The sequence below is a fragment of the Aquarana catesbeiana genome, linkage group LG02, assembly GCF_042186555.1.
Source record: "Aquarana catesbeiana isolate 2022-GZ linkage group LG02, ASM4218655v1, whole genome shotgun sequence".
In the NCBI taxonomy this organism is placed as follows: domain Eukaryota; kingdom Metazoa; phylum Chordata; class Amphibia; order Anura; family Ranidae; genus Aquarana; species Aquarana catesbeiana.
This window is the reverse complement of record NC_133325.1, coordinates 180,184,828-180,329,006: the sequence shown is the minus strand read 5'-3', so window position 1 is coordinate 180,329,006 and position 144,179 is coordinate 180,184,828. Positions and strand designations below refer to the sequence as shown.

Here is a 144,179-nt window from a genome sequence, read left to right as displayed (position 1 = left end):
TGGCCTATTTAGACCTTGTTTAATAGAAAACACCAGTTGCCTTTCACTATAAACATGTGTTAGTTCAGTCCTGGAAATCTGCATCTGCTTTACTATTAATTTCCATAAAAATTGGGTTCCTGCAGCTAGATGCGCCAAATGCATCTAGATGCGCGACCGCTGTGTATGTGAGATGCACAACTGCTGTGTGCGTGGAGGTATGTACCTGTGGAGCTTATCTGTTTCCCGGAAGCGGTGGCCAGCACACAGGAATGACATCACGCCCCTCCAGGAAGTTGCTTGTACTGCTGCTAATTTCTTCCCACCACCCAGGGCTGGTGCAAGGATTTTTGACACCCTAGGCGAAACTTCATTTTGCCGCCCCCTTGGCTTCACCCCTGACTCTACCCCCTGTGCCCTGCCCATGTATACCCCGCCTTTTTAATGAAGCACCCATCAAATGCAGCCTACCAAGCCCAGGGCTGGTGCTAGACTATTTTCCACCGTAGGCAAGACAAGCTACTCGCAACAACCTGCCCCCCCCCCCCAAAAAAAAAAAAAAATGTATACCCCGCCTTTTTAATGAAGCACCCATCAAATGCAGCCTACCAAGCCCAGGGCTGGTGCTAGACTATTTTCCACCGTAGGCAAGACAAGCTACTCGCAACAACCTGCCCCCCCCCCCCCCCAAAAAAAAAAAAAATTCAAAATTTTTAAAACACAGGTCACTGCACTATGGGTGAACAGAGTCTTAGGTAGAAATGCACCTAGCTGTAGGTGTTGATCTAAAAGGATCCTAACCACATGGCAAAGCTGCCTACATCTGCCATAATACACATGGCCACATTTATTACATGGCAATGCTACATGACAGAGTACCAACTGGTGCTATCCTTGACATATGGCAATGCCAGAAAACACTATGATACTAACCACTGCTATCCTTATGACATGACAATGCTTTAAGACTTTAAGGTACCTACCACTTCCATCATGCAGATGGTCATTCTTATCAAGCTACCAGATATTAGGGTACCTGCCACTGCCATCCTTATCACATGGCAATGCCACCAGACATTAGGATACATATCATAGTCATCTGTACCACATGGCAATGCTAAATGACAGAGTACCAACTTCTCCCATCCTTGACACACTGCCAGATGCTGCCAGATATTTGGTTACCTACCTCTGCCATCCTTATAAAATGGCAATGCCACCATACAAAAGGATATCTACCACCTATAACACATGGCAATGCTTCAAGACATTAGGCTACATATCACTGCCAACCTTATGACATGGCAATGCTACAAGTCTTTAGGGTTCCTACCAGTGACACCATACACATGGTCATCCTCATCACATGCCAGTGCTACAAGACATTAGGGCACCTACCACTGCCATCCATAGCATTGCTATAAGACAATATGGTACCTAGCATTGCCACCCTTACCACACAATAATGCTACTAGGCACCTATTTTACATGACAATGCTACCAGATACTGGGGTACCTACCAGTGACACCATAGACATGGTCATTCTCATCACATGCCAGTACTATAGGATATTAGGGTACCTACCACTGCCACCTCATCACTATAAAACATCAGAGTCCCCCCAGTCCATGGTATATACATAGCAGTATATAATATCACTGGGCTGCCCAACCCCCCCCCCCCCAGGCTGATGTCTTGAACTTCTAATACTCAGGGATGTCTTTCCTAAAGTTTCCTTTTCTTATGTTCCTGACTTCCTGTACATGTAATGGCAGTCTCTGGCCATCCCTTGTGAGATCTGATCTAAGCCTTGTACTACTATCAGTGCCCAGGCACACGGGACTGCCAGGACAGCACTCACCTCCAGCTCACAGGGGATCATGTCAGTGGGCGGAGTCCCGATGCTGGCTCTGGGCGCTCAGTGCTCCGTGCTCTCCAGTGAGTGGCTGAGCGGTGTGTAGGGTCTCTGTACAGGACACATGGGCTGGGAGGAGGGGGAGCGCACACACAGTACAGGGAGAGGGGAGCGCTGTGCTGTGTGTCTGTCTGTCACGCGGATGTCTTACACAGGCCTGTCCTGACTGCTTTCTCCTTTGGCTGGCTGCTGTTGGAGGGAGAAGATAGTGAAAAAACTCCCTCTAACAGCTGTTGCAGCTCCCGCTCTGTGCCCCGTTCACCAGTTACCCAAATGAAATGAGTAACGGCGGCGCCACTCCCATCATACAGTAGGATAGAGAGCGAGAAACTGACAAACTCCCAGTGCCTCCTCCACAGTACAGCACGGCGCCCAGAAAGGATTGACAGCGGCATTACAACTGACACAGGCGGATAGAGAACAAGGCAGTGACAAGTCCCCGGCGCCCTCTCCTCCCGGTGGAGGGTAGGGAAGCCAGCGGCAGTGGCTGCGCCCTAGGTGGCAGTGCGCCCTAGGCGGCTGCCTACTTTGCCTAGTGGTAGCGCCGGCCCTGCCACCACCATGCCATGCTCACTATTCTCTGAGGAAGAGATGATCCTTATTTGCAAATTAAGATAATTTGTGATTTATTTTTACATGGGGGGTGTTTGTGTGGGTCATGTGTGTATGTCTAAATAATTTGGCACCAAAACACACACCTACTTCCTGTGTACAGATCTATCTATCTATCTATCTATCTATCTATCTATCTATCTATCTATCTATCTATCTATCTATCTATCTATCTATCTATCTATCTATCTATCGATGTAGGTTCTTGTGTCCGCCAGCAGAGAGAAGATGGGTAGATGCCACATTCCCAATTCTGGAGGCACAATAATGGTCTAGCACAGGGGTCTTCAAACTACGACCCTCCAGTTGTTCAGGAACTACAATTCCCATCATGCCTAGTCATGTCTGTGAATGTCAGAGTTTTACAATGCCTCATGGGATGTGTAGTTCCGCAAAAGCTGGAGAGCCGTAGTTTGTAGATTCCTGATCACTCTAGCATGTCTTGAAAAAAGGTGGTTTCTCATGTGCCTTGTATAATGCCCAAGAAATATTGTTAGGAAAATACAAGTGGGTCATGGCACATCTACAATACAAATTTGGCACTTAAGATGGTCATGCACTATGCAATCTGATTGGCCAATCTCTATATAACTCGATATTTAGGCAAAATAGGTAATAGGAAGAAGCACTTTAACAATTAATTCAAAATATAGGAAATAAAACAGGCTCTTGCACTAAATCTAATTTATTTAAGATCTAACTGATTGCAGTGTATGGTCACCTTTAAAGATCAAGATCTGAAAATATTAAATTATTAGGTTTAGAAACACTTCTCTGTTCTTTGTAATGTATTGAAAGATTTGGGTAAAAAAGAAAAAAAAAACACATTTCAAAGATATATTAGAAGTTATAGGAATGAGATTAGCATCAAAAGGGTTAATTAACATCTACTAATTGCCTAACAAGACACATCCAATGAGATGAAATTAACCAATTTTATTGGGCGTGCTCTATTATCAATGAGAAAACCGCAGATACCCTAGCGCCAGTTGCAGTTTACATATGCAGGTATTTATTATCGTTATTTACGCTTAAATGTGCACCAGTTCGCACGTTCAATTAATGCACTTTAACTGCAGCCTGGGCAAGGCTGCAAATGGACACTGACAAAGCTGCAAATGGACACTGAAAAGCTGCAGATGGGCACTGACAAGGCTGCAAGGCTGCAAATGGACACTGATAAGGCTGCAAATGACACCAAGGCTGCAAGGCTGCAAATGACTGCAAGGCTGCAAATGACACCAAGGCTGCAAATGACACTGGACAAGCATGCAGATGGACGCTGTGCAAGGCTGCAGACGGACACTGATAAGGCTGCATTGATGGGCATTTAAATGTAAGTTTTTTTCCTTAAAACATTTTTTTCCATAAAATTCCCTCCTAAACTTGGGGTGCGTGTTATACGCCGGCGCGTGATATACGCCGATAAATATGGTATATATATATATATATATATATATATATATATATATACAGTATCCCACAACAGTGAGTACGCCCCTCACATTTTTAAAAATATTTTATATCTTTTAATGTGACAACACTGAAGAAATGACACTTTGCTACAATGTAAATTAGTGAGTGTACAGCTTGTTTAACTGTGTAAATCTGCTGTCCCCTCAAAATAACTCAACACACAGCCATTAAAGTCTAAACCACTGGCAACAAAAGTGAGTACACCCCTAAGTGAAAATGTCCAAATTGGGCCCAATTAGCCATTTTCCCTTCCCGGTGTCATGTGACTCGTTAGTTTTACAAGGTCTTAGGTGTGAATGGGGAGCAGGTGTGTTAAATTTGGTGTTATCGCTCTCACTCTCTCATACTGGTCTAATACTGGTCCCTGGAAGTTCAACATTGCACCTCATTGCAAAGAACTCTCTGAGGATCTGAAAAAAATAATTGTTGCTCTACATAAAGATGGCCTAGGATATAAGAAGATTGGCAAGACCCTGAAACTGAGTTGCAGCAGGGTGGCCAAGACCATACAGCGGTTTAACAGAACAGATTCCACTCAGAACAGCCGTCGCCATGGTCGATCAAAGAAGTTGAGTGCACGTGCTCAGCATCACATCCAGAGGCTGTCTTTGGTAAATAGACGTATTAATGCTGCCAGCATTGCTGCAGAGGTTGAAGGGGTGGGGGGTCAGCCTGTCAGTGCTCAGACAATACACCGCACACTGCATCAAATTGGTCTACATGGCTGTCGTTCCAGAAGGAAGCCTCTTCTAAAGATGATGCACAAGAAAGCCCGCAAACAGGTTGCTGAAGACAAGCAGACTAAGGACATGGATTACTGGAACCATGTCCTGTGGTCTGATGAGACCAAGATAAACTTATTTGTTTCAGATGGTGTCAAGTGTGTGTGGCAGCAACCAGGTGAGGAGTATAAAGACAAGTGTGTCTTGCCTACAGTCAAACATGGTGGTGGGAGTGTCATGGTCTTGGGCTGCATGAGTGCTGCCGGCACTGGGGAGCTACAGTTCATTGAGGGAACCATGAATGCCAACATGTACTGTGACATACTGAAGCAGAGCATGATCCCCTCCCTTCGGAGACTGGGCCACAGGGCAGTATTCCAACATGATAACAACCCCAAACCCTCCAAGGCGACCACTGCCTTGCTAAAGAAACGTGAAGGTGATGGACTGGCCAAGCACGTCTCCAGAACTAAATTCTATTGAGCATCTGTGAGGCATTCTCAAATGGAAAGTGGAGGAGCCCAAGGTCTCTACCATCCACCAGCTACGTGATATTGTCATGGAGGAGTGGAAGAGGATTCCAGTGGCAACCTGTGAAGCTCTGGTGAACTCCATGCCCAAGAGGGTTAAGGCCGTGCTGGAATATAATGGTGGCCACACAAAAAATTGACACTTTGGGCCAATCTGGACATTTATATTTAGGGGTGTACTCACTTGTTGCCAGTGGTTTGGACATTAATGGCTGTGTGTTGAGTTATTTTGAGGGGACAGCAAATTGAACTGCTATACAAGCTGTACACTTACTTTACATTTCAGCAAAGTGTAATTTGTTCAGTGTTGTCACAAGAAAAGATATAATATGATATATATAATATAATGTGAGGGGTATACTCACTTTTGTGATATACTGTATATATATATATATATATATATATATATATATATATATATATGAAGAAATAACCTGGATGGCGGACTGGAGGGTACCTTTAAAAAAAGATCATGCTTCTGTTTAAAGCTTCTTTACATCTTCACCACCTCAGCTTTTAGTGTTTGCAAATGTCTTAATAGGCCTTAAAAATGTCTAGATCGATTGATAGATTTTTTATGTCATATGATATTTCCGCAGCGGTTTTTCGAACATAAATTCTATAGAAAAAATACACTTAAATTAATTTTAATGCACGCAAACACAATATAATAGCTATATTTTTTTCATATAAAAGATGGTGTTACGCAGAGTAAATAGATACCTAACATGTCACACTTTAAAATTGCGTACACTCATGGAATGGAACAAAACTACAGTATTTAAAAATCTCCATAGCTGACGCTTTAAAAGCATTTTCAGGCTACCAGTTTAGAATTACAAAAGAGGTCTGGTGCTGGAACGCGTGCTTATTTATTTTTTTACATTGTTTCTTTAATTTTTTTTATCACTTTTATTGCCGTCACAAAGAATGTAATCATCCATTGTGACAGCAATAGGCAGTGACAAGCAGTGTTAATTTTGGCAGCAAATTTCAATTTCGTTTTAGTCTTATGCCCCGTACACACGGTCGGATTTTCCGATGGAAAATGTCCGATCGGAGCGTGTTGTCGGAAATTCCGACCGTGTGTGGGCTCCATCGGACATTTTCCATCGGATTTTCCGACACACAAAGTTGGAGAGCAGGAGATAAAATTTTCCGACAACAAAATCCGTTGTCGGAAATTCCTATCGTGTGTACACAAATCCGACGGACAAAGTGCCACGCATGCTCAGAATAAATAAAGAGATGAAAGCTATTGGCCACTGCCCCGTTTATAGTCCCGACGTACATGTTTTACGTCACCGCGTATAGAACGATCGGATTTTCCGACAACTTTGTGTGACCGTGTGTATGCAAGACAAGTTTGAGCCAACATCCGTCGGAAAAAATCCTAGGATTTTGTTGTCGGAATGTCCGAACAAAGTCCGACCGTGTGTACGGGGCATAAGTCTTAGGACTAAAATGGCATTTTAGTTTTAGTGCCATTTTAATCTTCTGCAATGGTTTTAGTTTTAGTCGTATTTAGTCGACTAAATCTCCAGTACATTTTAGTCGACTAAAATCTCCAGTACATTTTAGTCGACTAAAATAATTTTAGTTGACTTAAATCGAATGGGTTTAGTTACATTGTAATGCATTATTAAGGCATTTCTCAACAATTTCCAAACTCCTTATATACTCATGGAGTAAAAAATCTAATAGGTTATTATTTATGGTATTAAGGTTTGAACATGCACTACAGACACAGATTTAGTCATTATATAAGGTCTTTAAGGTAAACCAAGTTTCGTTACAAGAATATTGCTTTTTTGACAGAAGTGTAACGTTAAAATAAAATGTTGGGGGGGGGTTGTTTATGTAATCTTCAGGCCTAAATTGATTGATAACGGCCATTGATAGTCTAACCTTCCACGGACAGCCTCCTATCTACAAATGCCGGGCTCCATCCAGAGGAAACAGGAAGTTCTGAGGGTAAAAGTCCCTGCCTCTGATTTTGTTTAGTTTTAGTTTGTTAATGAAAACGGAATTGATTTTCGTCATAGTTTTCATCAGTGGACGAAAATGTGGTGTGATTATCGTTTCATTTTCGTCACTGCAAAAATGTCGCTGACGAAATCTATGACAAAAAACATTTTAGTTGACGAAATTAACACTGGTGACAGGTGCTCTTTATGAAGATATTTGGGGTCTATTATACCCCAGATGTCTCCTCTGCTCTTAAAAACATCTGATCATGCCAAGATTGGTATGTTCAGATGCTTTTAGATCAATGCCGCTGTTTACATCTAGGGAAGCCAAAAGGACAAAATACTTGACACTTCACTTGACCTTTCAGTCCTTGATCAGCTCTATGGTAAGCCAGTAGAATCTCTGGCTTCATACTGGGCTTTCCAGGTGGGACAGTAGAGAGGTACTGGTGGGAAGCGGGGAGGGAGGGGGGGGCGTCGAAACCCTTCCTGTAACCTGTAAAAACAAACAATTTTTGCCATTATGAATTCCAAATAAATTCTGTAACATTAATCAAATAAAGGCAAATAAAAAAATGATCCTTTGCAGTGGAATTGTACCTGTACTGCAGGGCCTAATTCCTTGTTTTGTCTAGGGGAGAGGAGAAACAGTTTTATTACCTGATCCTCCACTCCCACCGACAGGCGGCGCTCCCCCCACAATCCAGGGGTGGACTGCTACTTGGCATCCTCACATCCAGTGCAGGCCTATGCACCCTGCTCTGGTTTTGATGATGTCAGGACCCTGGACCGGTAGAGCATGGAGCTGCAGGGACCAGTCTAGCTGTGGGGAGGAGTAGAGGATCAAGTAGGAAAATCTCCTTTAATTTTTTCCCTAGGATGATGTTGACCACGCTACCCCCTAAAACGTCACAGTCCCAGCATGCCCAGGGACTGTGACGGCATAAGGGGGCGGGGTCTCCGCCTATATAAGTCACATCGGAGCGCTCAGAGAGCATTCCAGCTGGAAAGATCGTCGTGTCAACATGGGAAGAAGAGAAGAAGAGAAGAAGTCCAGAAGCCCAGAAGTCGGGGCCTCCGCTGGCAAAAGAGCGGCATGAAGATAGCGGAGGAGCCAGCAGAAGAACTGGAACACTGGGAGAAGAGGCCAGAGAGAGCGGAGAAGAACCAACCAGACGCCGGGAGATGAGGAACCGGAGGGACCCTCGAAGTTGAAAGAAGACCCCCGAAGCCGGAAGAAAACCCCCCGGAGCTGTCTAATAAATTACTTTAAAAACCTGTGTAGTGTGTTTTATTATTGACACTTTTACCCTAGGTAAATGGGTAGGGGTACTGTGTACCCCATACTCATTCACATAGGGTGGGGGGCCGGGACCTGGGGGCCCTCTTATTAAAGGGGGCCCCTGGAATCCGATAAGCCCCCCGCCCGCAGACCCCGACAACCAACGGCCAAGGTGCTTTGTGGTGGGGGGGCCCCGCAGGGCCACCCCCTCCCCCAAAGCACCCACCCCCCCATGTTGAGGGCATGCGGCCTGGTACGGTTCAGGAGGGGGGGGCACTCGCTCGTCTCCAACCCCTTTCCTGACCTGCCGGGCTGCGTGCTCGGATCGGCGTTGGGTATGGATTTTGGGGGGACCCCACACCGTTTTTTCGGCGTAGGGGGTTCCCCTTAAAATCCATACCAGACCTAAGGGCCTGGGATGTTTTTCCTATTGCAGCGAACGTGAGATGCAGTAGCCCGCCCTTCCGTCGTATCTGGTCCGTCAGACCAGCATACAGACGAACGGGCTTTCCGTCAGGAACTGAGTATGGCGGAGTTACAACGTAAAGATTTGAAGCAGGCTTCAAATCTAAAGTATGTCGGATTTCCGACCGAAACGGTCCGTCAGAAGTCCGATGCAGACCACACACAGTCGGATTGTCCACCGGAATCTGTCCGGCGGCGTCCGTCGGACTTTTGTAGCCGAAAAGTCCGACCGTGTGTACGCGGCATTATAAACGGCTATTTCAGTTAAAAATCTGTTAGAAATTACACAGTCCAGCGAATAAGGCTTTTAAAAAAAGAATACGCTTGAGTGGAATTTTCCAAAACTGGAGCAGACCAAACCTGGAGCAGATTTGCATGGTAACCAATCAGCTTCTATTATTTATTTTGAAAGCCTAAGTGAACAAGGCGAAATATAATCTGATTGGTTGCCTTGCATAGCTGCTCCAGTTTTGCTAAATCCCCCCCCCCCCACTATGTCTAGAAGTGATATTTAGTAGGTGAATTGTAATGCAGGGGCTGCAAAGATTAAGTTTAAGCAACCCTGTCAGTGCTCTACTCTTCTACTGCTCCTTTCACTACAAAACCTGAATGCTTATTTAAACCCAGCAGCATAGACAAGTCATAAGCCCTTATAGAAAGAAAAGAAAAAAAACTGTGCTTGTGTGTCAAAAAAAGGAAAAAGAGAGAAAAAAATGTATCCGTGAAAAGTTGCAACCCCACTATGAGATATTTATCATAGTAACTAAACCTATATAAAATATTGAATTGCGCTACTTAACCCCTTGCCGACCGGCTCACAAGCCGATATACGTCGGCAGAAGGGCACGTACAGGCTTATTAATGTACCTGTATGTTGCCCTTTAAGATGCGGTATTGTGGGCGCGCTCCGTGAGTGTGATCGTGGGTCCTGCAGACTTGATGTCCACGGGGATACCCGCGATCGTCTCACGGAGAGGAAGAACAGGGAAATGCTGATTTAAACAAGCATTTCCCCATTCTTCCTAGTGACAGGACACTGATCACAGCCTCCTGGGATTGGGAGCGGTGATCAGTGTCATGTCACACATAGCCCATCCCCCCTACAGTTAGAACACATCCCTAGGACACACTTAACCCCTGCAGCGCCTCTACTGGTTAACCCCTTCACTGCCAGTCACATTTACACAGTAATCAGTGCATTTTTAATTGCACAGATCGCTGTATAAATGTGAATGGTCCCAATATAGCGCCAAAAGTGTCCGATCTGTCCGCCATAATGTCGCAATCACGATAAAAATCGCAGATCGCCGCCATTACTAGTAAGAAAAAAATTATTAATAAAAATGTCATAAAACTATCCCCTATTTTGTAGATGCTATAATTTTTGCGCAAACCAATCAATAAACGCTTATTGCGCTTTTTTTTACCAAAAATATGTAGAAGAATACGTATCGGCCTAAACTGAGGAAAAAAAATTTTTTTTTTATATATTTTTGGGGGATATTTATTACAGCAAAAAGTAAAAAATATTGTGTTTTTTTCAAAATTTTCGCTCTTTTTTTGTTTATAGCGCAAAAAATAAAAACCACAGTGGTGATCAAATACCACCAAAAGAAAGCTCTATTTGTGGGGAAAAAAGGACATCAATTTTGTTTGGGAGCCACGTTGCACGACCGCGCAATTGTCAGTTAAAGCAACGCAGTGCCGAATCGCAAAAAACGCTCTGGTCTTTGGCCAGCCAAATGGTCCGGGGCTGCAGTGGTTAAAGTGTTTCTAAACTCAGGACCCTGCAATCACTATATCTGGTCTCCGACAGTACACAGGACATGGAAATGCAATAGTTTTAGTAAATAGAAACTGCTAAATACCTTTTCTCATCAGCAGTATATAGCAGACTTCTATAACTGTCTGTTCAAGCACTGGTTAAAGCTTGTAAGGGGAGTTTTCATTTACCTCTGACTATCCCATGAGGCTGCATGACCACTGACTTTCTGTCTGGACAGTGCTAATTGGCCCTGTGCCGATCACATGCACCCTCCCCCCCAAAAAAGAAAAAAAAACTCTCTAGCAATACACACCAAACTGAGCATGCGCAGAGTGCCTCCAAGACTCTGTTCTATCAGCAGATGGATTGGGGACTGTGGAAGAAGGGGAGGCTCAGAGAAGACAAACACATAGTTGCCAACAATCCCGATTTTGGGACCCTCGTCCCGATTGGAGGCTGTCCCAAATCGGGATTTTCCATAAGGAAAATCGGGAATGTTGTTTTTTTTTATTTTTAGAGCAGCTGGCTCCAGCAAAATGGCGGCCGGCGCCGCCGCTCAATCTTCCCCCTAGTGTTCAGTCAGTGGAGAGAGGAAGGGGGCTCGATCCGTGCAGCCAATGAATCGGCTTCTTTAGCTGCATGTCCCATGAGGCTGCATGACCACTGACTTTCTGTCTGGACAGTGCTAATTGGCCCTGTGCCAATCACATGCACCCTCCCCCCCAAAAAAGAAAAAAAAACTCTCTAGCAATACACACCAAACTGAGCATGTGCAGAGTGCCTCCAAGACTCTGTTCTATCAGCAGATGGATTGTGGACTGTGGAAGAAGGGGAGGCTCAGAGAAGACAAACACGTAGTTGCCAACAATCCCGATTTTGGGACCCTCGTCCCGATTGGAGGCTGTCCCAAATCGGGATTTTCCATAAGGAAAATCGGGAATGTTGTTTTTTTTATTTTTAGAGCAGCTGGCTCCAGCAAAATGGCGGCCAGCGCCGCCGCTCAATCTTCCCCCTAGTGTTCAGTCAGTGGAGAGAGGAAGGGGGCTCGATCCGTGCAGCCAATGAATCGGCTTCTTTAGCTGCATGTCCCCTCCCCTCTCCACTGAAGACACGGCGCCGCTGTGTCTTGCCGAAAAGTTCCCCAGCTTGGCTATTTCTGCCGGCTCGTACTGCGCAAGCGCTGCTCCTGTGCAGTACAGGGGGTCCTTACTTGCCGAGGGGAACTTTCTCGGCAGAACACCGGCCGCTCTTGGACGAGGGGAGGGTCTGCACTGAGAGGGGGGCTGCACTGAGGGGGGGCTGCATTGAGGGGGGGCTTCACTAATTGAGGGGGGTCTGCACTAATAGAGGGGGGTCTGCACTAATAGAGGGGGGGCTGCACTGAGGGGGGGCTGCACTAATAGAGGGGGGGCTGCACTGAGGCGGGGCTGCACTGAGGGGGGGTCTGCACAAATAGAGGGGGGCTGCACTGAGGGGGCTGCACTAATTGAGGGGGGTCTGCACTAATAGAGGGGGGGCTGCACTGAGGGGGGACTGCACTAATAGAGGGGGGGCTGCACTGAGGGGGGGCTGCACTAATAGAGGGGGTCTGCACTAAAAGAGTGGGGCTGCACTGAGGGGGGTCTGCACTGATGTAGGGGGTCTGCACTGATGGAGGGGATCTGCACTGATGGAGGGGGTCTACACTGAGGGGGTCTGCACTGATGGAGGGGGTCTGCACTGATGGAGGGGATCTGCACTGATGGAGGGGGTCTACACTGAGGGGGTCTGCACTGATGGAGGGGGTCTGCGCTGAGGGGGTCTGCGCTGAGGGGGTCTGCACTGAGGGGGTCTGCACTGATGGAGGGGGGTCTGCACTGAGGGGGTCTATACTGACTCTGCTGGGGGCACCTGATGCGAGGACAGACTCTGCCAGGGGCACCTGATGCAAGGACAGACTCTACCGGGGGCACCTGATGCAAGGACAGACTCTGCTGGTGGCAGGCGACGTGGCTAGTGACACGCTCAGGGATCCCACTGATTCGGCATTATGGTGAGTTGAATGATTTAATTTTATATTACAATGTAATAATAGAAATAATGCGCTTCAATCATCCTGACACCATAACAACCATGGTGCCGGGATGATTGAAGTGTTAACACCAGGCGTTTGGAGTATCTTTATCTGCTGATTGTTAAACTTTCTAGAATATACATATTTTTATTGTGTAGGATCTGGGGCTGCTGTCCCGTCATTCCCCTCTCCCCCTTTCCCTCTCCCCCTTTCCCTCTCCATCCCTCATTCATCTCAGACTCTAACCACACCCTCTTGAGCCATGCCCATTTAAGCCACGCCCATTAATTCACATAAACCACGCCCATTTCTCGCAGCCGCATTTGTATTTTGATAAGCCACGCCTACAAACGAATGTCCCGCCCCCTAATTATTTACAGCTCCGCCTACAGCCAAAAAAGTGTCCCACATATTTTTTTTTGCAATGTTGGCAACTATGCAAACAGTCTTCTGCAGTATCTGCATTGATTACTGTAAAGTCCAAGTGCTAAACGCAAAAAATCCGCTATAGTATAGAGAAAAAGAGGTGATAAACGATATAGGGAAATTATCTCTAGCTGTTTTTGTCCTTCAGGTTTCTCAGTGAGCAGACTTCTGTCCATTTCTTGAACAGAACAAATTGTATCCCCCAGAAAATCAGCCCCATATCCATTTTCAATAAATCTGCCTTTTAAAACCTCAGCTTGAGCCCTATAGTCTTCTGATCTAGTGCAATTGTGTTTAATACCCATGATCTGCCTATGGTGCACTGATTTCAGCCAAGATTTATGAGGACCTCTGATGTTACTGAGGAATACCAGGGGGAGTGATGCGGTCCTGACGTAATCTTTAACCCATGAGCCTTTATGACTTCTCCTTAGTTAGAGGGTCTTTTACTGTTGGTAAGCCTGCATTTGTACCTTTGAGGTGGTGGCTTTGGAACACAGACTTCAATGAGCTGTGGTGGTGGAATATTGATTAAGTCACTTTAGCTTGCATTTTAGATGTAAGCACACTACAGTGAACTTTTACCTTTATCACATGGACTTTACTGTAATCAGTACATATTTATTATACGGTATATATTTTTTTTATTGATCAGTTCTTACAGCACATGTACTTGGAGAGTTTTTTAAATATTAATTTCTATACTGTATATGTATTAATTGTTTTCAAGTAGCAAGAAAAGTATCACATAAGCCGCTGAGCGCTGCAAGTCCACTATAAAGGAGTAAATGGCAGTCTCAGCCAGGGCTCCAACCAGACTACGCTCCAAACGCGTTTTGCTCTGAATCCCGAAGCATAATCATGATTAAGTTCTGGGAGGCAGAGCGAAATGTGCTGGGATGTGGCTGTCAGAGCTGGGCTCTAGAGAGAAATTAGTGTCATATAATTTGAATACTGGGGAAGTTAGTTTAATTCCCAGGTAATCAACTGAGTTACTGTCCCACGAGTAGGGGAACTCTCGTTTTAAGGGTTTAATAGCTGATTTAGTAATGTTAATGGGTAGTATAGAAGATTTTGTTATGTTTACTTTGTAATATGATATCATTCCAAATTTCTCAATTTCATCTTGGACCGCTCTCAGGGAAGGAGTCACATTGCTTTGGGTAAGGAGAACATCATCCGCAAATAGTCCAATTTTGTGTGCATAGTCTGCAGTAGTAATTATTTGAATTAGGGGATTTTCTCGGGTGGCTTCGGCAAATGGTTCCATTATAAGGGTGAAGATTATGGGGGATAAAGGGCACCCCTGTCTAGTCCCATTTGTTATCTTAAATGAATCTGATAGTGTATTGGATGTATACACTTGAGCCTAGGGACAGGAGTATAGGGCTAAAATCGCAGTAAATATGGGGCCTTGCATGCTGAACTTATTAAGGGTGGCTTTGAGGTACCTCTAGTGGACCCGGTCAAAGGCCTTCTCCGCATCTAATGTTAAGAAGACTGCTGGTTTGTTCTTATGTTCTATCATAGTGAGGAGATCGATCATTCTCCTAGTACCATCTGAGGCATGGTGGCCTTTTACGAAGCCTACTTGATCCATATTGATTAGTGTGATTGTAATTTCTGCCAATCTGTTTGCTATGATTTTTGAGAAAATCTTTAGGTCTGTGTTTAAGAGAGAAATTGGATGGAAATTTTGTGGAGTTGTTGGCTCCTTCCCTGGTTTTGGCAAAGTGACAATGATGGCTTTGAGCATTTCCTCAGGAAATGATCCGGAGGTTGCAGCTTCATTGAATAATTTTTGTAAGTGTGGAGTGAGAATTGGTAGTAATATTTTGTAAAATTCAGATGACAGTCCATCCGCACCCAGTGACTTATTATTGGGAAGGGACTTCACTTTAGAGATTTCTGTCATGGAGGAATTTAGCTGTTGTAGTGTGTCTTCAGCTATGGTAGGAAAGTGTAGAGAGTCCAAATATTTTTGTATTGCGTCAACTGTGGGTTGTGTAGTATTGGAGTCTGTATGGAGGTTATACAGGGACTGATAATAATCTCGAAAAGAGTTTGCTATATCTTTTGGGTGGATTATCTTAGAATCAGTACCTGTTTTCAAAAGATACACTATGGAGTTTTTAAGAGTTATGTTTTTAGCTGGTTTGCTAAGAGTTTACCAGCTTTGTTTCCTTGGGAATAAATAGGTGGCCTTGAGTCTACGTGTCTGTCTCTCATGGTCTGAGAGCATGAGAAGTCTCAATTCGTGTCTGCATGTCGTTAGTTCAGTAAGGGTGGTAGGGTCATGAGAACTTTTGTGGTGGAGTTCAAGCTTTTGGATCTTAGTAAGAATAGTTTCAATAGACTGCAACCTATGTTTCCATTCTCTCGCTGCAAGTTGTATTAGTAGCCCCCTAGAATAGGCTTTATGGGCACACCATACATTTGACATATTTGAATCAGGGGTTAGGTTGACTTGGAAGTATTCATCTAGTTGAGCATTCATTCTTTCTCTACACGCCTGTTTTTTGAACAGAGATACATTGTTACGCCAGAGACGAGTCAGAAGGGCTCTGTGATATTCTGTCAATAGCATTTTGATGGGGGCGTGATCAGACCATGTTATTGGCATAATATCTGTTTTAATGACTTTGTGTAATGTGTTCAGGTCCGTTAGAAAGAAATCTATCCTTTAATATGTGCCGTGGGGGGCAGAAAAGTAAGTATAATCTTTTTCATTGGCGTGCATACACCTCCACGGGTCATATAGAAGTTTTTTCTTAGAAAGACTTCTATAGTTTGTCTAGCATGGGAGCTAGGTTTTGATATATCCATTTTTTGGTCTATTATAGTATTGAAGTCGCCCATCAGCAAGAGTGAGCCCTTCCGGATCGTCTATATTTTCTTATAAAGTGCATTGAAGAACTTAAGTTGACCAACATTGGGTGTATATAGGTTGACTAATGTATAGATGACATTGTTAATAGTACAGATTAAGATTATATATCGTCCTTTCTGATCCTTGTGGACTTCTTGCAATGTAAAGGCCATGGACGAGTTAATGGCTATAAGGACCCCGTTTTTCTTGCCTGGAGCATTGGCAGTAAAAACATGTGGAAACAGTTGATGGGAGCACTGTGGGGCTTGAAGTGAGTCTCCTGAATGCAGACAATATCTGCTTGTAGCTTCAGTGCTTCTTTCCATTGCCTTGCATTTAAAGGGACTATTTAGCCCGTGGGCATTAAGGGATACTAGGGTGATAGGCATGGAGTGGGATTAGTGGTGCAATGCATTTCATACTACCAGAGTCTTGGATAGTGGAGGATCAATCAATCATCCTGTTCCTTTTGGTAGCAAAGACTTCAAGTGGGTAAATTAGATACCAGGTGATCTTCTTGTTGGTCGGTCGTCGCTGGGATGCCGTAATACTCATCTGTGAACGCAATGGGTTACTGCAAGAAACAAACATGAGTAATTCTTTCTGTGTAAGTGTAGAACATTGAAGGGCAAGGGATAACCAGAACAGCAAAAAAGTAACTTGTGCTATTGCTGCAGTAAAGCAGGCTAAACAGGAACAATCAAAAAAGAAAAAAAAAAAAGGTAAAATATATAATAATAAATAAAAAAGAACGGTGTGGGCAATCCAATGGATTGCCGAGTAGCAGCCGCTACTCTACGATAGGTGGGGGTGTCTTTAGCTCTTTAGGGACAGCTTCTTTTGTATGCTGCTGTAGGGGACTAGTGGTGGAGAACAAAAGAAATCCCTAACAAATTCATGTATGCTTGAATACTTTCTCCATGGCGGAGGCTGTGTTGGTCTTCTGCAGGTATTCAGCGGTCTGAGATGTCGTCAGGGTGTCTAGGTTGGGAGCTACTGCTTCTTCGCTGGGTTTGGTTGTCGGGAGGTGGAAGAAGGTTCCATGCTTGAGGGAGGCTAAGGCCATCTTCTAGTGTGGTGATTACATGTTGTCGATTGCGTCTAGTGATCACCAGTTTGGCTGGAGGACCCCATCTGTATAAGATTTTGTGGTTCTGTAACATTTTTGTAGCGGAGACCAGTTTTCTGTGGGCCATCAAAGTGTGTTGGGAGAGGTCTGTGAATAGCTTAATCCCTGCATAAGGGCCTGGTAGTGGATTTGCTTGCCTGGAGAATTGGAGCAGTTTTTCCTTCACATGGAAAAAATGGATCCTCGCAATGTCATCTCTAGGGATGTGTTCTGAGAGGTATGGCGGTTTCAGCAGCCTGTGGGCCCAGTCAATAATAATTTTTTGGGCCGGGATTATAGGTTATAAGCGGTCCTCAAGGTCTGCGATTTTCGTTTGAGTTGGATCATGGAATCTTCTGCATCTTTGTGTGCATCTACCAGGTCATTGTGGGCCTCTGCATATTCTCCCATTTTGTCTTCCATGTGGTCGACCCTGTCTCCTAGTTCTGCCACTTCAGCTCTTATGTTGGAGACTGCTGACAGCATGTCTCTGTGTAAGGTGCTAAGGAGAGCCACTAGCATACTCTTAAGGGTGGTGTCCACAATAGGCTGGCCTGTAGTTGGGAACTGTGTTATGGGGTCATTTGGATCTCTTGTCTCCTCCATGAGGCTGCCCCCCCCCCTTCTACATCTGTGCCTTGTAGTGTAGGATCCAGTCTGGGTCTGGACGGCTCTGGAAAGGGGAGACGGCTACTTGCCTGCCCTGATCTATGGGAGGATGATCCTGCCTCTGTATCCAGTCCGTAATACTTGTGAGGAGCCCTGTCTCATGCGGCCACTGCTGAGGTGGCGCCGCCATTTTGGCTGCGGTAGTTCCCGACTTTAGTGAATATCTCCGCGAGCTTGCGGGGTCCATCGCAGGACTTTTGTTTATTCATTCTACTCCTGGGTGCTTTGGGGTATGCTCCGCTAGTGTGAGGGTTTTGTGTGATTTTAGTTGCCCCTCATCACTGTGTGCCGCTGCTAGAAGCCGCAATGTCCCAGAGCTCTTTCACACTGTGGCCATCTTCCGCTCTGCCGGCCATGCCCCCTGCCATTAAGGCTATTGATGGGAGACCTCTACAGCCTGCCCATGTGACTCATGAGACTGCTCCCTTGACCATGGCCATAGGGGCTCTTCACCATGAGATAATCCAATTTCAAGTGATTTCCTATTCTCATTATCCAGTGGATATTGGTTATCCTTGGTTACAGAGGTACAACGCCTCTTTTGATTGGCTTCGTGCTGAGGTTCTTTCCTGGTCGCCACAATGCAGTAGGACATGTTTTCAGAAAGTGGCTATGGTCTTGTGCACCTCTTCCCTCTCCTCCTTGCCAGAGGAGGAGAGGAAAGAGGTGCGAATTTAGTGATGTCTTTGACAAGGATCAAGCCAGTAGTTTGCCTACATACCAGTCGTATGATTGCGTAATTGACCTTCAACCTGGTGCTATGCCTCCCCGTGGCCGGGTTTACCCTTTGTCTGTCTCAGAGGATAAAGTAATGGAGGACTATGTTGCTGACGCACTTTTTTGAGGGTTCGTCCGCAAATCCTTGTCTCTTGCTGGTGCTGGCTTTTTCTTTATGAAAAAGAAGAATGGTGAACTGAGACCTTAAGAATCTCACATTCTTGTCTAAGGCTAAACGCTTATCTCCTAGAAGAGTGCGGTGGGCTCTTTTTCTGTCAAGCTTCAATTACACAGTCTCATTCTTACCCGGTACTAGGAATGTAAGGGCTGACGCACTGTCGCGACAGTTTTCCTCCGCTTCCAAGATTGACTTGGTGCTTGTTCCTGTAATACCTCCTGATTGCATTCTGGCTACTGTATGCACTAGTCTCACCTCACCTTTGGATGATAGAATTTGTGCCACTCAAATCTAGTCTCCTCCTGAGAAACCTGGTGACTGCTGCTATGTCCCTGAAAATCTCTGCACTGCTTTGCTCCAGACTTACCATTCTCCCAAAGCGGCTGGCCACCCAGGGAAGAATCAACTCATTTGGGCTATTTCTCAACAATTCTGGTGGCCTAGTCTCCGCTCTCCTTTGTAGCCCCTTGTTCTGTGTGTGCACAGAGTAAGACACCATGACACCTTCCAGTGGGCCTCGTACAACCCATACCCATGACTAAAGACATCTAGTGGCAGAAAAGAAGCATTGCATGGAAAAGCTTCAAATTGAAGGTGCACGTATAACTGGTGCTAACATGCAAATAAACAATCTCTCACAGAAACAACAAAGTATGTTTCCGGGCCAAATGATACCAGAATGGGGTCAAGAAGGCAAGAAGGAAGACTAGGAGGGTAGGAGAAAAGGGAGTGTGGGGGGGGTCAGCAAATACACTAGAGTGTTAGAATGGCAGAAAGGAAGGGTCAAGGTGCTAAAAGAGATGTGTCAAAGGATGTAGGTAAAAATGTATCAATCTATGGTTGCCAAATTTTAGTGTATGGCAGGCCATAGATGGTGCGATTTTCTGTGGTTGCAAGAAAATCGCTTGATTCCTCCATCAACACAGTCAGTGTTGATGGGGGAATCCCTCCTGCCAAGCTACTGTGTTCTCCCGGTGGGGAAGGGGAGGGTGCAGGGAACCATTCCTTCCAGGAGAACACAGTGATTATTGTTAGCAGCTATAGCCACTGGCAACAATCACATGTAAAATTCCGACATGCTGGTTGTATCCAAGTTGATCAATGATCGACATGGGTACAATTAGCCTGTCCACAAATAGCTCTGATCTTGGTCAGTCCCCACTGAACTGGCGAAGATTCAAACCATCTATGGCCGGCTTAAGGGTGGACCTTGTCTTGTAGAGTGGCTTCAATTTTTACATGTATCATCACCTGGGTGACCCTATGTTTGCTATCAAAGATACAAAGTATAGATGTTTTCCAGGCAATAGTTTACTTTGTTGCTAATGCAACTTGCAGTAGGAACTTAAATTGACTTCTGACTGGTGGTCAGTCCCTTGGTATTAATGGGGTTGTAAACCCTTGTGTTTTTTCACCTTAATGCATCCTACTCATTAAGGTGAAAAAACACCTGGCAGTGACCGGCCCCCCAGCCCCCTGTTTTACTTAACTGAGCCCCGTATTTCTGTTGGCAGAGACATGCTCTCCCTCTCACCACGGGGTCCCGGCTCTTGATTGGATAGATTGATAGCAGCGCAGCCATTGCCTCCCACTGCTGTCAATCAAATCCAATTACGCGAGCGCCGGGGGGGGGGGGCGAGTCCGGCATTTGTGTCTATGGACGCAAATGCTGGACTCGGGAGCGCTCCCGCAAGGTAACCTCCCCTGGGAGAGCGCTTCTCCTAGGGGGTTTTGTCTGATGTGGGGAGGAGCCACGAGAGCCGCCGGGGGACCCCAGAAGACGAGGTTCGGGGCCACTCTGTGCAAAACGAGCTGCACAGTGGAGGTAAGTATGATATGTTTGTTATTTAAAAAAAAAAAACCCGTACAATCACTTTAATATTTAAAAGGCAATCTGAGGGTCTGGTTGCAGGGCGACATCAAACAGGCGGAAAAAGGATTTGGAAGATCTCAACCCAGAAGGACCGCACTAAGGGGCATGTCCACCAAATGTGTTGAATTCTCCCTAGCCTCGAAACCAAGATAGGTAACCCGGAACATACTTCGCTATTCTTGTTGGAACAAGATATTACCTGGATAGCACTTTGTAAGCCCAACGCCAACTTACAGGTGACCAACCATATTTCTGACCAATCATCTTCATCATTCTTCAGGGAGAGATTCAACTCCAGGGGGCAGTATTTGAACTAGATAGCATAGTGCCATAAAGCTGTGAGATCTGTGAGATCGCCCCCTTCACATAATTTCTCAAAAATAGTTTACCAAAGTCTGTTGTAGTTTGGGTTTTGGTCTGGTAGGAGTGTCTAATGTGTAGATAGCAAAATATTCCAGAGTTCAGAAGCTGATTGTGTTCCTGTAATTGTGCGAAGGGCTTAAAGCCCTTGGTGGTGGTAAGATGATGTAATCTTTGGTAAATTAAAATGGGGCCAAAGACAGAATGTGGCTGCTAAAACAAACACTGGGTAAAATGTTGGGTTGCAGAGAAATGAGAGCATTGGATTATGTGAAGAAAGCAAGCCCACCTAATGTTTTACCCTATCCCAGTCAATGAATATTGAGAGATGGGATTCAAGCACATCTCCTGATCGCGTGGAGATAGCCAAAGGATATTATCGATCGGCGGGGGGGTCCAAGTCCAAAGCTTCCAAACTGACCCAAAGTGGGTCCTTCCTAACTGCATAATATTTTAATAATGGAGCCAATTGGGCTGCTTAATAATACTTTGTGAAATGCAGAATAACTAGCCCTCCCTTTAGAGTGGGTTGTAACAATGCTACTCTAGGGAAACGTGAGTGAATCATGCCCCATTTAAAATGGGGGACTCTGCGTTGCAATATCTGACCCTAAATAAGTATATAATTTTTGGTAATAAAGTCTTTTTGACTGCGGATCTTGCTCAACTAGAAAATTTGCAGAGTGGACCACTTGGACATTAGAGCCCTTGCACACTGGGGCGGGGGGCGGCGTCGGCGATAAAACGCCGCTATTATTAGCGGCGTTTTACCGTCGGTATGCGCCCGCTAGCGGGACTGTTTTACCCCCCGCTAGCGGCCGAGAAAGGGTTAAATACCACCGCAAAGCGCCTCTGCAGAGGCGCTTTGCCGGCGGTATAGCCGCGCCGTCCCATTGATTTCAATGGGCAGGAGCGGTAAAGGAGCGGTATACACACCACTCCTTCACCGCTCCAAAGATGCTGCTAGCAGGACTTTTTTTACCGTCCTGCCAGCGCATCGCTCCAGTGTGCAAGCCCTCGGGGCTTGCACACTGGAATGAAAGTAGTGGCACTTTCGGGGCGGTTTGCAGGCGCTATTATTAGCGCAATAGCGCCTGCAAACCGCCCCAGTGTGCAAGGGCTCTTAGGTTCGTTAAAGGTTTGTAAAGCTTCAGATATTTTAAAATATAATATTTAACATGTGATACTTACCTGCAATGCTTTTTTCACAGAGCAGGCCCTATCCTCTTCTTTTGGGGTCCCCTGCTGGTGCTCCTGGTATGTCCTCTTCAGCAAGTGCCCACCAAAGAAAGCCACTTTCAATTTTTTTCCTTTCTATTTCTATTGTAATAAGATAACTCAATTTTGATTATTGTTCACTTATCTGTGTGTGTGTGTGTGCTATCACCAGAAGTACATTGTAAGACTTGAAGCGGATCTTTCCACACTTTTGCTAAAAATCACATCAGCTATGCATGCTGATATAATATTATCTTACATACATTAGTTAAACAAACATTTTTTGCTTTTAATTACAAAAATAATATTTTCCACTTTCTGGTTGACTGAGGCACTGGTGATTTAACCAAGGACTCACAGATGCATCCTGAAAAGGTTACATGCACTGTCACATGTTCCAGAAGCCAGAATCATATTTTAAAGGATAAGTACAGCCAAAGCCCGTTTGGCTGTACTTCTCCTGTGGATTACTGGAGTGCAGTCCGTTCTGCACTCCCTTGACCCGTTTTCAGAAGTGTGCTGAAACCCGCTGTTGGCTGACGTCACACATCCGGTCCAGGCTGGGGAAAAATCGAAACTATATGATCGGGATCCACCCACATGCCTGGACTGGCATCTGGCTCAGCCTCTCAGTGAGCTGCTGAGAGCCTGAGCCACCCGCTTCCACCCCCTAACGGAGCTCTGAGAACTGAGCAATCACCGATGTTTGATCGCTCAGTTCTCAGCCTTAGAGCCGCAGGGGGACAGATCGGACCGAAGCTGCACCCACCTAGATAAGTATAGTTCTTAAAAAAAGGTAGAATTGCAGGAAGAAAAGGGAAATAGATCCATCTGCCCTTAGTGAAAGTGGCTACTGTGATATGAATAGGAAGGATAATATGTAATGAATACAAAGCCTGCAATTATCTACTGTTTGAAGATTGCCATTACTAAACTGTTGTAAATGTTCTTCTGTTTACTAGCTTGCCCCCAATCTTTTAGATTGTAAGCTCTCATGAGCAGGGCCCTCCAAACCCTCTTTTATTGAACTGTATTGTAACTGTATTGTCTCTCTTTATTCTGTAAAATGTTGTGCAAACCATTGGTCCTATATAAATCTTGTATACTTATTTTTATTATAAAGCCTATATACACTTATGTCTTAACTAGGGTTATCACTTAGGTCAGAAAAATAATGTGATTGGTATGCTTTATATGTCAGTACTATAATCTCTTATTCTTCTTCTAGCACCTTTACGATCCAGTCTTTGAACCTGTGTTTAGTAAAGGGTTTAAGTTAGGTTTGTCTAAATATCCTGGCTAATTCCCATCTTTCTTGCAGAAGTAAGTAATTTATTACCAGTGGCTGAAAATCAACTAAACAATATCTCACCTCCACCCCTCCTACAGATGGAAAATATCAAAACAGGCAGTATAACCTCAGGCACAAAAAATTTCTGTTGTCAGCATCATTGTCGCCTACAACATGGGAAATCCGTGGGTAGAAAAACAGAAGCAGAAGATGGGCATTTGATAACCAGAACTGTTTTTTATTTTTGTACCTCAAGTAGGATTCACCTGCTAAGGTTTTTACGGAAATGTCAAGCCACTACATATTTTTATCGTAAAGTAAACAAAAAATTCACACCGATTCCTAAGGACTCATACACTAAACACTACTTTTACTTTATATGCTACTTTTTTTACACGCTTTTGAATCTTATAGACCCGCTTAGTACTACACGGATTTAAAAAATACTAAAGTCCAGAGAGAGAGTTTAATAGACCTATATTGTAATATGCCACCCATTAGAGGAAGCTTGAACTGGCAAAAATATGCAGACTGCCATTGTGAACCACCTTCGGAAATTTTTAAGTTATTAATAAAGTATTAAAGCCTCAATCCACCTAATCTCAACCTCACAACTACAAGCTGTTGATAAATTCAGGTACCTGGGAGTAATGGTTCAATTATCCTTTAAATTCTATATCCCTATCAATCGCCAATCTATAATCTTAGCTCATAAGAATAAAAACAACTAAACAACAGATGAATTTGACATTTGACCTAATGAATAATCCATTGTTTCTTCCCCCAAGATCCAATATGTCCTGGGTAAAAAAATTAAAGGGACCTGTTTAGGAAAATGTATACTACTTGTATTTCCCTTTCTTTGGCAAGAAAAAAAAAACATGATCCCTCCTCTCCACCCTGCCTCTGGTCCTCTGCACAGATTGCATGCTCCCCCCCCCCTTTATTTACATATTTGTTTTACAAAACTGTTTGGTCCTGTCCCCTTTGCCTAAGTGAATAAACTGCACTGTCCTCCCTTTGCCTCCTGGGATATGCATGTCATATATCCCAAGAGGCAAAGCCTTTCATTCAGCAAAGATGGAGGGAGCAGACATAGTGGGGCATCATCGGGAGGCACGCTGGTTGGACCCAGAACAGCTGGAAACCTCTCAATGTCACATCAAAGCATGGCAGTGCGGAACCAAACGCTGCCAGAAGAGAACTCAACACTGGATCCACTGGGAGAGTGAGTATCTGAAATGTGCAGAACTTGCTACATGGGAGTAATGGTTCAACTGTCCTTTAAATATTATACCCTTATCACTCTCCAACCTATAATCCCATCAAGAAAAAAAAACTAAGCAACAGATGAATTTGCCATTTGACCTGATGGGAAATGCATTAAAAAATGTTTCCTTCCCCAACATCCAACATGTCCTGGTCTGCATCCATGTAAAATTCAGTTGGACTTATTTAGAAATATCGATACTATGTGTATCTCCTTTTCTTTGGCAAGAAAAAAGCCAAAGGATTGCATTGAAAGCTCTGAGAATCCCAAAACAGTTGGAATTCTACTACTGCTAACTGGCAGCTCAATTTGGGAACATTAATGACTAGCTTGTTCCAACATCCGATAACATTTGTACCACCATTGTTCCCTCCTATGAATTCTTACACTATTGTAGCCAGGAGCTGGATATTATGCCTGCAATTAAGAGACATTTTTGCTGTGTTATTAATGTGGGGTTGGCTCCCTCTAGTGTTTGCTGGACTCTGTCATTTCCTTTTCTTGTGACAAAACTCAGAGCAAAGCATTGTGGGATGTGTTTTGTTTTTTTTTTAAAGATATTTTTATTAAACTTTTATGTCAACATACACATACAAAAGGCAAAGACTTTGGTGATTCACAGCAGTATAATATAACATAAGTTCACTAAAGTGCATAATAAACAGTTTTCATTTATCAGGTCTCTTATGTTCATTAATATGAATTACCAAGAATGTACAGTATATATTTCTTCAATTGCATGACCATCAGGTGGGCGTGTGCCGGTTTTTTATACTTCATCTGTTGGGACCACTACCTATCTGGCTATTTGTCTTGTGGAAGGGTTAACGGGCTGGCCAGCCATTTATTCCAGATATTGTAAAAGGTTTTGTTTTTTTTCCTAACCTCGAATGTAAGTTTATATAAAGGTATTGCGTCATTGATCAGTTTTAGCCACAGGGATTTCAGGGATGTCTGTGATCCTTTCCATGGTTTTCCTCGCATAAAAGTGAAGGATACGAAGAAGTCTTTTTGCATGGGTTGAAATGTGGAGATCCCCATGTAAAAAATCTGCCGCCTGGCCACATCCTCTAAAGCATTCTGCTGTGGATGTTAGTCCCAGTTTATGTAACCTAGCAGAGGTTAGGTGGGAGAGATAAAAAATTTTTACATTAATGATGCGGTCCCTGGATGATATCACTGACGTTTTGTATGTTTCACAAAATTCTGACCAGTCATCTTCATTAAGTGTAGAGTCCATAAGGGTTAATTTTGTTTGAGCCATTCGGAATCTGGGGTTGCTATCAGTCATGAGGGTAGTGTAGTATGTGGAGATAAGTTTAGTAGGGTCAGGGTGTCACAGTACTTTCTCTAACTGAGGTACAGCTATGGGATTTTCCAACAAGCCGAATTGGGCACGTATAGCATGCCAGAGTTGGTAGTAGCAGAACATATATGAGCGTGGTAAATAAAAATCAGCCTGCATTTGTTGGAAGGATTTAAATCCATGTGAGTCATGTAGATGGCACAGGTATTTAACTCCTTTGGAGTATCACAGTTGAGGGTCAGGCAAAGAGTACTATTCCTTATAGTTAGGGTTAAACCACAGAGGGTTATTAGGGGACTTCGACCATGGTTCTTTTGTGATTTTGGAGACAATCATTTTAAACAGAAATAGTGAAGTAGTTAGCATAGTTATACCTGGGGGGAGCTGGAGCCTGGCCTCTGTATAAGATATCATGGAGTGTCTCCAATGAGGAGACAATGGCTCCTTCAGTGCACGTGCAGGCGTTAGCTGCAGCAGGGTGGAGCCAGTCATGGATATGAACCAGTTGGGAGGCTAAGTAACATAAATAGAAGTTAGGGAATGCTAACCACGCCAGATGCGCTGGTAACCATAGTGTCTCCAATGCCACTCTGGGGGATTTACCATTCCACAGAAATGCCGTGCATAGGGTGTCTATCCGTTTAAAGATAGATCTAGGCATCCTGCATGGTGCGTTAGCTAGTATATATAACAGTTTGGGTAAATAGATCATTTTCAGGACGTTAGCCCTTCCCATTAAGTCTAAGGGAAGGTCCATTCATTGCTTAGTCTGTGCTAGTAGTTGGGTTAGTAAGGGACACAAGTTATTTTCAATATAGGTGAATAAGGGTAATTGCACTATGACCCCAAGTTATCTGAAAGAGGACACCACTTGTAGTCTGGAATCCGGGTGTATCTGCACTGTTGCATCTGGGTCCAAGGGAAAAAGGTTAGATTTGTCCCAATTCACCCTGAATCCAGAGTAATCACCAAAATTATCTATCTCTAGTAACAGTGTCTTTAGTGAGTCCTGAGTGTCAGCTAGGTATACTAAAGTGTTATCCGCATATAGCGAGATCCGCTCTTCTATAGTTGCGATAGGGAGACCTTTAATCTGTTGAGAGTAGCGAATGCGTACTGCCAGCGGTTCCATGGCCAGGGCAAATAGGAGGGGTGACAATGGGCACCCCTGCCTAGTGCCTCTAGTAATGGAGAAAGTGTCTGTAGTATAAGAGTTAACTCATATGCAAGCCAGCGGTGAAGTGTAAAGGAGTCTTATCCAAGCAATAACACGGGGGGCCAAAGCCATACCATTTCAGTACCTGAAAAAGATAGGGCCATTCCACGCTGTCAAAGGCCTTACATGTGTCCAGGGATACAATAGCTCAGGTAGGTTTACAGTCGTGCGGATATTGAAGATTTTGGAATAGTCTACGAATGTTCATTCTTGTAGATCCGCCAGGTATAAAGCCTCCTTGATCGCATCTGACCAGTTTCACAACTACGGTGTTTAAACGGTTGGCCAGTATTTTGGAGAGAATCTTAACATCCACGTTGATAAGAGAAATTGGGCAATATGAGTCACATTTAAGTGTATCTTTGCGTGGTTTCAGTAGTAAAATAATCAGGTTCCCTCATTGTGGGGGGAAGAATTCCAGCTGTTAGGGCTTCATTATATGTTTTAAGAAGAGAGGGACAAAGTAAGCGCTGAAATTGGGAGTACCATTCAGCAGGGAAGCCGTCAAGCCCTGATGTCTTATGTGCCGACAGTTGTGAAATGGCCAGTGCGATTTCCTCAACAGAGATAGGTGCCTCTAAATCTGTACTGTCTTCCTCTGAGAGGGAAGGGAGTGATATTTGGTCCAAGTAATCACTTAGTTGGGAATTTGTGTATTCTCCTCTCGATGAATACAAGTTTTTATAAAAGTCCAAAAATGTCTCCATCATTCTGGCAGCCGGTCCGACAGAAGCTGGCCTTTCGGCTGGCTTCTGTCGAAGTGTCGTGACCGAAAAAGGTCTGCCGAACAGCTCCCAGTCAGCGCTCTCAGCCAATGGCTGAGAGCGCTGACCAGAGTGTTCTGGCGGGGGTCCATCCCTGGGTCAAAACACAATAGCACAGCATGGGAGATGGCTGTAGTAACATTGGTTTGTTAGTACAGCGCCTGCGACCTGAGCTGTCAGTTTTTTACATTCAACCCAGAGGGTTGAACATAAAAAAAAAGACTAGTGAGTAAGTAAAGTGTCCCTACAGCTTTGAAGGCCATCACTGAAAAGAAAACTGACAGGACTTTGACTCTCTAATTAGTGTTGCACCACAGGTTGCAGGAAAGAAAATCGCTCAATTCCCCCATCAACACAGTCAGAGAGAGTTTAGGCACCAAAAAGAAGGGGTAAGGTTTTTTTTTTTGAACTTTTGCTGGAGGGAGGTGTTCTGGATCTTCCATTTACAGACTCGGAGACCATGAGGTTTAAACTTTAAATGGGACGTTAGTCACTTTTATGAATAGATCCAGGAGCACTCCCCGTATCACTACCCCTTGCTCTTCCATTCCATATTTCAACTCTTTTCCCTCTTTTTTACCTACGTGATTGTATGGCTGGCTCTGTATGGTGTTTACTAATTTTCCCTGGCCGGCACTAATAGTCTCTAAGACGCTGATATATCTGGTGTTGCTATCTAGGTATTTGCGAATCCTCTATATCTATGATTCTTCATGTTTTCATTTGGATGTCATCTTTATAGGCATCTATATAATGGGAGGTTGATCATATGAGCTTTGAGTTATAGAGATTTTTGCGCATACATTCCACCGTTCTTTTTATTTTCAAGCACATGTGATCATATGCATCTTTTTTTATACTAGAAAGGTTTTGAAATATACACTCTTTTGTGTGTTCTTTTTTGACTGCTCATATTAACATATGTATATTTGATGGATGGCAGGTCCTGTGAACATACTTAACGTGCTCAAATCACCAGTCAGTTTCCATATATATGTTGACCTATTTGTGTCCCACACGTACAGAATTTTATTATTCTTTATGTTTCTTTTATTTAGGTTTATACTTACATATAGTGTTTGTACATTACTCTTTATTACTTTGTGTAGCATTTAATTTGTGTTCATGTTTGGGTGTTCCTTTGTGTTCCTTACCTTCATGGCAGCTTTTTTACCAATAAGTTTTCTTCTCATTTCTTTTGTTTTTTGTTCTCTTTTTCGGTACTTGTTCATTAATAATTTCTTTCACATATGTATATTAATGTTGGATGTGACATATGGGTAAACTCGATATATGATAGATTATACCCCTTGTGGGTTTGTTTATGCATTATTCATTAATTTTAATAATATTTAATTATTTTTTTATTCCACTCATTAATGCATTCATGTACTTATCCATATGTATATGTATTGATGTTGTATTTTTCTTTATATATGTGTATTCACTTTTGATATATGTGCTTGTATGCATTTTTTATACACAGTTCACTGTTTGGAGGATAAAGAGTTTTTTTCTAATATGCAATTACTGATCATGTTGTGTAGCTGTTGCTTGTTCTGACCGCCTAATGAACACCTGTTGATGTCGGGGCGGTCTTATATAAGCTTCATCTTTTAGTATAGTCATTGTAATGATTAAACACAGGTTGGATGTGTGAAACTGGTCTACGTGACTAAATATCTGGTGTCCTTGGTGTATCCTGGTGATTTTCAATAAAGGCATGCTGTTTTGGAACCTTTGGATGTGCAGCCATTTCTTCTTTTTCCAATACAGTCAGTGTTGATGGGGGAATCCCTCCCATGGAGCTACTGCATTGCGTCACTGGCAATAACTACATTAAAATTCCAACAGGCCGATCAACTTGGGTACAATCAGCCTGCCCAATCATGATTCAAATCTCGGCCCCGTCCCTGCTGAACCGGCTGAGATTAGAACAGTCTATGGCCGGTATTACCAATGCCTGGCTGAACCTCAATAATCTTATACCAACACATCTATTATTCTATTAGAAGTTTCGCTAAGTTAGACCGCCCCCCCCCCCCCCTCCCTTTTTTCTTTTTTTTAATCTCCCTAATCTTTTCCTTTCATTCACTTCCTTTCTACATCCTTTCCTTCTCACTTCCCCTCCAACCAAACCTCTCTATTCATTAGCATCTTCTACTCACCTACCCCACCTTTTCCTCTCAGGTTCCCCCTCCTTTAAAAAAAACAGCACTTTTAAGCTCAGGACAGTAATGTCTGTTTTAAACCGGTTAGTTGTCCAAGAATGTGTGACATAGTTGAAGAAAAGTCTGCCTTGGTAGGGTAGGCCACTTGCTGCTTGTCTAAGATAGAGCTAGAATTGGATGCAGAGAGCAGTGTATTAATAAGGTCCTGCACAATAAAAATCTCTCCTGCGCTCAGGTGTCCATGAACTAGACATGTGGTGCAGCCACCTAGAGAAGTAATGCCTAGCGTCTTGCAGCCCTCGTTTGAACAATGGGTATTCAAGCTAGAAAAATAAGGTCCTGCTCCATTGCAAGAAAAGCACCATCTCTCTAGTAGTTTTTTTTTTTTAATCCTGTTTATTGCTTCACTCCGAGTAGTTTGAGGGGTTCGCAGGCCTTCAGCAGAGCAAATGTTCCCCTGGGCTTTTTGCCACGGTTTCCTTGTGCCTGGTTTCTGCCATTGCTATAAGTGAGGGTATTCCTCCGTAAGGTACTCATGGAGTGAGGTGTGGAAAGGGTAAGCATGTCTGTGGAGTACACAAAGGTTCCGTAACAAGGTTTCTTGTGGAAAAAGGGAGGTAAGAAATGCAAACTACTTCTTCTTCTAGGTGGAAGTAGTGGTAAACTGTATGACCTGTGGTGTGATAGGACACCTAGTTATGTAGTGCTTTTATTTGTATCCCTGGTGGAGAGATTTTCCATCACTGTCCTGACAGGTTGTTAATGGAAATCGCTTCTACAGAGGGGTAGATAGCAATAAAAACATGACAGAAGCTCTAACTCTTCACCACTCAAAACATTTTTTTTTGTCTGGGGTTGGATTTAAAGCTGAAATCTGGGCTGAATAAAAATATTGTCTTAATCACTTGCCGACCAGCCGCCGTCATTATACTGCAGCAGGTCGGCACGATCCCGCGAACAGTCGTAGCTGTACATTGGTCCCTTTACGTGGGATAGCAGGCGCACGCCCGCTGAACAGCGGGGGTGCCGAAGCTCGTGACTGGCGGTCGCGAATGACTGTCGGCCACGAGCGATCGCAGGCACGAGAGGCAGAACAGGGACATGTGTGTGTGTGTAAACACACACATCCCAGTTCTGTGAGGAGAGTGTGAGTTCCTACGAGCTGGGAACCACAATCTCTCATCTCCTATAGTCAGTCTCATGCACCACAGTTAGAACACACACCCAGGAAACACAGTATTAACCCCTTCCCTCTCACTGACATTTACACAGTAATCAGTGCATTTTTATAGCACTGATCGCTGTATAAATGCCAATAGTCCCAAAAATGTGTCAAAAATGTCCGATATGTCCGCCATAATGTCGCAGTCCCGATAAAAATAGCAGATCGGCACCATTAATAGTAAAATAATAAAAATGCCATGAATCTATTTCCTATTTTGTAGACGCTATAACTTTTGCGCAAACCAATCAATATACGCTTATTGCGATTTTTATTACCAAAAATATGTAGAAGAATACATATCGGCCTAAACCAAGGAAGAAATTACTTTTTAAAGAAGAAAAATGGGGCTATTTATTACTGCAGAAAGTACAAAATATTGTGTTTTTTTCAAAATATACGCTCTTTTTTTGTTTATATCGCAAAAAATAAACACCTCAGAGATGATCAAATAGCATCAAAAGAAAGCTCTATTTGTGGGGAAAAAAGGACGTCAATTTTGTTTGGGTACAGCTTTGCACGACTGTGCAATTGTCAGTTAAATTGACGCAGTGCCGTATCGTAAAAAATGGCCTGGTCATTGAGAAGCCAATTCTTTCGGGGCTGAAGTGGTTAAAGAAGAAGTTCACCTTTAGTAAAATGTTATGTCCATATTTAGGGTGTAACATGAGACTAAATCACCTACTACGACCCAATCCCCCATTGTGACAGCGTACAGGGGATCCTCTCCCCGAACCCACTGTCACAATTTGTAAACAGTTCTATGAATTAAAATGATTGTAAAGGCTCGTTTAAAAAAAAAAAAAAAATAACAAACATGTTATACTTACCTCCTATGTGTGGTTGGTTTTGCACAGAGCAGCCTGGATCCTCCTCTGCTCAGGTCCCTCTTTGCAGCTCCTAGTCCCTTCCTCCTTTAAGAGCCCCTCAGCCAGCAGCTTGCTACAGGGGTCACCCAAGCCAAGTCAGAGCTCCGTGTATCCATTCAGACATGTAGCCCGGCCCCACCCCCTCTCTCCCCTGATTAGCTGACTGACTTTGACTGACAGCCGAGGGAAGCAATAGCGCCACTGCTCTGTCTCAGCCAATCAGGAGTAGTGTACAGGATGGCTGAGGGGATCGTGGACATCGCTGGAGAGAGAAGGAGCTCAGGTAGGTAATTGGGGGGTGCTGAGGATGCTGCTACACACAGAAGTTTTTTTATCTTAATGCATAGAATGCATTAAGATAAAAAACCTTCTGCCTTTACAAATCCTTTTGCCTTTACAACTCCTTCTGCAGCAGTGGTTCTCAACCTCAGTCCTCAAGTACCCCTAATGGGCCAGGTTTTGGGAATTTCTCTTAGATAAAATAGCTGTCCAAAATACCAAGCCATTGACTCTGATTTAAAGCACCTGTGCAAGATAAAGGAAAACCTGCAAACATGGCCTGTTGGGGGTACTTGAGGACTGAGGTTGAGAACCACTGCTCTACAGCATATGCCCCCTACTTTGTATCCCTGTTCTTATCTCCATTCTCTGGCTTCGAGCTTTCTTGTACCTCCAAGGGGAATTGGGACTGCTTCCTAGGGGTTGTTGAGATCAAACTTCCAGAATTCCTGCGCCAGCTGCATGAGTTCTCCTAACACGCGTTTCACCTCTTCATGATAATGGACCTGGGAGAAGACAAAGGATATTGTAATCAAACTATCTTTGAGAAAACATTACCACACATGGAAAATTTAGAAGCACATCTTCACAAGCCAAGAAAATTAAACTCTGCATATTCTGAAAATAAAAAAGATTATTTTCAGTGAAAATCATCTGTATGTCCCTGTTCATGGAAATAGTTTGTTGAAATTCTATATAAAAAAATCTCCACCTCCTCTATAGATTATAGGGACACAAAACAATATCCTTATATTTCAATAATAATCCATACACATCCACTACTTAATGGCCGTGTGATCTATTTTACATGAAATAATTTCTTACTGTATTTTATTATAGTCCAAAGTCAGCGCAGCCCTCTACCAGGAAATTCTAACACTTCATTCTTCTCTCTGCTGAGGACTTGGCTCCTGCCCACACTGCCAAATGTTCCAATACCTGGTTTAATGATCATGGTATCACTGTGCTTGATTGGCCAGAAAACTCGTCTGACCTAAACTCCATAGAGAATCTGTGGGGTACTGTCAAGAGGAAGATGAGAGACACCAGACCCAACAATGCAGACGAGTTGAAGGTCTATCGAAGCAACCTGGGCAAACCTGGGCTTCCATAACACTTCAGCAGTGCCACAGGCTGATCCCCTCCATGCAAAATGAGCCCTGACCAAGTATTGAGTGCATACAATACTGTAAGTGGACATACTTTTCAGTAAGCCAACATTTCTGTATTAAATATCCAATTTTTTTTGGTCTTATGTAATATTCTAATTTTCTGAGATACTGAATTTGGGGTTTTCTTGGGCATGTCTAGAATCCCACCTGCCCGATCCCGCCAGGAAGCCGACACTGCACAAAGCTAATCACAGGCAGTGAAACATTGCCTGATCTGTGCAGCTGCGAACTGGAAAATATCTCACTGCCTGTGATTAGCCGTATGCAGTGTCAGCTTCCTGGTGGGATCGGGCAGGTGGAATCTCAAACACGCCCGAGCCCAGTCCTAGCTGTAAGCCATAATCATCAAAAGTAAAAGAAAGAAATGCTTGAAATATTTCACTGTGTGTGTGTGTGTGTCTCACCTCTGTATAAAATATATAAATTTCACTGTTTGAATTGAATTGCTGAACTAAATAAACTTTTTGATGATATTCTAATTTTATGAGATGCACGTGTGTGTGTGTGTATATACACATACATATACACACACACACACACATACATGCATACACAGGCCACTTTATTTAGGTACACCTGTTCAATTACAGCAACTCAATGCATTTAAGCATCTAGGCGTGGTGAAGACTTGCTGAAGTTCAAACTGAGCATCAGAATGGGGAAGAGAGCGGATTTAAGTGACTTTGAACGTGGCATGTTTGTTGGTTCCAGACGGGCTGGTCTGAGTATTTCAAAAACTGCTGATCTACTGGGATTTTCACACTCATCCATCTAGGGTTGTCCCGATACCACTTTTTTAAGACCGAGTACAAGTGCTGATACTTTTTTTCAAGTACTCGCCGATACCAATTACCGATACTTTTTTTTAATGTCATGTGACAGTGGCACGTGTGTCAGTAGTTTTTTGTTTTTGTTTCTACAATTATTTTTTTAAATTATTTTTTACAATTTATTTTGTTATTTTTTTTTTTACAATGCTTTCTTTTTTTAAGAGGGGAGGGGGGAGGGAAAAGTGTCAGTGTGTTTTTCATTTTATTTTTTATTATTTTTTACAATTAATTTCTTTTTATTATTTATTGCAATTCTTTTTTTCATTATTATTATTAGCCCTGTTGGGGGGCTTTGGTAAGATATCAGGGGTCTTAACAGACCCCTGACATCTCCCCCCTTGAGACAGGGAAAGGGACTGAGGACACATGTTTCCTAGTCCCCTTCTCAGCAGCCTCAGCTGCACTGTAAATGAATGGAGAGGAGACAGAGGCTCCTCTCCATTCATAAACTGAAGCATCGTAAACACAGGTTACGATGTTTCAATTATGTGAATGGACAAAGTCAGTTATCACTGACTGTTCATTTGGAAAAGGAAGGAGCCAGATTTGCTGGCTCCTACCTCCACTCTCCATCCTGAAAGATTGAGGGGGCAGAGGAGGAGAACGGAGGGGGACAGCAGCACGGAGGGGGACACAGAGGAGAACAGAGGGGGACAGCAGAACGGAGGGGGACACGAAGGGGGACAGCAGAATGGAGGGGGACAGAACGGAGGGGGACACAGAGGAGAAAGGGGGGGGCACAGAGGAGAACGGAAGGGGACAGCAGAACGGAGGGGGACACAGAGGAGAACGGAGGGGGACAGCAGCACGGAAGAGGACATTGAGGGGGACAGCAGCAGAACAAAGGGGGACTGGAGGAGGATACAGGGACAGTCAGTGGTGATCGGTGCGGCTTTGGGGGCAGTTGCAAGCACTGATCACCACTGTGCAGATTTCACTAAAGCAGCTGAAAGGGGGGGGGGGGCAAAGAAACGGCTGTCAGGCTTTATTGAAATCTATACAGGGTGATTGGTGCTTGTAACTCCCCCTCCGCACCGATCACCCTGACTGTCCAGGTATCGGGTGAAGCATCGGAGCATTTGCCAGAGTACAAGTACTCTGGCAAATGCTCGGTATCGGTACCGATACCAATACTAGTATCGGTATCGGGACAACCCTACGAACCATCTCTTGGGTTTACAGAGAATGATCCGAAAAAGAAAAATATCCAGTGAGCGGCAGTTCTGTGGATGAAAATGCCTTGTTGACGTCAGAAGAGAATAGGCAGACTGGTTCTCGATGATAGAAAGACAACCGTAACTCAAATAACCACTCGTTACAACCAAGGTATGCAGAATACCATCTCTGAACACACAACACATGGATCCTTGAAGCGGATGGGCTACAGCAGCAGAAGACCACACCGGGTGCCACTCCTGTCAGCTAAGAACAGGAAACTGAGGCTACAATTCGCACAGGCTCATCAAAATTGGACAACAGAACATTGGAAAAATGTTGCCTGGTCTAATGAGTCTCGATTTCAGATGATGGGGTCTGAAACTGGCGTAAAGAACATGAAAGCATGGATCCATCCTGCCTTGTAGCAACGGTTCAGGCTGGTGGTGGTGCAATGGTGTGGGGGATATTTTCTTGGCACACTTTGGGCCCCGTAATACTAATTGAGCATTGTTTAAATGCCACGGCCTACCTGAGTATTGTTGCTGACCATGTCCATCTCTTTATGACTACAGTGTACCCATCTTCTGATGGCTCCTTCCAGCAGGATAATGCACCATGTCACAAAGCTCAAATCATCTCACCACTGGTTTCTTGAACATGACAATGAGGTCACTGTGTATGGAAAGATCCATTTTGAAATGTTCCACACAGATATGCCCGTTCAACCTCTTCAGGTCTAGTACAGGACTCCAACCCCCCGACTTTTTGGGGACCAAGAAGACTGGGGAATAAAAGCCTAAGCGTTTCTCTGAGTCTGGAATTGGTACCACTGCCTGCTGGAGAATAAGCATTTTGACATATTGAAGAAGGGAAAGGGAAGACCACCGCGCTATATACATAGAAAGTTAATACATTCAAAAAACATAATGAAAAAAATGAATAAATGAATAAAAACCAAAGTGACAAATTAGTGGATGAAAATAGTACAAAAGCAGCCGCTAAAAGTGAGATACACACACTACAAAACAATCAATAAGGAGCAGCGCTGTGAAAATTAATCGTATGTATGATAAAGCCCAAATAAAATAAAGTGAATATTAAACCCAAGGTTTAAATTAATTAATGAAAAAAGTTCATAATAAAAGTTCATAATAAACCAATAGGATTATAAAGTCCTATCCGGAATCAAATTCAGATAAGTAGATGATGTGAGAAAACGTAGATACAAGCCCCAATCAACAAGTGGGAATGCAAATAAATTGGATATGTCCTTCACCGCACCACTGTGATAGTAATAGGAATGCGCGCTTACCAAACGGCAAGCTTGGGGGAGCTTGCGACCTTAACCCGGTCGGGGCCTTTCTGGAATGGTGACACCAACACACCACTTCCGCTTTGAGATAAGCACGCTGTCCACCAAATATCAGGTAATCACTCTACTGTAGAGATAATACCTCCTAGCTAGGGGTCGTTCTCAAAGGAGGTACACCAAGGAAAGAAAGAGAGCAACATAGCGTAATCCTGCTTAAGCATTTATTAAAAGGAAATTAAAATCGCACTTACACTTAAGTAGATAAATAAAAGCATATAGAGCCGGCCGGCTAGAAGCGAACACCCGTCCTACAGACGGTAGATGCAGCACGTCAGCACGCCCGACGCACGTTTCATCACACTCTGACATCGTCTGGGGCACGGGCGACGCACTGACGTGTCGCACATAAATAGTAAACCACCGTAGCCAGGCCTCGTACTGAAGACGGGACCGGAAATCACCTTGCGCTCCACTAGATAAGGGCGGATGGTAAAGAAACGCCATCTTAGATGAGGGATTATATACTACATCATATACCCATTTCTGGTGCAAAACCACCAGACATGTATAGACCAAACTGATAGTCTCACGCATAAATTAACATTATAACAAATAAATAAAAAAAAAAATTTTTAAATATACACATAGAATGGCAGGAGAATCAGGACCATATACATTTTAAATAAATAAATATAATTAGATATATTAGAATATAATTAGAATTAAAAAGTAATTGAATAACATCCTTCTACAATGTACCAAACTTAGTTAGAATTAAAGGTAATTAAATAATGTCCTTCTACAATGTACCAAACTTAGATGGCTCATCCCAACAGGAAGTCAATCACCTGAAGGGGTCCGACGGGAGCGTACTTAAGGGCACTCTTATCTGCTCTAGATTTTACAACAAAACCAGCACAGACAAACCAAACCGCACAACACACCCCGGTAAATATTAAACTAGATGGATAGTCCTAGGGGAGAGGAAGGTGATTTCGTCCCCCATATGTAAATGTACAAAACCCATAATACAGCATAAATCATATTCACATACCATATGAAAATTATTAATAATAAAAGTAAATCACATAACAAAATATCCTTGGACAATAAACTAATCCCAAAAATTGGATAGAAAAAATCATAATAATAGTCTACAGGTACAATAATGGGGCACATACCCCATTTCATAGAGCCTAGGTGTAACTAATGGAGCATATACCCAACCCAAAAAAACTTGATAGATAATATTGGCCACTTATTGAATGTATAAATAATGATTCTTAAAGGTATCCCAGGACTCTAAGTGAATAAAGGACTAATGGATTTACTAGACCAAAATTTAAAGGGTTTGATTATATTTTTCTATGAATTATCGATAAAAGCATTGGTGTCAGTATCCACATTGAGCCCGTGTGGGACATAACACTTAATTTTATGTATCCAGAGCATCTCAAGTTTAGAGATGCTCCTGACCAAAGAGCTACCCCTCCAATGGGGCCGATACCTATCAATCCCCAAAAAAAGTGTTTTGGAGGGGTCCTTGCTATGGGTGGTCAAATAATGCTTTGAAACAGAATGCTTAGGAAAGCCATTTAGGATGTTGGTGATATGTTCATTTAAACGAACGGAAAGGGGTTGTCTAGTCCTGCCCACATACTGTAACCTGCACGGGCACTGCACCAGGTAGACGACCCCCTCCGTTGCGCAAGTGATAAAAGGTTTTATATCATGCTCCTCATGAGTACTATAGGAGGTAAATTTCTGGGTTCGCCTAGATGTCGCAGAATTAAGCCTACAAACGCGACATCTACCACATTTATAGTACCCCTTCAAATTGTCAAAAAGGCCCTGAGTACCCCTGACAGGGGGATCAAGAACATTAGGGGCTAGTCTATTTCTAAGGGACGATGCTCCCCTAAAGATCACTTGTGGTTTTTCTGGGACAACAGCTCTCAAGACCGGATCATTACCCAATAAGTGCCAATGTTTATTAAGTAGGCTTTTAATGTTACTGTGCTGTATTGAATAGGTTGTAATGAAGGGGAGAGCAACGGAATTATCTCTGGGAAGTACCCTCTGGCTAAGTAGCTGTTTCCTGTCGATATCCTTAACAACATCCAAGGTTTGGGTTAGAAATTCCATAGTGTACCCTTTTTCCACAAAACGGTTCATCAAGACTCCGGCCTGTTGCAAGAACTGAGAATCGTCAGTACAGTTACGTTTGAGTCGCATAAATTGACTCTTGGGTACAGACCGGAGCCATGATCTGTGGTGACAGCTGTTCAAAGGAATATACGAGTTGCGGTCCGTTTTTTAAAAAAAGGTAGAGGTTACAAACCGGTCCCCCTGTATACCAATATTAAGGTCCAAAAAATGAATATTAGACTGGCTGGCTTCAAAATTAAGCACAATGCCCCTATTGTTTGAATTAAGTTCCTCCATAAAGAGGTCTATGTCACTGCGATCACCATCCCACAGGAGGAGGATGTCGTCGATGTACCTAGCCCACAGTTTTAGCTGGGGCCTCTGGCAAACATGGACGACATCCTCCTCCCACAGGGCCATAAACAGGTTCGCAAGACTGGGGGCATACTTAGCCCCCATCGCAACTCCACGGTCCTGTCGATAAAAACATTTGTCGAACCAAAAATAATTGTGGGACGCGGCATATCTTAAAAGTGCCATAATAAAGTTGATTTGTTCATCGTATAATTCGGAGTCCCTTCTTAAATAATATTCAACCGCATAAAAACCCAACTCGTGGAGGATAATCGTGTATAAGGACGTTACGTCCGCAGTCACCATCCACATGGTGGAGGTAGGGGTGAAGTTGGCTAATATATTGATAGTATGTTTGGAATCCCTGATAAGGGAAGGCATTTTCCCCACCAGGGGTTGTAGAAAAAAATCTATATACCTGCCCACCCGGGACGTGAGGGAATCAATCCCACTCACAATGGGACATCCCGGGGGGCAGGTGGGATGCTTATGCACTTTCGGCAAATAATATATAACGGGAGTGCGGGGGGCTTTAGGTATCAGGTAGGCCTTTTCCTTCTTATTGAGAATTCCTTGAGTGTACCCACAATCAACCAACTTTTTCAGTTCTCTAAGGTATGTGGTTTTGGGATCTGATTCAAGGGGAGTGTAGGTCTCCCTGTCCCCAAGGATCCTATACATTTCCTGGAGGTAGTCTCCTCTATTAAGAACCACAATCCCTCCCCCTTTGTCTGCGGGTCTAATAACTAACTCCTTGTTGTTACAAAGAGAATCGAGACCAGTGTGGAGCTCCCGGTCAAATTTTACCCTCTTAATGGGCATTTTGTCTAAATCCCTCAAAAGAACCTCCTTAAAAACCTTAATAGAGGGTGCCATAGCCCCTGGCGGATTGAATAGGGAGGCATTGGCCAATCCCGAATGCTGGTAGTCATTGGGAAACACATTTCTCTCCTGAACAGGGTTGGAAAGCATATATCTCTTGATGTTAATTTTGCGAATGAATTTATGGATATCCATATAGGTTTCAAACTTGTTTAGTTTCCTGGGTGGTGCGAACTTTAAGCCTTTATCCAATACCAGTTTTTCTTCCTGACTGAGAACCACGGTGCTTAGATTAAAAATCCCTGTTCCAGCTAAAGCTTTTTTCTTTTTTGCTCGAATGCGTCTGCCCCCTCGGGTGCCTCTCCTTGCTCTGCCAGTCGTTTGGTACCCTGGCCTGGCCTGTGAAAACCCCATTCATGGGGGTTAGGGCCCAAAGGGCCTGGATAATAGGAGGATCCCATCCTGTCATTCTCGTAAAATGACGATGGGCCGGGGGTTCCTCCATCAGCCGGGTACGGGGAACCAACTGGGTTAATATCCCCTTCCGAAGGACCATCAAGGTCGCGTAGAGGAAAGAAACGGTTCTGGGTAATACCCCCATAACCGAAATATTCGTCGGTGTTGGAGCCACCCGATGAATTATTCATTGGAACTCCTGCCACGTGGGAATATCTATCCCCGTGGTTGGTAGGATAATTCATACGAGGAGGGGGACCCCCTGTAGGTCTCCCAGCGGGGTAATTCCCCATACGGGGTGGAGGACCCCGTCTGGAGTTAAACCCCGCGCCTTGTTGTGAAGCATCCAAGGGGTAGGGACCCCATCCCCGGTTAGAATTAGGCTCCCACTGTGTATTGGGCGGATTCCAATAGAAATTGGAATTTTGTTGGGGGGCATTTTGATACCGACCACCTCTGTTCCTTGTAGTAGGTTTGGGAAAACGCTTCGGGGGTCCTGACTGATAATAGGGGGGTGGTGGTGGTGGTCCCCCCTTGTTATAATTGTATTGTCTCTGAGGAGATTGGCGAAGACCACGTGCATTGGTGTCCTTAGTTCTTTGCACAGTATTGGAGACAGGTAACTTAACCCCATTGAAATTGGCGGAAGTAAAAACTTCCATAGCAGTGTTGTCCGAAGCGGCATTGTCAGCATTGACTGTCAACAGTTTCTTTTGCCACTCGAACACAACCTCACCCTGATAGTCCGCCAAATCCCTATTATATTTTTTCTTTTTCTTATAGGTTTGTTCTCTATCCTCCTTTTCTAATACATTCAACAATGTTTGTGACTTGTCTTTGTATTCAGTGGTATCTTGAAGGGGAATACATTTTTCCCGAAGGGTTTTAATCTCTTCATCCAACCTAGATAGTTTTTGTATCTTCCTTTCAATGAGGAATCTAAGGAGCGCAACCCCAGCCTCATTGAAATATTTGTACCATTCCTCCAAATGGATGTCCCCTTTCTGGGGGCTAACCTCCCACCTAAGGCTACGAGGTACCATATTGGACTTGACATAGGTCTCCAAGTAGGCAACATCCCATTTGGTATGAATTTCAGAAATGGTAAGATTTTTTAACCTGGTGTTTGCTTCTAGCCGGCCGGCTCTATATGCTTTTATTTATCTACTTAAGTGTAAGTGCGATTTTAATTTCCTTTTAATAAATGCTTAAGCAGGATTACGCTATGTTGCTCTCTTTCTTTCCTTGGTGTACCTCCTTTGAGAACGACCCCTAGCTAGGAGGTATTATCTCTACAGTAGAGTGATTACCTGATATTTGGTGGACAGCGTGCTTATCTCAAAGCGGAAGTGATGTGTTGGTGTCTCCATTCCAGAAAGGCCCCGACCGGGTTAAGGTCGCAAGCTTCCCCAAGCTTGCCGTTTGGTAAGCGCGCATTCCTATTACTATCACAGTGGTGCGGTGAAGGACATATCCAATTTATTTGCATTCCCAATTGTTGATTGGGGCTTGTATCTACGTTTCCTCACATCATCTACTTATCTGAATTTGATTCCGGATAGGACTTTATAATCCTATTGGTTTATTATGAACTTTTATTATGAACTTTTTTCATTAATTAATTTAAACCTTGGGTTTAATATTCACTTTATTTTATTTGGGCTTTATCATACATACGATTAATTTTCACAGCGCTGCTCCTTATTGATTGTTTTGTAGTGTGTGTATCTCACTTTTAGCGGCTGCTTTTGTACTATTTTCATCCACTAATTTGTCACTTTGGTTTTTATTCATTTATTCATTTTTTTCATTATGTTTTTTGAATGTATTTACTTTCTATGTATATAGCGCGGTGGTCTTCCCTTTCCATTTACTATACTTGATACATCCACACCGCTGCTTTATTTTGTTCACGTTATTTTGTTATCACTTAACAATAGATCCATTTCAAATGGATATATTTGATTACAGGGTCTCCAAGAAGGTTAACACTAGTGGGGTGTTTGAACCCTATAAGAATGAAGAAGGTGATCTGAATGGCCTCTTCACCAGGTTAAAAAATCTTACCATTTCTGAAATTCATACCAAATGAGATGTCTAGGTTGGATGAAGAGATTAAAACCCTTCGGGAAAAATTTATCCCCCTTCAAGATACCACTGAATACAAAGACAAGTCACAAACATTGTTGAATGTATTAGAAAAGGAGGATAGAGAACAAACCTATAAGAAAAAGAAAAAATATAATAGGGATTTGGCGGACTATCAGGGTGGGGTTGTGTTCGAGTGGCAAAAGAAACTGTTGACAGTCAATGCTGACAATGCCGCTTCGGACAACACTGCTATGGAAGTTTTTACTTCCGCCAATTCCAATGGGGTTAAGTTACCTGTCTCCAATACTGTGCAAAGGACTAAGGACACCAATGCACGTGGTCTTCGCCAATCTCCTCAGAGACAATACAATTATAACAAGGGGGGACCACCACCACCACCCCACTATTATCAGTCAGGACCCCCGAAGCGTTTTCCCAAACCTACTACAGGGAACAGAGGTGGTCGGTATCAAAATGCCCCCCAACAAAATTCCAATTTCTATTGGAATCCGCCCAATACACAGTGGGAGCCTAATTCTAACCGGGGATGGGGTCCCTACCCCTTGGATGCTTCACAACAAGGTGCGGGGTTTAACTCCAGACGGGGTCCTCCACCCCGTATGGGGAATTACCCCGCTGGGAGACCTACAGGGGGTCCCCCTCCTCGTATGAATTATCCTACCAACCACGGGGATAGATATTCCCACGTGGCAGGAGTTCCAATGAATAATTCATCGGGTGGCTCCAACACCGACGAATATTTCGGTTATGGGGGTATTACCCAGAACCGTTTCTTTCCTCTACGCGACCTTGATGGTCCTTCGGAAGGGGATATTAACCCAGTTGGTTCCCCGTACCCGGCTGATGGAGGAACCCCCGGCCCATCGTCATTTTACGAGAATGACAGGATGGGATCCTCCTATTATCCAGGCCCTTTGGGCCCTAACCCCCATGAATGGGGTTTTCACAGGCCAGGCCAGGGTACCAAACGACTGGCAGAGCAAGGAGAGGCACCCGAGGGGGCAGACGCATTCGAGCAAAAAAGAAAAAAGCTTTAGCTGGAACAGGGATTTTTAATCTAAGCACCGTGGTTCTCAGTCAGGAAGAAAAACTGGTATTGGATAAAGGCTTAAAGTTCGCACCACCCAGGAAACTAAACAAGTTTGAAACCTATATGGATATCCATAAATTCATTCGCAAAATTAACATCAAGAGATATATGCTTTCCAACCCTGTTCAGGAGAGAAATGTGTTTCCCAATGACTACCAGCATTCGGGATTGGCCAATGCCTCCCTATTCAATCCGCCAGGGGCTATGGCACCCTCTATTAAGGTTTTTAAGGAGGTTCTTTTGAGGGATTTAGACAAAATGCCCATTAAGAGGGTAAAATTTGACCGGGAGCTCCACACCGGTCTCGATTCTCTTTGTAACAACAAGGAGTTAGTTATTAGACCCGCAGACAAAGGGGGAGGGATTGTGGTTCTTAATAGAGGAGACTACCTCCAGGAAATGTATAGGATCCTTGGGGACAGGGAGACCTACACTCCCCTTGAATCAGATCCCAAAACCCCATACCTTAGAGAACTGAAAAAGTTGGTTGATTGTGGGTACACTCAAGGAATTCTCAATAAGAAGGAAAAGGCCTACCTGATACCTAAAGCCCCCCGCACTCCCGTTATATATTATTTGCCGAAAGTGCATAAGCATCCCACCTGCCCCCCGGGACGTCCCATTGTGAGTGGGATTGATTCCCTCACATCCCGGGTGGGCAGGTATATAGATTTTTTTCTACAACCCCTGGTGGGGAAAATGCCTTCCCTTATCAGGGATTCCAAACATACTATCAATATATTAGCCAACTTCACCCCTACCTCCACCATGTGGATGGTGATGGCGGACGTAACGTCCTTATACACGATTATCCCCCACGAGTTGGGTTTTTATGCGGTTGAATATTATTTAAGAAGGGACTCCGAATTATACGATGAACAAATCAACTTTATTATGGCACTTTTAAGATATGCCGCGTCCCACAATTATTTTTGGTTCGACAAATGTTTTTATCGACAGGACCGCGGAGTTGCGATGGGGGCTAAGTATGCCCCCAGTCTTGCGAACCTGTTTATGGCCCTGTGGGAGGAGGATGTCGTCCATGTTTGCCAGAGGCCCCAGCTAAAACTGTGGGCTAGGTACATCGACGACATCCTCCTCCTGTGGGATGGTGATCGCAGTGACCTAGACCTCTTTATGGAGGAACTTAATTCAAACAATAGGGGCATTGTGCTTAATTTTGAAGCCAGCCAGTCTAATATTCATTTTTTGGACCTTAATATTGGTATACAGGGGGACCGGTTTGTAACCTCTACCTTTTTTTAAAAAACGGACCGCAACTCGTATATTCCTTTGAACAGCTGTCACCACAGATCATGGCTCCGGTCTGTACCCAAGAGTCAATTTATGCGACTTAAACGTAACTGTACTGACGATTCTCAGTTCTTGCAACAGGCCGGAGTCTTGATGAACCGTTTTGTGGAAAAAGGGTACACTATGGAATTTCTAACCCAAACCTTGGATGTTGTTAAGGATATCGACAGGAAACAGCTACTTAGCCAGAGGGTACTTCCCAGAGAGAATTCCGTTGCTCTCCCCTTCATCACAACCTATTCAATACAGCACAGTAACATTAAAAGCCTACTTAATAAACATTGGCACTTATTGGGTAATGATCCGGTCTTGAGAGCTGTTGTCCCAGAAAAACCACAAGTGATCTTTAGGGGAGCATCGTCCCTTAGAAATAGACTAGCCCCTAATGTTCTTGATCCCCCTGTCAGGGGTACTCAGGGCCTTTTTGACAATTTGAAGGGGTACTATAAATGTGGTAGATGTCGCGTTTGTAGGCTTAATTCTGCGACATCTAGGCGAACCCAGAAATTTACCTCCTATAGTACTCATGAGGAGCATGATATAAAACCTTTTATCACTTGCGCAACGGAGGGGGTCGTCTACCTGGTGCAGTGCCCGTGCAGGTTACAGTATGTGGGCAGGACTAGACGACCCCTTTCCGTTCGTTTAAATTAACATATCACCAACATCCTAAATGGCTTTCCTAAGCATTCTGTTTCAAAGCATTATTTGACCACCCATAGCAAGGACCCCTCCAAAACACTTTTTTTGGGGATTGATAGGTATCGGCCCCATTGGACAGGTAGCTCTTTGGTCAGGAGCATCTCTAAACTTGAGATGCTCTGGATACATAAAATTAAGTGTTATGTCCCACACGGGCTCAATGTGGATACTGACACCAATGCTTTTATCGATAATTCATAGAAAAATATAATCAAACCCTTTAAATTTTGGTCTAGTAAATCCATTAGTCCTTTATTCACTTAGAGTCCTGGGATACCTTTAAGAATCATTATTTATACATTCAATAAGTGGCCAATATTATCTATCAAGTTTTTTTGGGTTGGGTATATGCTCCATTAGTTACACCTAGACTCTATGAAATGGGGTATGTGCCCCATTATTGTACCTGTAGACTATTATTATGATTTTTTCTATCCAATTTTTGGGATTAGTTTATTGTCCAAGGATATTTTGTTATGTGATTTACTTTTATTATTAATAATTTTCATATGGTATGTGAATATGATTTATGCTGTATTATGGGTTTTGTACATTTACATATGGGGGACGAAATCACCTTCCTCTCCCCTAGGACTATCCATCTAGTTTAATATTTACCGGGGTGTGTTGTGCGGTTTGGTTTGTCTGTGCTGGTTTTGTTGTAAAATCTAGAGCAGATAAGAGTGCCCTTAAGTACGCTCCCGTCGGACCCCTTCAGGTGATTGACTTCCTGTTGGGATGAGCCATCTAAGTTTGGTACATTGTAGAAGGACGTTATTTAATTACCTTTAATTCTAACTAAGTTTGGTACATTGTAGAAGGATGTTATTCAATTACTTTTTAATTCTAATTATATTCTAATATATCTAATTATATTTATTTATTTGAAATGTATATGGTCCTGATTCTCCTGCCATTCTATGTGTATATTTTTAAATTTTTTTTTTTATTTATTTGTTATAATGTTAATTTATGCGTGAGACTATCAGTTTGGTCTATACATGTCTGGTGGTTTTGCACCAGAAATGGGTATATGATGTAGTATATAATCCCTCATCTAAGATGGCGTTTCTTTACCATCCGCCCTTATCTAGTGGAGCGCAAGGTGATTTCCGGTCCCGTCTTCAGTACGAGGCCTGGCTACGGTGGTTTACTATTTATGTGCGACACATCAGTGCGTCGCCCGTGCCCCAGACGACGTCAGAGTGTGACGAAACGTGCGTCGGGCGTGCTGACGTGCTGCATCTACCGTCTGTAAGACGGGTGTTTGCTTCTAGCCGGCCGGCTCTATATGCTTTTATTTATCTACTTAAGTGTAAGTGCGATTTTAATTTCCTTTTAATAAATGCTTAAGCAGGATTACGCTATGTTGCTCTCTTTCTTTCCTTGGTGTACCTCCTTTGAGAACGACCCCTAGCTAGGAGGTATTATCTCTACAGTAGAGTGATTACCTGATATTTGGTGGACAGCGTGCTTATCTCAAAGCGGAAGTGGTGTGTTGGTGTCACCATTCCAGAAAGGCCCCGACCGGGTTAAGGTCGCAAGCTCCCCCAAGCTTGCCGTTTGGTAAGCGCGCATTCCTATTACTATCACAGTGGTGCGGTGAAGGACATATCCAATTTATTTGCATTCCCACTTGTTGATTGGGGCTTGTATCTACGTTTCCTCACATCATCTACTTATCTGAATTTGATTCCGGATAGGACTATATAATCCTATTGGTTTATTATGAACTTTTATTATGAACTTTTTTCATTAATTAATTTAAACCTTGGGTTTAATATTCACTTTATTTTATTTGGGCTTTATCATACATACGATTAATTTTCACAGCGCTGCTCCTTATTGATTATATTGAAGAAGGGCCTCCTTTTTTTCTTTGAAAGTTGGAATCTTTGTGGGTTGTGAAGGAAATAATGGGGGGGTTGCATTTTGAATTTCCAGAAATGACCTTGACGGACCGTGGACACTGCCCACTGGTCTACACAATCTTCCACCCAAACCTGGGCAAACGCCTTTAGACGGGCTCCCACCGGACCAGTTTGGGTGGGGAGGGCGTCAAAAGGACTTCTGGCTCTCAACCGTGGATGTAGAGGCTTTTGGTTTTGCTGACCTCAAAAAAGTGGCTTGCGAGCCTTTCCAGCCTCTTCTGTATTCCCTTCCTGGGCGGTATGATCTAGAATCCTTCCCTCTTAGCTGGCCCGCTGGGCGTGTAGCGAATCTCTTCCTCCTGCCTCCGTCCTGGGGAATTAAACCACTTTTCCCGCCTGTGACTCTGGTAATCGCCGCATCCATCTTCTCACCAAACAGGGCTTTTCCATCATATGGAATACGACACCAGGATTGTTTAGATGTTGGGTCGGCCGACCATGGCTTTAGCCATAACGCTCTTCTGGCCGTGATGGAATACAACATGGCCCTGGAAGAACATTTTAAGATATCAATAGCTGCTTCCGCTATGAAATCTGAGGCCAATTTTAATTCATCCAGTGCCTTAATGATTTCTTCTGAGCCCAACCCTTGTCTGAGGGCTGTTTCCACATTGTCCCACCATACTCTGGTAGCCCTCGAGATCGAGGTCAGAGCTACCACCGGTTTGCATGCTCCTCCAGCCGCCTGATAAGCCTTTTTCAGGTCTGAGTCAATTCTTCAGTCAAGGACATCCCTAAAGGAGACTGCGTCTTCTAGTGGTAGATTTCTGGCTAACCTCATAATTGAGGCGTTTACAGTTGGTACAGTATCAAAAAGCTGCGCGTCTGCTACTGCCAGCGGATATAACTTGAGAAAACGATTATAAGCAATAGGTCTTCTGTCCACTTTCTGCCATTCGTCTGTCACTACCTCTTTGATTTCTTCCATCAAGGGTAAAGTTGATAATTTCTTTTTCAGGTGTGGAAAATATTTCTTTGTTTTAGATGGCGGCTCTGGATCTTCTTCCCACTGGATTGCATCCTTGACCACGGTGATGAAAGGCTCAACTAGAGCAAAGTCAAATGCCGAAGTATTGTCATCTACCATTTCTGTCTCGTCTTCAGAATTCACTTCTGCGTCCGCATGAGGAGTGGGTGCATTTATTGCCGTTCTGGCCGAGGATGGGTTAACTTGGTCTTGGGAGAGGGCCAACTCCCTGATTGAATCCTTGATCAGGCTTTTAATTGATTACAGTGACTGCTGCTTGTCTCTCTCCTTGTCACCCGTGGCCTCTAGTAGGCACTCCCTGCATACCAATTTTTCCGTCAGGGCTTGTTTTCCACATACCCAACATGTTTTTTCTCTTGGATACACGGGTCTGTGGGATTCATGTCTGCTAGGGGTATGTCGGGGTGACCTCTGGCCACTGCAGGAGGCATGAGCTGAGGATGAATGTGAGTGACCCGAGCTCCTATGACCTTTTGATCTCCTATCTGGAGAGCTTCTGTGGGATGACCTGCAGGGTGATCCCCGATGCGGGCTATAGTAAAAAATATGTTCTAACTTGCCTGGAGTGCTCTTTTTTTTTCAAAAAAAAAACTTACCTGATTTTTGCAGCCCTTACCTAGTGGTATGATGAAGATCTTTTTGTTGCGGCATTAAATCATTAGGGGCAGCTGGGGACAAAAAAGAAAAAACTGAATAAAATAGAAAAATAAGATTTTTTTTTTACCTAACTATATATATATATATATATATACAGTGGGGACGGAAATTATTCAGACCCCTTAAATGTTTCACTCTTTGTTATATTGCAGCCATTTGCTAAAATCATTTAAGTTCATTTTTTTCCTCATTAATATACACACAGCACCCCATATTGACAGAAAAACACAGAATTGTTGACATTTTTGCAGATTTATTAAAAAAGAAAAACTGAAATATCACATGGTCCTAAGTATTCAGACCCTTTGCTGTGACACTCATATATTTAACTCAGGTGCTGTCCATTTCTTCTGATCATCCTTGAGATGGTTCTACACCTTCATTTGAGTCCAGCTGTGTTTGATTATACTGATTGGACTTGATTAGGAAAGCCACACACCTGTCTTTATAAGACCTTACAGCTCACAGTGCATGTCAGAGCAAATGAGAATCATGAGGTCAAAGGAACTGCCTGAAGAGCTCAGAGACAGAATTGTGGCAAGGCACAGATCTGGCCAAGGATGCAAAAAAATTTCTGCTGCACTTAAGGGTCCTAAGAGCACAGTGGCCTCTATAATCCTTAAATGGAAGATGTTTGGGACGACCAGAACCCTTGCTAGAGCTGGCCGTCCGGCCGAACTGAGCTATCGGGGGAGAAGAGCCTTGGTAAGAGAGGTAAAGAAGAACCCAAAGATCACTGTGGCTGAGCTCCAGAGATGCAGTCAGGAGATGGGAGAAAGTTGTAGAAAGTCAACCGTCACTGCAGCCCTCCACCAGTCTGGGCTTTATGGCAGAGTGGGCCGACGGAAGCCTTTCCTCAGTGCAAGACACATGAAAGCCCGCATGGAGTTTGCTAAAATACACCTGAAGGACTCCAAGATGGTGAGAAATAAAATTCTCTGGTCTGATGAGACCAAGATAGAACTTTTTGGCCTTAATTCTAAGCGGTATGTGTGGAGAAAACCAGGCACTGCTCATCACTTGTACAATACAGTACCAACAGTGAAGCATGGTGGTGGCAGCATCATGCTGTGGGGGTGTTTTTCAGCTGCAGGGACAGGACGACTGGTTGCAATCGAGGGAAAGATGAATGTGGCCAAGTACAGGGATATCCTGGACGAAAACCTTCTCCAGAGTGCTCAGGACCTCAGACTTACCTTCCAACCAGACAATGACCCTAAGCACACAGCTAAAATAACAAAGGAGTGGCTTCACAACAAGTCCGTGACTGTTTTTTAATGGCCCAGCCAGAGCCCTGACTTAAACCCAATTGAGCATCTCTGGAGAGACCTAAAAATGGCTGTCCACCAATGTTTACCATCTAACCTGACATACTGGAGGGGATCTGCAAGGAGGGATGGCAGAGGATCCCCAAATCCAGGTGTGAAAAACTTGTTGCATCTTTCCCAAAAAGACTCATGGCTGTATTAGATCAAAAAGGTGCTTCTACTAAATACTGAGCAAAGGGTCTGAATACTTAGGACCATGTGATATTTCAGTTTTTCGTTTTTAATAAATCTGCAAAAATGTCAACAACTCTGTGTTTTTCTGTCAATATGGGGTGCTGTGTGTACATTAATGAGGAAAAAAAATGAACTTAAATGATTTTAGCAAATGGCAGCAATATAACAAAGAGTTAAAAATTTAAGGGGATCTGAATACTTTCCATCCCCACTGTATATATATATATATATATATATATATATACACACATATACATGCAAGTATATATAAATACATGCACACATCCCCACAAGCAATGCCCCAAAATACCTTGGCCAGGCTCCATTGTATTAATACAATAGGGAAGACACCTAAAGAGATGTCTTCTCCTTGATAGCTGGCTGCCTAATGAATTAAAGGCTCTCCATTTATTCTGAGAGCACTTTGGGGGTACCAAGATGCCCGCCGACTGCCTCAAAATGCTACTGCGCACGCGCTGCACCGTCCCATGATGTCACGCCGTGACTCCGCCCCCCCTCCGGGTAAAACAGAGCCAAAGCGCCGCACACTGTCACAGGAGAAGGGGGGGGGACACCCATGGAGAAACGCTGAGAAGCATGTAACAGCCTGATAACACATATAGCACATATAGCATATGAAACATGCCATAAGGGAAGAAAAATAGAGGAGAAAAATAGGCTCCTGTTAAACTTCCAATATCGGCCAAAAAAGATCCACAGAAAAACGGCCTCCCATACTTATCTGGCGCATTTAGCAGCCCAAGCAATTGGACTCCATACTGCAGGAGAGCATGAACCTGCAACGGTTACACCATAAAGCGGTGAGGTAGGGCTGATAGTGATCCTGCTGGAATGAGGACTGAGGGGAGCAACTCTTTTTTTTTATAGAGTTAAAGTGGTCCTATGGGTTGGTAGGGGGCGGAGCAACCAACCATTGGTATGCTGCCATGGAGGCACCAGGAAAAGTACATGTCAGCAGTGGAAGTTTACTTCCTCTTTAAAGATGGAATAGCAACAATAATGGACTTTTTTTTCTTTTTTTAAAGGCAAAACTTCATATGTAAAATCAATGATTTTTTATGTAGCACTGGGTCCTTTGTTTAAATCTCGACCAGGGCATTGCGTAATTGTGGGTGCGATATAATTGCCTGTAATTAATAATATTGATGATCAAATCTGCACTGATGAAAGGTGCCTTTATCTCTTTACTTGCCAAAAGATTATGGTGATTCCATTTATATCTGTGTGTAACCTCTGATACTAAACATAACATTGCTGGGCAATTTCTGAAAGAGGGAAATGCCGCATTTCAGATTTCTGTGCACTCTTGGCATATTGGTGGGGAATACTGCAGACATATTTTTTATATGGTAAAAAGTCCTAATCTACATATAAGCTGCTCCCTCATAGTGAGAAAACGGGTAAAGGTGTTAGCACATTGTATTTTCAATATTTTTCATTAATTTTTTTTTTTTATGCAGAATGGAGTTATAAAAAAGCCTCCTTGAAGTCACAGAATTAGATTATCTTAAATAAATACTTAAAAAAAAAAAAGTGAGACATTATTTGGCTTTTAACACCTTCCCGCCGTGGCATCCTCTTAAAATATTCTTAACGCCCAGGGGGGAGATCAATGATCATGTGACCACTGTGATCATATAATTGAAAGCCAGTCCCACCAGCTAATGTTTTCTCAGGACAGAGAGACATTTTTGGCAGCATCGCTCCCAGCACATAAACATTGCCCACCCACTGACAAATATGTGTGGCAGGTTGGCTTTTTGCCGCTGCGCATATTTGTTACTGGGGTATAAAGGGGTTAAAGAGGTTACAACAGCACATAATTATACTCTCTGCAGCACAGTGAAGAGGGGCACATACCTTAAATTGAATATTGGGCTGGAAACCATCCAGCTGGTTAAGCCTTCTCCCTGTCAAACCTACAAGACAAAATAAAATAGAGCTCTAAACCCAATACACAAAGGGTGATACTGCCAACATATATATGCTTTACAAACAACAGTAAACTATTTACATTGGTCTCTTACATTCTCATCTTCCTCCTACACCCATACAGATGTATACAGTATATGCACACCAAGAGCAACCTAGGCAAAAACCAATAATTCCTACAAAAACACTTAATAAGTCTATGAACTTTATGTAGAGTCCATTAGAAAACAGCATAGAAAAAGGCTACATATTTTATTATGACAGCTGCTTAAAGTGGAGGTCCACTCGGTTTTGTGTTTATTAAATGTCAGCAGCTACAAAAAGTGTAGTGGCTGACTTTTAATAAACACACAAGCCCGCCCAAGCCCGCCCAAGCCCTCGATTCTCTACGTTGCCGGCATCACGAGTGTGGGCACCCGGCTGTGACAGCTTGTGCCTTCACAGCCGGGTGCGCACGCACAAGTCACGCCGCGCCTCCTCAATGGTCGGGCGATCTTCTGGGACCTGTGATGTGTCCCAGAAGATTGTAGGGGACGGATGGGGAGAGGAGAACTTCCACTCGAGTCACCAAGGCGGCCAGAGCGGAAGTGGGAGCTAGGTACCAGTCAAAACTAGTTACCCCCCCCCCCAAAAAAAAATTCCATGGCAAATGAGGCATGTAAGGGGGTGAGGAGTCCTTAAAGCGGAAGTTCCACTTTTGGGTTGAACTATGCTTTAATGAAGAAGCCCTGTGAAAAAAAAAAAGTTCTAGAGTTTCTAAATCTCCAAATGCCTGGTTCACATTTTACACCATATTACATGTTACACCCATATTAATGGCATAATATCAAGCATGGTCACACAGAGGATCCCCCTAACCCTAGCAGCCCACCAGCTTACCTAATTTATGGGGTGCATCTTCGAAAAGCAGTCTGTTATTTGAATCCATGCTAAACAAGAAAACTAACCTTTTTGTTCCACAAGCATCCAACAATTTAATGAAAATAGTGGACGGTGCCTTCTCCTTGTCTAGAGCAAGGAGCCCCCACAAACTTGGCTCCATCTCTGATAAACATCTGAGCTAACTGAGGCCCGGCAAGCTTCAGGAATGTATCCTACAAGACAAAGGAATGTGTCACAACCACCTGCGCCTCCCAAACTTACTGTGTCCTAGTGCTACTCAACCACCACCTACCTTGGTTTGTGCTGCACATGCTCTTGCTTGCAGGGTATTTATTCCCTGTGCCAGGAGGGTCATAAACGAGCATTCCTTTGGGGGGCTGGTTGCCCAGGTTTTCAAATAGACTACCAGCTGCAAGAAAAAGTTATATGTTGATAATTAAGACAGTAATGAAACAACGAATGCTGAAGAAATGCAGACAAGGTCTAGCATACTTCCTGAATCTGCTTATCCAGTCCTCCGATATCTCTATTTTGCTCAGTAGGCCTTTCGCCACCTCCATTGCTTTAACATGAGAGTCATATTCTGTAGGAAGGGTCTCCAAAATAAGATAGGGTTCCTTATTAACACCCTGGAGAAACAGAGACCAGATTATAATTAAAAGGGAAATCTACCGGCCCCCTGGACCATTATGGACTTTCCTTGATGAGTTTTCTGCCTGGCTACCGTACTTTCTCTCTTCGGATATTCCCACAATCCTTTTCGGTGATTTCAACATCCCTGCTAACACAAACACTCCTGCTACTTCTAAACTTCTTAGTCTAACCTCTTCATTTGACCTGAAGCAATGGGTACAGGCTTCTACTCACTCTGACGGCAACACCCTTGACCTTGTATTCTCCTACCTATGCACTCCATGCAACTTCTCAAACAATCCTTTTCCTCTCTCCGACCACCACCTTATTAGTTTCTCTCTCCCCCTGTCTTCCACCAATTTTCCCTCCAATCGCCAAACCATCACCCGTAGAAACTTTCGCAACTTCAACTTCTCTCTCCTCTATTCTGCTACTGACCACCTCTATGACAAAATTTCTCCCCTGTCCTGCCCCAACCAAGCCACGTCCAACTACAATAAATCTCTGTCCTCCACCCTGGACAAGCTCGCTCCCCTCACTACACGCAGAATCAGGCCTCTACCCCTACAACCCTGGCAAACAGATGACACTAAAATTCTCAAAAAACGTAGTCGCGCTCTTGAGCGTCTGTGGCACAAGACTAAGTCTCTCAAAGACTTCAACCAATACAAATTTGACCTCCAAAAATACTATTCTTTCCTCCACACTGCCAAGCAAACCTATTTTACAACTCTTATTAACACCTTCTCATGCAATCCCCGTAAACTCTTCTCTACCTTCAACTCTCTACTTTGTCCTCCACCGCCTCCACCCACTGACTTACTCACTGCTCAGGAAATCGCTAATCACTTCAAAAACAAGATTTATACAATCCGTGATGAAATCTCCATTCTACAGGTATCTCCCCCATCTGAGACCCCATGTCAACAGGTACAACTGACACTCCCCCTATTCAAATCTGCTACTACAGACGAAGTTGCTAAACTCCTTTCCATCGCCCACCTAACCACCTGTCCCCTGGACCCTATTCCCTCTCAAATGCTACGGTCACCCTCTGACCCCATCCTACACTCTCTAACCCACATCTTCAATCTCTCCCTCACCTCTGGCATCTTCCCCGATGCTCTAAAACATGCACTGGTCACCCCAATACTCAAAAAGCCGTCCTTGGACCCTACCAATCTTAACAACCTACACCCTATCTCCTTGCTCCCCTTTTCCTCTAAACTCCTTGAACACCTGGTTTACAACCAACTGAGTGACCACCTCATTAAAAACAACCTTCTTGATCCCCTTCAATCTGGATTTCTCCCTCAACACTCCACAGAAACTGCTCTTTTAAAACTTACAAATGACCTACTAACTGCAAAAACCAACGGACACTATTCTGTACTCCTACTTCTGGATCTTTCAGCTGCCTTTGACACGGTTGACCACCCCCTCCTCCTCAAAAAACTTTACTCCCTCGGTCTCCGTGACTGTGCTCTTCAGTGGCTCTCATCCTACCTATCCCAACGCACCTTCAGTGTCACTTACAATTCTACTTCCTCCACTCCTCTTCCCTTCTCTGTCGGGGTCCCCCAAGGTTCTGTTCTTGGACCTCTTTTATTTTCAATCTACACCTCTTCCCTGGGTCAGTTGATAGTCTCTCACGGCTTTCAATATCATTTCTATGCTGATGACACACAAATCTATCTCTCCACCCCTCAACTCACTCCATCAGTCTCCTCACGCATCACTAACTTACTAACCGACATATCTGTATGGATGTCACACCACTTCCTCAAACTCAACTTGTCCAAAACCGAGCTTATAATATTTCCTCCCCCACGTGCCTCTTCCCCTGACCTCTCTGTCAAGAGCAATGGCAAAACCATCCACCCATCCCCACATATCAGGGTGTTAGGTGTTATCCTGGATTCTGAACTCTCCTTTCAGCCCCACATCCAATCACTTTCCAAAGCTTGCCGCCTCAACCTCCGCAACATCTCTAAACTACATCCCTTTCTAACCAGTGAAACCACAAAGCTCCTGATTCACTCCCTGGTTATCTCTCACCTTGACTACTGCAACTCACTCCTCATTGGCTTACCTTTAAATAGACTATCCCCCCTTCAGTCCATCATGAATACGGTTGCCAGACTTATCCACCTTACAAACCGCTCAGTGTCTGCTACCCCTCTCTGCCAATCCCTCCATTGGCTACCACTCGCCCAACAAATTAAATTCAAAATACTAACAATAAGTTACAAAGCCATCCACAACTCTGCCCCCAGCTACATCACTAACCTAGTCTCAAAATACCAACCTGATCGCCATCTCCGTTCCTCCCAAGACCTCCTGCTCTCTAGCTCCCTCATCACCTCCTCCCATATCCGCCTCCAGGACTTCTCCCGAGCCTCGCCCATTCTCTGGAATTCCCTACCCCAATCTGTCAGACTGTCTCCAAATGTATCCACTTTTTGGCGATCCCTGAAAACTTTCCTCTTCAGAGAAGCCTATCCTGCCTCCATCTAACAACTGCACTATTTTCTCCATTAGCTCATCCCTCACAGCTATTACCATTTGTATAACTTGACCCTCCCTCCTAGATTGTAAGTTCTAACGAGCAGGGCCCTCTGATTCCTCCTGTATTGAATTGTATTGTACTTGTACTGTCTGCCCTAATGGTGTAAAGTGCTGCGTAAACTGTTGGCACTATATAAATCCTGTATAATAATAATAATCTACAACCATTTTCCAATCTGGGGCAGTGGACTAGAAGGGATTACTAAAGTATCCTTTACATACCATAGACACGGATGTGGCAATTTTACTGATCGCCGAACCTATGTCAGCATTGTGTCCTCAATATATTACTAGTGACAAAGGATAGCTAAAGCCAAAAGCAAAATACATAGTTGCCAGGCGGATACAGACTATAATTAGGGGGCGGGGCATGCGTTAGTAGGCGTGACATAGGGAAAAGGAAAAATGCGGCGCGCGAAGTATGCCGCGCAAAAGAATGGGCGTGGTTTACGCAGAATAGTGGGCGTGGCTTACATGGGCGTGGCTAAAATGGGGTGTGGTTAGAGTCTGAGGTGAATGAGGGATGCAGAGGGAAAGGAGGAAAGGGGGGTAGAGGGAGAGGGATGGAGGGACAGCAGACCCAGATCCTACACCACAATAGCAATGTGTATTCCAGAGTTTAACCATCAGCAGATACTCCAAATACCTGGTGTTGGCGCTTCAATCATCCCGGCACCATGTTTGTTATGGTGTCAGGATGATTGAAGCGCATTATTTCTATTATTACATTGTAATATAAAATGAAATCATTCAACTCACCATAATGCAGAAACAGTGGGACCACTGAGCGTGTCCCCTGCTACGTCGCCTGCCACCAGATGCCATCAGGTTCCCCCAGCAGAGTCTGTCCTTACATCAGGTGCCCCCAGCAGAGTCCATCCTTACATCAGGTGCCCCCAGCACAGTCCGTCCTGACTTCAGGTGCCCCAGCAGAGTGCCTCCTTCCATCAGGCATTCCCAGCGGAGTGCCTCTTTACATCATGTGTCCCCAGTGGAGTGCCTCTTACATCAGGTGTCCCCAGTACAGTACCTCTTACATTAGGTGTCCCCAGCGGAGTGCCTCTTACATCAGGTGTCCCCAGTACAGTACCTCTTACATCAGGTGTCCCCAGCGGAGTGCCTCTTACATCAGGTGTCCCCAGCCAAGTGCCTCTTACATCAGGTGTCCCCAGCGGAGTACCTCTTACATCAGGTGTCCCCAGCAGAGTGCCTCTTACATCAGGTGTCCCCAGCGGAGTGCCTCAAATCAGTGCCCCCAGCGGAGTGTTGGCTGCAGATGGAGTGTTGGCTACAGTCTAGCTACGTCTCCTCAAGAGTGGTGACAAGGTGAGAGAGGTGTGTGGGTGGAGGCATGGTGACTTGGGGTGTTACAGGCTGACTTGGGGAAGGGTGGAGACAGGGTGGTGATTTGGGGGTGCAGGCATGATGGTGACCTGGGGGGTGCAGGCATGGTGGTGACTAGGCCGGAGGGGGTGCAGGCATGGTGGTGACTAGGCCGGAGGGGGTGCAGGCATGGTGATGACTTGGGGGAGGGGGTGCAGGCATGGTGATGACTTGGGGGAGGGGGTGCAGGCATGGGGGGAGGGGGATGCAGGCATGGTGTTGTCATGGGGGGGAGGCGGGTGCAGGTATGGTGTTGACATGGGGGAGGGGGTGCAGGTATGGTGGTGACATGAGGGGGAACAGGTATGGTGATGACATGGGGGAGGGAGGTAGGTATAGTGGTGACATGGGGGGAGGGGGCTGCAGGTATGGTGGTGATATGGGGGGAGGGGGTGCAGGTATAGTGGCGACATGGGGGGGACAAGTATGGTGATGACATGGGGGAGAGGGGGCAGGTATGGTGGTGATATGGGGGGAGGGGGCTGCAGGTATGGTGGTGATATGGGGGGTGGGGGTTGCAGGTTATGGTGGTGACACGGGGGGGAGGGGAAGCAGGTATGGTGGTGACACGGGGGGAGGGGGGAAACAGGTATGGTGGTGACACGGGGGGAGAGGGGGGTGCAGGTATGGTGGTGACACAGTGGGAGAGGGGGGTGCAGGTATGGTGGTGACACAGGGGGAGGGGGAAGCAGGTATGGTGGTGATATGGGGGGAGGGGGGTGCAGGTATGGTGGTGACACGGGGGGAGAGCGGGGTGCAGGTATGGTGGTGACACGGGGGGAGAGGGGGGTGCAGGTATGGTGGTGACACAGGGGGAGGGGGGAATCAGGTGTGGTGGTAACATGGGGGGAGGGGGGTGCAGGTATGGTGGTGACATGGGGGGAGGGGGTTGCAGGTATGGTGGTGACACAGGGGGAGGGGGGAATCAGGTATGGTGGTGACACAGGGGAGAGGGGGTGCAGGTATGGTGGTGACACGGAGGGAGGGGGTTGCGGGTATGGTGGTGACACAGGGGGAGGGGGGAATCAGGTATGGTGGTGACACAAGGGGAGAGGGGGGTGCAGGTATGGTGGTGACACGGAGGGAGGGAGTTGCAGGTATGGTGGTGACACGGGGGAGGGGGTTGCAGGTATGGTGGTGACACAGGGGGAGGGGGGAATCAGGTATGGTGGTGACACAGGGGAGAGGGGGGTGCAGGTATGGTGGTGACACAAGGGGAGGGGGGAAACAGGTATGGTGGTGACATGGGGGGACAGGGTGCAAGGGGGAGCCAGGACCATCAGTGCACTGTCCCCAGCCAGCGGAGCCCAAGTCCTTCCATTAGTGTGACTGTATCCCTGCTCATTGCAAGGGGGGAGCCAGGACCATCATTGCACTGTCCCCAGCCAGCAAGCCCCGCTCCTTCCATCAGTGCCGCTCTCGAACACTGTCACACATGGGGCAGAGCGGAGGGTTTGCGGCGGCGGCGACTGAACATTCCCTTGTGTTCAGTGGAGAGGGGGGAGGGGTCGCCAAACCCTGTAGCCAATAGGCTTCAGTGTACAATAGAATTTTCTATTTGTACACTGAAGAGAGAAGCCAAGTGACTGCCCCTCTCCCCTGCACTGAACACAAGGGGAAACAACACTGACTCGTGGAGGCGACGGCGGCCATTTCTGTGAAGCCGTTGTCGTTTTTTGACAAAAACATTCACGATTTTCTCGGGACAAACCCAAAAAATCGGGAAAACGCTCGGGACAAGATTAACTCGGGACGAGGGTCCCAAAATCGGGATTGTCCCGGGAAAATCGGGACTGTTGGCAACTATGAAAATATAACCTCCACTCAAAAGGAGGAATGTCCTGCCTGTCCGTCAATCTGTTCTAGGCCGGGCAGGAAGGTGTTAAATACACAGATGAAACACATACACAGGAACTTTTTAGCTGACAACTGAGGTCTGCAGAATAGGGAGTGCCGCAGGCTGAAAGCAGGTTGAATGCCGGTACTTATACTGCTTGTATTTTTATAAAATATACATTTTAAAAAAGTATTAAAAGTCTACAATAACCTGGACGGAGCAGCTGCTGGGACCACTGCCTCCTAAAACCATGGGAGGGACTGACGTCCTGTTCTTTTGGGATGCATATTCACAATGTGTACTCTCTCCTGTTGGAACTGCTGAGCTCATCATAGGAGATGAGGAGAGTACACACTGGGCATGTGTGGCCTGAATACAAAAAACAGCACTACCATACCCATATAAGAGAGCATAGTGTGTGTGTTTTTTTTTTTTTTTAAAGCTGAACTTACACTTTTACTACAGCCAAGACTTTTTACTTTGATTTTGGACACCACAGTTAAGGGTTAGAGATGAGTTTTTCCTGTCATCCAGGGCTCCATTACAGAGGTTTAAATAAAAAGAAAAATTTTGTGCGCTTGAATTAGATACTTAAATCTATATTCCTGTGTGATTGTCATAAATAGATGAATAAATGAATAAACACCATCAGAGTTAATTGTAAATTAGAAGTAAATAAGAAAGTCGCTATGCTACACAGCAAATAGCGATATATAAATCAAATACTAATATTAACCATTCCATACAAATAAATATAAAACCTTATGTGCAAAAAACAAGGTTATTCCACCCAAGTGCAATGTCATAAGTGTAAAAGTTCAAAATTGCGTAATGAGTCGCAAAAAAACGCATATCTAAAGTTCATAAGTTGCATTCCTTAGTGTGCATAAAGGAATAAGGGGACGTGAAGGGACCTCCAACCACCAGTGGATCCAAAGATTGATAACAGATGTATCCTTACCAGACGCGTTGGACCTCCTTTATAGCAAGGTCTTAAAAGCATACAGATTTAGCCCTCTGCAGGGACAGGAGATGACAGCTCACCACACGACCGGAGATGATTCTGACACTTCCGCGTTGATGTAAACACTCCCTCGTTTTAAACTCGTGGATAAAAAGGGGAGAAAAATCTCCAATAGTGTAGTAGGTAAAAAACTGAATTTTATTGTCTCAGACAACTAGGCATCTTACAAAGACATCCAAAATATAAAAGCCGGCAAAATATAAAAACAACAGAGACGCCCGTGCTAGATTACATGGGGCTCTATGGCGATCTGGCATACACTGCGTAACCACTGCTGTGTAGCATAGCGACTTTCTTATTTACTTCTAATTTACAATTAACTCTGATGGTGTTTATTCATTTATTCATCTATTTATGACAATCACACAGGAATATAGATTTAAGTATCTAATTGAAGCGCACAATTTTTCTTTTTATTTAAAATTTTTCACCTCATTGATATTTGTGGTTTTTGTTGCAGCTGCAGTCACACTAATTTTTGCTTGGTAGCGCAGGTTTTCCTTCTTTTTTTCCTTTTTATTACAGAGGTTTACCCTACTGTCCCAGCGCCAATGATAAGCTGATCAATGGTGGTGTGCCCTGGGATAGTGGAAGGAAATCTGGGGTTAACAACCACTTTAAACTATACCCTACTCTATCCAAAAAAATAAAAAAATAAATTTAAAAAAAGGCTTACGGTATACTAAAGAAATAAATTCAAAGTAAGATACGTGTATCCTCGTGACCGGATGCTGAGGTGAGGGAGGGCGCTGTGGCCGAACCTAGCCTTCGCCCCTCGCTCCCGTTCCTACTCCTGACATGAGGACATAGCGTGGCCCGAAGGAGACGCCGAAGAGGGGGAGCGCCCGGAGTGCCTGGAAGCCGCCGAGGCCGTGGCACATTGCCTCACACGGAGCAGAGCTGGGCTACTCGCACGGACCTCTCCCGAGAGTGGTATCAGCGGCGCCTATCCCAGTGAGAGAGGGAGGCGCCGACACCCAGGATCAAGCAGCGGTGCTGGAGAGACCCTGGAAGGACCGAGCAGCAAAGGATCCTGGCCGTAGCACTGGAGGGGTGAGTAGGCTGTCTCTTGCATACTCACCCGCAGCACACCATAGCGCAAAGGTCCACTAGGAAAAGGCATCTATAGCTGCTAATCCGCTGGGGGAAAAGAGGCACACAGACCCGGGACAGAGCGGAGCCTAGTACTGTGTTGAGAACAGCAGCACCCTGTCGGCATGACGAGGAAGAAGGGGATGGAGGACGGGCCAGCTCAGGAAGGGTTAGGGGCCCCAGGAACTCGCGGCGCCAAGGAGAAGGGGAACCAAGTGGCTGCCAAGTTGGAGCGTTTTGCGCATACCCCAAATCAAACCCCTAACAAGGCCAGCAGTACAGGGGGAGGTCAGCATCAAGCTGGCCACCCTGGGAGGAGAAGCCAGACCCAAGAAAACGGGACTTTGGCAGCTATACCACCAGTGGGCCCGACAATAGGTGGGGTCCCGGAAAGGCAACAGGTCTCGGTGCGGAGGGGGCAACAGGGGGAGGTCAGTGTGGTCTGGCAAATGAGAAGGAGCCATCCCTGAATGACATTCTTCTGACGGTCAATAATTGCAAACAATCAATCAACGACCTCTCTGAGCAACTTAAGGGCATTAGAGATGAATTGCTTGCCGTCAAAGGGGAGGTGCGCGCGGTTTGTACCCGGACAACAGCTCTTGAGGAGAGGTTTAGTCAAATGGAGGATGATGTGTATCCATTAAAACAAGAAGTAGCACTCATGAAAATCCAATTGAAGGACTGTTTGCAGAAAATGGACAGTATGAAAAACAGGTTGCGCAGAGAAAATTTGAGGGTACTCGGGCTCCCAGAAGGCTGTGAGGGTAACAACCCCATCCAATTTATGGAAGACTGGCTGAGGGAGAAATTTGGCAAGGACTCATTCTCAAACACCTTTGCTATTGAGCGCGCACATAGGATAGCCCCCAGGACCCCAGCTCTAGGGGGTCACCCCAGGCCCCTTATTTTTAAACTTTTATGTTTCCGGGACAAGGTCACCATCCTGCAGAAAGCAAGAGAGTTAAGAAACATTCAGCACAATGGAGCCAGGATTTCAATTCATCCAGATTTCTCCCCCGAGCTTCAGAGACAAAGAGCTAAATTTGGAGAGTGTAAACGGAAGCTTCAACAATTGAGAATTAATTATGCGCTATTGTATCCGGCGCAGTTGCGTATCTCAGCTCTGGGGGAGGTCAGGTTTTTTTCCACGAAGTGTCAACTTGGCTAGAAAAGAATGAAGAATTAAGTGGGGAGAAGGAAGTTAGGCATTTTGGGACTCTTGTTTGCTTGGTCTCCTTTTTGGTGTTTTTTTCCTCTTTCTTTTTTTTTTTTTTGACTTGATGATGATATAATTTGGGAGTGGGGGCGGGGGGGAGGGGGGTAGCAAATATAAATACACCTATAGAGGTATTTGCACAAATAATATGCTCATTAATAAGCACAATTTTTTACCTTTTTTTTTTTTTTGTCTTGCTTACTTAGGGGATAGCTCCCCTCTTACTGATTTTGCCGCACGGCTTTTTGCTTAAGCCTCAAATGGTTTTGAAGGTCACAATAGAAGCTCGAGGGTTAGGCCCAAAATTGGGCACGGGGGCACTGTGTAGAAGATGGGGGTTGGGGGGGATCGGTGGGAGGGGGGAGGGGGGGTGGGGGGGGGGGGTGCGGGGTGGTTTGGGATGTGGGAGTGCACAATCAGGGAAGAATGGTGGAGAGTGTGGATACGGAAGGATGTGAGTTGGTTCAGCCTGTTAGATCAAAGGGATTCAAAAAAGATAGGGTGATATATAGCATTCACAAAAGGAGGTGGTTTGGATTAATAGGAGATCAGAGTATTGCAAAGGCACCAGGCCCAAAGGTTCATGAGTATTGAAAGAAGGTACAATAAAACCTCAGATCTGAAGAAACGGGTTAATATATGCTCATGGAATGTTAGGGGGATAAAGGATAGCCTTAAAAAACAAGCAGTTTTTTAAATAGCCAAGAAGGGGAAAGTTAAAATACTCTCCCTGCAGGAGACCCATCTGGTAAAAGATACAATTAAAACTTTAGATAATAAGCAATTTCGGATACAGTTTCATTCTACTCACTCATCCTATTCAAGAGGGGTGAGTGTATTGATAAGCACAGGCCTGGCCTTCTCCTGCAGTCAGAGTAAGGTGGACGAACATGGACGGTATATTTTTCTCTCCTGTTTAATAGAAAATAAAAGATACATTCTGGCCAACGTTTATATCCCTCCCCCATTTAGTATGGTAATATTGGACGATTTAGCCAGTTTTATAGTGGATTCCCCAGGGACCCCGGTTATAGTAGTGGGGGACTTCAACATGACGATGAATAAGAGTATAGACAGGTTCCCACCGAAAAGTAGAATTGGAGGGGCCCCTAAGAGCCCCCTCCTGCAATACTGTGATGAAATAGGGTTGGTGGATATCTGGAGGAGGAGGCACCCTGGGGAGAGGCAATATTCATGCCACTCCAGGACTCATGCCACCTTATCCAGAATCGACCTTGTCTTGGGAAATGAGGAAGCATTAAACGCAGTGGAGGAAATAGTTTACGAGCCAAGAGGTGTCTCGGATCATACGCCAGTTATCACTACTGTAAAGGTAGGGGAGTATTGCAACAGGGGTAGCTGGAAGGTTAACCCCTTCTGGCTCAAACTCATAGGAGAGGAGGAAAAAATGATGGAGGGGCTGTCAGAGTTCATCAAAATAAATCTAGGATCGGCCTCATTGGGGGTAGTATGGGACTCTCTAAAGGCATACCTCCGGGGAGCCTTAATTCAGAAAATTGTATATATTAAAAAACAGTCACAAGCAGAAGAACTAGGAGCCAAAGAGAGTCCAAGAAGGGCAGAGGCGCAGTTCGTGGAGGCACCATCCCAAGCTAGCTACGAGCTTTGGGTGGGGAGGCAGGAGGAGTACAGTAGGGTACTCCGGGAGAAGATGGAAAAGATTAGATCATTTCAAGCGGAGCTTCTTTGGAGACGGAGAGCGAGTTGGGAGAGCTCTGTCTCTGATAATCAAGGCAAACGGCCCCTCGAGTACTGTACCAGCAATTGAGGGGAGGGAGGGAGTAATTAAAAAAACCACCCCCGACATATTAGGTGAATTTAGGACATACTTTGAGAAGCTATACAGTTCTTCTAAAACAAATGTGGAGGGGGAAATGCAGGGTTTCTTTGAGGAGTTGAGGATAACTCCATTATCAAGTGAGGACCGGGAAATGTTGGATGCCCCATTGACTCTCAAAGAATTGCAAAGGGCAGTGGGAGACATGGCGGGCCAAAAGTCACCGGGCCCCGACGGTCTGCCCATAGAAATATTTAAAAAATACGGAGAGGTACTATTACCCTTACTCTTGGAGGTATTTAATGGAGCCAGGGAGGATAAGATTTTGCCTTCCTCTATGTCAGAAGCTATAGTAATAACCTTGTTGAAAGAAGGAAAGAACCCAATAGATATGACCTCATATAGGCCCATCTCGCTTTTGTGTTCGGACGTGAAGATCTTGGCAAAAGTATTGGCCGCAAGGCTGAATAAGATAATCTCCAAACTAATACATATAGACCAGACCAGGTTTATCCCGGATAGATCAACAAGCACGAACATAAGACGGGTGTACCTTAATATGCAAATACCCATAGAAAATAGTGGCAAGAGAGCGGTTCTCTCATTGGACGCAACCAAGGCTTTCGACTCCCTGGAATGGCATTACTTGTAGAAGGTGCTGGCGGAATACCAGTTTGGCTCTGGGTTTGTCCAGTGGCTAAGCTTATTGTATAATGACCCGAGGGCCAAGGTTAAAATTAATGGTCAGTGCTCAGAGTGGTTTCAGTTGAGCAGGGGTACGAGACAGGGGTGCCCTTTGTCCCCCCTGCTCTTTGCCCTGGCAATTGAGCCCTTGGCTGTTGCTTTGAGGATGGCACAGGGTGTGCAGGGGTTTAAAAGAAGGAGAGGGGTGGACAAAGTGGCCCTGTACGCAGATGATATTTTGTTGTTCCTAGCAGATACGCAGGACTCACTGAAAACAGCTATGGGGATAGTTGAGGAATTTGGTGTTTTCTCCGGGCTACTGGTTAACTGGGAGAAATCAGTGATTTTACCCATAGACCCTCTGAACGAACCCCTTCCTCATCAAGCATTACAAGTTCGAATAGTCAGACAAATGAAATACCTGGGCATATATCTAGAGATCCAGGACAGTATATATCCGGAAACCTAGTTCCACTCATGAAAAAGTTGAAGCAGAAGTGCCGAGTGTGGGGACGCCTGCCCCTCTCGGTTGCTGGACGCTGCAACTTGATCAAGATGGTCTGGTTACCCCAAATTTTATACGTTCTGCAGAACTCTCCTGTGTGGATCTCCGGGCACTGGTTCAAAAAAATAGACAGCGTGTTTAGAGAACTTATTTGGAAAAATGGGGTGGCTAGGATCGGCTTACGGACGTTGTGGCAACCAGAGGGGAAGGGTGGCCTGGCGGTACCAGATCCACGAGGCTATTTTTTAGCATCCCAACTGCAACAGGTGGAAGGTAGTAATAGGTTAAGGGATGAAGGAGGGGGGCAGTATTTTGTTGAATGACACCGGACATGATACAATTGCAGAGGCATTAGAGGCAGATTCATTCGGCACCAAATGTCCCACTACCCAGATGATGGTCAAGACTTGGGTACAAGTCAAAAAAACTCTGGGTTACACTGGCTTTGCGGAATTTTCCCCACTTTGGGATAACAATAACCTCAATGAGCTCAAAAAAATGGGACGTTTTGAAGAATGGGACCGCCAGGGCATTCACTGCTTGGCACAGGTGTACAGGGCAGGAGGTTAAAGTCTTTTCAAGAGCTAGTGGAGGAGTACGCAATCTCTAACAGGTCACTCTACAGATATTTGCAGATTAGGCACGCCCTGGAGGCACAATTTGAGAAGGAAGCGCCAGTGTGGTGCGAAATGGCCTCTTTGAGAAAGCTGATTGACGCGAGCTCTACGAAGGGATTAATCTTTGACATTTATGGATGCTTGAAGGCATCAGCTCAGGAAGGTATGGGGGGAAACAAAAATAGGATTAAATGGGAGAAAGACGTGGGAGTGCTGTCTGACGATCAATGGGAGTATGTCCTGTCGCTGGGGCCCAGGGTCACTCTTTCTCCTTCACAGGTGATGTCTCACTTTTACTTATCCTACAGGGCATATTACACACCTTTGAAATTATTTAAGTGGGGTGAGAGACCTGACTCAAAGTGCCAAAGATGTGGAGGGGGGTATGGAGATTTGATTCACATGTTTTGGCGATGTCCCAAACTACATAGATATTGGAAAGGGGTTGTGGAAAAGATAAACTTAGTATTTGGGACGTCGCTGAGGTTGGAGGCGAGAGAGTGCTTGCTGGGACTGACGGAGGACAAAGTGACCTCAAAGGACATACAGACAGCAAGGGTCAGATGCCTGTTTCAGGGTAAAAAGCTTATTGCGCAGCGCTGGCAGAGAAAGGGGGCACCGACGGTTTCAGAGTGGGTGAATGCAGTAAGGGAGGTGATTTGCAGAGAAAAGTACATATATAAGAAGAGAGGTAACCATAAGAAATTTGAAAAAATATGGAAAGTATGGCTGGACCAGGATAGGGTTGGAATGGAAGGGGGATGGGATGAGGATGGTATGGGGTGGGGTTGGTTCAAAAGATGTATGGTGTGGTGAATGGCGGAGGGTTTGCAGGGGGTGGAGTGAGGGAGTAAATGGGGGGAAAAAAAGAAGAAACCCTTTTTGATGTCTACTGTATACGGGTATTTTGAACTGGTACACATTGGAATGATAAAAATGCACGGATAAGAGGACGGTATTAATGTGTCCCTGTTCATGGTGATGTCCCTTGTTTCTCTATTTTTTGTATGTTGTAATGAAAAATTTTTTCAAATAAAAAGATTAAAAAAAAAAAAGATACGTGTATCCTTACATTGACTTTACAGTAATGAAATATAGATATACTGTATATTCTAGAGCACAGGACCTGGATTGCTTTTCCACAATATATAAAAAGTAAACTAAACCTATGTAAGTGTGACTCCTACCTTTATTTCACTGTCCAGGAGCCATGTCCTCCGGATAATCTCTTCTGTTGGCATTTTAAGAACCTCTTGTCCATCTCCATCCTGCTAAAAATGAAAAGGCAACAATAATAAAACACACACACTATTAATTCCGTGGATAGTTATTTTTCCCCAACACATTTCTTGTTAGTCAGATTAAAGCCCAACTCTAGAAAAAAACATTTATTTTAGTTTCAGAAAGAGTAAGCAAGGGTCAAAATATCTGCCAGGCATTTATTGCCTGTCCCCGCCCCCCACCAGGGAGATTTTCCATTGCTTCCTGTCTTTTTGAACAGGAAGTGATAGGGAATCTTCACAAAGGGGACACCATTTTAGAAGACACTTTCTAACCTGAACCCTTGGTATACCAAAATAAAAAAACAGTTTAACTTCAATAACAGGGTACCCGCTCCTCCCTCAAAAAAATGACATGCCAAATGCGGCATGTCAGGGGGTCACCTACACGTAAAGCGGAATTTCCATTTTTGGGTGGAACTCCGCTTTAAGTACTTTTTGGGGTGAACAATACATACTTGAATAGAATAAATATTTTTCACTCTCGGATGTTTGTCAGCCATTCCGGGGCTCTAAATTAACCCTTCAAAAACGACGGCATTGAATGTCACCCTCCCTTGCTGACATTGTGGAATGCCTACAAAACGCATTTCCCGTAATGATGGGCGCCCCACTCAATTGACTATTTAGGAATTAAAATGATAGCGTCTTATTCTTCACCCTTTTCCAGTAACTACTAACTCCCCCCCCCTTTGCTCCCTTATGCATTCATGGCAATAACCTTTTCTTACCTGGATAGGAAGGAGATTCACGCCATAAAAATCCTCTATTACTTCTGCACGTTACCAGTGAGAGTCCCCCCTTTCTTCCTTTTCCTCCTACAAAACCGGATACTCCGTTTCATTTGGGCCCAGAGACCCCCCCCCCCCCCAGAGTCCCCAGGTCCACAGACCACAAGGTGACTTGGGGGTTCTTAATTTTTGTAGATATTATGTGGCTGCCCAGATTTCCCCACTTTCCATGCTCCATGCAGCCTCGAACGTTCCCCTCTGGGTGCGTCTAGAACTGTCCAACTGTGCTCCTATTTCACTGCAGACCTTGCTTTGGCTCCCTCATAAATGACGCCCTTCCTCCCTGAGCCCCTTCATGTTACATTGCTTGAGGCTATAGAATTCGATTTGATACTCAGGCAATCTCCTTTCCTTCTGACGTCCACCTATCCATATGGTAAGTCCCCCTCTGAGCAGACATATCAGCGTGCCCCATGGTCCCCAGCCTCATTCCAGCTATTTACGCTTCCTTGAAAGACCGCCCGTCATCAGCTCCTCTTTCTTATTAAATGGATGGGTTTAGTTCTGCTTTAGAGGAAGCATTGAGAGGTCATTGAGCTGGACTGAATGGACAGTGGACTAAAGCAACCACTGGATATTTTTCTGCATCTGTATTTCTTGCCTAGCCGAGGAGGACATCAGCTGTCACCAGAACTAGTGTCCCCATTGGAAGATTTCCACTCTATTCGTGTTTTGGTGACAACTTAACATTTGGATTTTTCTTTTACTGTCAATCTCAGTGATAACGATAAGCAGGACAGGGTGAATCTCCCTAACAGGGGACACAGACAGCAATAACAAATTGACAGGGGTTCTAATCCATCTCCAATCTATACAAAGCTAAAAAAAAGTTTTGCCTTTAGTTTTACTTTAATAGTGTTTTTTATAAGATCAAAAAGTGGAACGAATGAGGAGAGAAGAGAGACAAAGGGAAAAAAAAGGGTTCTAAAGAACTGGAGCAGGTGACCATCTGCCTGAAGCACATATCATGGTGGGCCTTACACACTTAAGTTTCTTGAATGGTGTGCAATTTGTTCAAGACAATAAAATCAGCAAACAACTGAATAAACATAACTTCCTTCCCTTCTGATTGATTCTCAATTTCAATTTAGATTGCATTCGATTGGCCAGGATGGAAAGTTATCATTGGTTTTGTATTTATTTTCCAGCGCTGTGATGCGTTGTTCATGAATTTGATCAATAAGATTATGAGATGCCTTGGTTGACATTGTATATTCCACCTATTGATCACAAATCCACTTTCCTGTGTATGTCATATCAATTGATTGGGTTGTTGACTATCAATTGATCATTCCTAACTGGAAAGATTTTCAGAAATTGATCCTTTATTGAAGCATGTATGGCCACCATTAGATTAAGCCCCCATTCACACCTGTGTGATTTGTTGTGTTTTGGTTGTTACATGACAATGCATGTCAAGGAGAATCCCATTATTGTTTGATGGGCACCTTTACATCTACACAATGCGCTTCCATGCCAGTCAGAGAAAGGTGCAGGAGTAGACTAAAGCCTCGTACACACGATTGGATTTTCCGACAGGAATCCAAGTGTGATGACAGGCTGTTGGACGAAAATTCGACCGTTTGTACGATCCATCAGACAATTGTTGGCCAACTTTCCGTGGACAAATGTTGGATGGCAGGTTTATAAATTTTCCGCGGACAACGGTCTGTTGTTGGACTTTCCAAGCATGTGTACACAAGTCCGTCTGACAAAAGTCCAAAGTACAAGCACGCATGCTCGGAAGCAAGGACGAGCCAGAAGCGGTCGGTCTTGTAAACTAGCGTTCGTAATGTTCGTTTTTTTCTTTTATTGCTATTATATGTAGTTAGAAAAAAAAATCTATAATTATTATTAGGGGGAAATTATGTCTATAATGCCTATATTCTTTCTTTAAAACTGGGGAAAAATACATATATATATATATATATATATATATATATATATATATATATATATATACTCCCAAACTGTCATTTGAAGTAAAACACATAGCCAAGTATTATTCTCCACAATGTTTTTATTGTGCATTAAAAAAAGAAAACAAATAAAATTAGACATGCTATCTGCCAATAGAACTTAACCAAAAAGTGCATTCTATGCATCCAGAAATATAGAAAATATACCAAATCAAAATTCAACCAAAAAAAAAAAAAAAAAAAAGCCTCATGCATGTGTCCTGCTTCTTAATATAGGGGGATCAACAATGTCAAGAGTTGGTGAAAGCAGGGGTCTGTCATCCGGAGATAATTCCAAAAATCATCTGGATTATTCTTCTGGAGTTCCCGCAGCAAAGGCATGTGACATAATTGGTCACGATTAATAAAGCAACCAATTTTTGGTCCAAGAAATCCTCCTCCTCCTGTTCCTGGACTGCACTTGGGTCAAAGTAATAACTCCAAGGCCAATAATAAATAACAGGTTATCTCCTCTGATTTCGCAACATGGCTGGTTGACGAACGGCCATTCAGAAACGAAACTGAAAAGCGCAAAATGAAAAGCGTGAAATGAAAAGCAGGAATCAACACTCAGCAAACTTATACTAACACGAAATTAGCAGAATGAGCCCAAAGGGTGGCGCTAAAGAGCTGAAAAACCACATAGTACGTCGCTACGTTCGTGTTTGTTGGCCGACAATTCCTTGCCGTTTGTATGCAAGACAAGTTCCTGGCTAACGCCCTTCGGACAAAAGTCCAAGGTTTTGTCTGCGGAAAATCCGAGGTTTAAGTATGATTCAACTCTACTGAATGTGTTTTCATGAAACCGCATCAAAAATTCAGCATGCGGGACTTCTTTTTAGCGGACAGCACCTAAAATGCACGTAAAACGCACAGGTGTGAACAAGGGTGGTGTAATAAAAAAAAAAGCTGCGGTGAAGATGCGCGAACATCTGTTTACTGACGTAGCTGCACCGGAAGTCACGAAGTCGAGGATTTTCATAGGTCGAGATTTTTTTAGAACTCTTAATTTGAATAGTTTAAACAACTTGGCATGTATATGGAATAAAAGACAACAAACACCCAAATGACATGTCTGTCTCTACCAGGAAAGACAGGATACAACTCCTGTAACATATGCTTCTCCTGTATATAGCACGCCTATCCAAGCACACACAGAAACGGAAAGCCTTCTAGTTTGGGCTCTGCCGCTCACCGTCCTGTACTCTCAACCAAAGCTGAGCAAGGCGCTTCCGTCAACAAGCTGTCTGCGCGGAGCCTTCTCTTTCCAGACGTCTGATTGGTTGCTGCTATTTCCAGCCCTACACCATCCTATTCTGATTGGCCCATTGGGCTGTCGGTCAATCTGTGCTTGGCGGCGGTGATAGGTTGTGGCGGGATTGGGCTGCATACAAAGATGGGATCCTAGCAGGTAAAGATGAAGCTGCTTCAATGTTTAGGGAGATGGAATCGATGCTATGCACTATGGGGCAATGGGTGGACGGGACGCCCATCTATTACTATCAGCAATATCAGCCATGTATAGCTTTACCTCTATACCTATTTCTATACTGCACCTTGCTGTAGAGTCTGAGGGGATGGGATGTGCTCAGCTCTTATTATATCTGTCTTTATTGTTGTAGCAGATGAATGAAGGAAAAAAAAAAAAAAAAATTATATATGTGTGTGTAATTATAAATTTTTTTTTTTTTCTTGCTATTATATGTAGTTATAAAAAAAAAAAATCTATAATTTATTAGGGGGAAATTATGTCTATAATGCCTATATTCTTTCTTTAAAACTGGTAAAATATATATATTTTATTTATTTATTTTTTTTTTTAAGTGTGAAAATTTTATACATATATTCTCTTGGGGTGGGTTTTTTTTTTTTACATATTTTTAAACTAAAAAAAAAGTGTAATATGACTAGTATTTATAAATATTTTTTAATATAAATGTTACACTTATTTATTTATTTATTTATTTATTTTTTTTTATCTTTTGTGAATTGAGGCTTCCCGATACCCAGACATGACTTTGTAAAATATTTCCTAGGCCATTAGTGAAATGTTGTTGTTGTTTAGTAGAATTAGTATACTCTGCAGGTTTTCCCCAATGATGACCATCGCTTTCTTTTTCAGTTATCCAGCAGCCACTGCCGCCACCACCACCACCACAGTACATGCCAGTCATTATGAATTTTGATGGCATGGACCCAGGTTTGGCCGAATATGGCCCTCCCCTGCATGCTCCAATGGATCCAGTCCTTGATCCTCACCTGAACCCTGGTCTAATGCAGTCTGTGGAGCTGAACCATGAGCGTGTTGGGCTGGAGGGCTTGCCTGTCCCAGAGCCTGTGCGCATCATGGAAGGGATGTATTCTGAGCTGCACACAGCTGTTTCTGGTGTTGGAGTTCCTGTCTCTGCGGTGCACTTTGATGTCCATGAGGAGATGCTGTGGGTTGGCAACCATGGGGTAAGTGTTTAATAGGCTTCCTCGAGCCATACCTGCCTTTATATATGCGCCAACATGGAGGCTCTCTTAGACTAGAGTTAAGATTGCACTATACAGCAGGGCCTTGACAAGGCAGTACAGCTTCCACTTATTCCAAATTTTGTGGAGCTAAATCTTTGTGTTAGGTTTTTGTTTTGCAGTGTGTGTGTGTGTGTGTGTGTGTGTCTTGTAAAGACTTAGGCTGGCAAATTTGATTCCCCCATCAACACAGCTAGTGTTGATGGGGGAATCCCTCCTGCTGGGCCAGTGTCCTGCCTTCCCCAGTGCCAGAAAAACAGTGATTATTGCTAGCAGCTGTAGGAGACTCTCGCGATAATCACAAGAGAATCCAGCAGGCTGGTTATACCCAAGTTGATCGCTCATCTTGGTACATTCAGCCTGCCCATTAACGGCTTGATTCTCAGCTGGTTCCTGCTGAACTGGCTGAGATTTGAACCGTGTATGGCAGCCTTAAGACCCTGGTTTCAATCATTCAAATCAAACTGAGAATGGGGGGGGGGACAAACTCTTGCAAGGGTTAAATGCTCATGGGAATAAGGTGTAATATTTTCCACTGAGAGTAGTGGGTTGTCCTCCTGTACAATGCAGGGCTGTTGGCATCTTCGAGAAAAGGGTTCTGGGGACTGGTTGCACACGTGGTGCCTGCCAGAGTGAGGAGTTGACAAGCATTTAATTCCTGCATGTTTTTTGTTCCAAAGCTGGGCTTCTATCTAAAAATTAACCTAACGTAGGATCTACTTGCATATTATACATGAACTTCAGGTAGAACACGAAAAAACATACATATAAGCTGTTCTGCCCGACAGCATTTCTAGATTGGTGACCTGGCAATTTTGTCTACTGAAGTTTTGCAGTTTAGTAAGGTTACTTCCTTGGCCCCCAAGCTCTGGCTAAAAAAGGAGCCCCTGATGTCGTGTTTGTGGGGGTTTTTTGTGTTTTTTTTTTTTTTTTTTTTTTTTTCCTTCTATGCATTAAGATAAAAAGCCTTCTGTGTGCAGTAGCCCCCCTAATGCTTACCTGAGCCCATCTCTATCAAGCGATTCCCACGAGTGCCTCGGCCATCCGGGATTCTCACTTCTGATTTGGCTGTGACACAGCAGCAGCGCCATTGGCTCCCGCTGCTGTCGCTCAGTCAGTTAGCCTATCAGAAGAGGGGGCCAAACCGCAGCTGTGTCTCTGAATGGATACACCGAGCTGCAGCTCGGATCCGGTGCACCCATAGCAAGCTGCTTGCTGTGGGGGCACTCAACAGGAGGGAGGGGCCAGGAGCTCCAGCCAGGGACCAGAGAAGAGGATCTGGGCTGCTCTGTGCAAAACCACTGCACGGGGTAGGTAAGTATAACATGTTTATTATTTTAATAGAGAAGTCTTTACAATCACTTTTAAGTTCAATATCAAGAGTCTAGTAACAAATTATACAGGTTGGACGTGTGTTCCCCCCCCCCCCCCCCCCCCCCAACTTTACCAACTATGTAACTATATTGGATTTTAAAAATAAGTAAAATAATAAACCTATCTCTGCCTGAAACTTTATGCTAAATACCCTAATCCTGTATTTTTATTAGCCTGCTGTAGCTTTCTGCACAGCAGGTTTCTGGCTGTGGGAGTGTTGCCCTGAACTCAGCTGTATTTAACTTGGGTGGATTTGATTTAAATCACTAGTAAAATAGCTTAATTTACATTTTTAAAGAGCATCTGTCCCACAGCGGCTCCTCCTCTGACCCGCTGTTGACTCACCGACAGTCCCACTCACTTTAATGGGACAGCTGGTGATGGGGCAGTGACACAACAAGGTGAGGGATGTGTTGGCAGCAGGTGAGTGGATGCCCGCTAACAGGCTTTTTTAAATGTAAGGACTTATTCTGGCTAGCAGTTAAAATCTTTAATACTTGCAAACCGAGTGAAGGTTTCCTATTTAGAATAAGCTGTCCGGTTAATAAAACGGTGATATCAGAACAGATTCAATCATACAGTTTGTAGTGTACATAGATTTGAAAAACAATGGGATAAAGGAATATTCCTGAACTTTGTTTTATCTCATGGTTACTGTGAAATTGTGTGAATGAGTTTACCAAAAATGTAAATATTGCAGGATATACAGCCTCATGCTACATAACTAAGCTCTTTCATGCTGAATAAACTAAATTATTAATGGATCTTAAATAGAAAACATCTTTGGATGGATGTTAACTCCAAAAGCATTTTATTAAAAAAAAAAAATTTGATTTAAATCAAAAAAAATCAGATTTTGAGAAATATCATTGATTTACATGCAACCTGCTTTAACTACAATACAGGGAAATGAGATTAAAACCTGACATCGCTGTTTAATAAGAATGTCATGTCTTAGAAAACTACCTGAACAGAGCTTCAATTTCTTGACAGGGTTTACACTTGAGTATTTTAGCAATGAATTTAGGTGCACTTTTGCTTTAAAGCGATTATTTGCTATATTACAAAGAACCTGCTGTCAGAGATAAAACGCAGAGGTGCCTACACTATTGCAACAGCCTTCAAGCTGTTACACCCGAATGTTGGGCCAGTCTGAAATTCAAAACCCTGGGACTCCCTGGTATTGTCAGCATTTGCCCACCCTTTTTTTTTCTCTTTGATATTCCTATTGCCCAGTGAGGCAGCTGATCATAGAGATGCACCAATGGGAATTTGTGGGGGTGGGCAGGAGCGGTAAACTCAACATTAACAAGAGGTGTTGGAACTTTGAGGCCTAATGCACATAGGGCATCTGTTTAAGACCCTCTGAATGCCAGAACTTCTGGCTGGAAAAAGCTGCTTAAAGCACTAAACCTTGTACAGTACCGCCTCCTCACACCTGATATAAACCTCTAATTGCCATACTGCCATGTTGTAATCGAGTGCATGGCAATCATGAGTTTAAATCAGGTGGTGACAAGGCACCATATCGCTCCTCACTACCTGTCACACACTCTTGGATCACTTTTCAAAGGTGCAGCAGTGCTCCCTTAGGGCTTGTTAACACATAAAGTTGGGGGGGGTGGTAAACCCTGTTGAGTTTACCGCCCCCAATTCCTACCCCCTTTAGCTGCTAAGGCAGCAGCCAAAGGTGTACACATTCCGCAGCAGGAATTAACCCCCCCCCACATTATTTTTGGTGGGTGCTACTGCCTGAAAATTGTGATCCATTCAAGTAAGTAGGGCCACTCTGCAAACATCCCACAACTGCATGCTTTTGTGGTGGGGTCCAAGGGGTTAAAGAAGGTAGGTGAGAAAGCAACACAACGCTGTCTGCTTTAACACCTTGGTTGCTGTACTGCACAAGTTTGCAGAGCAGCCTCCAACCATGATGGGACATATAACTTTTGCTGCACCTGCAACATGTGTAAACATGTCTTAACTATGGTGTTTTACCACCCCCCAAACTGCAAATGTAAACTAACCTTTTACTGTACTGAGTTTCCTATAAGGCTGCTTTCACACTGAAATGTTGTGGTTTACCTGCACTGTGGGTGCAGTGCATCTGCTACATTCAGGAGTTTTGGTGCACTTTCAGAAAGTGCACCAAACCCACAAGTAGTAAAGTCTATGGCTAAGTGCAGGAAAGCTGCAGGTACACTACACCTGTGGTGTGGGTAAACCGCAGCGCATCAGTGTGAAAGCAGTCCTATACTATTATGCCCAAAGTATTGCTTTACACTGACCTCATGATCTTTTTTTTTTTTTTTTCCTGCTGCTGGCCCCACTCTGGAGACCACTAGCTGGGATAAGAGGTGGAGTGCTGTTGGCATCACTAAGCATGGGACAGGAGCTTGCGCCCTACTACAGATCCAACTTTACAAGTAGTCCCCCTGAATTGCACTCTGATGCCCTGGCATGGCGGGTCCGCAATCTACCAGCCACCTGTTCGCAATTTACTGGTAGATCGCCATCTACAGATTGCTGACCCCCCCCCCCCCCCCCCCGTGAAGGGTGAGACAGGTGTGTGAATTATAAAATGGACTAAATGGAATTCCAAATCCTTATGCAGAGCAATTGGTAAACCTAGTTAATTTCAATGTTTTATAACTTTGGCTGAAGGAAAAAATGCGTTTTGACCTTCAGCAGTGGATATTTCAATATTGCAGCCTTATGTATTTATCCTAAAATATGTTTAGCAATTGAGTCTATTTATATTTCCCCACAGGGCCATGCCACCTCCTTCTTCAGTCCTGCTCTTGAGCGATATTCATCTTTCCAAGTGCATGCAGCAAATGATATCCGACAGATTCAGAGTATGGAGAATGGGGTTGGTTTCCTCACCAAGAATAACCTGAAATACACGACACGCGGTGGACTGATCATCTTTGACTACCTGTGAGTTATCAGTTTTTTGGCTGTGACTGTAACAAGCTACACTACTTCTCATAACATCAGACTGGTTCATGTTGCCTGTTGGACTTCGATTTCCTCATCAACAGCTGTGGGCAGTGACCACTTTTCTTTCTTTTTTCTTTGTGTATCCCCCCTGCCCCCCCGTGTGTGTCAACTATATTTTATTTTTAATTTTTTTGAATCGCAAACCAAATTATCATGCTTGTTTCTTTAGGATGGATGAAACTGTAGATAATCACAGTCTATTGCTCATGGACAGCAACACCCTTTTAATGGCAGGCATGCAAAATCATGTCATTCAAATGGATCTCAATACAGTGCAGGAGACACAAAGGGTAATTATAATTTTTGCTTCTTGTTGTGCTATTGCCCCAAATAAGACCTGAAAAGTCTCTCTACAAAATATTTTTACCAAGAAATAGGGCTCTAATTTTATAAATATTACAGTAAAATACTATTTTGTAAATGCTCATGATTGTGGGGTGTGGCTTGTTTTTTTTTTTTTTTTTTTTTTTTTTTCTTCATGCATTTTGTGCATGAAGGTAAATGACCTACTTAGTGCAGCCCCCCCCCCCCCCCCCCCCCTCTAATACCTGAGCCTCAACTCGATATAGCAATGTGCGCGAAAGAGACTTTCCCAGGTCTCCCATGGCTGAGGCAGGAGCCATTGGCAGATGAGAACCACAGATGCTTTGGGTACTAAAGTATTAGAGGTCAAATAAGTACACTATGTGGAGCTAGATACAGAGCTTCACTTTTTCCACATTTTATGTTACAGCTTTATTCCAAAATGGATTAAATTCATTATTTTCCTCAACCTTCTACAAACAATACCCCATAATGACAATGTGAAAGAAGTTTGTTTGAAATCTTTGCAAATGTATTAAAAAAAAAAAAAAATCACATGTACGTAAGTATTCACAGCCTTTGCTCAATACTTTGTTGCAGCATCCTTTGCATCGACTACAGCCTCAAGTCTTTTTTTGAGTATAATGCTACAAGCTTGGCGCACGTATTTTTGGGCCGTTTCTCGCATTCTTCTTTGCGGGACCTCTCAAGCTCCATCAGGTTGGATGGGGAGCATCGGTGCACAGCCATTTTCAGATCACTCCAGAGATATTCAATCGGGTTCTAGTCTGGGCTCTGACTGGGCCAGTCAAAGTTGTCCTGTAGCCACTTCTTTATCTTGGCTGTGTGTTTGGGATCGGTTTCCTGTTGGGAGATGAACCTTCACCCCAGTCTGAGGTCCAGAGTTCTCTGGAGCAGGTTTTCATCAAGATTGTCTCTGTGCATTGCTGCATTCATCTCTACCTTTTTTGGCAAACTCCAGGCAGGCTGTTGTGCCTTTTTTACTGAGTGGCTTCTGTCTGGCCACTCTACCATCCAGGCCTGATTGACAGAGCTCCAGCATTTCTCTGTGGAAAGTGAAGAACCACCAGAGTGACCATCGGGTTCTTGGTCACCTCCCTGACTAAGGCTCTTCTCCCCCGATCGCTGTTTGGCTGGGCGATCCACTATAGGAAGAATCCTGGTGGTTCCAAACTTCTTCCCTTTACAGATGATGGAGGCCACTGTTCTTAATGGGACCTTTGATGCTGCAGAAAATGTCTGTGCCTCCATACAATTCCTTGGACTTCATGGCTTGGTTTTGTATATCTATATCTATATCGTCCTGTCAACTCAAGTTACCACAGGTGGACTCCAATCAAGTTGTAGAAATATTTTGATCAGTGGAAACAGGATGCGCCTGAGCTCAATTTTGAGTGTCATGGCAAAGGCTGAATACTTGTACTTTTTTTTTTTTTTTTTCAAAAAAAAAAAAAAAATTGTGTCATTATGGGGTATTTTGAGGACATTAATAAATTTAATCCATTTTGGAATAAGGCTGTAACATAACAAAATGTGAAGCGCTGTGAATACTTTCCAGATGCACTGTATACTAATTTTAGTATCCTGGCTTTGGAGTAAGTGGGCTAGAGATCCACTTGCCCCATAATTTATCAAAGTGCTTTGGTCGCTTTCTAAGTTTGAAAGTGTGTTTGTACAAGGGAAGCATGTCATTAACCACTTCCAGCCCAAGAATGTTATATGACTTTCAGTGGGGATATCTGAATGATGCCTGCAGCTGGTGATTCTGTGCACCATAAGAACAATCATGGTGGCAGTTTAGCCACTTTATCATTCTTACAGGTGGCAGGAGGGGACGTCGGTGCTTCTCTGGGCTCGCCTGTGCGAATCTGCCTCCGTACGATCATAGAGATTTGCGGTGACCAGATGAGCCCCAGTTATCTCTATGACCGTCGGAGGCTCGTGTGTGTTATGTCACATCCAGCCGACGGAAGCAAACAAAGCTGAGCTCTCAGCTGGAAAGATCGGTCATTTATTTATTTTCCTCAATTTCGAGCCTGGAGGAGAGATGTGGGATCTTATAGACCCCACATGTCTCCATAAATAGGACCTGTCACGTACCATTCCTATAACAAGGGATGTTTACATTCCTTGTAATAGGAATAAAAGTGTTAAAAAAGTAAAGCGTCCCCGCATATGTAAACGTTCAAATTTCACATGTGAGGTATAGCTGCATGCGTTGGCGCGAGAGCCACAATTCTAGCCCTAGACCTCCTCTGTAACTAAACTGGTAACCTGTAAAAAAGATTTAAAGTGTCGCCTATGGAGATTTTTAAGTACCAAGTTTTGCGGCATTCCACAAGTGTGCCTAATTTTAAAGCGTGACATGTTGGGTATCTATTTACTCTGCGTAACATCTTTCACATTAGCACAATTCCCCCCCCCTCCCCCCCAGACACCCTAGGGAATAAAATGGCAGTTGTTGCAACTTTTTATGTCACAGTATTTGTGCAAGTTTGGGAACATTTCCATTTAAAAAAAGCTTTTGAAAAACTTGCGCAAATACTGTGACATAAAAAGTTGCAACGACTGCCATTTTATTCCCTAGGGTGTCTGCTAAAAAAAAAAAAAAAAAAAGTGTGTGTGTGTGTGTGTGTATATGTTTGGGAGATCGGAGTAATTTTCTAGCAAAAAAAATTTACATGTAGGAGAGGAGTGCCAGAATAGGCCTGGTATGGAAGTGGTTTATTAACTTGAGCCAGGTTCTTGGTGTAGGAAGAGAATCCTTTCCAGGATGGTAAAAATTGTGTGGTGGTTTTATCAAAAAACAGGATTCACAGCAGATTTTATTTGTTAAATCGCCAAATATTCCAAGCAGTTTTTTTAGGGTGCAGTATATTAGGGAGACCCAATGCTGAAGGGTTAAAAGGGCCATCCTCAGCCCAAAACTTCTGAACTATAGGACCAGACTAAAAGTGGTGCATAAAGTTAGCATTAAAGTTGGCAACCTCTAAAGCACTTGGACATGGGGCATAAGCACAATTTAATACAACTGAGTAGTAGTAGGATGGCTATAATGAAATATCTTATATTATGAAATATCTTCAATTGAATTATCCTGTCCCTAGAGGAGATTGCCAAACTTGTAAAACCACTAAATTAGGACCAGTCCGAGACAGTTTTACCATGCCAATGAAATATTTGCTGGAACTTCTGTACAGCTAAGAAACCTATTCACCAGAATAATTGGAACTTGCAGAGTTATTAAAGGTATCTTGGTTTCTCCTTTTTGTACTGATAATGCCAATTCTTTCTTTAGCATGCATATAGAAGTGCACTGATGGTTGCTCAATCAGAGCAGGGTTTTTTTTTTTTTTTTTTTTTTTCTTGTCTCTTGCCTTGATTACTGCAAATTTCACCTCTTTGGATTACCTCCTACATAGGCTATATACCCCCTTCAGTCCATGAGTGCTGCTGCCAGACTCCTCCACCTTACCAACCGCTCAGTGCCACCCCTCTCTGCCAAACCCTCCGCTGGCTGCCACTCCTTGAATGAATTAAATTCAAAATACAACTACAATTTGCAAAGCCATGCACAACTCTAGCCCCCAGCTCTATCACTAATCTAGTCTGAAAATGGCAGCCTAGTCGCGCTCTTCACTCCTCCCAAGACCTCATGCTTTCTAGCCTTCTCGTCACCACCTCCCATATCTGCCTCCAGGACTTCTCCTGAGTCATCCCTAATCTGTCTATCTCCTAGTCTGTCCACTCTTAGATGGTCCCTGAAAACTTCTTCCTTTTCAGAGAAGCCTAACAACTGTACTTTTATTCTTCAGCAGCTTATCCCTCATTCCCCCCCCCCCCCCCCCCCCACGCTTTTTTGTGTGTTTTTTGGATTGCTTGACCCTCCCTCCCTAGATTGTAAGCTCTAAGGAGCAGGGCCCTCTGATTACTCTTGTATTGTAACTGTGCTATCTGCCCTTATGTTGTAAGGTGCTGTTTAAACTGTCACTATATCAATCCAGTATAATAGCATTTTGAAAACTGCATATAATGTGATTAACATATGTAGAAGGTTAACTTTTTTTCTTTTCTCCCTTTTTTTTTTTTTTTTTTTTTTTAAAGGGGTTGTAAACCCTTGTTCTCTTTAATGCATCCTATGCATTGAGGTGGAAAAACACCTGGCAGTCAACCCCCAGTTTATTATTTACCTGAGCCCCTTTATCTCCTTGGCGGGGACAAGCTGTCCCTCTCACCATAGGGTCCCAGCTCTTGAGTGCATAGATTGATAGCAGTGCAGCCATTGGCTGCTGTCAATCAAATCCAATGATACGGGAGCGGGGCCACTCTGTGCAAAACAAGCTGCACAGTGGAGGTAAGTATGTATTTAAAAAAAAAAAATAAACAATCCTTTACAAATACTTTTTTAATGCATACCCTGCATCTTTTTTTACAGTTGCTGTGCTCCCCCACCTCCCTATATACTTACCTGAGTCTTCCATTAATCCAGTGTTGTGCACGGCTGCAGTCTACTTCCCCTAGCGGCCTCTTCAGAGGCACTCAAGCAGCAGCCATCAGCTGTGATCAGTCAACTGCTGTGATAAGGAAGCGGGGCGCAGGGCTGAGTCCCTGTGTGTGTGTGTGTGTGTGTGTGTGTGTGTGTGTGTCTCCATAGACGCCTACATCTCAGGAGCAAGCACACACTTGTACTCCCATAGCAAGCCACTTGCTATGGGAGCACACGGAGAAGAGGAGCCAAGAGCGCCGGCGGGGGACCCCAGAAGAGGAGGATTGGGCTACTCTGTGCTACCATGGTATATAAAATGCTTAATTTAATTTAAAAAGAGGCTTTAACACTTTAAGGCATCTGTGTGTCTCGCTCTCACTCATACTCTTATAGTAGATGCTGTAGCTACTGTGTGGACATTAGATGACTGTTGGTTCTATCTTTACTTTTCTTTTTGTATGTATGCTCAGATTTTTTTTTTTTTTTTTTTTTACCAGTATACAGTTGAATCCCCTGGTATTACAGTTATGCGGCAGTCTAATCGCTTCTTTTTCTGTGGGCACGCATCAGGAAAGGTATGTCCGTCACTGTCCCATCTAAATGTTTAGTGGAATACTTTGTCCCCTTCCATCCTGAGTGCAGCTCAATTGATCTTGAATTTCAGTCTTGATCCAGGGATCTTAATGCTGTGGGCCCTGCTCAGGGCCACTTGCCATTTCTCCTGAAAATGGCTGATCAGTACTGCACATGCATCTCGATTCATGCCTGGGGGGGGGGGGGGGCAGGCATACTACTGGCTGCCTCAAGTGATCACTTGGTGTACGGCTTTCCCATTAGCATGAATATAGGGTCATGGTACATGCACAAAGTATGAACCACACTTTTTTGTTTTTGTGTTTTTTTTTTTTTTTTTTTTTTTTTTTTTTCTTCAGTGCATTCTTTATTCCAAAACATCACTTTACTTTTTTTTTTTTTTTTTTTTTCCGCAGTTAACAGAGCATAGAAATGTAAAAACAAGTACAGAACAATGTGGCTTACATTACACAAATTACATGGCTGTACAGTTTTTTAATTTAGAAGTGAGATTCATTCAGTAAAAGATTATAATAAAAGGATAACCATGGCCTATAGTTTCTGTGGTACAAAGTGTATGGAGTTAAAATGCACAGTAACTGGCGAGGGACACAAATATACATGACAGCCAAGTAACTAGCATTTTTAGAAAGTGTTTAGGGATGACCGCATGTGTTGTTCATGACAGGCTTCTTTTAGCAGTCCTTGGAGAATCTTTGTAAAATTTCCCATCATGGTATGATTCATGATGGTGGTTTTCATGTTGCTATAGATGGGTGGACTTTGTAAGTTACTGTTTAGCACCTGTAGAGCTATAGGCAGAGGCAGGTGCTGGTGTGGCAAGTGGCTATTCCCATGCTAAAGTGCATGTCTCTTTGCATTCTCTGCGGTTTTGGCACTGGGGTTAGATGGTGTAAGTCCCTATAAGTTTGTCTGACTTCAATAAGTGAAGCTAGAGGCTTTTCGTTGCAGTAGATTTGTTTGTTTTTAAAGAGAACCTGAAAGAAATGCATAAAGGTTGATTTGCTAAAACTTTTGCACACATAATCTGCTGGTGCTGTGCACACTGACCAATCCGCTTCCAGGTTTTGGCCCTTGTTAACACTGAAATGCAGGTTTAATATTGTGCGAGTTCAGCTGCAAAGATGTCTATTGAAATTGCCCCCGAAGTCGCTAAAAGTAGTGGAAGAACTTCTTTTGGAAATCTGTGTGGCGCTGCAAACTCGGCATTGCAACGATTGGGATAGTGCCGTTCCCGCAATGGGCTGCAATTTGACACGTCAAATTGTGCTGATGTGAACGGGGGGCCTATTGCCAAAGCTTAATTGAACATGCTGATTGGTTAGTTATGCATGGCTGCACCATAGTTAGTAAATCCCCCCCCCCCCCCCCCCCCCCCATACGATCATCGCTGACCTTCTGAAAATTCTATCTACCTGTCTGTCATCCTAGTCCAATGGCTTCATTATTTTCTAAATCACTAATTGGAACATGTGTGCAGATCAGGGGTACTGACTTAACTTCAACTTTCTACTTTGCATACTACTGGGTCAGCTACTCTGAAAATATTGATGCCAGAGACAACAAGGAAACTTGCAGGTATTTGTAGGTCAGAAATGGCAACCTTTTGTATTCGTGGGCTGGTCTGTTCACAGCAACAGGCTGCACTTATGCCCCATACACACGATAAGAAATTCCGCCAGCAAAAGTCTGATGTGAGCTTTTGCTCAAATTCCAACCGTGTATGCTCCATTAGACTTTTGCTGGCAGAATTCCAGCTAGCAAAAGATTGAGAGCAGGTTCTTTTTCGGTCGAAAAAAGTTCCTATCCGAAAATGCATTCGTCTGTATGCAATTGGGACACACAAATCATGCATGCTCGGAAGCATTGAACTTAATTTTCTCAGCTCGTCGTAGTGTTGTACGTCACTGCGTTCTTGACGGGCGAAAGTTCAGAACTTTTGTGTGACCGTGTGTATGCAAGGCAAGCTTGAGCGGTATTCCGTTGGAAAAACCATCCAAGTTTTTTCTGACTGAATTTCTGATCGTGTGTATGGGGCATAAGGGTTATTGGTAAAACCAAAGCAAAAAAGCCTGCTGCTGCATTTTGGGTGGCTGACCTGTAGCCTTTTCTTAAAGTTAACCAGCATACCATTGTATATTCCAGTGCAGGTATGTTCAGATTCACAAATGGTCTTACATTCAGAATTTCTTTACTAACCTGTTTGATAGAATTCTCCCATCTTGGACTTTGGTATGTTTTATTCTTTTCCTATTTTTCAGGTAACTTTTTTTTTTTTTTTTTTGACTTGGATTTTATTAACTTTTGTAGGTTTCCCTTAGAGATCTGCGCACTTTCAAAGTGGAACATGAGTTTGATGCCTACTCTGGTAGCCTGTCTGACTTTGATGTCCATGGAAATCTAGTAGTGACTTGTGGTTTTAGCAGTCGTATGAATGTTCTGGCTTGTGACCGGTTCCTAAAAGTATATGATTTACGGATGATGCGGGCCATCACCCCTCTGCAGGTCCACGTTGACCCCCTCTTTCTGCGTTTTGTTCCTACTTATACATCACGACTTGCAATTATTTCTGAACGAGGTGAGCATTCTTTTCCCTACCACTGTTCTGGGTACAGACAAGTATTTGAGCATCTCTTGTTAGAGTGTGGGCATTTATTATAACAATTTGATCTGTAAGCATGATTGTGACTGGCGGTCTTCATTGTAATACAGTGCACACCTTAAAGCTGGCCATACATGTTCAGTAGGGACTGGCCAAATTTTTTGATCAATACATGGGCACCCTGGTTGTACACAAGTTGATCTATTGATCAACTTGTGTGCAACCAGCCTGTCTGTTTTTTCTGAATAATTAGTTGTGCCGGCTGTAGCTGGCAACACTAATCATGGATTTCTGCCAGCAGGGAAGGCTCTCTGCTAGCAGAATATAATGATGCTTTGCAAGTTATTCCCCCATCAATGGACTCAGTGGTGGAAGGAAAGTAAATTGCATAATCTATAGCCTGCCTAAATGAAATTGGTACTGAGGAAATCACTGCAGCATCAGAGTACAGCTGTGGGATGGGGGGAGGGAAGAGAGACAGGCTTTCAACTACAGTGCATTCAAAGTATTCACAGCGCTTCTCTTTTTCCACATTTTGGTATGTTACAGCCTTGTTCCAAAATGGATTAAGTTCATTATAAGTCTACAAACAATACCCCATAATGACAGTGTGAATGAAGTTTGTTTGAAATCTTTGCAAATGTCTTAAATGCATCATAAATGCAAAAAATCACATGTACATAAGTATTCACAGCCTTTGCCACGACACTCAAAATGGTGCTCAGGTGCATCCTGCTTCCACTGATCATCCTTGAGATGTTTCTACGACTTGATTCGAGTCCACCTGTGGTAAATTCAGTGGATTGGACTTGATTTGAAAATGTGCACACACATGTCTATATGGTCCCACAGTTAACTGTGAATGTCAGAGCACAAACAAGCCATGAAGTCCAAGGAATTGTCTGTAGACCTCTGAGACGGGATTGTTTTGAGGCACAGATCTGGGGAAGGATACAGAAAATGTCTGCAGCATTGAAGGTCCCAATGAGCACTGTGGCCTCCATCCATAAATTGAAGTTTGGAACCACCAGGACTCTTCCTAGAGTGGGCCGTTCGGCCGAACTGAACAATCGGGGGAGAAGGGCCTTAGTCAGGGAGGTGACCAAGTACCGATGGTCACTGACAGAGCTCCAGCACTTCTCTGGAGAGAAGAGAACCTTCCAAGAACAACCATCTCTGCAGCACTCCAGCAATCAGGCCTGTATGGTAGAGTGGCCAGACAGAAGCTGCTCCTCAGTAAAAGGCACATAATGGCCCATCTGGAGTTTACCAAAAGACACCTGATGGACTCTCTGATCGTGAGAAACCAAGTTCTCTGGTCTGATGGAACTATTTGGCCTGTAGCAAGCGTCATGTCTGGAGGAAACAGGCACTGCTCATCACCCGGCCAATGCCATCCCTACAGTGAAGCATGGTGGTGGCAGCATCATGCTGTGGGGATGTTTTTCAGAGGCAGGAATTGGGAGACAAGTCAGGATTGAGGGAAAGGTGAATGCAGCAATGTAGAGACATCCTTGATAACCTGCTCTGGACCTCAGACTGGTGCAAAGGTTCATCTTCCAACAGGACAACGACTCTAAGCACACAGTCAAGATAACAAAGAAGTGGCATTGGAAAACTATGTCTTTGAGTGGCCCAGACTTGAACCTGATTGAACATCTCCAGAGAGCTCTAAGAAATGGCTGTGCACCGACACTCCCCATCCAACCTGATGGAGCTTGAGGAGTGCTGCAAAGGAGGATGGGAGAAACTACCCAAAAATAGGTGTGCCAAGCTGGTAGCATCATACTCCAAAAGACTTGAGGCTGTAATTGGTGCCAAATGTGCTTCAAGAAAGTATTGGGCAAAGGCTGTGAATACTTGTGTATTTAATTTTTTTAATTTGCAAAGATTTCAAACAAACTTTTCACATTTGTAGAATTTTGTAGAAAATAATTAGTTTAATCCATTTTGTAAAAAGGCTGTAACATAAAATATGGAAAAAGTGAAGCACTGTATAATTTCTCAATGCACTGTATGACAGATAAGGGACACTTTGCATTGAAGGAAAATTTCAGTCCCTTGTGCTCATTTATAATGGGGGGGGGGGGGGGGGGGGAAGAATTTTTAACTAAACTTGGACTTTAAAGTAATGTAGGTTGTACAACTTGGCATATAGTACTGCAGTCTGAAGTGGTGTACACCTTGGGATACACGCACACACTTGCAATTAACAAGTATAGGGGCTGATATCAAATCTTTTTGTCTGTTATAGGTCAGTGTCAGTTTTGTGAACCGACTGGTTTGGCCAATCCTGCAGACATATTTCATGTCAGCACAGTAGGTCAGGTAATAATGTCCTTCGATGTGTCTGCTAGCAAGCAAGTTCTGGCGTTTGGAGACTCTGATGGCTGCATCCATTTGTGGGCAGATACCCCAGAAGCAACATTTAACACTTACCCACGTGACTCCGAATTTGCACTGCCCTGCATGGTGGACAACCTGCCCCATCTTGACTGGAATCAAGACCTTATGCCTCTTTCCCTTATCCCGTTTCCACTGATTAATGAAACATTGCTTTCTGATTGGACTGCTGCTACCTCTACTCCTGCACCTCGGTATGTTGATCCATCACCTGTGTGTGTAATAATATATCTATATCTTCCTACAGACTGTGTACCCCTACCATCAGCGCACACAAATACTATTTGTGGGTCAAGATGTAAGAGATGCCTTTGTTTAAAAAAAAAAAAAGTAGTTGCTTATTGCACTTTGTATCGCTCTCTGTACTGAAGACCGTTTGCTGTCTATTGTATGGATAGCTAGATCTGTCGGCTGAATGGATGTCTTGTACACAACTTTAGACATTGTGCTGGTGTTTTGTGTAGTCTTCCCTTTTTTTTTTTTTTTTTTTTTTTTTTTTTTTTTTTAATACACCTTTTTTACCACACCTTTTTAAACTTGTAAATTGCTTGTTTTATGTATATATTTTTTTTTTTTTTTTTGGTTCCCACGGCTGTTTAATCAAAGTCAGTTGGCCAGTCGAGAGGGTCTGGGTCGGTCTCCTTGTCTGAATGGACACACAGAGCTGTGACTCGACTCAGGTGCCCCCATAGCAAGCTCCTTGCTGTGGGGGCACTTTACAGGAGAGTGGGACACGATATGAGGAGAATCCAGGGTGCTCTGTGCAAAACCAACTGCACAGAGGTAAGTATACATGATTTCAATCCCTTTAAGCTGTGTGGTCTGACAAAATTGGATGAGCTTGAGTAGCTAAAGCTAGGCTCGGCATTTTCCTTTTTTTTTTTTTTGGTCATGCCAGCTGTCTGTTGGACAGACTGCTGTAGACATGGGCTGAATGTCTGCCAGTTTCTATTGAACTGACTGTCACCCGATATTTGGCCTGTGTTTGGCTTTACACACAGATTTCTCTTCACTCTCATAACAAAGCAATATCTTATTAGCAATGTTCCAGCACCAAATACTAAATTAGATTACCCCTCAGTTCTGTCATGGTCTATATCTGATTGTCCTCCTTCATATCTACTGACCAGTGTCTATTCTTCTTCAGTCGGGCTCCCCCTGTAGATCCAGAGATACTGCGCACAATGAAGCAAGTTGGGTTCATTGGCTATTCTCCCAATCCTAGGACAAGGCTCCGGAATCAGGTCTGTTTTTTTTTATTTATTTATTTTTTTTAACATTCTGTATCCTTCAATTTTGTGGTAGTCAGGGTTTGCTGAATGAGAAATATTTTGTATTACTTTTCCTTTTTGTAATTTTCTATTCATGAGCCCGTTTTGCGTATTACTGTTTATATAATTCCAGAAATCTGTTCACTATGTATGTGTTCCTCAGGGGCAGTATCTGCACTGTACAGTATTGTACAGTGATTGTGTGGAACTATTCCAACCTTAACTGCAACTTAGTCATTTTATGCTGTAAAATATGCTTCTGTGGGAATGTCTAAAGTGCTTATCCTGTAATTAAGAGCAGAAATGCCTAAATACACATGGGCATTGCTCTAAACGCTGTTGCATGTATAATTCTGTTTGGTCAGCCTTGTATGTTACACATTTCTGCCTTGCTGCATAGCTAGGAAGGTGACAACTTTGTTTCCTATATCGGGTTCCTGGTTATGTGCCTGCTCATTGCAATAACATTGGACATCTGATCTGTTTTCAGTAGGTGAGCAGACGGGTGAAAGGTAAAGCTGTATAGTTTCACTAGGAAATATTGAAGTCCTAATTCTGCCAATGGCACGTGTGTATCTGAAGACCGGCCAAGCAGAATTACAAATTTGTATGGCTTTTAAGAAATCTAGAGGACTGTACTGTGCACGTATAGTTTGACAGGCAAAATGGTGTATAACAATTTATGTGCATGCATATGTTCACCTCAACTTTCACATTTTTGTAGTTTGCGAGAAGTACAATACAACGGAGGACAAGACTACACTGGTGATTTCTAGACTATCTTCAATAGTTGACCAAATTGCTGGTATTTGCTGTATTGTCTTAAATCCTTTACTCTGATGGTCTCCAAACTGTGACCCGGGGGAAGAATGTGGCCCTTTTCCCGGCCCTTGGAGTACTAACCCACTGAAACCAATGATGGACCTGCTATTCCCACTGACACCAATGATGGGATATTTTCTACGCCCACTGGCCATGGCCCAGCCCCCCAAAAGTCTTAAGCATCGTAAACTGGCCCTTGTTTAGAAAGTTTGGAGACCCCTACTTTACTCCATTGACTTGTATTGTTAGAGCTGCCAGAAATTACTATAGTGGCAATTTGATCTGACCAAGCTATAGTTGGTAGCTGCAGTTGTGGTGTTCTATAGCCGCGTGGAAGCAATGCTGTGGTGTTGGAGTTGGCAGTTTAGGGATTGGCCCATGAAAACACTACACCAGAATCTGCCAGCGTACCCAGTTTCCACTGAATGGCAACAATCTGTCCCAGAGATTTTACTACATGATAGCAAATTTTTTCGTTAATGATGCCTTCTGAACGCCAGAAACCTTTTTATTACCTTGGCTTTACTGCATGCACAACTAATATCTGTCCATGTATGGTTGACTTGATAAACCACAAATTAGAACAAACCGCCATTTTACAGTAACTTCTGTGTTAAGATGCATGTAATACTGTAGCAGTAATTCAAGTTTACTCCAGTTTAATTGAACATAAAGTGTGCTTTGCAATCTAGCTAGCCAATGCAAATGGCCTTTCGTTTCCTCACTACCCTGAGAGGCTGATTTCTGACTAGTGCGCCAGTTTAGACATGTGTATCTATACTAAACCAAGAATCCCTTTAGTAATGTGCGAAGGATTACTTCAGAATCCTTCTTTTTATTAATTTTTTTTTCATTAGTAGAAAAGCATAACAATTGCTGGAAAACATGCAAACTTACAATGGTGAACCCAGTTTATGTAAGTTTATGTAGGTTTGGAGTAAAACCAATAAAATTGCTACATGGTTCTGTAACCAAATATTTTACCAGGTAAATCTAACCATAGAATGGTTACTATGGGTTCTTGAGATGGCTATACCAGTGATTCCAAACCCAAGGAAGTAAAGCAAGTGCGTGTTGGGTTCATTGTAAAGGGACAGTAAAGACAGGGCTTGTCCGATCTGGAGACAACCTTCTAGGCAGAAGAGGCCTAATTCAGAATCCCAAGTACCAATATATAAGGTCACACTTCTAACACATTATTTGTAAGCTTGGTCATGCCAGTGAATGCTCATTCATGTGGCAAAGAGCCCGATGGGAGACGGAGGTTGTAGCTGAGTGCAGAATTATAGGGATCATTTTGGTTCTGACCTCCTAATCCAAAAATAGATCTGCAACAAGAAACATACCTCGACTGCTATTGTAGACCTGCCTTCTAAAATGTGAGTTGCCTTGAACAACCATGAATTTAGGAATGTCAGAAGTCCTTGCTCTATATCTACATACTTGTTCCAAGGCTGAACCCCAAGGTGTTGAACTGAGGGGTTAGTGACGGCTAAGTAGCTAGCATTTTTAGAGATCAGTCAGTTTTAGAGATCAGTAAAGAGCAATCTCTATTTCTCTCAAGTTTTTCTTTACATAGTAGTAAAAGGAAAGACCTGTGCAGTTTTTTTTTATCAGTGTTGCATTTTAAAACCATCCAACTAATGTCTCAGTTGCCTAATGACCTCAGGCTCCAGCAACCGTTAATAGGTATTTTCCTTACTTGGCCACGGTAAAGGAAAAATGACGTGTCCATTAGCGAAATCATTTGCTTTCACTCCTTCAGACAGTAAAGGTGTCAGTAACTTCTAAAGTGGCTATAAGGAGAGTTGACTTGTAAAGACACACTAATGGCAGTGATGTTTAGCAGTCTCTTGTAACCTGTCCAGTCTCCTGCAATAGGTCATCACTCCCTAAGCATGTCTGCATTACTTGGCCATCTACTACAGTATATCAACAGTCTGACTTTTTTTTTTTTTTTTTTTTTTTCCCCCTGTAGCATTACACACCTTAAATGGGTGGGTATAATCGTCCTTTGTGGCCATGCCATGGAGTGAAGAAGGCACCCTAATATCAAGTTGACCAGTGCTAGTCCAATGTAGATTTCTCAAATGTTATGCCTAACAATCTTTTTTTTTTTTTTTTTGCAACCATCCTGTACTTCCCACCTCCCCTTTGTTTCTGAGCATTGTAGAAGTTGTATAGACTGCTGTAGGTATTGATGTGCTCCTGGGTCCATTTTATACAATGTTGTATTCCGAATCCTTTTTGTTACACATTTTACATGTAATACTCCCCAGCTTTTCTCTTGTGTGTTTATACATGTTCTAGGCAGCTGTTGCAAGCCACTGAAAATGTGTATCTTAAGTTTGTGGCTGGATTAGCTTGGTATATGCAAATAAAAAAAAAAAAAAAAAAAACACACATTGAGATCTGCTTCTTTGTTTTTTTTAAATAGGTGCCCTATCAATTGGAAAATGATTTTGACACCTTTAATCAAGTTCCTGAATCGCCAATAGGACGGGAGGAAGAGCCTCACCTCTACATGGTGGCCAAAAAGTACCGAAAGGTCCAGTAGTCAAATCTTTACTGTTTGTTTCTGTGGTTGTCTTGATGTACTGATGCCATCGTGACTAATACAATTTACTAAAGTAAGCTTCTCACACTGCATATATAGCCCATATGGGAGCCATATTGTCCCAGAATGCATGTTTTAGAAATGCATTGGTTGTAAAATTAACTGATGCAAGTGTAGTAAAACGTTGCGTTCTAGAGTTGCCAGATTTTCTGCTTTAAAAGTATTTTGAGTAGAACCAAGTTTGATTCCTAGTGTTTTATGCTGCTGGTTTTAGGGGCCTGGCACAGATCTCTCTACTACCTAGGCATGGTTGTATCAGACCAAGGGTTTTTTTTTTTTTTTTTTTTTTTTTTTTTTTTTTTCTCCCCCGATCAGCTGTAGCCATATATTCCTCTAGGGAATCTGCTAAAGGGGAAAGATGTAAAAGTTGTATCATTCTACCTCCTTGTTTCTTTAGGCATATGTGGATAATGTAGACTGGTGACACAGGTAGTTTGGCTGGGAGGGGACATTTTAGCCAGAAACCTGAACCACAGGGAAGGCAAAATCTGCAGGATCCAGATGATAAAGAAATTTGTCTTTGGTAGTGACTTTGGTGTAGGAATATAGGAGCTGCCATTACTGAGGCAGTCCATAGGGTCAGGGTTCTCCTCATTTCATTTGTTTGCTGCATTATCTAACATCTTCTAGGCAGTTGAAGGGTAGCAGCTGTCAGTCGTCAAATTATAATTGCTCGCTTGACACTCCAGCCCAAATTGGCTACTAATTCTACTTCTGTAGCCTAGTCTAATAAAGCTCACCTCACGAGATGTAACATCGTTTTTGGGCTTTGCCCACATTGCATGCCTGTGTACCCTGCCAGCTTAATTGCAATAGTGCCTTGACGGGTAGACATTCCTGTAATGGGAATGCTACTTGTGGCCATGGACAAGTGAAGTTGGTGCACGTTGAACATGGAACCATTCGCAGCAATTAATTGATAAAGCAATGTTGAAGGTCACCTTTTTAAATATAGTACTAGCAGGCTTTCAACAAGCCTAAAGTTGCACTGAAACCTGCTAGCAACTTGTTTCAAGTGACAATCTGCACTGGATCGGTTTTCAATGGTCACAAACTGGAGTTGAACTGTACTTTTAAAAGCTTCAAGAAAGCTGCAAATGCTTTTTAAAAGCTTGCTGTTAACACTGCAGTTCTACAAGCTGAAGCCCATCTGAAAGAGGCCTACCATAGAAATGTTTCACTCTGGCCCTTATTGTCAATGGGTTGAGAGACCTGAAATTCTACACTGCGCTGTAATAGTCTGTAGCTATTAAATTTAATTTCAAAGGTTAGTCTAGGCATTGGGGCAAAAAATCCTCTCCACGAAGGGGTATAAATGCAAATTTCACTTGCAATGGGAAGAGCGGAAAGTCTGTTGCCTAAAGGATTTTGGTTTGATACCAGCTGTCTTTACTAACCTGTTGTGGCTGAAATCTGGGATCTAGTTGCTGTAACCAATGGGGATATTTTTGTGTACTGCAGTTTATGGGGTATAAATAGAAATTCTGTTCTGCAGACAACCAAAACCATTGGCATGCATTACAACTTCTGTAATGAGAAAGTTCTCAGAAATGTGTTTTGTAATAGGATATTCTAACCTTCAGGAGTTTATCTTTCTTTTTTTATATATAATTTTTTTTGTTTGCAAAGAACAATACATTTTAGATTTTACTTTGAGAAAACCAATATATTTATTTTTTTACAGGTTACCATAAAATATTCCAAACTTGGACTGGAAGACTTTGACTTTAAGCACTACAATAAAACCTTGTTTGCTGGCCTTGAGCCTCATATTCCAAACGCCTACTGCAACTGCATGATTCAGGTAAGTAGGGGCCTGTCTCACTGTGTGTAGGCGATGCTAGCTGACTGGCCACGAGTGTTGCCTGTTGTGCTGCACACAGGTGCAGTCACATCTGACTGGCAGTAAGGAACCAGCACTTGACAAGTTAATAATATGTTCAGTATTTTACACAAGCGAATAATAGTTGGTGACTGATGTGAGTGTCAATCTAACTTCGTGGGGGGGGGGGGTGTTTTTGTTTGGGGGTTTTTTGGGCTTTCTCAATGGCTGTGTGATGTGCACAAGGACCACAAGATTTTTGTTTTATTGAAAGCCCCATAATATCTTTCTATGTAATATTTGTCTGCATAAAAGCTGATATTAATCCATCTCTTCCACACATTAGTAAGTGTCTGTGTCCCCCTGCTGGTAAATTGCAAATCAGTATTTCACCTTCACAATTCTGGGACCTAGTAGGACCCAGAGGACCTAGTAATGCAGTCTTCTCTTCACATTAGTCAAAAGGGCACAGAATGGCATTTGCAAATTACATTGTAACTGTACTTTGGGACATCATTACAATTAACAAACTACTACCTAATGACCTACCTCCCATGCAGCCAACTTAATCTCTGGCCGGAGAGCTGGAAATGCACCCATGTTATGAGAAGGCTTCTCCTTTAGTGCATATCAAGTCTAGAGGGGGTAGGGGGGTTTTTGCATGAATTTTGGCTCAGTCTAGGGTATAACCAATTAAACTGCAGAATGTAATTTCCACATTCTACTGGCAATGTGCAAAAAAGGTTCCGATGCCAGTAAAGGTATAGACAGAGCATCTAGTGAATAATTGCATTAAGCAAGGACCTAGGAAAATGAGCAGCTGATTTTGTAGGCCTAATGCATTTTAGGTTCCAAATTTCCTCCTGTTGGAAACAGACTGGTCACGTGATGGCCTGTGTAAAAGGCTGCAATCTTAGGAATTGGGAGAAGGATAGGCAAAACTCCTTTCCTGTCAATCTTCCATCCTGTTTTCCACATTAAATGCCTTTACCATAATTTAAATCTTTATATTACTGAAAATGTGCTAGCAGAAAATGCTCTATGGCCATGTGGGAATGTTACTTTAGAATCCTAATGCCTTTTAAGTACCGGTATACTCCTTTTTTTTTTTTTTTTTTTTTTTAAATGGGGAGTAGGCTTTGTGATGAACAACCTCCAAATCTAATCAGTCCAATTAAATCCTTGTGTAACTGGTAAAGCACAGGGGAATCTTGTGCTAGCTCTGGTCAGAAAGGGGGGGTTATGCATTTTGTTAATTGATGCAGATGTTTTAGGTAAACTGATTTTCTTACTGAGGCTTTTAGGCAGTAGCCATCATTTTGGCACCCTCTGTCAGTTTTACAGTGTGAGCCAGGGATCTAAATGTCACGTGTGTCTCACTTCATATGTGTTAAACCTTTTTGATTTACCTGGCTGAAGGGGTGAATGTTTAAAATGTCATATGGAGGGCAAATGGTGTTAGTCCACCAAACCTATTCATTTGATGGTGGTTCCACTTTGACATATCATGGTCTCTCATACCTCTTGTGAACCAGCTGTCCTCTGTCCAAAATGTGCACCTTGCTGTCCTCAAGGAATGTCCCTTTTTTTTTCTTGACTTGTAGTTTGCTCTCTAGTGTTGGGGCATTTGTTAGGTTACTTCATGTTTTTTGACATGCTATGACTATATTACTCTGGCTTCTCCCCTATGTTTGATGGCCCTGTCTTCTTGACTTTTTTGGATGGTTTTTTTACAAAAGCGCAGTCTAGGTAGCCAAATCTTGAAAGCACTCAGAGGTCTGTGTTTTTTGTCTTTTTTTTTTTTAGACTGTTTGGTGCCATCTCAGCCCGATGTTGAAGAGTTTCAATAACCCCCAGTCTGTGTCCCATTGGCAATCAAAAAGCAGATATTGGGCTGTGTGGGTGGGTTTCCTGTACACTAGAGCTGCACGATTTAATCATTAAAAAAATCGATTCAATTCTCCCCAGTCTTACAGAGGAACTGCAGTCTGTTTACATATTTTATAATAACTTCTTTGCCATTTTGACTCTTCCCTCCAACCACTTTGCATATCTTATTTATAACATAACATGATTCTGTAATTGCCAAATATGCTGCAGAAATCTCCCTCCACTGTCTGGCTGCAGACTTAACTGTGGGAAGCTGAAGCTGCTGCCTGTTCACTTCCTGGATATACACGGAGGCACACCTCCAGCTCTGCTGATCTCATTGGCCCTCCTATGACTTCTTCCCCCCCCCCCCCCCCCCCCCCCTCCCTTCCAGGCAAACTCTTGTGGCAGCAGAAAGCTCGTTAAGTTCTGGGAAACCAGTGGTAACTATGGACAACACTCTAGAAGAACAAACTTATTTTTGCTAGCAAAGACACACTGTCCCGGTTAATGCCAAGAGACAAAGTGTGCCCTTTATGGGCGGTTAAACTTTTATATCAACGTTACATAGACCTTTCTAAAGCCTCTCGTAAGCCACTAAATGGCTAGTTGGCAAACCTCTTCTACAGTCTTTCAGTTAGCTGCCTAATTTATCAGCCATAAGGTTACTGTGATCCTAGCTTCTCAGAATAAGGGGGGGCATTTTAAATGTCAACATTTGGAATTTCTCAACTACGTGCTAGTCTCACTCAAATGTACAAAACCTTATGTTCTTGTTTGTAAAAAGTTCTTTTATCAGAAGCAACCATTTTGTTACAGTATACATTTTAGCTCTCACTACCACATTCCCCCCTTTGATGCTTATCGTAGCTAGGACAAAGCATCATATAGCTTCATTATGTAAACAAATGCCAGTTACTATTCCTTCGCATTGGTAGTAAGAATGCCATAGTAACATTTGAGGTTATGGGCCCTATTCCAGTGGTTTTGATAAACGGGTCACATGATTTGCCCTTCCCCTTATGGTCCTGGCCAGTGTCAAAACTATGGCTACCAGTGATCTTAAAACCATTTTTAGTAGACTTCACATCGGTGAATATCCTTGCGCTTCTGGATGTGAATGGTGCAGATCTCAGATGTATCCTTTTTCTTCTGCCGTGCATTGATCTGACCGCTTTCAGGGATGGGGCAGGGCTGGAGTTCTTCCCTCTTTCTCTGGTTAGTTTTAGCTTTAAGGGGTTTGGAGGGTCTACTGTACTCTGCCAGGAGTCTGTGTGGTCAGCAGCTCACTTTGCCCTGGAGTGGGGTATCCAGGGGGGGTCACCTTGGCCTCCTTATTGGCTGTGGCGGTAGACAGCAGAAAAAGGACCTCTCCATCTGGGCCCTAAGGGGGTTAGGTTCCACTTATACCCACGCTGTATCTCCTGGTGCAAAGGGGTGGCCTGAGTTGGACACGTGAGTCGCGCGCCCCCCCGAACAATTTGCCTATGCCCTGCATATTTTTTCCCTAGTTTCTGTAATCGTTCACCACACCCCTATCTGGTATAAATCTCCCTCAATACCTTTTATGATGGATGGGGGGCCTGCCATATAGTAATTCAAAAGGAGACAAGTTTGTCCTCTTTGTTGGAGTACTCTGAATTCTCAGCAAAGCAATGAGCAGCATCAAGGTCCATTTCATTTGGATTTCCTGACAGTCTGGCCAGTTGCAGTTTAAGTGCCGTTCATTCGTTCCAGAACTTTGGGGCCTATATGCCGTGTGTAGTTCAAGTAATGAGTGCTGTTGCCAGTTCCTGGTGGCAGTGAACAAAGGCAGGGCTGTTGTCTGAGCCTTTTGTGGAAATTTGTATCCTCCTGAGGGTGGGCGGGCATGATGGTGAAGTCGACCAGTAATTCTTCCATCAGTGAGGCTCCTACAGGGCAGCACAGTGGTGTAGTGGTTAGCACTTTCACCTAGCAGCAATAGGGTCCCTGGTTCAAATCCTGACCCCAACACCATCTGCCTGGAGTTTGCATGTTCTCCCTGTGCTTGCGTGGGTTTCCTCTGGGTACTCTGGTTTCCTCCCACACTCCAAAGACATGCTGGTAGGTTAAATAGATCCTGTCGCAAAAATTGGCCAAATGTGTATGTTGTATGTGTTTGCGCGTCAGGACCCCATGGGGTAAAGGACCGTGCTATATACTGCAGATGGACACTGGCGGCAAAGCGCCCTCAGGAGATTCAGTTTGCATAGGTAGCGCTATACAATTCATTCCTACAGATTGTACTCCAGGAGTTGGTGCAGACCCTTGCCTTGGGTTGTTTCAGGCACAGTGTATGGGGATCTGATCATGCTTCTGTAAATCAGACCTAACATGTTATACCTATCCAGTGATCATTCTTTGTCCTATCTTATGCTGTTAGGCGCCTTTCACACAGACGGCTGTTCTGCCTCAGTTAAAAGCATATAATATGTTCTGTGAAATTCAAGACTCCAGGCACTGCGATCAGCTGCAATTATCTGCGTTTACATGCGGCTGCGTTTGGAACATTCTTGACATTTCTGATGTGCGTCCTGTTGCTTTTCTTTCCTTGTTGACGCAGGAGAAATAGTACACTGCGATTACCTGCAGATAGATGCGCTAAATCGCTCCTGGACGCAGTCAATTCTAGTTTTTTTTTTTCTATCTGCACCAAACCGCATGTAACTAAATCGCAGCTAAACGCAGTGTGTGAATGGGGGCCATAGGAAAGCATTGTGTGCTTTTAGCTGCGGTAGAAAACTAGAAAATCCGCAGCTAAAAGCACCATTCTATCTTTCCGTGTGAAAGGGGCCTTACTCTTAGCTTGGTAATACATTTAACATGTTATTCAGAACTTGTCTAGTCATCTTGTTTTAATGTCTTCCCATTAAGGAGGGTCACACAGGTTTTTATCAATGGGTGGAGCCTCCTCCCTTTCCACGCCCAATAGGCTGGAATGGAAAACTAAACATTTTTACATTATCATCATGGCAGCTTTTAGGAGTTTAAAGGGTGTCGGCCACAAATGGTTATTTTTCTTTCTTCATTTCAAATAATCCTAGAGTTGCATAACAAAAATTAACCATTTCAAGTAGGATTTTATTTCTACAACATAACCCTTCCTTTTACCTTACAAAGTTTTTGACATCACCTGTTATACTAGTCATTTCATAGCTGGTCAAAAATTAACACCTTAGTCTACATTGTCAGACAGTCCCTCATACAGGATATCTCCATTTGAAGGAGAGAATACTAAAAGCCTGTTGATTTACTTTTCTCCCAATGTTAAACCTGCATAGACCTTCAAACATAAATGGCAAAACACATTTTACAAATCGGCCATACTTGGAATATCTTAATTCAGGTAACATTGTCACATTCACTACAGAAAAAACAAAATGCATTCAAATTCTTCATACAAGCAACCTTTCCTCATCAGTTAGGTAACACAATTTTGGTACAATTGAATTTGGCATGGGCTTAGTAATATGTGCCCACCATTACATAAACTTGCCAACAGTTGTTAGAATCCGCAGCAATCAAACCAAAAATAAACCTGTAACGTACTGTACAACATTTCCCTATTTTAGGCATTATTATACCATTCCCTTGAATACTTCCTGAATGTTCATTCTCTTTATGAACTTTTTACTTGTGTTCTCTTTCCAATCAGTAAGAATATAAATGCTTGTTCCCAAGCGTTTAGTTTCAGAATGCACCGCTGTGGCTGGAGGCTGAGGCACTAACACTAAAGTAATTTCCTTATCTGTAATCCTTGTTCCTGTACCTTGAGTCTCATCGCGTTGCTTAAAGCACAACACACAAATACTACGTTGAGCTGTCTCTTCTGGCACCCCACTGGTTTTCCTGTAAACTGTTTGCATTTTCCGAACCTCAAGAGACTTATCACAGTGCTACTTTAACAGTTCTATTTACATGTATAAAATAAGTATTTAGTACTTTAAAATTATGTACAAATATACGTACGGAAACACTTTTTTATATTCTATATACAAATATATATGTCAAGGGGGTAAGAAGGAAACCTCTGAATTCATGGATCCTTTACCCTTACCTAGCCTAAGCCTTTAAATCCTATAACCACGCTTAAATACGCAGAATGCACATTTTGCTTTGCCGCTAAAACACCACATACAAACACAATTCACACTGAACTCTACCACCCAATTATTACTGACTGAGGTCTGCCTGGGATGCTCTATCATCCAATGTGTTTTCCTCAGGGAGGTGATCAGGCTCCCCTTCCCTCGACTATTGTCGAGATACCCTGTCTGACAGATCCCAATCAAAAAGCAGATCTCGCCTGCTCCTGAAGTCTGGAGCTCCAACTGTTTTGGTTCTTGAGTCCGGGTTTGAGATGCCAAGGGTTGTCCTAGAGCAGGCGGCCGAGGTGCAGCACAGTCTCCCAGACAAATGTGGTCTAGTAATGCCTGAGACAGCGCAGCAATCCAAGACGCTGGCTCCAGTCCAATACCTACGGGTCGTGGTGGATTGCCACCTTGTCATACCTGGTTTCCTGGCCAAATTCACCAAAGAATTGTTGCAGCAAAAGGGTCTTTAAGTTCTGGGAAACCAGTGGTAACTCTGGACAACACTCTAGAATAGTGATGGCAAACCTTGGCACCCCAGATGTTTTGGAACTACATTTCTCATGATGCTCAACTACACTGCAGAGTGCATGAGCATCATGGGAAATGTAGTTCCAAAACATCTGGGGTGCCAAGATTTGCTATCACTGCTCTAGAAGAACAAACTTTCTGTATTTATCGGTGTATAACACGCACCCTAATTTTAAGAAGGAAGTTTCAGGGGAAAAAACATTTTTTAAAATAAACAACTTTGAAGCAACTTAAGGGTCAGTGCCCATCAATGTCCATCTGCAGCCAGATTGTCCTCAATGCAGCCTGATTAATGCTTTTTTTTTAAACTACCGTCATTTGCAGCCTCACCATCTCCCTCACCAGCAGCCTGAATTAGGAAATCACCGAGCCGTCAAGTCTTCCCTTGGCTACTGCCTCTCAGGGAAGTTCTACTGTCCGTAGGGCCGATATTCCATCCTGCTTCAGTCTGTTATAAAGGCCTGGCTGTTCTGAGCTCAGGTGCTGAAGTTACAACACTTCTGAAGGCTAGGAAGCCTTCCTCTAGGAAGATTTACCACCGGACGTCAAAAGCATACATGTCCTGGTGTGAGGCGCTTGGCATTTACCCTTGTTCTTTGTGGCTTGGATTTCAACCTTCCTTAAGGGGGGGTTGAGCAGAACTTGGCCTTGAGTACTATTAAGGGCCAGGTGTCAGCCTTGGTGGTTTTCTTGGGCGTCCCCTGGTCCCACACTCCCTGGTGCGTACTCTTAATCAAGGGTTCGACATTTGCCTCCTCCGGCGCAGGCTCTTCTACCGACATGGGATCTGCTCTTGGTGCGTTCAGTTCTACAGGAGCCTCGTCCCACCCCTCATGTTTGGGACATCCCTATGGTTCTGAATAATGGGAGCGCTATGTCAATGAACGAAAAACTGGGATTTTTGACTTGCAGTAAAATCCATTTCTCTGAGTTCATTGACACAGCTCCCACCCCTCTAAGGAGTTTTGATGCTTCTGACACTGCTTGTTACTAAACTGAAGGCCTATAGCAGAGAGGGGGTGTATCATCTAGGACTTCCCATAGGCAGTGTAGCCAAGTCCTTCTCTCACTTTTTTTTTTTTTTTTTTTTTTTTTTTTTTTTCTGCCTAGTGTCCTACTCCTGTAGGGGGCGCTATAATCCTATGGTTCTGAATAATGGAGCACTGTCTGTCAATGAACTCAAAAAATGGATTTTACAGTAAGTCAAAAATCCAATATTTCTGACCCTTGTTGATTACAAGTAAAAATTAGTATTTTTTGCTAGAAAATTACTTAGAACCGCATACATCTATCTATAGAGATTTTTAGCCTAAATCATGCAGCTCTACTGTACACCTCAATCTTCTTTCTCGGGATAGACTATGTTCCCGAAAATAGCTCCCCCCCCCCCCCCCCCCCCCTAGTAAATTGTGACAATTTATGTCAATTGTCCAGTCATGTGCAAATTAAATCATGTTGGATGCTTGAAATCTTCACAATTTGTGTGAAGATATAGTAAATCGGCTTCAAAGTTTTTTTTGTGTTTTCATCTTTCCTCCCAGGTGATGTATTTGCAGGAGCCAGTCCGATGCCTCGTACAGAACCACCTGTGTCAGAAGGAGTTTTGCCTCAGCTGTGAATTGGGATTCTTGTTCCACATGCTGGATTTGTCACGTGGTGATCCTTGCCAAGTAAGTCTATTACTGTGGTATATACACAAGAGAGAAACATGGAAAGTTTTTTTTCAATAAACTGCTTCTACCTGTCATTATCTGTCATTAATAATAAATGGCTTACAGCCTTTGTAGTTGATCAGTGTAATGCATTAAAAGTAGCTCTTCAGGAGCTCAAATGTGTATGTGTATTATGTGCTGAGCTGGTTTCAATTGTGTCTACACAGTATTTAGATGGTGTGGTTCCCCCCCCCCCCCCCCCCCATATAGAAAACCTGAAACATTTTGTGTATGTAGTACTGCAGAATTTTTGTATTTCATAACATTCTAAGTTGCCAATCTACAAAGTTTCTGCACAAATTCAGGGCTTTTCCTCCTCCTACACTACCCTTTTACAGGAATTAAAGGACAAGTTCACCTTTCGTAACAAGGCACCTGTGATCTACTGATCACTGGTGCAGTGCTCTCCAGGCTTCTACAAAAGAAAATGGTAAATGCACTTTTTTTGCAAGTAAAAAAAAAAAAAAAAAAATTTGTTTTTATCTAAATTTTTTTTTTTTTTTTTTTTTTTTTTTTTTTTAAGATCTATTTTCTGCAGACCCAGTTGTCACCTGCAAGTGTACCTCTATTCTGATGTCCCTTCAGTACCCTTGCGGACACACCTTTTACAGGAACCTCTCCATTTCCATAGGCATAAAGGTGGACCTCTGTTCATTGCTAGGATGAAGTGCAGCTTTACTATCTCTCTTCCAACCCCCCCCCTTTCAGGTTTACCACATTTGGAGCAATAGCCATTAGGGCTGAAACAACTAATCGATTACTATTTTTATAATCGCTTAATCAGCCAGTAACATAATGGGGTTAAACTATAAAATGAGCCCTTTATAGCACAAATAGCAAATCGTTACTGTAAATATTACTTTCACAGTTCTACAGTAAAAAAATGAACCCACTTACAGAAGTGATTATCTAAAGGGCTAACTTTATTTATTTTATTTTTTTAACCCCATTATGTTACTAAACATCTTAGACCTGGTTCACACAATGTGTGTGTTTTGGTGCTTTTTGCAGAAACGGACTACAGTTCATTTACATGGTTTTCTATGGGACACGTTCACATCTATGCCTTTTTTTTTTTTTTTTTTTTTTTTTTGTTCAATATACTTCAATGGAGAAGCTGCTGAAAAGCATGTAATGCGTTTTTGCAGAAATTTGTTTTTTAATTTGCCCAACAACAAATTGTCCAAAAAAAAAAAATGCAAAAACGCAGCAAAATCATGTGTGCAAAAATCAAAATGCACTGCAGAAACGGATCAAAAGCAAACTGCATAGGTGTGTACTGAGCCTTATGCTGGCCACGCAGTCAATTTTCAGACAAGAGTATTCAGACTAAAAATCTCTGTACATTCGCTGAATGAAAGAATGTTTGAAATTTTTAACTTGGTTTTTAACATTCTGTTTTTAAAATTAATGTAATTTCTGAACAAAAACCATATACTGTCTGAAAATTCCTTTCACCAAGAAGTTTTCGTTTGTTGTGTGTTTTTTTTTTTTTATAAAAAAAAAAAAAAAATGATCTGAGTCTGATATTTGCCAGATTCACCCTTTAATAGTATATATCCTCTAATTGTATATACAGTATAGCTCCTCTGTCTTATTCTCAGAGTGGATTAGAGCTTTTGCTCCCTAACCGTAATGTTGGTGATTTATATTTACTACTGCATTGAGATATTTAGGAATAAATTTCTTTTTAAATTAAAAAAAAAAAAAAAAAACTTTACATATTAAACTAAATTATACACCACACTTTTTTTTTTTTTTTTTTTTTTTTTTTTTATTAACCAAATCGATTAATCGAAGCAATAATCGGCCAACTAATTGATTTATGAAATTAATAGTTGCAGCCCTAATAGCCATGCTGTGTATACCTGTAATAGCACCTTGCTAGTACTTTACTATGAGGCTGAAACCTGATCTAATGTATAGTGACATGGTATGAAAATAGTGGTTTTGCAGTGGTGCATTTTGAAATCTTATAGGCATCCAGGAAATTATGCCTATAAGATCACATCTTGTGATACCCTGGACTGTTTTCCATGGATGTGGAGGATAACTGTTTTCAGTTGATTCCCTGAAGTAAGGTTTGCATTTTCAGGTGCCTGCCTACACTTAGCGCCTCACATAATGTACAGTCAGATGTAGCAGGTTAATGCATTGGACTATTATAAATTCAAATGATCATTAAGGGCCAAGTGCCAGAGCCGCTGGCTCTTGAGAACATGCTGAGCAAAACTGTTCAGCACAACTTTCACATTCATAAAGCAAAATGTCCTGTTAGACCAGGGATATGTAAACTGTGGACCTCCATCTGTTGCAAAACTACGTCCCATCATGCCGCTGGGTGTCATGCTTGTGGCTGTCAGTCTTGCTATGCCTCATGGGACTTGTAGTTCTGCAACAGCTGGAGGGCCACAGTTTGCATATCCCTGTGTTAGACTGACACTCCACCTAAATTGCTTTCTTCAGTTGGTCCCCTTCACAGTAGAAGAATCAGAGCACGTGTGCCATGTTGACCAAGTGATTAAAAACAAGCATTAAATGGCTGCCCTCTATTTTGTTTAGTTTATACATTTATTTTAAACGTCCCATTTTCATAAACCTTACTGTACTTTTTATTTTGTATTTGTAAGGCCAGTAACTTCTTGAGAGCTTTCCGAACCATCCCTGAAGCAGCAGCACTGGGGCTTATTTTGGCTGATTCAGATGAGGCAACAGGAAAGGTCAATCTTGGTCGTCTGATCCAAAGCTGGTGCCGATTCCTTCTGACTCAACTTCACCAAGAGACACAAGAGTTAGAAGGCCCACAGGCTTATCGTAGTATTGGAAGTGCAAGGTAATAACAATTGGGTGTGGGTTAGAACCTTGCAACGTGTAGCTTTTAAAAAAGGGGGGGGGAGGGGAAAGACACAAATGGTTGAGGCAGTTGTTGATTGCTGTACCTAAGCTGATAGTGTCTGCCCTGCACAGAATCTGCTTCTTGCTGTGACCAGCCCTGGAATAGCAGGGAGTCAGCAGGTTGGTCAGAAAGGATGATTGGCAGCTAAGTATTTAGGATCTCTGTTAAGGCATGACATGGAGGCAGCAGAACTAAAGTACTGTAAACTTTTAACTTTATGTCCACAAAAAATGTTATAGAAGGATGGTTGCTGCCATGTCCTTCACTGGATTTGTTGCTATATGACTTCAAGCACTGTGTGTGTGTGTGTGTGTGTGTGTGTGTGTGTGTGTATTGTCAGGCTGGGGAGGAGGGAGTTAATTGCCATCACATGATCGGTAAACTAAAAGTCTGGGCATTCACAATCCTGATTTGATATTGACAATCAGAACTGGGTGGGGCCAGGCTCTTTGCATCCATACCTAGGAAACCTGGTTAACAGCAAGTTTTATATCCTTAGACTTTTGTGTGACTGGCTTTGTTTTATGCAAACGTCAAATTCAAGCCAGGAATGTGTTGGAGAGAATAGTCCGATACAGAATCTAGCATGTAATGTTTATATAGGATAAGCACCACTGAGGAGCTTCATAGCTTTTTCTGAAGCATTTTCAAATATTTAAAAATGTATAATGAATGACATCAGTGTAGGTAACCATTTAACTGGATCTTCTCCTTCTTCTCCTTCTCCTTCTTCTCCTCCTTCTCCTCCTCCTTCTCCTCCTCCTTCTCCTCCTCCTCCTTCTCCTCCTCCTCCTCCTCCTTCTCCTTCGTGTAATAAAGTTGACTTAAATGATTTGTGACAAAGAACAGCAGCACTCACAAATATGTACACACCATAAAATATATGTATAAATTTTAATAATCTCAATGTGTTGCATCATGTATATGTGATACAATGCCTTAACTATGATTAGGCAAACAAGTCCATCTTTAAAATGTGTAGACGTATATAAATAAGTCCAGAACCAATTGTAGATCCACAAGATGTCCTTCCAATTTCAGTTGGTGCAATCACCCAGTGCTCCCCACAGGATAGATAGGGCTCATATTTCTGCTTACCAGATATGAAGACTTTCCAAGGTCTATATGCGCATCAGTGAGCAACCTCCCTCCAGTTTGGGTATATACTGCCTCAGCTGTTCAGCCTACTTGGTTGATTCCAATGATTCAGCTCCACACAGCAACTATCCCCTAGGGAAAAGTGTCCAGTAGATGGTGGCGATTCCCTCAGGTGATTTTTCACAAATCACCTGAGGGAATCACTGCCATCTACTGGCCACTTTCCCTAAGGCTGGGTTCACACTTGTATGACAAACGCTCCGACATTGGGAGCTTATGTCACATGAGGTGTGAAGAATCAAGGGTTCACTATGAGAGCCGTCTTAACTGGTCCGACACAAGTCGGCCCAACTTTGAAAATGCTCCCTGCACTACGTTGGTCCAACTTTGATCCTACTTCAGCCCACAAATATCTCTGAAGTCGGATCGCAGTCTTAACTGATCTGACTTTGGCATGCAACGTGTGCTCTGATCTTGACGGAGAACCCCACGCCAAAATAAAAAAAAAGGCATGGGTTCCCCCTCTAAGACCATACCAGGCCCTTCGGGGGGACACCGACTCAATACCAGGCCCTTATCCGAGCACGCAGGTCAGGAAAGGGGGTGGGAACAAGGGCCTCTTCCTGACAACCCTGGCCGTTGGTTGACTGAGTCTGCGGGTGGGGGGCTTATTGGAATCAAGAAGCCCCCTTTAACAAGGGGGTCCCCAGATCCCAGCCCACCCCACATGAATGTTGGGTACATTTTACCCCTACCAATTCACTAAAAAAATTCTCAAAAATAAAACACAATACACAGGTTTTTAAAGTAATTTAATTTATTAATCGGCCTCCGGCATCTCTTCAGATTTCTTCTCCCCTCTCCGGCTCTTCTGCCTTCCCCCACTGATGTCTTCTACCTCTGCTGGTTCTTCTCTGCTGAGTCACAAGCTTGGTTTGAGTACCTGGGCTCGGAGGATGTGGGTTTCATGGTGCTGGGACTCATTCAGTCAAGACTGAGGGCATCTTGTGGTGGAAAAGTGCTGCAAGTGTGATGGCACTGGGAGGAGTTTTTCAGCAAGCGCTGCTTAGTTTGTATTAAAGCAGAATTTATTTTTTGTAATTAACCACTTGCCATCTAGTATACACATTTTAAACATTCTAGACTGTAAATGGTGGTTATATCTGTTTCATGGTTGGTTTCAGCTGTGATCACTTCCCCTATACCCCCTATAAAGTGATACAAGCAGCTTTGCAGCGCCTCCTCCTGGTGCTGCCCACCACCGTTCCCTGGCTTTCCTGTACGGTCAGGGAGCCTGGGACCTCTGTAAGCAGTCAGGTGGTTTGATCACATGCTTTGAAGCATAATGTGAGATAATATGGGTTTAATAGATCCCTGATGTCTCCATAAAGTGTCACTGCCCAAAGCTATTACAAGTGGTCTTGTTCACTCCTTGTGATGGCATAACAGTGAATGGGGCAAAAGTAAATTAAAATAAAAATACTCAAATATAAACGCACACATAGGTTAAAACATCTGTGAATGGTGATTGAACCACACAAGTGAGGTATTAATGCTAACGTCTAAGAGCAATAATTCTAGCGCTGTAGCTCACATTTTTAACTCTAAGTTGATAACCTGTAAAGGCTTTTAAAGCATCAGCTATGGACCATTTTAAGCACCATAGTTTGTCACAGCAGGTGAGCACAATTTTTTAAATTGTGACATGTTTGGGATCGATTTTTACTTGATGCAAATTTTATTTATTTTTTATCATGTTTATGTGCACTAAAATTTAAGTATGACTGGCTGTGCAAATGTTGTGCAGCATAAAAAAAAAATGCAACTGTCACCATTTTTACACTCCGGGGCTTCTGCTTTCAGAAAATAAGGTTTGGGGGTTTGAAATTTTCTATTAAAAAAAAAAAAAAAAAAAATAATTTTACCAAGTTTATGAATATCTAAATTTCCATGGATGGCCAACAGATACGTAAGGTTCCACTTTAAAAGCATGCAAATGTTTGTGTAAGTCTGCGCTTATTACCTCCTCCTTTGTTTCAAAATGCAGCATTTAACACTTTTCCATTCTACTGATTTAAGTAAAAATAAGGTAATTAAGGCCTTGGAAAGTTCCTGCCTCATATGTAGAAAATATGGCCTTAAAGTGGTTAGAAAGCCCAAACAATTTTTTACCTTGCATTTCGATAAACGTTTAAGCATCAGTATTGTGTGCCCCCCTCGCACCAGCTGGTAATTCCATTCTACAGAGCAGGTAAGTATTTATCTGTTGGTAAAAAAAAAAGTTGTTTCAATATGTTATATTTCTATCCATGGATTAATATTTAATATAGCACTATAATTGTAGCTCCCCATTGAAATGAATAGAAAAATATGCACTGCTGTTGTGTGTGTTTGATGCTTATTTATATTTGTCACATGACTTTCACAGGGGCCTGCTGGGATTCGAGCACCAAAATGTATCAAAAATGCATATGGCTTTTATTGCTGGGGTGTTTGTTTCAAATGCTTCAGATAACTAAGGGAATTGTAATGGCAGACATATTTTAAGATGGATAGATTATTTCATTGGTTTGGTGACAGGGTTGTACTTTTTTACACTCTTTGGGGACTTTCTTTTTTTTTTTTTTTTTTCTTTTGTTATGCTGTTGGCATTTAATCCTCACTTGTCCCCCTCCCCAGCAATTTTGCATCGACAGGAGACTCTGTGATTGGACAGCTGTTTGGATGTGAAGTGGAGAACTGCAGCATGTGCAGATGTGGCAAGGAAACTGTGCGTCTTTCCACAACCCTGCTCTTTACCTTGTCATACCCAGAAGCCAACAGTATGCGTGAGTATAACATCACTTGGATATCACGCGCTCTAATCTGCCAGACACCTACTTTTACACAAGAGTTAGTGTCCAGTGTTGGGCATACTACCTCAGAGTACAACCTACAATAGAAAAGCTTGGGTAACTGTCTCTTATCAAGTTGATAAGCGTGGGTGGAACTCCACTTTAAGCCGTGTGTGTGTCCCTCTCTGATCACCAGGATTACAGTTTAAAGATTTTGGTATTTTTCAAAGCCAGACACAAATAGGTGGGCAAAGACTGCCATACTCTGCCTGCCAATGTGGGAATGCTGTGTCCAACCTTTAATTTAAAGCTGAAGTATAATCTATGTACTGTGGGGGTGTTTTGATTAAGAGCCCTTGCACACTGGGGCGGTTTGCAGGCGCTATTGCGCTAATAATAGCGCCTGCAAACCGCCCTGAAAGTGCCGCTGCTTTTATTCCAGTGTGCAAGCCCCGAGGGCTTGCACACTGGAGCGATGCGCTGGCAGGACGGTAAGTCTTGCTAGCAGCATCTTCGGAGCGGTCAAGGAGCGGAGTGTATACCGCTCCTTTACCGCTCCTGCCCATTGAAATCAATGGGACGACGCGGCTATACCGCCGGCAAAGCGCCTCTGCAGAGGCGCTTTGCGGTGGTATTTAACCCTTTCTCGGCCGCTAGCGGGGGGTAAAACCGCCCCGCTAGCGGCCGCATACAACGGTAAAACGCCGCTAATAGCGGCGTTTTACCGCCGACGCCGCCCCCCGCCCAGTGTGCAAGGGCTCTAAAAAAAAGTGTTCCTTGGCAGGTGTCGGTATGGAAGAGTGGGCATTCCTAGGCAGACTGCATTTGCATGTAAATCCCCAACACCCTCATACAATGCTGATACTTTTTTTGATTTAAAGCACTGACATTCAGTGAATTAAGTGGCAGGCCAGAGACTCAGGCTGGAGAGGAAATTGCTAGATTAAAGTGGGTGTAAACCCACTTTAAAAAAATATAACCCCTCCGACAAAGGCATAATGAGCTAGTATGCCTAGCAGTGCTCAATATTAATATTGAGTGATCATCAAAAGTGCTGATGTGCATCAATAAATCAAAAGTTTATATTGTGCTTCTTCCACTGGGACCATATAATGGAGGAGGGAGGTGATAATGATGTTTTTAAATTGTAGTGATCCGGTGAAACCGGGCTCTCTGGACTCTCACCTTAGAATAAATATGGGCATCAAAACAAGTTCTTTATTGGATGTAGTGTAGTGCCATTCGGGTAGGGCTTCTCTGGTGTAGCAGTTCTCCTGATGTAAAGCACCTATCAGATATGGGAAAGAAGGGGGTTGCCCACCTGTCAAATATAGAAATCCCGTAATCCCAATCAGCCACTTTTCTTATCCAGATACCCCTGTTAGATGCCACAGGTTGGTCTTGACCATTTACCTTTCTCCACTGCAGTCAAAACAATACAACTTGGTCAAACCTGTGATTAGATAATGAAGAAACAGCAGCTCCCCAGTTAGTCCATCTTTCTGCTGTCTCCTCCAGACATCAAGTTCCATTTGTTAGATTTCCAGCACTATTGACCCTGAGGGAGCTAACTAGGACTGAAATAACCAGCACAGAGTTGTTTGGACACAATGACTAGTAAGCCATGTAGACAAAGCATGTGCATATGACGTCTGCACATGCAAATCCAGGGGATATCTCCTAAACCGTGCAGGTTAAGGAGATATCCTGGGTAGCTACAGGTAAGCCTTATTATAGGCTTACCTGTTCAAGAAGTGGTCTGTAAGGGTTTTCACTTTAACATCCTCCAGCCAGAAAATTAGGCAGACTGTATATTGGATTTCACTGTATATGTTTAGCTTTTCAGAGTGTGCATTAAAAGCTGCAGCAAGCAAATTTAGTACAGGGGAAGAGCCTGTACAATTGTATAAGGCTGGAGTTCAGCTTTAAGTGGACAGTGTAGTGAATGTGCAGCTTTTGTGTTTTAAATGGGCCATGACAACAGTGTCCTTGTCACCCCTTGTATATATGTATGTGTATATTAAACTATTTTTCGTTTTTTGGGTTTTTTTTTTTTTTTCCAGGTAAAGATCCACCAGAATACGAGTTTGTAGAGATCCTTAGGAGAAGCATCTGTCTGGAGCAGAGCACCCAAGCTTGGTGTGAAAATTGTGAGAAGTACCAGCCCACAGTAAGTTCTTGACTGCTTACAGCTAGTTTATATCTTCCAGAGAAGAATCAATGGTTAGAATGCTTGAATTAAAAAAATATATATGATTTTTCTGTAAAAGAGAGATTAATATTACACACACATATTCCTAAGAAGCCCTTTCTGGAGTAAAGGTGTGTGTGTGTGTGTGTGTGTGTGTGTGTGTGTGTGTGTGTGTGTGTTGCTCATAAGTTTACATACCCTGGCAGAATTTGATTTATTGGCCTCTGTTCAGAGAATATCAATAACACAAACATTTTTCACTCATGGTTAGTGTGTGGCTGAAGCTGTTATCAATCAACTGTGTTTACTCTTTTTAAATCATAATGACAACTGCCCAGATTACCCTGATCAAAAATTTTACCCTGGTGATTTTGGCCTGATAACATGCACACAAGTTGAGACACAGGGGTTTGAATGGCTAATAAAGGTAACCATCCTCACCTGTGATCTGTTTGCTTGTAATGTGTGGTGTGTGTGTATATAAAAGGTCAGTGAGTTTCTGAACTCCTGACAGACCCTTGAATCTTTCATCCAGTGCTGCACTGACATTTCTGGATTCTGAGTCATGGGGAAAGCAAAAGAATTGTCAAAGGATCTGTGGGAAAAGGTAGCTGAACTGTATAAAACCGGAAAGGGATATAAAGATCCAAGGAATTGAGTGCCAATCAGCAGTGTTCAGACTCTAATCAAGAAGTGGAAAATTAGGGGTTCTGTTGCAACCCAACCAACTAAAATCTCAGCCACCACTTCCAGGAAAATTGTTGGAGATGCAAAGAAAAACCCACAAACCACTTCAGGTGAAATACAGGACTCTCTGAAAACATGTGGTGCGGCTGTTTCAAGATGCACAATAAGGAGGCATATATAAAGCCATTACTATGCAAATGCCACAAAGTATCCTGCTTACAATACACCAAACAGCACAGAGACAAGCCTCAAACCTTCTGGCACAAAGTCATTTGGAGTGATGAGACCAAAATTGAACTTTTTGGCCACAACCATAAATGCTACATTTGGAGAGGAGTCAACAAGGCCTATGATGAAAGGTATACCATTTGTACTGTGAAACACGGAGGTGGATCGCTGATGTGTGGGCTACAAAGGCACAGGAAATTTGGTCAAAATTGATGGCAAGATGAATGCAGTATGATGTCAAAAAATACTGGCCAAGTCGACCTGTCATTGGCTAAAGCAAAATAAATTGAAGGTCCTGGAGTGGCCATCTCAGTCTCTTGACCTCAATATCATTGAGCCACTCTGGGGAGATCTCAGATGTGCAGTTCATGCAAGACAGCCCAAGAATTTACAGGAACTGGAGGCTTTTTGCCAAGAGGAATGGGCAGCTTTACCATCTGAGAAGATAAAGAGCCTCGTCCACAAATACCACATGACTTCAAGTTGTCATTGATGTTGAAGGGGGCAGTACACAATATTAGGAACTGAGGTGTGTAAACTTTTGATCGGGGTCATTTGGGTAGTTTCTGTTGTCATTATGATTTTAAAGTAAACAGTGGATTGATAAATGGCTTCAGCCAAACACTAACCATGAGCGAAAGATGTTTGTTTTTATCATTCATATTCTCTGAAAAATGGCCAATAAATCATTATGCCAGGGTATGTAAACTTAGTGTATATTTATATTATACACATATTTGGGTGTTTGGATCAACAATTTCATTTTGATCTAAATGATGGACGCAGTAAAATTTCAGTAGTGAAATGAGGTTTACTCGATTAACAGTGCGCAATATGCATCAAAACAAAATTGGACAGGTGCATAAATTTGTGCACCCCAACAGAAAAACCACATCAATATTTAGTAGAGCCTTCTTTAGTAGATAAAAAAGCATCTAGACGCTTCCTATAGCCTGAGTGTCTGGATTTTGGATAAATGTATTTTGGACCATTCCTCCTTACAAAACATCTCCCCGTTCAGTTAGGTTTGGTTGCCGAGCATGGACAGCCCACTTCAAATCACCCCACAGATGTTCAATGATATTCAGGTCTGGGGACTGGGATGGCCATTCCAGAACATTGTACTTGTTCCTCTGCATAAATGCCTGAGTAGATTTTTGAGCATTGTTTTGGGTCGTTGTCTTGTTGAAATATCCAGCCCCGGCGTAACTTCAACTTTGTGACTGATTCCTCAACATTATTCTCAAGAATCTGCTGGTATTGAGTGGAATCCATGCGACCCTCAACTTTAACCAGATTTCCAGTACCGGCACTGGCCACACAGCCCCACAGCATGATGGAACCTCCACCAAATTTTACTGTGGGTAGCAAGTGTTGTTTTTCTTGGAATGCTATGTTTTGCCGCCATGCATAACGCCCCTTGTTATGACCAAATAACTCAATCTTTGTTTCATCAGTCCACAGCACCTTATTCCAAAATGAAGCTGGCTTGTCCAAATGTGCGTTTGCATACCTCCAGCGACTCCGTTTGTGTCATGTGTGCAGAAAAGGCTTCTTTCGCATCACTCTCCCATACAGCTTTTCCCTGTGCAAAGTGCGCTGAATTGTTGAAGGATGCACAGTGACACAATCTGCAGCAATTTCATGTTGTAGGTCTTTGGAGGTGGTCCGTGGGCTGTTTTTGACCGTTCTCACCATCCTTCGCCTCCAATATTTTATGTGGCCTGCCACTTCTGGCCTTAAGAACTGTGCCTGTGGTCTTCCATTTCCTTGCTATGTTCCTCAGTGGACACTGACGGCTTATCTCTGCGATAACTTTTTGTAGCCTTCCCCTAAACCATAATGTAGAACAATCTTTGTTTTCAGGTCATTTGAGGCCCCCCATGCCACTCTTCAGAGGAGAGTCAAAGAACAACAATTTGCAATTGGCCACCTTAAATAATTTTTTTTTTTTTGATTGGATGCACCTGTCTATGAAGTTCAAGGCTTAATGAGCTCACCAAAGCATGTGTGTTCCAATTAATCAGTGCTAAGTAGTTACAAGTATTAAAATCAACAAAATGACAAGGGTGCCCAAATTTATGCACCTGTCTAATTTCGTTTTGATGCATATTGCGAATTTTCTGTTAATCCAATAAACCTCATTTCACTACTAAAATATTACTGTGTCCTTCAGTTATTTGGTAGATCAAAATTAAATTGCTGATCCAAACACCCAAATATTTATAAATGACACTCATGGAAATTGTCAAAGGTTCCTAAACTTTTGTATATATGGTTTCCAGAACTCAAGCCAATTGCGTCTATTACATCTTAATTCTGGTCCTTGTTCACTTTTTGGATCCTATAGTAAGCAGTGTTTGGAGCCCTCTTGATCGGTGGAAACTATCCTAAATCAGACCGTTTCTAAGCAGATGATTTCTTCCCACAGGTACAAACCCGCAATATTCGTTGTCTTCCTGATGTGCTGGTTATAAACTGTGAAGTTAACAGCACAAAGGAGGCAGAATTCTGGAAGACACAGGCAGAGGTATAGTTGACTGTTCTTTGCTAACTGACTGTCTCCTATTCCTGCTGCATAAAAATGTATGCATAGCTAGATTTTATAATATGCAATCTTTACACTGCCACTATCTGCCATTGCATTTTTACAGTATGCTTTCAAAAAGTCACTGATGAAAATAGAGCCATCTGTTCCAATTCCTTATGAAAGCAGCCCAGGAGAATGGTAAGAACCTACACTATTATTATTTTTTTTTAATAAATCATGTCTTTTTATTGTAATGTATGTTTTCCCAACAATGTAACATGTTATGTTTTATAGCCCTTAAATGATGTGGATATGCCTGCTGTCAAGCTCATATAGTTTACCTTTTTCTTATTAGGAATGCGTTCAATATTCCTGAGAATGCCCCTCTCCCACCACTGTTGCCTTCAGTGGAGGAACTTCGCAACGTATGGGTGCCATACTCTCTAAAGATGAAGTTATCTAAAAACAAAGAACTTGAGGTTCTAAATTGTGAAGATAATGAGGAGGTAAGAGCTAGAAAAGTATGGCCCGTTTCACACTGCAGCTGTACCCAGTCTTTTTTGTTTGGTTACCCCGCAGTTTCGCATAGTATGTTAGATCGTGGGTTTTTTGGAGTGTTTTTCTAAAATCGAATTAAAGACTTGGTGCAGTTTCAGAAAACGTGCAACCTAATAGTCTATGGGGAAACCGTGGGTTAACCACTCAAACTGCAGATACACCTGTGCTGCAGCCATTACTATTCTCAAAGTATTGCTTGTCTAATTCTACAAGCATATTGGCTAGATCCTTCTAACCAGATGCCTTGGGACTGTTATAGTAATACTGGCCCATATTCTATTTAATACAGTGCTATAAAAAATAGGACACCTTATTAGAGGGTCTGGGTACAGATGCCAAGAGGCAAATGGCTTGTGTGAAACTTACATGCCACTGTGCAGCTAAAACTTCACCCACACAATTTATCAGGGGTCATTAAAGAAAAACGAAACTCAAAGCTGGGGCGGGGGGAGAGAAAGGAAGGCAGAGCAAAGGACTAATTACTAATATTGCACATAGTCTCGCAGTAGATGATTTGTTAACTGTGGAGGCGGTCATCTTGGTAGAAGCACAGGGCTCTGTTACCTTATGTCAGTTCCTCCGTCAAGGAAAAGGATAAACTGCATAGTGACAATCTCCGAATGCTGATGCTTGCAATAACAGGCACAGTGCGTTTTTAGATCTCAAACTGCAGATATACAGTTGAGGCTTCAAGGCTAAAGCCCCATACACACTATTAGATTTTCTGCAGATTTTGGTCTTCAGATTTACCAAAACCATATAATACGTCAAACCTTAAGTTATAATTTGTATGCTATGAGGCAGGCCCTTGCACTACATGGATTTGGTAAATCTGAAGACAAAAATCTGCAGAAAATGTAATAGTGTACGGGGCTTTAGTTGTGTTTTAGAAACAAAAGGCATTCAAGACATGGTACGGTTTCTAGGGTGCTGCTTGGTCACAATTAAAGCAGAAGTTTAAATTTTTTTTTTTTTTTTTCTTTCCCCCTGGGTTCTTTTCAATCCCTTATTGGCATGCTGATGACTTCTGTAACACCTGTCCGTTTTCATTACATACCTTATTTTATACCTGGTGATTTTTGTTGCTGGGATTCTGCTTCTCAGAGCAGTAAAGGCAGATCATGTCGTGTGAGGGGCCAGCAGAGTGCTGTACATAGCTTCTTGAAAACATCACAGCACCCTGCCACAGTACTCCTCTCTTGTCCTCAGCCTTGATGCAAGCAGTAGGTTGACTGGAGGAGGAGTGCCGATTATCAAAATGCCTTAATGGGGGTATTTCAGTCTGGAGGCTTGGGGGTGTTCTAGGCAGGCATGCATTTACATGCCATGGGTAGCAATTCGTTTTGGGTGCTAAGCCTCCTTAATTGCAAAAACATGAAAGCAACAAGCCAGGGGCAGTTAAGCTGTGGAGGATAGTTACATGATGCTGTATAGCCTCCAGATAGGTAATGAGTCGGGACTGTATCTGACTTGTTGCAGCTTCTAATGCACACTTTTTTAAGGCTCATTTACATTTGCTTCAGTTTTACACTTGCTTCAAAACAAGGCTTCGGACAAACTTTGTTTAAAGCTCTCTGAACGCTAGTCAAAGCCCCTGTCACTAAATAAAATGGTTTGCTTACAGTCCTGTTTACTCCTGCTTTTGCTTTGATTCAAACATTATACCCCATGTAGTTTTAGTGGTGCTTCAAATCCTCCATAGTAGTCTATGGCAAAGCTTGCTTAAAGCCTCATTGAAGCTCCACCAAAGCACCAAGCAAGGTGTAAACAGGACTGTAAGCTAACCATTTTATTTAGTGACGGGCTTTGACTGACTGGTGTTCAGAGAGCTTTAACAAAGCGTGTCCGAAGCCATGTTTTGAAGCAAGTGTAAACTAGCTCTTAAGAATGAAGATTAAAGCTGGAGTGTAGCTCTAACCACTTGCCAACTGCCTCACGATGATATACGTCGGCAGAATGGCACAGGCAGGCAGAATCACGTGCCCACGCGACAGTCACTCTCTCTCACACACAGTCACACTCTCTCTCACACACAGTCACACTCTCTCACACACTGTCACACTCTCTCTCACACACTGTGTCACACTCTCTCACACACAGTGTCACACTCTCTCTCTCACACAGTGTCACACTCTCTCTCTCACACACAGTGTCACACTCTCTCTCTCACACACAGTGTCACACTCTCTCTCTCACACACAGTGTCACACTCTCTCTCTCACACACAGTGTCACACTCTCTCTCTCACACACAGTGTCACACTCTCTCTCTCACACACAGTGTCACACTCTCTCTCTCACACACAGTGTCACACTCTCTCTCTCACACACAGTGTCACACTCTCTCTCTCACACACAGTGTCACACTCTCTCTCTCACACACAGTGTCACACTCTCTCTCTCACACACAGTGTCACACTCTCTCTCTCACACACAGTGTCACACTCTCTCTCTCACACACAGTGTCACACTCTCTCTCTCACACACAGTGTCACACTCTCTCTCTCACACACAGTGTCACACTCTCTCTCTCACACACAGTGTCACACTCTCTCTCTCACACACAGTGTCACACTCTCTCTCTCACACACAGTGTCACACTCTCTCTCTCACACACAGTGTCACACTCTCTCTCTCACACACAGTGTCACACTCTCTCTCTCACACACAGTGTCACACTCTCTCTCTCACACACAGTGTCACACTCTCTCTCTCACACACAGTGTCACACTCTCTCTCTCACACACAGTGTCACACTCTCTCTCTCACACACAGTGTCACACTCTCTCTCTCACACACAGTGTCACACTCTCTCTCTCACACACAGTGTCACACTCTCTCTCTCACACACAGTGTCACACTCTCTCTCTCACACACAGTGTCACACTCTCTCTCTCACACACAGTGTCACACTCTCTCTCTCACACACAGTGTCACACTCTCTCTCTCACACACAGTGTCACACTCTCTCTCTCACACACAGTGTCACACTCTCTCTCTCACACACAGTGTCACACTCTCTCTCTCACACACAGTGTCACACTCTCTCTCTCACACACAGTGTCACACTCTCTCTCTCACACACAGTGTCACACTCTCTCTCTCACACACAGTGTCACACTCTCTCTCTCACACACAGTGTCACACTCTCTCTCTCACACACAGTGTCACACTCTCTCTCTCACACACAGTGTCACACTCTCTCTCTCACACACAGTGTCACACTCTCTCTCTCACACACAGTGTCACACTCTCTCTCTCACACACAGTGTCACACTCTCTCTCTCACACACAGTGTCACACTCTCTCTCTCACACACAGTGTCACACTCTCTCTCTCACACACAGTGTCACACTCTCTCTCTCACACACAGTGTCACACTCTCTCTCTCACACACAGTGTCACACTCTCTCTCTCACACACAGTGTCACACTCTCTCTCTCACACACAGTGTCACACTCTCTCTCTCACACACAGTGTCACACTCTCTCTCTCACACACAGTGTCACACTCTCTCTCTCACACACAGTGTCACACTCTCTCTCTCACACACAGTGTCACACTCTCTCTCTCACACACAGTGTCACACTCTCTCTCTCACACACAGTGTCACACTCTCTCTCTCACACACAGTGTCACACTCTCTCTCTCACACACAGTGTCACACTCTCTCTCTCACACACAGTGTCACACTCTCTCTCTCACACACAGTGTCACACTCTCTCTCTCACACACAGTGTCACACTCTCTCTCTCACACACAGTGTCACACTCTCTCTCTCACACACAGTGTCACACTCTCTCTCTCACACACAGTGTCACACTCTCTCTCTCACACACAGTGTCACACTCTCTCTCTCACACACAGTGTCACACTCTCTCTCTCACACACAGTGTCACACTCTCTCTCTCTCACACACAGTGTCACACTCTCTCTCTCTCACACACAGTGTCACACTCTCTCTCTCTCACACACAGTGTCACACTCTCTCTCTCTCACACACAGTGTCACACTCTCTCTCTCTCACACACAGTGTCACACTCTCTCTCTCTCACACACAGTGTCACACTCTCTCTCTCTCACACACAGTGTCACACTCTCTCTCTCTCACACACAGTGTCACACTCTCTCTCTCTCACACACAGTGTCACACTCTCTCTCTCTCACACACAGTGACTCTCTCTCTCTCACACACAGTGTCACACTCTCTCTCTCTCACACACAGTGTCACACTCTCTCTCTCTCACACACAGTGTCACACTCTCTCTCTCTCACACACAGTGTCACACTCTCTCTCTCTCACACACAGTGTCACACTCTCTCTCTCTCACACACAGTGTCACACTCTCTCTCTCTCACACACAGTGTCACACTCTCTCTCTCTCACACACAGTGTCACACTCTCTCTCTCTCACACACAGTGTCACACTCTCTCTCTCTCACACACAGTGTCACACTCTCTCTCTCTCACACACAGTGTCACACTCTCTCTCTCTCACACACAGTGTCACACTCTCTCTCTCTCACACACAGTGTCACACTCTCTCTCTCTCACACACAGTGTCACACTCTCTCTCTCTCACACACAGTGTCACACTCTCTCTCTCTCACACACAGTGTCACACTCTCTCTCTCTCACACACAGTGTCACACTCTCTCTCTCTCACACACAGTGTCACACTCTCTCTCTCTCACACACAGTGTCACACTCTCTCTCTCTCACACACAGTGTCACACTCTCTCTCTCTCACACACAGTGTCACACTCTCTCTCTCTCACACACAGTGTCACACTCTCTCTCTCTCACACACAGTGTCACACTCTCTCTCTCTCACACACAGTGTCACACTCTCTCTCTCTCACACACAGTGTCACACTCTCTCTCTCTCACACACAGTGTCACACTCTCTCTCTCTCACACACAGTGTCACACTCTCTCTCTCTCACACACAGTGTCACACTCTCTCTCTCTCACACACAGTGTCACACTCTCTCTCTCTCACACACAGTGTCACACTCTCTCTCTCTCACACACAGTGTCACACTCTCTCTCTCTCACACACAGTGTCACACTCTCTCTCTCTCACACACAGTGTCACACTCTCTCTCTCTCACACACAGTGTCACACTCTCTCTCTCTCACACACAGTGTCACACTCTCTCTCTCTCACACACAGTGTCACACTCTCTCTCTCTCACACACAGTGTCACACTCTCTCTCTCTCACACACAGTGTCACACTCTCTCTCTCTCACACACAGTGTCACACTCTCTCTCTCTCACACACAGTGTCACACTCTCTCTCTCTCACACACAGTGTCACACTCTCTCTCTCTCACACACAGTGTCACACTCTCTCTCTCTCACACACAGTGTCACACTCTCTCTCTCTCACACACAGTGTCACACTCTCTCTCTCTCACACACAGTGTCACACTCTCTCTCTCTCACACACAGTGTCACACTCTCTCTCTCTCACACACAGTGTCACACTCTCTCTCTCTCACACACAGTGTCACACTCTCTCTCTCACACACAGTGTCACACTCTCTCTCTCACACACAGTGTCACACTCTCTCTCTCACACACAGTGTCACACTCTCTCTCTCACACACAGTGTCACACTCTCTCTCTCTCACACACAGTGTCACACTCTCTCTCTCTCACACACAGTGTCACACTCTCTCTCTCTCACACACAGTGTCACACTCTCTCTCTCTCACACACAGTGTCACACTCTCTCTCTCTCACACACAGTGTCACACTCTCTCTCTCTCACACACAGTGTCACACTCTCTCTCTCTCACACACAGTGTCACACTCTCTCTCTCTCACACACAGTGTCACTCTCTCTCTCTCTCACACACAGTGTCACTCTCTCTCTCTCTCACACACAGTGTCACTCTCTCTCTCTCACACACAGTGTCACTCTCTCTCTCTCACACACAGTGTCACTCTCTCTCTCTCACACACAGTGTCACTCTCTCTCTCTCACACACAGTGTCACTCTCTCTCTCTCACACACAGTGTCACACTCTCTCTCTCTCACACAGTGTCACACTCTCTCTCTCTCACACAGTGTCACTCTCTCTCTCTCTCTCTCTCTCTCTCTCAGTGTCACTCTCTCTCTCTCTCTCTCTCTCTCAGTGTCACTCTCTCTCTCTCTCTCTCTCTCAGTGTCACACTCTCTCTCTCTCTCTCTCTCAGTGTCACTCTCTCTCTCTCTCTCTCTCTCTCTCTCAGTGTCACACTCTCTCTCTCTCTCTCTCTCTCTCAGTGTCACACTCTCTCTCTCTCTCTCTCTCTCAGTGTCACACTCTCTCTCTCTCTCTCTCTCTCTCAGTGTCACACTCTCTCTCTCTCTCTCTCTCTCAGTGTCACACTCTCTCTCTCTCTCTCTCTCTCTCTCTCTCAGTGTCACACTCTCTCTCTCTCTCTCTCTCTCTCTCTCTCTCAGTGTCACACTCTCTCTCTCTCTCTCTCTCTCTCAGTGTCACACTCTCTCTCTCTCTCTCTCTCTCAGTGTCACACTCTCTCTCTCTCTCTCTCTCTCTCAGTGTCACACTCTCTCTCTCTCTCTCTCTCTCAGTGTCACACTCTCTCTCTCTCTCTCTCTCTCTCTCTCTCAGTGTCACACTCTCTCTCTCTCTCTCTCTCTCTCTCTCTCTCAGTGTCACACTCTCTCTCTCTCTCTCTCTCTCTCTCAGTGTCACACTCTCTCTCTCTCTCTCTCAGTGTCACACTCTCTCTCTCTCTCTCTCTCTCTCTCTCTCTCTCAGTGTCACACTCTCTCTCTCTCTCTCTCTCTCTCTCTCTCTCAGTGTCACACTCTCTCTCTCTCTCTCTCTCTCTCTCTCTCTCTCTCTCAGTGTCACACTCTCTCTCTCTCTCTCTCTCTCTCTCTCTCTCAGTGTCACACTCTCTCTCTCTCTCTCTCTCTCTCTCTCTCTCTCTCAGTGTCACACTCTCTCTCTCTCTCTCTCTCTCTCTCTCTCTCTCAGTGTCACACTCTCTCTCTCTCTCTCTCACCAAGCAGTTGTTTTTGTTTTTTTATTTGATTACTGCATTGGTGTCAGTTTGACAGTGTGGTAGGGCAGTTAGTATTTGCCCCCTTTTAGGTGTAGGGTACCCCCTAATGAAGTTTTAACCCCTTGATCACCCCCTGTGTTTTTTTTTTTTTTTTTTTTTTTTTTTTTTTTTTTCCCCGGCGATTGCGGAGGTGAGGGGGAGGGCATCCATTCGTGGCCCCCTCACGATCGCTCCCAGCCAATGTGATCATTCCTCTGCTGCTGTATGCTAAACAGCAGCAGAGGAAGTTGCGTCATCTCTCCTCGGCTCGGTATTTTCCGTTCCGGCGCCGAGGAGAGAAGACATCAATGTGAACGCACTCACATACACCAAGCAGTTTTATTTGTTTACAGCATTGGTGACAGTTTGACAGTGTGGTAGGGCAGTTAGTATTAGCCCCCTTTAGGTCTAGGGTACCCCCCTAATGAAGTTTTAACCCCTTGATCACCCCGTCACCAGTGTCACTAAGCGATCATTTTTCTGATCGCTGTATTAGTGTCACCGGTGATGCTAGTTCGGCAGGTAAATATTTAGGTTCGCCGTCAATGTTTTATAGCGACGGGGACCCCTATATACTACCTAATGTTTTAACCCCTTGATTGCCCCCTAGTTAACCCTTTCACCAGTGATCGCCGTATAACTGTTACGGGTGACGCTGGTTAGTTTATTTTTTTTATAGCGTCAGGGCACCCGCCGTTTATTACCGAATAAAGGTTTAGCCCCCTGATCGCCTGGCGGTGATATGCGTCGCCCCAGCCAGCGTCAGGTTAGCGGCAGTACCGCTAACACCCACGCAGCATACGCCTCCCTTAGTGGTATAGTATCTGAACGGATCAATATCTGATCAAATCTATACTAGCATCCCCAGCAGTTTAGGGTTCCCAAAAAACGCAGTGTTAGCGGGATCAGCCCAGATACCTGCTAGCACCTGCGTTTTGCCCCGCCGCCCAGCCCACCCAAGTGCAGTATCAATCGATCACTGTTGCAGTATCAATCGATCACTGTCACTTACAAAACGCATAACTGCAGCGTTCGCAGAGTCAGGCCTGATCCCTGCAATATATATATATATATATATATTTGTGAACTGGCAAGCACCAGCAGCCTAGTACACCCCGGTCGTAGTCAAACCAGCACTGCAGTAACACTTGGTGACGTGGCGAGTCTCATAAGTGCAGTTCAAGCTGGTGAGGTGGCAAGCACAAGTAGTGTCCCACTGCCACCAAGAAAACAAACGGGCCCGTCGTGCCCATAGTGCCCTTCCTGCTGCATTCGCCAATCCTAATTGGGAACCCACCGCTTCTGCAGCACCTGTACTTCCCCCATTCACATCCTCAACCAAATACAGTCGGCTGCATGAGAGAGGCATTTTCTTTATGTCCTCCCGAGTACCCCTACCCTACACCCCCCCCCCCCCCCAAAAAAAAATGTAGTGTCTGCAGCAAGCGCAGATATAGGCGTGACGCCCGCTATTGTCCCTCCTGTCCCTCCTGTCCCTCCTGTCCTGACATTCCTGGTCTTTGCATTGGTGAATGTTTTGAACGCTACCATACACTAGTTGAGTATTAGCGTAGGGTACAGCACTGCACAGACCAGGACACGCTTTCACAGGTCTCCCAAGATGCCATCGCATTTTGAGACCCGAACCAGTTATAAAAGTTACAAAAAGTAAAAAAAAAAACACAAAAAAAATATATAAAATGTCGATTTTGTTCTCTCTATTCTGCTTTTTTACTGTATTCTATTCTGCAATGTTTTATCATGTTTGCTTTTCAGGTATGCAATTTTTTATACTTTACGGTTTACTGTGTTTTATTGTTAACCATTTTTTTGTCTTCAGGTACACCATTCACGACTTTGAGTGGTTATACCAGAATGATGCCTGCAGGTTTAGGTATCATCTTGGTATCATTCTTTTCAGCCAGCGGTTGGCTTTCATGTAAAAGCAATCCTAGCAGCTAATTAGCCTCTAGACTGCTTTTACAAGCAGTGGGAGGGAATGCCCCCGCCCCCACCGTCTTCCGTGTTTTTTCTCTGGCTCTCCTGTCCCAACAGGGAACCTGAGAATGCAGCCGATGATTCAGCTAGCTGACCATAGAGCTGATCAGAGACCAGAGTGGCTCCAAACATCTCTATGACCTAAGAAACCGGAAGCTACGAGCATTTTATGACATAGATTTCGCCGGATGTAAACAGCGCCATTGGTAAAGCATTTTATCACACCGATCTTGGTGTGGTCAGATGCTTTGAGGAGAGATCTAGGGTCTATTAGACCCCAATTTTTTCAAAAGAGTACCTGTCACTAACTATTGCTATCATAGGGGATATTTTACATTCCCCGAGATAACAATAAAAATTATAAAAAAAAAAAAAAAAAATGAAAGGAACAGTTTAAAAAAGAAGATAAAGCAAAAAAATAAAGAAAAAAAAAAAGCAGCCCCCCCCCCCCCCCCCCCCCCTGCTCTCGCGCAAACGCAAGCGTCGGTCTGGCATCAAATGTAAACAGAAATTGCACCATGCATGTGAGTTGTCACCGCAAAGGTCAGATCGAGGGCAGTCATTTTAGCAGTAGACCTCCTCTGTAAATCTAAAGTGGTAACCTGTAAAGGCTTTTAAAATGTATGTATTTTGTTGCCACTGCACGTTTGTGCGCAATTTTAAAGCATGTCATGTTTGGTATCCATGTACTCGGCCTAAGATCATCTTTTTTTATTTCATCAAACATTTCGGCAATATAGTGTGTTTTAGTGCATTAAAATTTAAAAGTGTTGTTTTTTTTCCCCAAAAAATGCATTTGAAAAATCGCTGCGCAAATACTCTGTGGGGGGAAAAAAATTAAACGCCCACCATTTTAATCTGTAGGGCATTTGCTTAAAAAAAATATATAATGTTTGGGGGGTTCAAAGTAATTTTCTTGCAAAAAAAATAATTTTTCTATGTAAACAGTGTCAGAAAGGGCTTTGTCTTCAAGTGGTTAGAGTGGGTGGTGTGTGACATAAGCTTCTAAATGTTGTGCATAAAATGCCAGGACAGTTCAAACCCCCCCCCAATGACCCCATTTTGGAAAGTAGACACCCCAAGCTATTTGCTGAGAGGCATGTTGAGTCCATGGAATATTTTATATTGTGACACCAGTTGCAGGAAAGACAATTTTTTTTTTTTTTGCACAAAGTTGTCACTAAATGATATATTGCTCAAACATGCCATGGGAATATGTGAAATTACACCCATACCACATGTGTGACTTTTTGGGAGCCTAGCCGTGTACGGGGCCCCAAAAACCAAGCACCGCTTTCAGGCTTTCTAAGGGCGTAAACTTTTGATTTCACTCTTCACTGCCTATCCGTTTCGGAGGCCATGGAATGCCCAGGTGGCACAACCCCCCCCCCCCCCCAAATGACCCTATTTTGGAAAGTAGACACCCCAAGCTATTTGCTGAGAGGTATGGTGAGTATTTTGCAGACCTCACTTTTTGTCACAGTTTTGAAAATTGAAAAATTTTTTTTTTTTCTTGTCTGTCTTCATTTTCAAAAACAAATGAGCTGCAAAATACTCACCATGCCTCTCAGCAAATAGCTTGGGGTGTCTACTTTCCAAAATGGGGTCATTTGGGGGGGTTTGTGCCATCTGGGCATTTTATGGCCTTCAAAACTGATGGGTAGTGAGGAGTCCCAGCAGCTGGATGTATTTTGGGGTGCAATTCCCCATATGTCCATGGCCTGTGTGAGCAATATATCATTTAGTGACAACCTTTTTGTAATTTTTTTTTTTTTTGTCATTATTCAATCACTTGGGACAAAATAATATTCAATGGGCTCAACATGCCTCTCAGCAATTTCCTTGGGGTGTCTACTTTACAAAATGGGGTCATTTGGGGGGGGGGTTTGTACTGCCCTGCCATTTTAGCACCTCAAGAAATGACATGGGCAGTCATAAACTAAAAGCTGTGTAAATTCCAGAAAATGTACCCTAGTTTGTAGACGCTACAACTTTTGCGCAAACCAATAAATATATGCTTATTGACTTTTTTTTTTTTTTTTTTCTTTTACCAAAGACATGTGGCCGAATACATTTTGGCCTAAATATGACTAAAATTGAGTTTATTGGATTTTTTTTTTTTTTTTTATTTTCTGTCTTTTTCCATTTATAGCGCAAAAAATAAAAACCGCAGAGGTGATCAAATACCATCAAAAGAAAGCTCTATTTGTGGGAAGAAAAGGACGCAAGTTTCGTTTGGGTACAGCATTGCATGACCACGCAATTAGCAATTAAACGACGCAGTGCCAAATTGTAAAAAATGCTCTGGTCAGGAAAGGGGTAAATTCTTCCGGGGCTGAAGTGGTTAACATTTCTGTTCCCTATAAGTAAGCACCCCCTCTGTGCCCCAAGGCCACCCTTTTTGTGAAGCCTATTAGAACCTTGTGGCTCTAATCACGTGGTTAAACGCCCCCAAATGGACAGGCCGCCACTGCAGAAAAGTCCAAACTAGATGGGTAAGATCATCTATTTTAATGTTTAACCACTTCAGCCCTGGAAGGATTTTCCCTCTTAATGACCAGGCCATTTTTTGCGATATGGCACTGTTGCTTTAACACACTTGCGCAGTCATGTAACGCTGTACCCAAACCAATTTGAATTTTTTTTGTTTTGTTGTCCACACACACCTTTCTTTTGGTGGTATTTGATCACCTCTGCGGCTTTTATTTTTTGCGCTAAAAAACAGAGCGACCATTTTTATTTTTTTTTGCAATAATATATAAACATATTCATCAGTTTGGGACGATGTGTATTCTTCTACATATTGGTAAAAAAAAATCACACTAGCTGTATATTGATTGGTTTGCGCAAACGTTATAGCATCTACAAACTAATGGGATAGATTTAGGGACTTATATTTTTTTTTTTTTTTTTTTTTTTTTTGTTTTTACAAGTAATGGTGGCAGTCTATATTTTTTTTTTTTTTTTTTTTGCGGGATAGCGGCAGACAAATCTGACCCCAAATGACCCTTTTTGGGGACCAGTGACATTACATTGATCAGTGCATTTTTTTTATAGCACTCATCAATGTAAAAAATGACACTGGCAGGGAAGGGGTTAATAACACTAGAGGGCGATCAAGGGTTTAAGTGTTCTAACTGTAGGGGTGGATGGGCTCACTCAAACATGACAGATTACTGTTCCCGATCATTGGGAACCGTAGATCTGACATGTCTCCTGTCAGAACGGGGATCTGCGAGAGCGCCCGCAACTGCGCGAGCCGCCATACAGGTACGGCGATTCGCCCTGCCGAGCTGGTCGGCAAGTGGTTAATGATGAGATTTAATGTTTTTTATTGTGTGTGTTTTACAGCCAAATCAACCAGAGGATGACAAGGATGAAGCAACAAACATATATGACCTTATGGCAACTGTTGTTCATATCTTGGATCCTCGTACAGGTGGCAGCTTGGTAGCCCATGTCAAAGTAGGAGAGACATACCACCAAAGAAAAGAGGTGAGTGTTCAAAGTTACTGCTCAGTCAGGTATAACATAGCGTGTGAAACTGTTCCCTTGTATGAATGCAATACATTTTTTGGGGGTCTGTTCAAAGGTAAGTTTAAAAGAAAATATTTTTGTCTGTAGCCTTGGAAAAAGGCACAAAGCTCTACCTCCCTAGCTTGCGCTTTTTTTTTTTTTTTTTTTTTTTTTTTTTTTTTTTTTTTTTTTTTTTTTTTTTGGAAATTTTAAAGTAATTCTTATGGTCAAATTTTAACACCTTTCCGGGCCTTTGGTCCTGAGTGAACGTTGTATGACGTCTCACAATGGTGCCTCTTGCGGGGCAATTAAAAAAAATATATATATTTTTTCCTCCATACTGTCACCTGTAAGTGTCCCTGATCACCGCCACACCAGTTATAACACTGTAGTTCACTGGTATGTTAAAAGTGAATTTTTTTTTTTTTTCCAAAATATTGTCAAAGTTACGACTTCAAAAAAATCGCTATGCCTCTTACTACATACCTTGGACTGTCTACTTTCCAAAAAGGGGATATTTTGGGGGACATTTATACTGTCCTGGTGTTTTTGAGCCTCAAAGTCTAGAATGTCAGTATACACTAAAAGTATTGGGATACCTGCCTTTACACGCACATGAGCTTTAATGGTATCCCAGCCTTAGTCCGTAGGGTTCAATATTGAGTTGGCCCACCCTTTACAGCTATAATGACTTCAACTCTTCTGGGAAGGCTGTCCACAAGGTTTAGGCGTGTCTATGGGAATGTTTGACCATTCTTCTAGAAGTGCATTTGTGAGGTCACTCGCTGATGTGGACGTGAAGGCCTGGCTCGCAATCTCTGCTCTAATTCATCCCAAAGGTGTTCTATTGGGTTGAGGTCAGGACTCTGGAAGCCAGTCAAGTTCCTCCACCGCAAACTTGCTCTTCCATGTCTTTCTAGATCTTGCTTTTGTGCACTGGTCCAAATCATTTGCTAGAGGGGGGATTCTGGTCTAGGGTCGTTTTTCATGGGTTGGGCTTGGCCCCTTAGTTCCAGTGAAGGAAACTCTTAAGGCATCAGCATACCAAGAAATTATGTACATGTCATGCTCCCAACTTTGCGGGAACGGTTTGGGGCTGGCCCCTTCCTGTCAGCGTGACTGCACACAAAGCATGGTCCAAAAAGACCATTATTGAGCGAGTTTGGGGTGGAGGGACTTGACTGGCCTGCAGAGTCCTGACCTCCACCCGATAGAACACCATTTGGGAGAAATTCGAGCAGAGACTGCAAGCCAGGCCTCCTCATCCAACATCAGTGCCCCCCCATCCCAAAGCACCTTGTCCCCATGTTGATGGGGACAAGGGCCTCTTCCCGACAACCGTGGGCTGTGGTTGTGGGGGGGTCTGCGGGCAGGGGGCTTATACGAAGCTGGAGTCCCCCAGATTTTCCCCTATGTGATTGAGATGGTTTTTGACAAGTCCTTTATTGAAAGTAAAGCATGTCCCTCTTGGCTCCAACGTGTTTTCTTCCTCCCAGTCTTCTCCCTCTGCCGCTGCTTACTACTCTTCCGCTGGGCCTCCTCCAACACTGGTTCCTGCTGTTGTCGCCTGCAAGTTCTTGTATAGCCATGGCACATGGCTATCCGGTGACATCAGTTTGCCATGCCATTCAAAAAATGCAAGTTTTTACAGCTCTATTATGCAAAGAACATGATCCAGAAAAGCCACTGTCTTGTCTGGGCCAAAGCTTCTGTTGCAAAGTGGAACACTGTTCTGTGGTCAGAAGAATCAAAATCTGACATGGTTTTGGCAACCATGGGTACTGTGTCCCCCAGACTACAGAGGAGAGGGACCTTCCAGCTTATCAGTGCTCAGTTCAAAAGCCTGCATCTGATTGGGGGTGCATTGGTGAGTATGGAATGGGCAGCTTGAACATCTGGAAAGGTACCATCATTGCTGAAAGATGTATTCAGATTTTAGAGCAGCATATGCTCCCATCCAGACAAGGCCTCCTTTCAGGGAAGGCCTCCCATATTTCAGCAGGATAATGCTTAACCGCATACTGCGACTGTGTTCATAAGCGGATTCTACTATGAAGCTATGCTGAGTGGCCTGCCTGCAGTCCAGACCTTTCACCAACTGAAAATATTTGGCACTCCTTGAAATTAAGAAGACCAAGAAGGCCTAGAACTGTTTAGCAGTTAGAATTCTATATCAGATCAGAATAGGACAACCTTCTTCCCACAACTCCAGCTACTGGTTTCCTCAGTTCCTGGATGTTTTCAGAGTTCTTAAATAAAAAAAAAATAAATAAATTGTACATCCTTGTAAACATGGCCCTGCCCCAACTTTTTTGAGACCTGTTGCTGCCATCAATTTCAAAATGGCCCTTTTTTTTTTTGGTAAACTTTCTCGTGTGCGTGTGCGTGTGCGTGTGCGTGTGTGTGCGTGTGTGTGTGTGTGTGTTGTTATTGTGAATAAAATATGGGTTTGAGGTTTGCAAATCGTTGCGTTCTGTTTTTATGTAGATTTTGCACAGCGTCCCAACTTTTAATTTGGTTGTAATTCACACAGTGCACTCATGGTGGGAGGGAAGTATGGCCAGCTTAATACAGGGCCTGAACTGCAAACCTGAACATGTTAATGACTTTGGTCAGCATTTTATATAAATGAAACCACAAGTTGAACTTCCTTCCAATAAAATTTAGATTGTAAGATCTTGTTGGCAGTCCTTTCCAAATTTCTTTTCAGTCTTACAAACTGCAAAAAAAATCGTTTTTGTAATGATTAATGTGCTTTACCACTTGTCAACTGTTTGTTTTTTAGGGTGTGACACATCAGCAGTGGTATTTGTTAAATGATTTCCTTATTGAACCTATTGATAAGGTAAGATCGTAGTATACAGGCTTTTTTTTTTTTTTTTTTTTATTAATAGTGATTTGAATCCATCTAACCACCTCAATGTATGTGTCCAATTTTCTCCTCTCAGTGTGAAGCTGTCCAGTTTGATATGAATTGGAAAGTTCCTGCTATTTTATTTTATATCAAGAGAAACGTAAATTCCAAATACAACTTGACAAGTAAGAGGAGACCATTTTGTGTTATTAAATGTTCAATCGTGTTTTTATTTTTAAAGCCTTTTGTTATCCCTAAAAAGATAAAGATCCTGTTCCTTTAACCACTTGCCTACCAGGCCAATTCTGACATTTTCTCTCCTAGATGTAAATTATTTTTTTTGCTAGAAAATTACATGGAACCACAAAACATATGTTAGCAGAGACCCTAGAGAATAAAATGGCGGGGAGAACGGACGTCCTCTCTCATGGCCAGTAAGAACTATCAAGCGGCTGAAGCCGCTATGATCTTGTGTAAAGAATCGCCTGCTGAAAAAAATATCTGCATGATGTCTGTAGCTGCAGGCGTCATTCAGTTATCACTGCTCAAACCCAATGTCATATGATGGGTAGGAAGCGGTTAAAGCATTTTATACAGCACGGTGCTTGTGCTGTGTATTTTGGCCTCTGATCCTGACAGTTTCTACCCTCCCCTCTGTATGCTGACCACGATATATCAGGGCTGCTGAGCCCTGACACCGTTGGTGTACGTGCCTCCATCATACCCTGCCCCAGGTCATCTCTCACTATTGCTGATCTGTTCCTCTCCCCTCTGCTTGAAAACTGATAATCGGCCACTAGCCTTTTACACATTGACCTGGGCTGTTATGCTTATCTGCAGTTAAGAACCCGATTGAAGCCAGTGTATTACTAGCAGAAGCTTCTCTTGCTCGGAAACAACGAAAGTGCCATGCCACGTTCATTCCACTGCTGCTGAATGAGATGCCACAGGCAGGAGAACTAGTGGGGCTGGATGCGGAGTTTGTTACACTCAATCAGGTAACTTTCAGCATTTTAACATCAAATGATTGCTTGCACTTGTGGCTTTGAAATCTGACTGGCAGCTTGGTAGCTGCTGCAGCTGCTACATCCTATGCTAAAGGAATGACACTTGAGTTGATGACAGGCAGAAATGCATCTGTTACAGGATAAAAAAATCTCTATTAAAAGTGCACTCCTGGCAACTTATCTAATCCTTGAGATGCATGCAGGGATCAAAGCCTTCCCGATCAGTACTTTTAATCCAGGTGGTGCTGCACTCTGCTAGTCCCTTTTGGTAGCTAATCTGCTGATCTGATCACCCCTGCTTGTGATGCAGGAAACTTCCAAACTCAACTTCGTAGTCAGTGATAGGATGCTTCTGGATCTTATAAACTCTAATCCTATCACCATATTAACCTTACCTTATTATTGCCAGCACTTCTCCGTTCTCCACACCCAGATTCTATACAGGGAACAATGTATATAAACTTGACCCAACACAGATGATTAGATCTACTGTTAGATCTATTGGTTCTGGTACAGCATATTTGTAATATACATTCATGATATAACCCACCAATGGGATATCACCAATCCAAGCCATCCCAAACACCTCCCCCCATGTACATGTAGTTATTCATAGTACTAAACCAAGACACCCATCTTATCTATAGAAACACTTCTAACTTCAGAGCAACAATATATTTAAAGGAGTAATAACCCAAAACAAGAAATGTATATTAGTGGGGCTCTAACCCACCTCTTTTGTCACGACAACTGTTGACAATTACAATCCCTGCTGCCCTAATACCCTTTAACATCAACCTGGATTGCTCCTCCCACAAATGTGCTATTATCTTAAACATGTATAAAATGGAGAACAATAAACGCATCAGAATTAATAGCTATCAAGATCTCAGCTGTATAGCGATTGTCCATGAAAAATAAAGGGGAGGGGCTTGACGGTCCATAAGCAAGAGGGGGGAGGGTGGGGGTGCATGACCGTCTGTAGGTAACGAAAATTAGTCCTCAAATATAAAAACACAATGTTTCTTTGTATGGCTTATGAATTGTCCATAAAATATCTAGTACACAAAGTCCAATTCACTTCCTTAAAGCGGAGGTCCGCCCACCGCTGCATAAATTAAAAGCCAGCAGCTGCACATTCTGCAGCTGCTGACTTTAAATAATCGGACACTTGCCTGTCCTGGAGTCAAGCGATGTCTCACCGCAGCTGTTTCCATCAGCTGTCAGGTGCTGCCGCCTCCCTTGCAAGTAAGGGAACCTGGCAGTGTAGCCTTTCGGCTTCACGCCGGGAACCCTACTGCACATGTGCAAGGCTCCGCTGCTCTCTCCTACTGGCTCAGTGGCCGGGGAAGGAAGGTTGAGGGAGCCCCGTGGTGAGGTCAATACCCACAGCCGAGGCTTCCGGAAGTGGGGACAGCATACCTCTGAAAGACAGGTATGCTGTCACCCCTAACCCCCTCAAAACTTATAATTATACTTGTTCCTCTTATACCTCCTTTTTTTTTTTTATATTTTGTTTACTTAGGAAGAGGCCGAGCTTCGAAGTGATGGGACAAAGTCTACTATAAAACCCAGTCAGATGTCAGTGGCTCGAATTACATGTGTAAGGGGACAGGGACCTAATGAGGGTATTCCTTTCATAGATGACTACATCTCCACCCAGGAACAGGTCAGTGTATTATGCGCTCTTTCTAGAAGTATGAAAGGCTTGTTTATCTCTGCATACTAAAGCAATCAAAGTGCACTAAATGAGTCTGTTCTCTTGCAGGTGGTGGACTATCTGACACAATACTCTGGAATAAAGCCTGGTGACTTGGATGCAAAGATCTCATCCAAACATCTGACAACACTTAAATCCACATATCTTAAGCTTAGGTTCCTCATTGATGTAGGAGTCAAGTTTGTGGGCCATGGTCTTCAGAAAGATTTTCGAGTGATAAATCTGATGGTATGATTTTTGTATACTACATGGTAGGGCAGTTGGGCCAAAACTTTGGGCTACTGAGCTTTGTATACCTATTCTAAACATGGATAATACAAACTAAGCATATGTTGTTGGGGTAGCATGGTTACTGTTGGTGAAAACGACATGTTAAACAGAACGTCCAAAGATAAGCGGCTGAACCTGCATACAGATCTTTTTTTTCATACATTATGGGACACAGAGTTGGGCTAATTTTCATTACCTACTGGGTTATACGCCATCCCTAGGTGAATGGACACTGGTGGACAAAGTCTTTCACAGGAAGGGAGTCCCTACATAACCTCTCCCCATACAGGAAGTACGTCAGGTTTTTTTTTTTTTTTTTTTAACCAATGTCTGCAAGGTGGATGGGCACGTTTGTTTGAGCTCTGAGCTCCAGGTCTCTAGTCCCACCAACGGTTCTTAAATCAAGGGATTGACAGATCAGATCCATTTGACACAGGCTCTGTATGCTTAGATAAATGGTACCCAAGCCTTGCAAAGAAGACACAAGATCCTGCGAGGTTTTGCCTGAAATGAAAGCTCTGGGAAATGGAACCTGCGAAGTGGAATCCTGGACACCACAGTGCCAAGGCATTCCTGCAGGGTGCTATACAGGTCCAAGGGAGTGGACCCTAAACATGCAAAGGGTACCCAGTCCTTGAAGGTCCTCAAGTGACAGGAACCAGCCATGATGAGTGAAAATTGGGCTCTTAGTTTCTAAGCTGCCTTGTGCCTGGACGGGTAAGTGAAAACCCCCTTATTTACTTATTGTGGGGTGTTCCCAGTGATTGTAACAATCAGTCAAGCTAGCTATAGGCAGGACACCTGTGTGCTGTGACCATATGGGGGAGTTTTGGGCTAGCTGTGTGTTTGCAAAGAGTACCTTCCCCCCCCCCCTTGTGTCTGGCTGTTTTTTACCTGTATGATGGCACACAACGGTGTACCATTTCGCCTTGGTTCACCATGGTGTACATGCATTTGCAACACTGCCCTCTATTAAAAAAATAGATTGATTTCATAAACTATATGTACGTGGGTCTTGGTACCACTAATTCATTGGTGGATGTTCCCTGTTGGCTGTGGGCCACCTACCAGTCTGGGCAGAGTCTCTGGAGCCTGTTGGGAGGTGCCTTTCGGGTGTATATATATATATATATATATATATATATATATATATATATATATATATATATATATATATATATATATATATATATATATATATATATATATATATATATTATAATATATGGGAAGCTGAAGGATGCAACACTGCAGGGCTCTGAGGAAGGTTATTCTCAAACGTGTCAGCTGGCCGTGACCCCTGTAATCTCCTCTGTTGCGTTCTGGAGTCTATTGTCACCTTGACCAATTGATATCACCTGGAGACAATTTGTATCACAAATTTTCATCTATACATTTGAGTAGTTTCCTATTTTATTTCTAATAAAATTTACCTAAGGATAATGCACAAGGTTGGTGCGCCCTTGTTTTCTTTCCTCTGAGTGCTAGGATACCCCTATCCCTGAGGGCAGCAAGGCCTGAAGCATCCATTACGAGATCCAGTCCATCTGGTGCTCGTGCGCAAGAGTTTTTTTTGTTTTCTGCTATCAAAATAACCTAGTTGTATCCCCTAAAAGACCAGAGGCTTCCGGGCAATCTGAGCCGCTGCGCCTTTCTGGTATTGTGCCAACAGTCAACGCTGCTGCTTCACCCTTTATCCCCAAGGACGAACTGTCCTCGGCCCTAGCCGGGTTAGCGCACAGGATTGCTGGCATGATTGCTTTTATGTTGCATCTTGCAGAGGTTACTGAGCCCCCCCCCCCCCCCCCCCCAGTCCTTTGAGGTCCCCAAGGCCTCTTCAGGCCGCACAGGCTTTCCTTACACCCACTGACAGGATTTTTGTTCCTCCCCAAGAGGTTTTCCCTTTTATATTCCATGGATGAAAAGTTTAAGTGGAGCATGCCAGCCGTAGATGCAGCAGTCTCTTCCTTAAGGCAGAACTTTACTTGTCCGGTGGATAACGCACAGGACTTCAAAGACCTGTTGACAAGAAACTGGAGTCATTAATTTAAACGGCAGTATGTGAACTGCATAATGGCTTATTAAAGCGGGACTACACTGCATCTGAGCACCACAAAACTTTTTTTTATTTTGAATATTTTAAAGCAAACTCATCCATCTCCATCTATCCATGTCTGCATGCTTTGTTACTGAAAAATCTTTCAAAAACGCTCCCTTGCATTACTGCCCATGGCCATCTTGAATAAAGGCTGATGGTTAATGTAGCATTTACATCCTGGATTCCATCTTCCCTTAGCTCAGGCAGGAGGGTGTGCTTAGCTGAGGAAACCTCTTCTCTCCTGAGAACTCCTTAGATGTATGACATTTGCCTAGGCCTGGAAACCTAGAAGAGGGAAAGGTAAAAAAAAAAAATAAATGTGCTTTCCTATCTATTTACTAATGCTAGCAGCAGCATTAAATATTCCATGTTGACTGAGTGAAGTTCCACTTTAAGTAATTGGACATTCTCAAATTAACATGGCGGCTTGCATAATGTCATAAGATTAGCAAATTGAAGTGTAAAAAAAGCAAGCCTTCAAACCCAATTTCTTTGACAAAATCAAGATTTGCGCAAAACTTCAGTTGCCTCTCTCCATCTACTGATGTTTTCACGTTTCATGTTTCTTCAATGAAGGCAGCCTTTGCTTCATGCATTATTCATTATATAATTTGCTGTTTTAAACTTGGTTTGTTGCTGGTTTAATTTAAAGGAATGGTGCTACTTTTAATGCTCATTGTTTACTAGATATGTTGGTAGTATTAAGGTTCAATTTCAATAGGTAAACCTGTAAGGTGCCTATGTTTGCTAGGTCTGTATAGATGGCAGGGGGAATGTATGAGCTGTAAACTAAGTGTGACATTTGAGTGTGGGAACATACAAGGCAGATCCTTTGAACTGTCTGATCAATATACCAATAAATGCAGATTTTTATTAGCATTCAGCCATGGGTAAAATTATTTGTATTGGCCTGAATTTTTGTTTTCATTAGTTAAACATGACAGACTGATTTTGCTTATTCCCTGCAGGTGCCAAAAGATCAGGTGATTGATACAGTATATTTGTTTCACATACCACGCAAACGTATGATCTCTCTCCGATTCTTGGCATGGTATTTCCTTGGTAAGCATTGCCCTTGTATTCCGCTCTAAATTCCCACATCCACCTGTAGTTGCCATATTGGGGGGGTCCAGGTCTCCTTGTTGCTCTCTTCATGTGTTTAATATTGAATACTGCTCATGCTGTAGTGAGACTCCATGGTGTGAGGTTGTAGATCTGGAAAGCACAGTAGGAAAATCTTGCAGTTGGTGCCCTAGGGTATGAATAACAAATCGGTGATTGTCAGTTAAGTAAAATATCAAGCTATACATTTCTGTATGGAGACTCTCTGATCCTAACTACTACAAAGTGCTCAGTGACAGAAGTTTATGTTGCATTTCATTCTCAGTCTCCTCTTGTATAATGTTTTATATAGCTAGATTTTAAGACTCTGATGCTAGACGCACACTGTTTTATTTACATTGTCCCTTCTCTTTCTGTATGTGGATGATGGCACTGTAACGCAACCACTTCGGCCCCGGAAGGATTTACCCCCTTAATGACAAGGCCATTTTTTTGCAATGTTGCACTGCGTCGCTTTAACTGACAATTGCAGGGTTGTGCAACAATGTACCCATACAAAATTGACTTTTTTTTTTTGCGCTATAAACAAAAACCAACAATTTAAAAAAAAAAATTTTTTTTTTTTTTTTACTTTCTGCTAAAATGTATATCAAAAAATATATAAAACAAATTTATCAGTTTAGGCCGATATATATTCTACATATTTTTGGTAAAGATCGCAATAGGCGTATATACAAGATTTAGGGACTTTTATTTCTTGTTTTTACTGGTAATGGTGGCGCTCTGCAATTTTTTTATTTTTTTTTATTTTTTTTTTTTCTGGACTGCGACATTGCGGTTGACAAATCTGACCCCAAGTGACACTTTTTTGGGGACCGACCAGTGCTGTAAAAATGACACTGGCAGGGAAGGGGTTAAGTGTGTTCCTTTGGTGTGTTGTAATTGTAGTTGGGATGGGCTGCCAGGAACATGACAGATCGCTGTTCCCAATCACTGGGAACAGAAGATCTGACATGTCATTAGGCAGAATGGGGAATCTCCTTGTTTACATATTCAGTTCCCTGTTCTGCCTCTGTATACAGCGATCGCCTGTTGCTGGCGGACATGGCATTTGTGAGCAAGCTCCCGCGCGCTATCCTCCTTGCACAGACTGATGTACGGGTATGTGGGTTTGTGCAGTAGAGCGGACCTGCCGCAGTATATCTGCATTAGCTGGTCGACAAGTGGTTAATATAATCGATGTACAGTACAGCTGTCACATGACACAGATCATTCCCAGCCTGTCTACAGGGAAACCGAAGCATGAGGAGTTTCTAGTCTTATGCTGCTGTTCACAAAATAAATATACTGTTTTAAATTGGCATAGAAATATATATTTGAAATCAAATCTCTATTTTTTGGCAGTAACATGTGGGCAGATTTATGCCAATCCTAGCCTTTGTCTTAGAATAAGTGGGAGGTGATTCCTCCATCAATCTACATGTAATATCTCGCCCCCATTGTGTTTAGATGGTTAATGGGCATGGAGGAGGGAGGAACAGATCTGTCATTTACCACTATTTATTCACCCACATGTTTGACTCTATAGTCACATGGGCTGCTCAGATGTGATGGGGAGGAAATGCTCAGCATAGAAACTCATTGAAAACTGAGCATGTGCAGAGTGGACTCCACAGCTGGAAAATCCCTAACTGGATTGGGGACATGAACAGAAGGTTGTGACAGAACAGCAAGATCATCCAGGTTTTCTGCAGAAAACGAATCTCCTAGTAAATGATTATGAACAGCATGTAATAGTTTTTGTGTTTTTATGATGTGGGTTTAGTGACACTTTTAAAGGAGCATTTGGGTAGCTGGATTGCTTATACAAAGGAAGCTTGTACTAGGAATATGAAAGCTGCTATTGCTGCACCCTCTTAAGAAGGCTGTCAAACTAACTTTGAACAAGTGGTCAGATAATTCTGACTCCACTTGTTGCATGCATTTTCTAGGTCTGTGATAGAAGCCAGGCCTTTGGCAATTTCAGGTCTGCAAATGCTGCTTAGAATTTTACAGGGCTTACAGAAATATATAATGTAGACAGTACTGAGTACTTCTTTGCTGTGTGGCAAACTATTTAAAATGGTGTCTGTAAAGGCAAATGGGTAAAAAATCTGTACATTTTCCTGTGGTTTTTATCCCTTTTGAAGATGCTTCAAAAATTTTATTTTTATTGTGTAGGGTTTTGCATAGCTACTAATTGCATTGTAGGCCTAAAATGAGAACATGGGGGTTAAATAGGCTCTTGAAGTAGCATAGTACACAAGACAGCTCTTTGTATTGGATCAGCTTTTTTTTTTTTTTTTTTTTTTTAAATCTTTACAATCTTTCCCAGACAAAGGGATTGCATAAGCTCATTATGGTTTACAGGCACATCAAGGGGACAGATGCTTCTTGATTGGATTACATAAAATGCTGCCTATACACGTGTTTTCTGATACTTTAAATATTCTCGTGTGTGTGTGTATTTCATTCCTCAATGTTAGGACATTTCTCCCTAGCTGCATTTTGTAAGTTGGAATGTTTTAGATTTTAAATCTTTGAAAGTCTCTGATCAAGATGATACATTGTTGTTTCATAGACCTCAAGATCCAAGGCGAGACGCACGATAGTATTGAGGATGCACGAACAGCACTACAGCTTTATCGCAAATACTTGGAGCTAAGTCGCAATGGAACTGAGCCAGATAAGTTCCGAAAAGTCTTGAAGACCCTTTATGAGAAGGGTCGGAAGATGGACTGGAAGGTTCCGGACCCGGAGAGCCAAAACAGCCCAAAAAGTAAAGTCAGCGTGATTCTTCTTGACCCTGACCCCAGTGATGACATCACATCACTTCAGTGACTTGCCCTTTCCCTCTCTTGACTGACAACCTACTGCTGCTTTCTTTAACTGACACTCTTTATCAAATTTCTTCCTGACTACTTTTATGAAAGACTGGCTAAGAACTTTTTTTATGATGTGATTTTTTTTTTTTAAGTATCTTGTGCTGATCCTTTGCGGTCTTAGCCGTAATAGAACAATTTGTAGAAAAAATTATTTAAAATGTGGTTTAGTGTTTAATAATTTTTCTCTTTGGCCTATACAATGATCTACAGCAGCTCCATGACTCAGTAATCGCCAACTTATGAGAATGTGCTGTAGGCAAATGTTCAGTTCGTACTAGAAAATTGTTTTGGGGCAGCAAGGCCTATACAAATGCAAAGGTTTATCTGATAAGCCAAATCTTTATTCATTACATGCAGAATGCATTGAATGAACTCCCGGAATCTTGATCGCCTACAATACAAAAAAATATTCAGATCCATAATGATTGACATCACTATTCAAATTCTGCTTTAGTAGTCATGCTGTCACACATATTTAAATTAAACACTGTAGTATGTAGTGGCTGTTTAATGTGGGGGCTAGATACCTGTGCAGGGAGATCCTTTGGTGATATACCCCAACTCAAGGTTATACACAGTCCAACTGTGTGGCCGGCTGATCAGAGCCCAGATTGCCTCTGATCGCCTCTGGCTTTGGAGAACCAGAGCGACGTCATTGCGTCACTTCCAGTCTAGGGTGGAAGTAAATGAGTTGTTTTTTTTTTTTTTTTTTTTTATCTTTTTGCTTTTAAAGGTAAAGGAGAGATTTGGTCTTTTTGACCTGAGATCTCTCCAGAGAGGACCCCCCCCCCCCCATGCTCGCGTGCAGATGCGAACGCATAAGTCGTGCATGAATATGTAAATAGTGTTCGAACTGCACATGTAAAGGTATCGCCACAACCGTTCGTGTGGGAGCAATAATTGTAGTACTAAACCGGTAACCTGTAAACCTTTTTTTTTTTTTTTTTTTTTTTTTAAGCGTCGCCTATGGAGATATTTAAGTATCGTAGTTTAAAATTACACACAGTTGTGGAATGACGACAAAGCATAAAATGTTGGGTATCTATTTACTCGGCATAGCATTCATATTTGAAAGTGTTCATGGATTCATATCCATTAAAGTGTGCTTGGTTTTTTTTTTGTTTTTTTTTTTTTGTTTTTTTTGCAAAAAAAAAAAAAAAAAACTGCGTTTGAGAACGCTGCGCAAATGCCATGTGACATACAAAATTGCAACAGTCGTCATTTTATTCCTTTTAGGGTCTCTCCATAAAAGTTTGGGGGTTTTCTAGCAAAAAATACTGTTTTCAACTTGTACACAAAGTGCTAGAAAAGGCTTGGTCTTCAAGTGGTACAAGTATTCCCATACCAGAGATGTGCCCCGTACACATGATCCAAAAACTGGATGACAGATCATCCGACTCTCCCCGCTTGCTAGTTGCAAGTAGAAACTGAATCGTACGAGCATTTGCGAGTGACTGAATAAAAATTCGGAAGTGATGTCATGTGTTGTAGCGTATTTGAGTTGTGTTTTCAGACAACTGTACTGATTAAACAAAATCGTACACTCTGGTATTGTACAAGAGAAATGTTTGTGCTTGTACAATCAGATATTGGATGAACTGTCGTGATCAGCTATCGAAAGCTGTGTACGAACGATCAGATTATCATCCGATCTCATTGAAAACTATATTTTGTACGATTTTTCAAATTGTGTACGGGGCATGGTGTAATACCAGGTAGATGGATCTCGTAAAATTTGTTGGAACATAATTCAAGTTCCTCAGGATAATTTTCTTCCATGCAGGCTGTAATGTAATGTTGAAGGGTCTGGTTCTCAGAGCTGTGGTTTTCTTCAAACCACCAGCTTTTTTTTTTTTTTTTTTTTTTTAGGACTAACCTAATGAACAGCAGAAACTTTAAGATTTAGGTGCAGTTGATGCATTTGCAGGCTTACATGGCAGCTGAAAACAATGCAGAGCTGTGGATTGCTGCTGATTTGTACCTCAAAGGTTAAGTCCTGCTTTATGTGATTCACTTGTCAGGCTGTGGCTGAGTTGAGATGCGTTTGATGTAATGTTGGTATGTTTCTCACACAGATATGTGCACATCTGTGTTTTTTGGGTGTGGGTTTTTTTTTTTTTTTTTTTTCATGTTTCCTGACTGACTTATACTTTTGGACAACTGCCTCTTCTTCCTTTTTACTTTATTTTTTTTAAATCCTATATGACAAAGCCTTCGATAGTGTATTTAACAGACCAAAAGAGCAAGCAAGTTTTTGTTGTTGGGGTTTACATACACTTTAATGTTTAACAGGATAATTTGAGCAAACGGTGGTGTGCAAGCTAGGTAATGGGGACAGAAGCTTTACCACTCCTAATCTCTGTGCTGTCCTTGACCTGGGCCTAGGTTATACTGGTTGAAATTACTAAAAATAAATTGGGTAGTTTACAGAGGTGGGTTTGTCCAGGGTGGACATCTCATTAACAAAGTCCAGACCCTTGCATGTCCCTTTTTAACTAACTTTTATTGTCACAAGCCTGATACTGTAATTATAGAAGTATGTATTTTGTTGTATGTGTCTCTTGATAGTTGTAATTATGATGTGCAACTTTAGGTTTTTTTTTGTTTGTTTTTTTTCTTTTGGCATTCGATACCAATTATATAAGACTTTGTACCTAACCATCTTCAATTCTGTTTTATCCACAGATGCGCCTGTGTATTCTGCTATGGTGGGACTTTAGTGTCCTTTGTTTTTTTTTAATTTCTTTTTATGAATTTGGTAAAGTGGAAATGACTTTTCATGTACTATTTTTATTGTTTTTATTTGTAATGAATTGTGAAGCCGTTCTGTGAACGCAAGCACATCATATTTTAATAAAAGCAAGTCCTAAATCTTATTATGCCTTATGTATTAATGCAAATAAATGCTATGTGCCTGTAGTCTCTGCCAGGTGTGTGTGCGGTAAGTGAAAGTCAAAGACACCCCTCACCAGTCTGATAGTGAAAAAGTTGTGAAGGAAACCTCAAATTTATCCTGTTGATCAGAGAGCTGTTGGTATGACTTGACAATCTTTAACTTTCCCACTCGGGTAGAAGTAGCATGTTGTGTTTGTTACCAGCTGCCCCATGCTCTGTAGAAAATTTTTACCAAAAGAAGTGCTGTGGATTAGCTGATATCTGGAAATGAGCAATGTAAAGAACTGCCTCCACAATTCCTCCCAATTCTCCCCATCAAGGCCTTGAAAAACTCTGCAGGCAGAC

The 144,179-nt window shown here is 43.2% G+C and overlaps 1 protein-coding gene across 2 annotated transcripts; it reads left to right on the top strand.

The window, feature by feature from the left end:
* The first annotated feature begins 72,684 nt into the window (after positions 1–72,684).
* PAN2 (poly(A) specific ribonuclease subunit PAN2) lies at positions 72,685–143,815 on the top strand. 2 transcript variants are annotated; one of them, XM_073613950.1, is made up of 26 exons: positions 72,685–72,759; positions 73,471–73,805; positions 78,004–78,173; positions 78,406–78,526; positions 83,544–83,621; positions 85,951–86,218; positions 88,497–88,839; positions 89,793–89,889; positions 93,176–93,286; positions 95,040–95,159; positions 103,231–103,359; positions 106,032–106,234; positions 110,075–110,223; positions 112,293–112,399; positions 115,767–115,865; positions 115,990–116,063; positions 116,221–116,371; positions 128,840–128,983; positions 131,790–131,849; positions 131,953–132,043; positions 132,699–132,856; positions 134,391–134,534; positions 134,634–134,813; positions 137,922–138,015; positions 140,636–140,833; positions 143,625–143,815. In XM_073613950.1, exons 2-26 carry the CDS (start codon positions 73,512–73,514, stop codon positions 143,657–143,659), a joined length of 3,618 nt encoding a protein of 1,205 aa, XP_073470051.1. In that variant the 5' UTR covers positions 72,685–72,759; positions 73,471–73,511; the 3' UTR covers positions 143,660–143,815. The 2 variants fall into 2 exon arrangements, with proteins under 2 accessions (XP_073470051.1, XP_073470050.1); XM_073613949.1 differs by lacking the exon at positions 143,625–143,815 and having other exon boundaries at positions 140,636–141,475.
* Positions 143,816–144,179: the final 364 nt, after the last annotated feature.

What these genes read in the sequence shown, in the direction of transcription:
- PAN2 (XM_073613949.1), top strand. Translation starts at nt 73,512, where the DNA reads ATGCCAGTCATTATGAATTTTGATGGCATGGACCCAGGTTTGGCCGAA. An exon ending in CTGATCATCTTTGACTACCT is followed by an intron (nt 78,174 to 78,405) that starts GTGAGTTATCAG and finishes TTGTTTCTTTAG; the next exon opens with GATGGATGAAACTGTAGATA. An exon ending in TTCCAAATACAACTTGACAA is followed by an intron (nt 132,044 to 132,698) that starts GTAAGAGGAGAC and finishes GCTTATCTGCAG; the next exon opens with TTAAGAACCCGATTGAAGCC.